The following is a 121946-nucleotide window of genomic DNA, read 5'->3' as shown; positions in this document are numbered from 1 at the left end:
TTGTTGCTTTAAGAATTTGTGTATCTTTAAGGAGGTGTTTTAATATGATTGCTGGTGTGGCCCTTTATAACACCGAGCACACAGCCCTGTAAGTACTTACTACAGAGCTTGACACTTACACCGTGGAAGCCAGCTCGGCGGAAGTCAATGGCAGCATTTACAGTTAAAGACGTCATGCTGGCTTTGCAGGGCTCAGCCACTTGGGTCACATCCAGACGTCAGGGAAGTTGATGGATGAACTCGCACCAGCTTCAGCAGACTTTAAACGAGGCCCTTGGTTTGTGACTGTAACTGGGTAAGGGCACAAATGTGCCTTTCTAATTCAGCCTGTGGAAAATTTGCTGTTGGCCCTACCTGGAGCGTGGTCCAGCTGGAGCTTTTCCAGCGTGAAGCTGACCAGGTGGGACCTGCAGAGATCACGGTCAGTGGGCCATTTTGGGTGCCTTTAGCAGATGAACGCACAGAGCTTGGGTCACCCTCGCAGTAGCAAGAGGTTATCTGATTTTTCAAGAGTCTTAACTGCACCCCACGGTTCCAGTGGGGTAAGAAACTCAAGCCCAATTCAAAGCCCTCAGAATTGCCAAGGTCTGTTGGAGGGACAGACAGTGTTTACAGCTCCATGGTCTCCTCTTTGCAGGTACAGAGAAGCTGTGGGAGATTGGCACCTTCCTCCTGAGCTGGGGGCCAGCACCAGTGGCTGTGTGGAGAAGGAGGATACCAAAGCGAAGCGGAAACCAAGCAGGTTATTTGCAGAGATGGGGTCAGAAGGGATGGCTCCCCTCAGGCTTGGGGTTTTGCTGCAGTGGCTTCTGCTGCCGTTAGCAAAGGGCCAGGCCTGTTGGTGTGTTACAGTGGTTCAGGATCTGTCCTCTCCAGCCTGGGTCGCTGTGTGACCCCCTCACCTCCTCCATTTCCCCTTCCAGGTCCATTCACTGTGCCAAACAACAGCATGCAATCATCTTGAGGGGGTTATTTCTGCCTAATGTACCCACCCAGTGGGATTTCAGTGAACATTAAAGCGGTAGATGGAGCCTTTAATGAAGTTAACCTGCTGAAACCAGGAGAGCGTTTGGTTGAAGTACACCTGAAAGCCCTGGATTACACAGCAGCTGCTTCAAAAGAAACCCATTGCCTCCTTTCATACCGCTGCCGTATTGAGAAATAATATAGCACCTTTATATTCAGCCTAATTTAGTCAGCCTGCTGAAGTCTGAAAGCTTTTTTTTATTAACTCTGAAGATGCAGGGGCTTTCCTCCCCCGAGCCGGCACAGCCGACCCCCCCCCACAGGCTGCTGCTCCGAGCAGGCCCCCAGCAGCACGCCTGCGCCTCTCCCGCCGCTGAGCACCTCCCAAGCCACGAGGAATCGCTCTCCCTCTCTCCGCTAATCCGATGATGGATTTTAACTCCATTAGTTTGCTTCCTCTGTTCTCTTCCCTGTTTTCTGCCATTTATTCATTTTCCCCCATCCCCTTGTTCCGTCTCTTTGTTTCTTTCGCCACCTCCCTTCTCTGCTCTTCTCTCCTTTTTCCTCTGGTTTTTTCCTCCCTTCTTTTCATTTCTCCTTTCCAGGCTGCCTCAGCACTCCCCTCGTTTCCCCTGCAGTGGTGTTGTTCCCTGGCTCTCCCTGCAGCCTTCTGCCAGCTCCTGGCACCTCGGCAGAGTGTACTGGCCCAGGGCCCACGGTGGCCGCCTGAGCTTCAGGCCATGCTGCAGCCGGGCAGCGTGAACGCTGGAGTAGGCTCTGCACACCAGCAACGCTCCTCCACGTACGAAATATCTGTGAGCGGGGGCGGGAGGGGAGAAAGCAGCTCCCTGCTGCCCTGCAGTCGGGCTGGCAGCTGGAAAAATGGTGGGGGGACGCATGTTAGGAGGAGGCGAGCAGTAACGGGGTGGGCAGGAGTGGGGTGGGTGGGCAGTAACAGGGTGGGTGAGCGCTGACCTGCCACAGCATCCGCAGAGCCGATGGGGCAGCCTCCAGGCTCACCCGGCAGCCGCCGTTTTCAACCACAGATTAGCAGCCATGGCACTCCCCATGAAAAATTAACTGGGCAGCTTGCTAATTAAGCCACCTCTACACTGGAAGTTTATGGACTTGAATGCAATGTGCCAAACTGCTTTTCCAAGTTGGGGTATTGGCCTGCTTTTTGAATATGGACGAATTCCCGAGCAAATAGTCTGGCTGAAGACTAAGGCTAATGGGATGCTAAGGTAATTATTGGCTATTTGTGGCTATAAAATGAGATCTCGTAATCAAGCACCTGATAGACTAATAAAAACATTTTATACGATGCACTTAGAGCTTTTTAGCTGAGGATCTCAAAGCACTGTCTGGAGGAGGAGAACTGCAGCAAGAAGTCTTCACTCCCACGAGGAGCTGGGAAGAGAAGCCATGCTGTCTGCCCCCCTGCCCCGTGCTCCTGCTCCTCGGGTATCCTGCCAAAAATGTTTGAGTCCCTGCTCTCCTGCTGACTGACAATACTTACGGTTTTATCTAGGCCGGGTATCATTTTTCCCCACTCTCATTCCTAACCCTGTTTCAGTCCTGCCGTGTTGTTTTCTCTGGAAGGCTGTCAAGTTCTGCATTGGAAATAGTGTGTTTTGACATAGAACTGGGGGAAAGACCCTGTTTGTCCAGCTACTCTGGAGCCCAGAAGAGGTTACAGGAATACAAGACGCCTTGGTTTTAATTTTATTTTCTTTTAAATCAGGATTGAGAAAGGCTCTAAGGAAAAGCTGGGGGGTTTCCTGCTTTACAGACACCTCCTGATGGTCAGTTCATGGGTGAGAAGGACTCATTTAGAAAGAGGAAGCTGTGATTGAAAATAAATGAGGCTGTATGGTCAATGTTGAAAAGGAGCTGCAATTAGAGAGAAGAGAAGAGCAGAGCTGAGGAGTGCCAGGGGAAACCCTAGGTACGCGGGCACTCGGGTCGGCAGCAGGGAACTAGGCAGTGTTTGAGGAGGCAAAGGCTTTCTGCTGGAGGGGAGGAGAAAGACGGGGGAAATTTCACTGCATCACAGCTCTGACTAATGCTTGGGCTGCAAAATTCCTTCAACCAAATTTAATGCAGATGGTACGTTAAATATTACAGTACCAATAAATTACATATTGTCTCATTTTCAGTGAGGTTTTGTGGATGTTTCTGACATACAGATATGGAAAAATGCTGCAGTTCCTGATGGGTTTGGCGAGTGCTTACTCGTGGGTTTTAAACACCCACGGGAGGATTGAACGGAGAGCAGAGCCCTGAGCCCTTTGGCAGAAGCGGGACTTCCCTAGCATGGAGAGCTGACGAGGGCCAGCCTTGCGTGGGGCAAGAAGCAACGTGCCCAGCAGCAGCAGCTGCCCCTGGAAACAGGCAGAGGTAAGTCCAAGGTGCATAGCTTCACCTTGTGCTCAGTTCCTTCAAACCTGAGAGAGGATCTGAGTCTTAAATGCTCCCAGAAGAAGTATTTTTGACTCTTGTACCTGAGCTGGCCTGGCAGGTATCACCAGCTTGGTTGTCATCCTGTCCTGAACGCATGCCGTGGTAGAAACTGCAGTAGCGCTGCCTGGTATTTTAGTTGTGCCTTCCCTTTCCTGACAGTGGCATGTTGTGGAGAGGAGACTTGAGATCTGACACTAAACACGGGGCTGGATTTGTGGAGCGCTATTGAAAAGCAGCTGAGATAAACCTCTGTGGAGCAGCAGGTAACTTAATTTCCCATCACCATTTTCTTTCCTAGGGTTATCTTCTCTTCACTCAGTAGCAGATCAGAGCTGATACCAGTTCAAGGTCGTGTTTTCGCTCTTCTATTGACCTTAACCAGGGGAAACTCTGACTGAATGTAATGGGAGGAAAATTGCCCCTGTGCTGTATGGTGTGTGAGATGGGACCGTCTCCGATTAGGGCTTGGTAACCTATTGCTTTTCTATGCACATCTCAAGAGAGGAATGATTCATGCTGTGGGTTTATATTGCGCTCCGATATCTGTGTTATGGTTTGCGAGGGCTGTTTATACACACAAAAAAATCACACTTTGCTAGCTTGATAGTAGGCTAACTATAAGCAAGTAGTAAATAATAGTTGCATAATTCCACATCAAAATACAATAAATAAGGCAATAGACTCAGTTGCCACTGGCTTTGCCTTGACTTCAACAGGTGTCGGAGCACATTTGAGCCACAGAAGATGCAAAATCAGGTATCAAAGCACACGGAAGGAAGAGGGATGCTACAGCTCTTAGGGTAATGGCTGAAATATCAGATCTATCTGTCAGGCCAAATCTGTTGCTGTCAATGAACTTCCACTGGCCTCGGAGGAACTCGGTGCGTTCGTGTGTGTGAATGTGCTCAAACAGGTTGGCATCGTGATTTCACTGACGTGAGCTGGTGATGCTACCCGTAACTGATAGACAGCAGAGTACAAAATAATTAGTCTCATCACCCTAAACGAATACCAGTGAAATGTTCGTACTTTCCCTCTCACCCACACAATGATGTATCTCACTTCTGCCACATGCCAGTATCTCTTCACTAATTACCAATTTAAAAAAACTGAGGTAATGTAGTTTTAATCTCTTTGTCTACTGTAAATTTGGAAGTTGGAATTTATAATCTAGGGACTGATCGACAACATAAAGAATTTGTTTTTAAGAAGCTTTTTGGTGCGGGGTTTTAGAGCTCATTTCGCTTGTGTGCTTTGAAATTTCACCTCTCAGACAGAATGGAGGGGTGAGTTAGCCCCAGTTTGCCAGGTACCAGCTTTCAAGCCTGCTGTGGTCTGTGAACCAGTAGTGAACCAGAAGTGGCCAGTAAAGGCACGGTCCCGGTGGTGCCAGCCCGGGCAGGGACTCCTATCCTTCCCAGGGGCAAAGGGGAACAAACTTCCGAGCCCTCTTAGGGTGACTATGTGAACGCTGCTCTCGGCTTGTGCTTTCAAAGAGCATCTTGGAGAAAACTGGCTGGCAGCGTGGAAGCCAGCCGCGGTGCAGTCCCGGAGAGGTTTTGCATTGGCCCCGTGCGGCCGCCTTTGCACCGCAGCGCGGGTGTCGGCAGCGAGGGAGCGTGTGCCGCCCCCCGCTCCCGCTTCCCGCCGTGGCACGGCGGCCCCGGCCGAGGCACGGCGCTCCTGGGTCTCGGCCGGCAGCGGCGGCAGCCCAGGAGCAGGGACAATCCTTGTCCTGATGCTCCCCCATCTGACAATTTCTGGGTGTCTCCCTTCGCGCAGCCCGCTCTTTCGCAGTTACTCCAGCCGGGTTCTGTGGTTCCTGCCTGCGCTGCGAGGCCGGCAGCGCTCGGGGAAGGGCCCGGGCGGCGGCACGGCCGCGGAGGGCCCCGGCCCCGCGCACCGCGGAGCCGCTCCGCGCCTCCCCCCCCCCCCCCCCCGGCCCCGGCGCGGCGGGAGCCTCCGCTCCTCCGCGCGGCCGCGGGCGGGGCGGGGCGGGGCGGGGCGGGGCGCGGCCCGGCGGGGCGGGGCGCGGGCGGGCGGGGGGCGCGGGGGGCGGCGCCGGCGCGGGGCGCTGACAGCCACATGCCGCCCTGCCTGAAAAGGCTGCGAGGCGCCGGCGGGGAGGGAGAGGAGGCGCAGACGGCGCCCCAGCCCGCACCGCAGCCGCCGCGCCCCGGGGGATGCCGAGGCGCCGGCCCCGCGGGTCGCCCTAGGGGAGAGGCGCTCCGCCGGCACCGCCCGCCCCGCGGCCCCGGCCCGGGGGAGGCCGCCGCCGCCCCCCGCTGAGCCCCGCCGGAGCCGCTCGCCACTGGGGCGCCCACGCGGGGCGCGGCGCGCCCGGGGCAGGAGGCGAAGCCCGGCCCCGCAGCCTCGGGTGTTGGTTTGTTCGGGGTTTTTTTTTTTGGTTTTTTTTTTTTTTTTCTAATTTCTTCCGAAGGATGGATACGTTTCTTCTCGCGTGGGGATTTCTAGGGCTGTGCTTGCCCGGCTCCGGAGGCACGGCGGAGACAGGTAAGGCGCCCCCCGGGCGGGGGCTGCCCCCGGCCGCGCGTGGGCGAGGGCGCCCTCCCCGCCCGCCCAACTTTCGGGTGCCCGGCCGCGGTCCCGGGCGCACGCAGGGAGGCTCTGCCCGGCCTCGGGCATCGCGCAGGGAATATACGAGGGATCGGCGGCGCCGCGCAGCTCTCGCGGTCCGGGTTTAGGGGGGGTTCGTTGGTGGCGGGGCGGGGATGGCGCAGCCCCCCCGGCGAGGCGCGCAGCGGGTGCAGCCGCGCAGCTCCCGCCGCCCGGCACGAAGGGACGGAGCCGCATTGGAAAGTTGCGTGCTGGTTTTGGGGGAGAGCCCGGGGAAGGGAAGGGAAGGGAAGCGATAGGGACCGGCCGCATCCCGGACACCCGCATCCGGGTGCCCGCGGCCCCGTGCCCGGTCGCAACCTGGGGAAACTTTAGGTGAGAAATCAAGATCACCTGGCAGGGAGCAGGCGGCCGGGAGCCGTGCAGGGCGGCGCGGGGAGCGGGCGAGGCTTCGCGGCGGTGGAGGCACCCTGCGGCCAGCCCCCGGGAAAGCCTGCCCGCCGTACGTGCGGGACCCGCGCTTACTTTGCAAACGCCGGGGTGTCCCGGGACCTGGCGGGTTCGTGGCAGGTTTTGGGGCGCGAGTGTGTTTTTTCTGGTCTTCGCTGAAGAGCTAGGCTGGGCTGTCAGGAGGCGCTGGGATGAAGCCCCGGTGCTTGCGTTGCTTTGGCTTGGGGACAGGAGAGGGGGCAAGGGCGGGCTGAGGCTGGGCCCTGTGCTCCCCGGCCATTGGCTTCGGGCCTGGCTAACGGGGGCAGCAGGGACCCCCCGGAGCAGTCCCTGGAGAAGGATATGCCTCACCCAGCCGCCCGCCGCTCTCTTGGGGCCCCTTCTGCGGTCAGCAGCCCAGGAACCGCCTGGCAGGACGGCGGTGCCAAGCCATCAGCTGCGGAGCTGTGGGTTTCCCTTCCCGTTAGCCGGGGCCCCGGGACGCGCCTCAGACAGCCCGGGGGGACGCGGGGTCCGGAGCCGCCGTCTGACCCGGGCAGCGTTAGGTGGCGAGGCGCCGTGTGCGTGCGTGGGTCCCTGCCTTCCCCGGCCCCGGGGCGGCATGGCCACCAGCTCCCTCTTGGAAAGGGAAGCGGCAGAGTCCCTGCTGCCTGAGAAAGTCCCTCTTCTGCAGCAGCGAAGCACAGACGTTCCCGGCAAACACGCTCCGTGTACATTCAGTTGCCGCTTGGCATCGCCTCCTTCCTTATGGTTATAAAGGAAAGAAAAAAAAAAAAAAACCCATCTTTTGTTCAAATGGGAAAAAAACGACTTGGTACTCGATGGGGTGAAGAGAAAGGGCGAAGTCCTGGGAGGCCCCTGCCGAGTGCAACAGTCTTTTCAGATGGTCCCCGTTGCATGGGCAGTGCCTGGTCTCCCGGAGCGGGAACTGTGCTGAGGCAGATCGGGCTGTAACCCGAGGCTGGCTCCCGCGGGTGCGCTGGCCAGCCTGGCTGCCATCCCTGCGGCTGCCGAGCCCCCGCGTGTGCCTGTGTCTGTGCGTGCACCTCCTTCTATCCTCGAGTGGGCTCCGCATCGGGTGTTCTAGCCGGGAAGGGTTTTATGAGCCAGCCGTGTCTCTGAGGCCATTCAGTCGCTGTAAGAAATGTTTATTTGAACGCGGGGTTTTCCCGGCTAAGCAGAGCATCACATGGTGTTGGAGCCAGCGAGGAAGTTGTCTCCCTGTGGCCGACACCGGCGGCTGTTTGCTGAGACGTTGTTGTGCTGCAAACCCAGCCAAATGACTTTATTGCTAGCCCAGTGAGCAAAGGTATGGGCTAACAGGACGCAAACCTCCATCAGGCTATGCTCAGCTCCAGTAAATTAGCCAGCCTAGTACGAAAAACATGCCAGAGGTAGATGGATTTATGTTTCAGTCTGGTGTATCTGAAAGCCTTCCCCCATTATGAAAGTCCCTCTTAAGGTTCCCTAAGGGAGGTTAGTAGAGAGGGGAGATGTTTTTAATAGACAATAATATGATAATCCACATGGAAAAAACCCTCATGCAATATTTCTACAGTAAGAGATAAACAGTGCAGCTGCCAATTTGTATGTAGCCAAGCAAACCCTGAGATAACCATGGAGGGGAGTGGGTGGGAGACCCTGGAAGATAAATCTGAAGGCTGGATGACTGTGTTTTTCATCTTCCTGTAAAAAACAATCAAGTAAGAAAGTAGCAGATTTGAGTGACCCAAGTACTGAGCTGTTCAGACGATGTTATGCAGCTCCAAGCAAAGCTCACTCTTGAAGCCTTCCAAATAGTTTGCTTAAAAGCTGGTATTTTTAGTAATGACTTAGGAGATGTAGCAAGGTGGGGAGGGGGACCAAAACAAATTGCTGCCAAGCAGGCACACGGCCGCACACATACAAACACGTGCACACACACACACACCCACGCAAGCGTTGAGTGAAATGCCTTTTGCCCGTTGTGCTGTTAACTTGGCTCTTACTGGGAACAAAAGCTTTTTTAGCCTAGGAATCAGACAGTTGTCAGGAGCATCACTGAAAACAACTGATACAAGCTCAGTGGGGGCTCTGACCCAGGTTAGGATGCTGCATTTTGTTTTCCTAACTTTCCTGCCACAGAAAAAGCATGGCGTGTGGTGTCCGGAGTGACAGGCAGGCGTACTGGTCCCGGGGGCTCTACGGAGGTGCTTAGCATCTCCCTGCCCTGCTCCTTCTACCCCCTAGCCCCCTTCCCAGTATTTACTCGGTGTTTGGTACCTTGTGCATGGCTTAGAAGGTTAAAATGAGAAAGCAACCTGCTTTGCTGGGCTGGAGAAGGCAGTGTTCCCCGTCCCAGCAGTGTGCCACTCCGGGCAGGCGGGTGGGTTCGTTTCCTAGCAGAAACCTCCAGTGCCACTGGGCTCCAGGACATGCTGGCCTTGTATCACAGATAGCCTGAGAGGAGAAAGCATCCTTCATGGGGTTTAGGAAGCTGTCAGGTTCAGATAAGGCTGGGATCCTATCCTGTGGGACCCCCAGTTGTATTAATAAGGAAAAATTAATTTTTAAGCACTAGGATTGCTGCCAAATTATATGACCTCTGACAGACCAGCTGTGCTAGGAAAATAAATCGTCTATACCTGAGACCTGTGATCCTATCTGAAATCGAAATAGAAAAAGTCGGCGTTTAGCCACGATGGTGGGGGCAGATTGCAGCAGCCTGAGAGCAAACTGGAAGCTGCTAAATTTGCTCTCCATTGCACGGTGAAGTCACCATCGCTGCGTCCCCATGGGGTCTTGGGAATACAGTTGTCTAATCCGGGAAGTGTGGAGAGCTGTTGTGCCTGCACACACCCAAGCCAGGGCTGACGGTGTCGGCACGGAGGTGGGGGCAGAAGCGGGTGTGAACGTTTCCAGCTCTACCGTCACTCTAACAGCCTTTTGACACATTTCTAATTATAATACACACACAGACAAAGAGGTAGCTGGGCTATTTTCGAAATCCCTGTCTACACCCTGGTGGAAACCGCAATACTAGCAACAACATAAATCAGGGCTGTTGCTAGCAGTGTTGCACACGGCTTAGCGCTACAGTAGCATGGTTTTAATCATACTCAGAATCAAAGGGTCAGCCTTTTCCCTGCCTGAGCCAAATCGCAATCTCAGAAGGCCGGATCCTGAGCCAGGCTTGATGCCTGTGCAGTGAAAAGACACAAGCGTAGACACGGAGGAGAGGTTTGTCAGCACGAGGTCGGCAGGCACAGGGCCAAACACTCGAAATCACAACTCGGATCTGTAACCCTTTCTATGTGCAAGTGGTGCCTGCGGATCGCATGGGGGAGGACAGCTAGGGTGATGCTGCAGGGCTTGGGCCCTGACCACAGACTTGGTGAGGCAGCCTCTTCCCAAACAGGTTGGGGAAAGGGGTACCAGCAGTGACTTGGCATGCAGAATAGCCCAAAGTATTACTTGCAGGGATGGATGGTTGCAGAGATTTTCTGTCTGAATGCTTCCTCCTCTGTCTTCATACTTGATGTGTCAAAGAAAATGGGCCCCAGAAATGAAGTACTGGGGTCTTTGAAACCTGCTCTGATTTCTCCCCGTGCATTTGAGACAAAGGGAAGATATCTGCCCTAGCTGTTCTGGTGGGTCACCCCTAGCTGTGAAGTGCTGTCTGTGTGGGGCTTGAATGCCTGTCTTTCTTCTGTGTGTCCCTCCTAGGAAGATGGTGAAGCCAAAAGGACACTGTCCTTTCACTCTGCTTACGTTTTGTTGAAAGGGTCCTTTGGACTCTGGTTTTTAGGGGATGCCTGTGGGGAGAGAAGGGAGGAAAACCCCAACCCCTTGTGTATGTAGACTCATATGCGCACACTTACTATCTCCCTGGTTCCTCCTCTCTCTTCACAAGCACACAAATCTACCTTTTTCTCTTAAACGCAGAGGCCCCTCCAGTCCCCCCCACCTCGCTGCCTGCCACGCACACACTGCTGCATCCTTCCCTTCCCTACGCTCTCCCTTGCGCACCCAGAGCCCTTCAGCAACTTTCTCCCTCATGCACACCCCCGGGCTTGCTCCTGCTTTCCTCTCTTTCTGTTTGACCACTGAATATGCGCTCAGCAGGAAACAATGTGTTTAAGACACTCGCCAGAATGTGTAATAACTTCGGCACTAGCAGTGAGGCTCAGCAGTAGCTGGATTTGAGCAAGCCGTAGTAAAGGCTGAAGCCGCTGCCGCTCGGCAGCGTGCGTGGAGGGAGCTGCAGCGGGGCCTCTCCCTGGGTGGCTCTGGAGGGGCTGTTTCCCCTCCCGTCCCATCCCATCCGTGGGGCTGCCCACTGCCAAGGCACTGGGTTTTGCTCTGTGGCTCCAACAGGGCCCTTGGGAGGGAGGGCTGAGCCAGGGGTGGTGTGGGATTCAGAGAGGCTCTGCCAGCCGCTTTGGGAAGAGGCAGGAATAAACTGCCATTGCCCAGTGGGGAAAGCCAGGATTCAGTTTTTGTGAAGAACGGACCCTGACAGATGGGCTCAAAAGGTGTGAGGGAGCTGGGAGGGCGCAGGGGGAGATGAGAGACGGGATAGGCTTTTTTTTCTTCTTGGAATTGTCGTAATAACAATACTAATTAGTATTTCAGAGGCATTGAACACCTTTCATCAAGCCTGAAGCTCTTTAGAGAGGAATCCTAGGTGAATCCATGGCTCTTTCTTTAATGTGTGGAATTAGAAATGTCTCTTGCTTTTCCTCCATGGCTCTCGAACCAGCCTGTTACTGGTAGCATTCACAGGGGTAGCTCAGCAAATTGTTTCATCCTCATATTATTTCCTAGCGTAGCCTATAGGTAGGGTGGCAGGCTGCCATGCGGGAAGCCTCTGCTTTATTTCTGCCTGTGCTGTGAGCCTTCAAGCTTCCCCGAGTCTCCGTTTCCCTGCCTGCAGTACTGGTGAGGTTTCCTCCAAAACTGCCCAGTCTGCAGCTTGAAGGTCTCCTGAAGCTGCCACCTGTCCCTGGGTGATGGCAGTGTGTTTCCACGAGACTTCAAACACTTGGGAGCCTAACAGAGAGGCAGGAGAAACAGGCATGATTCCTGCAAGTTCAATATGCAATTATCCCCCTCCCTTGCACATGCATGCACACACTCACAAGCTCTCTTAAATGATTACCGGAGTAGCCAGGAGTTGTAATTCCAGACCCACCGATTACATTGGCAGGCAAGTCAGGAGAATTGTGTGCACGCATATCTATATAAAGACTAACACTATTAAGCTGGTTGCCCTATTGGAATTGCATTTGCCTGTGATATAAGATGACAAATAACAAAGTTAGTGGAGGTGGCACCATGTAAAACCAGGATATAAAATCTCATCAAAGATACATGGGGGGGGGGGGGGGGGTGAGGTGGGAAACACCAAAACCCCAGAGTGGCAACATTTAAAGGTCAAGGTTGCCACTGACTCAAGTGGTACAAAGCAATGCCAGCCCCTGGAAAGCAGCTATCCAGAAACACAGGAGTGGAAATCAGCTGAACTCCAGTGATTTCAAAGCAAATTACCTGGATTTGCATGCAGGATTTGACCTCTCATTTTCCACAGTGAAGCCTGAAGTCTCTATTTCAGGTTTCTGCTTAATTCTTCTGTGGATTAACATGGCAAAGAAAGTGCAGGTATCGGAAATCTCCAAATCTCCTTTTCTCTCTTCCTCCCTCCAACACTCCCTTCTTATTTAAAAATAATTTTAAATGATCTCTTTTTACAAAGGCTCACAGCTAAAATGTTCCATTTGCTGAACTTTCCAGCGTTCCCCTCTCACTGCTGTCCAGCGCTATAAAGTGAATATATTGCATCCCTCCCCAGTTGCCTTAGGAAGTGGTCAAACGGCTGCATTCCTCAACTGATGGATTGGCGCGTTCCTTTCTTGCTTAAGCCCAGACAGTGTTTTTATGAGCCTGTCTCGTGACAGGCTTGAGATGCTTTGAATCAAACAAAATCCTAGTTCAGATCACAAAAGCAGTCTTTAAATTCTGCTTTGCTGTGCCCCTACTTTTAAGTAAAATTTCAGTTAAACTGATAAAGGCCCTCAATGAAATGTTCAGGGGACTTTCCCTGGTTGTGTGATATCTCGAGACATGGATGTGGGTACTGCTCTGGGATGAACGTGCGTGTAAGTGCTTTGTGTGGTTTGGGTGTGTTTGTCCATTAATTTGTTCAGGAAGCCTTTGAAGCTTTATCTCACAATCCAAAGCAAACACGCTTCTGCTAAAATGATCTATGCTACTGGGGATAAAATATCTAATCTTATTAGCTTCCTCTGCACTATGTCTCTCTCCTTGGCCAATGGCTAAGCTGTATCATTTAAATCTGAGAGTTCGCATTTGTGTTCCTGCGTGATGCGAAAGTTGTGCTGTATGGTTTGGGATGAGAGCCCCTGCCACGTTAGCTGTGGCCAGCCTCATTCTCAGGGCCAGAGCCTGGGGAATGAGGCAGGATGAACATTAATAGTAATGAATCCTTGGCAGAAGAGATCTGTTTCTCCCCTCCATGCCAGGGTCTGGCAAAGCACTTGGATGCATGTTGACATTGAAAAACTTTTCTTCTTGAAGAGCCATTTGGCTCTAGCAGGACTGAAACACGGGGTTTGCTGCACAAGGGCTCGTGCCAAGTTCAGCAACTCTGAGAGCCGTAGGTCGTGCATGCCAGGACCCATATCTTGCTGCACTGTCAGAGGGCTGGCAGGGCAAATCTCCTCTGCCTGGTGCTGAATCCCAGGACGCAGAAATCTGCGGTGTTGGGATGAGGATGCGGAGCTGGGCTGTGAGGGCCTGAGGTGAGGAAGAGAAATAAGCGATGAGGCCAGGCAGTGCGTCCCTCTGCCAGGGGACTCCCGGGATCTCTCTCCCTTGCTCCTTTGCTGCCCTTGGAGGCTCCTCTTTCCGAGCAGCACTGACATTGATGTGCTACTTGTCTCTGAGGCAACAAGAATGCCTTATATTTTGTGTGCAGCCCTGAATTACGTCCCCAAAGTAAACTGAACCCAGCAGATCAAAACATGTGATAGTTTTCTGCTGGATGCTACAGGCTCTGAGAGGCTGTAGTGTGTGTGTTTGTTGTGAAATGGGCCTCTCTGGTGATGATTATTTTTGTTACAGGCAGAGTTGGCTTTAATTTCTGTGTTGAAGGTCCAACAATAACAGTGAGCCCTGCTCTCCTGGGGTGAGGAAAATCCAGAGGGGTTTAATCGGCAGGAAATTCAAGTAGGAGAACGCTCTGCTCCCGGCCTAAGGCTTCAGCGTGTGCTGATGAGCTGCAGAGCTGAAAAACCCCAAGTGTGGGTGGAAGATGATGGGGCCTGGCTGTTATTTTTGGGTCCCCTGAGTGATGATTGCTCGTTGCAGCCCAGGGGAGGCAGGGGGAGACTTCATCAGCCTGGATGTCTCCAGCACATCAGCACAGGGAAAATGGGGTCTGCCCCTCACGAAGGGTGAGGAGCTCAGCTGCTGATATCCATCTCCATGGGAAACTTTGGAGTTGCCTGCCGTATGCTGCGGCATTTGCAGGAGTCTGCCCTCCTGAGCTTCTCCAGGTCTTCCTTTCCCATCCCTATGGCTTGGTGGTTGTCCTCTGGTGTAGTTCCCCTGTTGGGGTGGTCCTGCAAGGAGAAGGTTGCTGGGATAATATAAGTCATGTGGTGGGCCTTAACAAATGAGGCGGTCTGGGGATTTCCCATCCTGAACACAGCCTGCTCTGACACTGCTGGGGAGTGCCAATGTCTAGCCTCTGTTGGGGAGCCCGGCTGCTCTCCCGTGGCCTCACCATCGGCTCAGCGCTCCACTGGCTCCTCCACCATGCAGGCTGGCAGGGGCCCCAGCAGTTTGCTTTCAACGCCTGCATTTTGCTTACTGAGCAATGGGATGTCCCACGCACCTGGCAGACTTGGCTTATACTTCAAAATTTAATTTTAATTTTATTAAGTGAATTCAGGGCTGGCAAAAGCTGCCAGAGCCCATTAGCTGTGGAGCATGTCTTGCTTCCAAAGCATACAGCCTGGGCAGTAGCCATGCCACTCACATATTTTTTTTTTTTTTTTTATTTTTGTGTGGATTCAATCAGTTTGAAAGGACACATTTATGTAGAAGCTTGACCCTCTACTGTGTACAAAACAGACCTGATTTTATACAGAAAGCCAGTGGTTGGCATGTCTGCTGAGGCAAACCCTTTGCCCATCAGTGGGCACAGTGATAGATTTTTTTGTTGCTGCTGTTGCAGGTGTTTATCTGCTAGATACCAGTGAATCAAAACAGAAAAAGCCTGCCGGAACAATTACAAAGTTATTAAAGTCATTTTGCCTCTTCAGATAACTCTAAGAAGCCCCAGTTTCCCTGATACACTATTGCCCACCACACGGCCTGGTGCTGTGCGTGGACAAGGCAGCTGTGTACTGAAGTAGCCGCCTTCGTTTTGCTGGACCTTTTTGGGGAGGGATGAATGAGAGGACAAAAACCTCTTCGTCTGAGAGACACAGATAAGCTTTCCTGCAGGTGGAAGGCTTTTCCTGCTGCAGAAAGATGGTGAAATTTTCCTGGTGGTATCTGAACACCTGAGGGATGTGGCTGGTGCTCCTGTCTGTTCAGTGATTTCGCCTGCTTGTCCCGTTTTGCTGCAGAGACCACAGCTGCAGAGAGCTGGGCTCCAGCCCCTCTCACTCGCTGTCCTCACCAGCACCAGCAGTTTAACTTGGGCACCAAGCTGACCTGAAATCAGGATCAAGCCCATGGATTTCCTTGGCTCTGTCCCGCTGACCTGCGATGGCCTCGCAGGGCAAGGGAGAGGTTTTGAGATCAGGGTAAACCTGGGTTTCTGCTCTTGAGTTCATTTGTCAGGGAAGAGCCAGAGCAAGCTGGAGCCTGACACCCCTGTTCACATTGCAGTTCACCTCCAACTGGTTGAGTTGCAACGGCTCAGAGTATTCATAGTATCCGGCGCGAGTAGGGGGCTAGCAACTTCTGAGTGGTGGGTGATGTTGGTGGTATCAGCCTAGCGGGTAGCATGTGTGTGAAAGCTGGAGAGACGGGGAGGGGATGACGAGGTGTGGAAGGATTGACTGTATTTTCATTGCTTCGAGACTTTGCCCTTTCCAAGAAAAATAATCTGCAGCTTGAATATTTCTCTTTGCTGGAGGGGGTGGACATGTGTGCAAATGAGGTGTGAATTTTTATGAGAAGGTGTGAAAGTGTGTACATGAGTGAAGTGTGAATTACACGTCTATTTGTACATTGATGTCAACAAGTCCGTGAATTTCTTCCTTCCACGTGAATGTCTCTTTCTCTCTCTCTCCCCCCCGAACCCACATAGACACGTGCGTGGGCAAATATGCCTTGCTGAGAAAAGAGATTTGTGCAAGAACGTAGGTTTGTAAATGTTTGTGTGTTGAGCAAGCTCTCCCGTGGAACAAAACCAGATGTTTTTTGGTATTCTCAGCTCTTCCGTGGCGGTGTTGTGATTTTTCCCCTCGTATTTTTCAGGATAGCTACAGGATTATTTTAAGAAAAAAGGGAAGGCTGCAGAGATGCCTTTGGGTACATGAGAAGAAAGTTATTTTGAAGAATGAATGTGTTAGAGGGCATGAAAAATACGGGGGAAACTGAGATGGTGCTTTTTCATGGTGAAGGAAGCCTCACTCCCCCACAAAGGGCCCTCCTGTTGCCCTTGTTCCCGCACAGGGCACGTGCATTTTCTGCAGGCAGTGTGCAGACAGTGTGCAGGCAGCAGGTTGTTTATTCAAAGTGCTTTTTTCCAGGAAGCATTGCTGCCGAGGGGTCCTGCTGCTCGCCTTGGCTCCGGCAAGAGGACAGTTTGAGGGCGGGCTGAGATGTCCCCACCGAGAGCAGGCAGACTTGTGGCAGCCTGGCAGGGGACACCCTTGGGGCCTGGTGGACCCCATGGCAGAGGGACAGAGCCAGACCTGCGGTGTGGGCTTGAGCCCACACGAGTCTGCACTGCTTTGCTTTTCCCAGGCAGTCCCAGGGCTTTGCAGTGAGTGCCGCTGCAGGAGGGACAGGAACAGCCCTCGGGACCAGGGCGGTGAGGAGCACCGCGAAGACCCTCAGCCTGCAGAGCTGATGTGGTGTGGGACGTGTGGCTACTCTCCTGCACCACAGGGGATGCTCCTCCTGTGCCTCGGCTCCCTTGGGCGCATGTGATGCGCCTCAGGCTCCATCACAAGGTGTGCACATCTGGGCCCTGGGAAAGTCCACCTGCATCCTCCTGCAGGACCGGAGCCCTCCGAGACTGAGGGGAGGCTGTGGGGACAGCTCTGCAGTGGGGACAAACCACTAGTGTTTGTATCCCATGTTGTACCCCATTGCTTATCATCAAGGAGGCAAAGCCTTTCTGCAACACGGGACTGGGGTCACCCTGTATTCCTGCCAGCCTGCCCTGTGAAGGGGCTTAGGATTTTGCTGTGGGTTTTTTTTCCCCCATTTTGCTGTGGTGTTTTGTTTTTTTTTTTTTCCCCATTTTGTTGCGTGTGCAGAGGCAATGCTGTCTTCTGGGGGCAGCTGTGGCAGCCTGTGGGGCCGTGGTGCTGGAACGGGGTGGTGGCAGGGGAGGGGGGGAAGTAAGAAGCATGCAATAGGGGCCCTGTGGAGAAAGGGACTTTGCTGGGATTTGTAGTGCGTTATCAATGACCCTGTAATGCAGATTTTCCTCCAAGCAAGTAATGCAATAATAAATTTGATTTGCATCGTTCATGAGATTAAATGTTTTTTTGAAGATGAAATCACCCTCCAGGGCCTGTTCTAACCCAAAGCTCAGAGTGCTTCCTCCACTCACCATGCAGCCGCTGCCAGCCATTTGCGGGCTAGCCCCACAAAACCACCACTGCTGATTATCCACGTCTGCAATTCCAATGGCTGGGTTAGCTTGAAAGGTTTCAGGAGGCGGGAGCCCATCTGCTGAGATGGGGTGGTGGGGGCAGGCAGGGTTGGGGAGGGGAGAGAACAGCGAGCCGAGAAGGGCTGTCCTCAGCTCTGCCACCAGCCATGCGGGTGGGCCTGGGCTCGCCATCAGCCCTGCCGTGCCTCAGCTTCCTTCCTTGGGACCAGCAAAACTTTCTCCACTCCTGCACCTGTACCAAGGGTCATATGCGTCCAAATTTTGGTGTCTCTCAAGGCAGCTGTGGGAGACTGCCACAGAGCAGCTTGCAAAGGAGGCAAAAGAGGGATAAAATGAGGCGGCTCCAGATGATCGGATATCAATCTGTCTCTTACTTTATGGCTCTGTAATTGCCTCGGCAAGAGCATTTATTTCTCTTTTCTGGTCTGTGTGAAATGTGGTATGTAAGTGTGGCAGGAGGTAGAGGGGAAAAGGAGTAAGTTTCTTGTGTAGAATAATTGCTCTTGCCCAGAGATTAATGTGAAATATTAGAGTATCAAACGGATGTCAACGGCCTGGAGAATGGCCTTTATCAGACCACCCCTAGCAGTGGCCCGGAGGGACTGGCTGTGCGTGGCCGATGCCCAGAACCCATTTCAATGCCTTGTTCCCTTCTATGTCTCTGCAGCTCAGCCGTGTGGGGGCCGCCTGAACTCCAAGGATGCCGGGTACATCACCTCCCCGGGGTACCCCAATGACTACCCCTCCCACCAGAACTGCGAGTGGGTCATCTATGCCCCTGAATCCAACCAGAAGATAATCCTCAACTTCAACCCTCACTTTGAAATCGAAAAGCATGACTGCAAGTAAGAGTTTTCCTCTATAGTACATAGTCACCTCCTCTTCCCGTTTTGCCTAGCGGTATGGACCTTGTGCTTCCTTGTGCGTAAAACCAAGCATTGTCCTGAGCCCCCATAGCGCTGCGTCTCGTTGCCTTTCAGGGGCAAGTGTGCCTCTACCAACTGCGTGGTTATAAGATGCTGCTTTGGACACATAGGATGAGCCTACTCTGCATTGAACTTGTGGTTCTTAACTCAGCCTGGTATCACCTAAAAGCAAGAGCTAACTGACTTTCAACCTGAATTTGACTTTGGTTAAAAGGCAGCTTGTTTTTCTCGGTGTTGAAGTGGCCTCACTGTCCTTTTAAACCATGCTGGGAGAGCAGAGCAATTTCCTGGCATGTAACCAGGCAGAGGTACGGCATAGAGGTGTGGCTAGGGCTGGAGACCCAGGCTCGGGCCCTGTGAGGCTGGGGGCTTGGGGGTCCAAGCTATTTGGGCTGGGTCTGACTCTCTACAGTGCTTATTCTGCTGCATTTGGTAAACTGGGGGTTTGGGTTTGTTTGCTTTTTTTCCCTTTTCTTTTAAGAAGGGACTAGGAAACTAGATGTCCGGGAAAAACAATTAACAGCTAGTAAAGAATAATTAACGGCATCAAAGGGCACCATAAAAGGCTGAGTTAATAACATGGTCTCAGCAGACTTATAAATCTGTGTGTTTAATCTGGAATCCACAGCTAGCTGCAGGGATGCCTGAGCTGTGAAGGAGCTTGGGGTCTCCTAAAACGGGCCTGACACAGCAGTCTTGCCAGACACACTGGTCCTGTTGATTAAAAGGAGGTTATATACGGAGAGGGGAACTCTGTTTGCAAAAAGGACAGAGGGCCATGGAAAGCATTTATGGGGCTGTAGAATCAGTCCTGTGGAGAACAAAGAATTCAGCATGGGTTTGATGATGTACTGAAGGTTATGAAGCGTAGAGCTGGATCCTCAGCTACCATAAATCAGCGTAGCTCCTCTAACTCTAATGAAGGTGTGCTGATTGATGTCATTGGGGATCTCATCACCCCCTACAGATAAAGCCTAGGCTAATAAGGCTTTAAGCACCATGAACTCTCCCTGAAGTCACTGTGTGCAAGGCGGTTAGCACTTTGCAGGATCAGGCCTGTGTTTAGAGAGGGGAGAAGGTAAAGTCTGAATGTGGGCATAGATGAACACAACAAGGCTTTGGCAGCATGTGTGAGAATGATGGTTGCTATCAGATTTTATTATTGCTTGTACAGGCTGAACTGTATAGCCTTCCCATAGCTAATGCAGTTGCCCCAAATTCACAGTAAGAAAAGCTTTATAGGCCTATATTCAGAGTCCACAGACTACGTGATACGTACCGGGCAGGGCAATGTGTGCTGGGCAGGAGACTTCAGCTTCTGCCTTTCCAAGGTCTTGGGCAAGCAAAGCCAGGTTGGTCAGCGAGCCAGAAACCCCCACAGGCACCTGGCTTTTCCTCCATGTGTAGGAAGCTGTCAGTTGTAGCTCTGAGCACCTTGGACAACTTTTGCCATGTTTTGCTGCTTGTGAGAAAGCAGGGTCTGGTCCCAAGCTGCAGGTGGTGTGTGCTGGAGGGGCTGCCTGGATGCTGGAAATGTTCCTTTGCTGCTTTCTGCTTTACAGTGGCAGATCTTCCGAGTGGCTGCTATGTGGTCTCACCCTTTCCCTTTCTGTGTGTACGTGCATGAGGGAGCCTTTAGTTAAAGCAGAAAGGTTTGAGTTGGAGGGTTTTGGTCCCCCATGTGGGACACGAATGGTGGAGGGTTTGTCAGGGTCTCTGATTCAGTTCAGCTCCTGTGGCAACATTGCTCTCTAGAAACCAGGTATTAACATCAAGCCTTTCCTGAAAGTGAAGTTTTGCCTGCACCTCTATCCTCTCAGCTACCACCTGTGTGCAAGTGAAGCAGGGTTCATCCACAGTGCACTTGGGCTTCTGCTGGCCACAGGTATGAGCTGGGAGCCAAGCTGACTTTGGGTGCCTGCTCCCTAGAGCCAGCACTGCGAAGGAGTGGGTTTGAAAGAACTTTGTGGCCAGTACTTGATGGGAAGCATAACCAAACAAATGAAAACAGTGCATGATAAACACTGTCTGAAAGAAACTGATAGGAGGGAGACTTTTTAAAGTGACCTACCAGAAGGAGACAAGTATTAACACTGTAATGCTTGGGCATTAAGCAGTACTAATGGGTGACCATCTAGTAATAAATATCATCATCTAAGTATCAGAGGGTATTTTATGAAGAAGCAAAGCCCTCATTGCAGCTGCAGGTGGGAACCTTAACAGGAACAGGAGTTCAGCATCAAAGAAATATAGTCTCAGGGCAGAGCCCTTCTTTTGACATCTGATCATTAATATAGAGCACATTCACACTAAAGGTGACAGGCTGATGAACCCCATTGTGGCGCGCTGTCTCTGGGCAGACAAGGTTCCCTCTGCTCTGGTATTGCTACCTGGCAGCTATCGGAGTGGGAGCGGGGCTGGTCTGTGCTTCCAGCTGCCAGAGGTAAACGCCGTAACTCCTGCCTCTCTTGCTTCTTCCTTCGACATTTAGTTTTACCTTATTAGGCTAAAATTTCTCCCTCATAAAGCATAACATTTACATTCCTAAAACCCATTCTAAGGCCCACAAAAATATCTGCAAAAGTCTTTTTAGTTTTACTGTGTCCTTTCTGGCCTTCCTTGTATCTGCTTTAGATTTCCCCTTGGGACGGGAGGCGTTTCCTCCTGTGTTTTGTACGGTGCCTGGCACCCTGGGGACCTCTGTGGAAAGGTCAGTGATTTCCCCTCGGTGGCCAGCTGGCCGGAAAGGGCCTGCGTACCTGGTGCTGCCTGGACGCCGGAGCCAGAGCTGGCTGTGGAGAGCGGCTTCGGCAGCAGCCGGCCCTGCCTGTCTGGAGGTGGGAGCATCAGCCGGGGTTGGACGCCTGGAGGTGGCAGCCAGGGGCGGCTGCTCAGTGCTGATTGTTGCTATTGTTTTTCTGGAGCCACATCTGGGCTTTTATTTTTCAGCTGTATCCAGCTGCATTAAGAAGTAACTGCACTCCCACCCCCAATCATGAAAGGAGTAACTTAGTGTAATTGAAGCCCCGGAACATATTCCCCTCTCTCTCTTTCTCTCTGTGCTTCATCCATGCCCCAGGGAAGCACCTTACTTTGGGAAGGCACTTCAGGTTAAGAAAATTGGCCGCTTCCTGCTGTTGTGGCTTCTGTGCACCAGCACAGCAGGGATCCCTGTTGTGGGAGGGTGGGCATCCTGTGACAGGGACTATGGGACCTGGGCCATTGTTCATGCTGTCCTGCAGCCTTGGGGCTGCAGCAGTAATGGCAGAGCCAAAAGGGAAGTTTGATGCTCCAATAAAAGACCTGCCAAACTATTCGGAAATAATTGTAATAGCCTGTCTGCTCGCTGTTTCTTCCTCTCCATGCCCTGAGCACAGCTGTTGCTTGGGCACTACAGACCTGCACCATTGGTATCTGCTCTCTGAACAGGGACGTGGCATCCAGTGGAAAAGAGCACGCTGCTGCTGCTGTGGCAAAATGTTTCCACTCTCCACGTGGCATGGCGGTAGCTGGGCAGCCTTGTGCGTGACAGGGTTTATTTGTGATCCCAGGAACGACCTGAACCTTTTGCAGTAGGTGTACAATAGGGGTGGCTGTCCCCCGGCTCACATGGTCACGTAGCTGAGCTGCCCGCTCCTTCCTAATTGCCATTTCCCTGTTGTGTCTGCACTGCTTGCTTGGAAAATCCAAGTCATAAACCTCAGCTCTGTGTGAATCACTGCATTTGTAACCACCTTTTCCATTCGTGCCTCCCTCCCACTGCTGCACTTCTCTTTGGCCCATTAAAAGCTCCCTCCCAAGGCTGGCTACTGACTCTGCTGGAGGATTAGGCTGGGCAGAGCTGCCGTTGACTGCCGGGACGTTGCTGTACACACATGGCAGAGGCACGCTGCCTCCTGACTGCAGCGGATGGGCTCATGCTCCCTCTGCAAGCAGAAGACCTTTCAGCTGAGTCATAACATCTGTACCAGAGGAACGTTATTTTAAAAAAAAAAAAAAAAAAAAGCCCAACTGACAATCAGACCGTGCCAGCAGGTTTTTCTGTAGCCCTGGGTTGCGATCAGTGGGATCCTTGCCTGGGGAGGATTTGGGGGACCGCTGCCGTGGCTCGCAGCCCCCTCTGGTGGCACATGCCAAATGCTGGCGAAGGTCTCTGGAGAGAGGGGCCCGGGGCTACAAAAACAGGCAGGAGTTGGCAAATTGGAGACGGCCCAAAGCTGCACAGTCAGGCTCTTTCTCCTGACTTTGGTTCCCCATGTCAAGCCCTGGGGGTTTCCAGAAACAGGAACTGGGGCCACCGTAATGAGGAAATTTATGCAGTTGTCACTGTGACCTCATAAGTGCCACAGTGGTGCGAAGAGAGTTGAACCAAGTTCAGTATCCTGGTGTGTGCTGGATACTGGGCAGGCATGGCAGGAGATGCCCCTGCTCCCAGCCTGAAGGACAGAGGGGACCACAGTTTGGCAAGGGAAGACACTACGCTCCCAGCGCCCATCTCGCAGAGCGGTGCCTGCCAGGGGACACTGGTAGTAACACGCTGGTGTTCCTGGGCCACAGTATAAAGGGTGAGACACATGGGCTCGGCTAGCCGGTGAAGGCCTCTTATGGCAGCATGGCCATCTCCCGTGCTTCCAGGAAGCTGGGCACTGGAACAAAACAGCTCTGCACCCTTCCTAGAGAGCAGCAGAGACGCTGGCAGGGGGAGCTGCAGCCAGGCCCAGTGCCCACAGACAGGCAGGCAGCTGGTGGCTGCAGTATTCAGCCTGGCTCTCTTGACCATCTCCTTCAAACAAGAGCATAATATTGCAAGAAGCTGTCCTTCCATCAGTGAAGGTTAAGAGTAGACAAGGCAGCAATTATGGACAGCTAATTAGTAAATGCTTTGAAAAGTATGCATAATTAGCTTATTAGTAAACATTTTAGAAACAATGCGGTTCATCTTGAGATTGGGAAAGTGCTTAGAAAAGAGAAACACATTTGGAGCACTACAGAATGCCAGGGCTTGGGGGGGTTCTTCGCTGGGATGCAAGGGGAAGTGACTGCATCTCCTGCAACACTGGGGGAGTCAAGCTTTGACTTTGCAGAGAAAGGAAGTCAAAGATGAGATGTTAAGGAAGGCATTTGCTTGCTCATACATTTGTGGCATGGGTAGCCAGAAGCAACATTTCTAACGTACAGGAAATAATTCAGTCTGGGTAACGTGACACTGCAGCTCGACTTGTCTTCAAATGAGCTTCTACTGTTTTTTAACTCTGTCCAGCATCCGCTGTATGGTTCATAATTCCCGTCAAGCCCAGGTCATTTTCCAAAATGAAACATCAATGAATGCGTTAGCTGTGACAATGTTAGACCAGTACATGAGTTAACAGCTCAAGGTTGTTCATGCCTCTCTTTTCTGCTGCCCATCCGCAGAGCTGTGAGATCTTAGCTCACTCTGCGGCTGTGCTTCCCCATGCCCCAGGGCCTCTACCTGGGGGGACAGGCCAAGTCCAGGCTCTGCAGAAGGTGATGGCCCCAAAGGCCCTCTCCTGGGGTCTCCTGCGTCCCGCTAGCTCACCAACATCCGGTGCGTAGGAGTCAAATCTGGTTTTGCACCTTGTTTCCTGTTGGCATGATGACAAATTGAGGGCCAGCTGGTGACACTGGGAACAATAGCATTAGAGACAGAAACCTCTCCCCCTCCTTCCTGCTAGCGAGGAGGAGGAGGAGGTGGTGTACTCGCTTCTTACTCAGCCTATCTGGCTGGTGAGGGAGGGAGCGGGACCTGTGGGTCCCCTGCAGCATCTGGGGAAGAATGCCAGCACAGGGCTGGCTGTGGTGACTCCTCACTAACTGGGTTCAGGATCCAGCTAAAAGTGTCAGAAACCTGTGCATTCTGTGGGCGTGCAGTGCCAGCCACGCTCCAGCTCTAAGCCCCTTGCATCTTTGCTGACCTCGCTTAGCGCAGATGCCATAGGACAGTAGTAGAGCAATCCCATTGAAATGGCCTGATGATAACCACAGTGTTGAGATGCTCGTGCTTTCAGCAAAGAGGCCAAGGCCCTTGGCTGTCTTTGCAACAGTGCTCCAGCTCACTGGGTGACACAGTTCACAGAGAGGGGCTCATCCCAAACAGGTGGGCCTCAGGAGCCTAAGAGTCTGTGGGGATATAAGTCTCAGTCACTTTTTTTGCATCACACAGCGGGGTTAGCAGTGCTCTCCCATGTCATGGGTTTGCTGTCTGGATGGAGGAGTTCAAAGGTTTAGTGAATGTAAGGAGAATGCCAGAATGATACTAAAAAATATACCCTTTTTTTGTTAAGGATCAGATGCAAAGCCCAGTAAAGGCAGCGGGAGGTTTTACCTTGATTTCCATAGGAACTGGTTTAGCCTTTTAATGAGCAACTGTTTGCCTTAGCTACACGCAGCCTCTTTAATGGATATCATCCCTATTGTCAGGCTGTAACAGGGCAGTGGCAGACTCGCCAGCAGCATCAGGGCTGGGAGTTGTGAAATTTGGGTTCTTCTCCCTCCCTGCTATTGATTTACCGTTCCTGCTTTGGCAAATCGCTTCAAATTCCTGTCCCTATAGAGAAGAGAAGACCTGGGCATCTGCAGGCATAAAAGTCTAGATAGCAACAGTGCATTGCACACTCCTCTCAACAGGCTGCTGCATAGCAGCATCGCACAGGAGCAGGTCAGAGCGCTGCAGACGACGATTGGTTCGTTCCCAGCCTTTTCTGTCCGGGTGTGAATTCAGCAAGTAAATATGAATGCAAAATAAAAAGAACAGACTGCAAAGAGCAGACTGAAAACAGAAAAAATTTCTGGTTGCTTTTGGCCAGAGCTCAGCACAGAGCTTATTTGAAAGAATTGGGGGAGGTTAGTTTTCAGTCTGAGACTAGTTCTCCGTTGTCTTTAAATCAAGCAGCTTGCACACCACCGTTGAATGGCAATGTAATAATATGTTGCAAACCACAGTCTGGTGATCCTGGAATTCCTTATAAGTTAATAGCAGTCATGGTCCACTAATCACAGCTAGGATGTTTTAAGCAACTGTCTTTGATATATCAGTTCAAACACACCATAGAAACCCTTCCTTATGCTGGCTTAGCAAGTAGATCAGTAGATCATTAGAAAGAGTGAATAACCTGGGTTTTTTTGTTGGGGTTTCTTTCCCCCCTGAATCCGAAGGAATTCTTAGGATCTACGTACAGTGTTGCTGAGCAATCGCAGTCCAGTAGCATGGTGGTGGTTTTAAAGTAGCACTGGGTCAGACACGGAGCTATTAGTGTTTAATATATGGCTAGAAGCAGAGCCTGAAGCAGTGGGGTCTGACAGCAGAAATCCTATGCCAAAGACGTAGTCCTGTTACAAATGGCACAGAAACTGGCAGGGCGGCTGCTCTGTGTGTGTGCTGTGGCTGCCCCAAATGTCACTTCTTGCAGAGGTACAGAAGACGTTGTGGTCAGTGCAAGGAAGGGCGTGCCCCTGTTTTTTGAGGTGGGGTCTCCTTTTGCTGAGGCAGGCAGCACTCGCCCGCAGGCGGTGGGAGAGCCCCTGCGCTCAGCCCCGTGCCTGCCGAGGCTGTGCCGCGTGCAGGGTGTTTGCATGGGAAGTGCTCAACGTATCAGAAACCTCCAGGGAACCCTCGGAGCTGGGGTTGTTGACGGATGTCCAACAAGGAGTAGGACCCCCCCGCTGGCAGCACGAGAGTTTGAGGCATGTGCTCAGCTTCCTTCCTCTTTTGGGAGTGTTGGTGTGAGGTTTCATTTACATTGTTATTTTGCAGTGAAAAGGGAAGGTTAACGCCTGGCTCTCGCACGTTGGGCCTTTGGTAATGCTGGTGTTTGGCTGATAATCATGGGCAGGAACAAGGTCTGGGATCTTCATCAGCAGAGGGGGCTGACTCACCATTGACTGCATCTTGTTGAAGTTTTTTGACCCATTTGATTTCTTAGTTTTTCTTTTGTGAAAACCCTCTGATGTTTCTGCCATTCAGGAGCAAAACATCTCTCTGTGTCTTTAAATATGGCAGATGGGGATTTCTTCAGATGTCCAACAACTCAATTGAAGGAGACCTCAGGAGACCTCTCCCCTTCCCTGTCCCCCTTCTCAGCCTGTCTTTTCATCTGCAATCTGGAGATGTAAGGGCTATAGTAATAGAGTGTCAGAGGAAGTAATTGATTCATCACATGCCGAGAGAGGAGTCTGTTGCCTTCAGTGTCAATGGAGCTGAACCACAGCCTGGAAGGGTGAGGGAGGCTTGTAAACACTCCATGGCTGAGCTGGCAGGACAAAGCAGATGCACCGCCGTGGCTGAGCGAGAGGGTGACACAAAGGGTTGCTTCAAAGAAAATCTTCCTGAACAAAGCAGTGGCAGGGCCCTTGTTTGTGGGAGAAACAGGGACACTCCCATCCCCCTGTTCCCAGAGCACACTAAGGAGAAAACGTACCAACCAGCTTCATGCAGCAGCCCACTCCCTCGTCTCTGTCTCCCTCTCCCACCTCAGCGTGGCTGCCTCTCCGACCTGCTGTCCCAGGCAGGGCTGAGCTCACTTCAGGGGTACTGACCAGCCCCTGCAAGTGGCTAATTCCTCCCACACCCCCCCAGACAGATAGCGCTGCCTGCAGGACCCAGGCAGGAGGCCACCACTGCTGCGGACATGCAGCAAGGCATGATGTGTGCATGGCACAGCGCTTGCTCTTGTCTGGGCACTGAGTGTGCTCAGACCCTCAGCAAGGCTCAGTTCAGATGGCTGTTGAGCTGCAAGTACCCATATTTTGGGGGGAGAAGGGGGTAGGAGATGCTGCACTACCTACACAGCATGCAAGGAGCGATCAGGCAGGTTTGGTGTGCTGTTTGCCCCAGAAACCGCTCTTACTACAAGCTGGCACGGTCAGGTTTTTGTGGAAGTGCCCAAATAGTGGAGGCTGCAGGCCAGCCTTGGTGGCAGAGCTTTGCTTACTTGTGCATCGGCTAAGGCACGAGCTGGGCTGTGAAGAGACTGTGTCTGAGAAACTGTGGGGTCAGAAAGCCAGCCTGTGGTGGGCCAGTCCCGAGGTGACCGTCCGTCGTTAATGAGGGATGTAGGCAGCCAGGAGCACGAGGGTGGGCTGGTCAGGGCTCTGTTCTTGCAACCTCCTTTATACAATTGGTGCTTAATGAGTGTTTATTTCGGTTTTGTGCTGAAAAAAGCCAGTGCAAATGAGTGATATGTGGAAAGCCAAGCCGCAAAGCTCCCATCTGATCCCAGTTCTTACCAGCTCTTTCGTTCTTCATGGCATGTTACATCTAAGACCGTAACTGATGCCGTGCCAGCGATGCACGATGGGACATCCCTTGCTACAGCTCTGGGCAGGGTGTTCTCCTCTGGGAACAGGGCTGGCACAGCAGAGTATGTGAGCATCCCCTAATCCTCATCAGCACCTGCCAGACCTTCAGCCACCAGGGCCAGCCTGGCCCAAACTGGTCTCCATCTATTGCCTGGGCTGTCGGGCACTGAATCCCATCAGGAGATGGGAGCCTGTTCACCTGTTCCGCCCACTGCAAAGTGAGCATTTGCCCTGTCTTCTGCCTGCTCTGCTGCTTTTCGGCAGTAAATTTTCCTCTTGTGGTTGTTATCTTTTATTTTTTTTTTTCATTCTCTTAGTGATCAAGTGCTTGTGAGTGGTGACAGTAAAATGACATAGAAACCAAAGTCTAATTTTTTCCACAGATGGATTGTAGCAGAAGGAGGAAAGTGCAAATGCAGTTTCTCAAGTGTCCTGCATTTTGGGGTATGAAAAGGTTGTGAGTTGCTTCAGTTCCCTTAGAGCAGCAACAGAAGGCAGAATGCCACGGAAAGGGGGGCTATTCTTAACATGCTTTATATATTTTATTCCTGGTTTCACCGTGATTTTCCCCCCCCCAAAGAATACCAAAGACATCTTGCAACAAAAGACCCCTGCAGCTAAAGATAGAAGGGTGAGGAATTTATAGAGATGGTTTTGGAGACAGAAATAAAATTACACAGCCATGTGTAACTCCTGAACAACAGCCTGCAGAAAACCCCTAAAGTGCACATTAGCACATCTTGTTTTCTTATATAATGAACGGTTTTCCAGACATGCCCCAGATGAGAGCACTTCTCTACTCCAACGCGCCTCTCCGCAACGATCTGGCAACACAGCTTGAAGAAGGCAGCCCGAGGATGAATGGCAAAGCGCGGGGGAGCCTTTGCTCTCCTGTCTCAGGGGGGGCAACAGCATGCAGCATGCTAGGAGCTGAAATTCCCTTCTGAATCAGAACTTGCCACAGAGGCAGTTTGCAGCTATGTTTTATTCTTCCCTTTGCAAGATGTATTTTGGCTACCTTTTTTTTTTTTCCGCACAAGTTAACAGTAACTGCTGAAAGACTCTTCCCATCAGCGGTGCTTGTACGGGGGTGAAAACAACCCAAGGAGTATAAATAGAGGCTATTTGTAGTTTCCATTTTTTGTCTTCAAGGCATTTTTGAAGAAGTTTTCCAATCTGTTAGGGTTATGTTCTCTCTCTCTGTCTCTCTTTTTTCTTTTTTTTTTTTCTTTTTCTTTTTTTTGACTGGATGACTGGATTTTTCTTATTTCTCAGAAATTCTGGTCAGATTTTTGAGGAGATAAGAAAATAATCCAAAGCACAGTGGAATGATTACAAAACCCCACAATACTGTGATTACACAAGATGGAATTGGATGCAACAAATTCAAAACAAACTTCCGAGAAATCCTAAGCAATTTGCCCCCCCAGGCCTGGCTCTCCCCCTGCTGCCACCGGATTTTGGTTATTTTAGTCACTGAAACCCAGTGAAATCCCTGCGGATTCAGAGCAATGATAGCCTATTTCTCTCTGCTGTTGCGGGGGCATTTATTTTCATCAGGGCAAGACAAGGGCAAGCTCTGCCTGCTCTGTGTGCATCTTTTGCCTCAGCATGGGCACAAGCGGCCCCACAAGCTGCAGACTGAGACCAGGTTCCTCTCTCCTACGTTCAGCCACCTAAAGTCCAGGTCCAGTCAGCGAGAGTGATTTAAACTACCTCTGTCATCAGTGCAGAAGAACAATTAATCCCATCCCAAGCTGGGTGTGAGGAGTCTGCTTCCACTGAGAGCAGAAGAGGTTTAGTTGGCTAAAGCTAGATATGATAGAAGCTTTTTAGGTCTGTGCACAAATCTATATCAGGATCTGTGTCTATGAGGACCGATTCTCTTCTCACCCCAGGATAAATTAGGAGTGATTACCCTTAAAATGATGAGTTACACATGTGTAAAACCAGTTCAAGTCAAAGGAGACTCCAATTCATCTGCTGTATTTATAATTAATTACTCTGATTAAGGGCTGGCAGCTAAGATCAAACTTCATTGCTCTTGTTTCATCGGACAGCAGAGGTGCTTGACTTTGCTATCATGGCTATAAAAAAATACCATTTAAAAGTCCCCAGTAGTTTCTGCAGCAATTTAACCTTTGAAGGGTATGTCCTGCAGTTGCTCAAGATTGTATAAACATCACAGAAAAGTTTTCTTGTCTTTCACAATGTAACCACCCGTGAAATAAGGATTTGGTTTGAAGGTGGTGTATGAAAGAGCATGAAGATGGGTGGTGACACAGAAAAATCAACTAAGCCAGCTAGCGTGTAATGGACATTAATTCTAGCCGCCCCTTGATTGCAAAACAAGCACAGAGCTTCTGCTTCACCATTTCTTAACCATCTCTATACTGCAGTTGCTATTTCCTTTCTAAGAAACAGCCTTTTCTTAGAGGATGTTTAAAAACCCTTATGCTTTTTATAACAATTTCTGAGAAACAAACCCCCTGCCACCTTTTCAAAGGGAACAATTGCATTTACCAGCTGACATTATGGCTAAGCAGGTTCCCCACACCTTCCCCCAGCTACCTGCAGAGTATTAACGCCTGCTGAATTTCACTAGAATTGCCATTTCTCTTCCTATTTTCAGCAGATGCATTCGAGACACCGTGACATATGGTTCAACCAGACCAGAGGTCTCGAAGGCTCACGTCAACACTGGGCATTCCCAAATTTGGGGCTGTTGGCATGCAGTCAGTACCTATTTGTCTCTCTGTCTATCTAGGCCAGATTCCTCCAATATAATATAATCTGTCTAATCAAGGCTGGCTTCTATTCTTGGCTGTGTTGCAAACTTCCTGTGTGACCTTGGGCCAGCCACTGCTCCTCTCTGCCTTCCCACCTCTCAGGGTCTCATGAGCATCCCATCATTACTGTTTGCCAGGTGCAGTCATGAGCCCCATGGAAATGCCTATAAATAACAGTTCCAAATTAAACATTGGGGAAGTTCAGGTTAGAGCCTTGCAACTCTCTCTGGCCCTGGCAAGCACTGGAAACTGGGCTTAGCTGCGTACGAGCCCTCACCTACTCCAAATCATAGCTCTGGAAAGAGACTAAGAAAGCTGCCAGCTAGGTCAGAGCTTGGTCTGGGGAGCCAGCCCTCCTTGGGCTTTGAAGCAAGGCTTGCACAAGTTTATGTATCAGGAGAACTTACATTATGGCTGTGAACATATACATGATTTATTGTTCATGTTTCTCTTCATCCTAAGCTAATGTCCCTGTAATGTCCTTGAAGCGTGTTTCAGTGGGGAAGGACTCAGCATCTCTTAGGATTTGGGGCTGAGGGGCAATAGGTTTGCTGCTTATGCGTGGAGCACTTTGAGTCCCAAACCGGTGCTTTGTGCTGAGTTCTGTGCCTCAGGAGAGGAGCACCCAGAGGAATGGCGCAGGCTCTCCAGTGCTGCTCCCCAGGTGGGGTGGAGGGTTTCTGGAGCTCACCAGTGCCTGGGTGGGCACCTGGGAGGTCTCTGCTGGCCTCAGGGGGACAGTGGAGCACAGCTCAATGGCCAGGGAGCACATTAGCTGTTTCGCAACAGAAAAGGACTGAAAAGGTGGATGTCTTCTCATAATCACTGCAATTGGGGCTTGTTTGCCTTTATTGTGCCTCGCAGCCTTGTTTGGAGAGCCAGCAGCAGAGTGACTTAGGGAAAATAGAGAGAAAAGAAAGACTGGAAAGCAGAGAGGATTGACTGGAGGAAAAAGCAAGCAAGCAAGCAAGCATGAGTAATACAGGCATTAGAAGTGCTTTATAATTAGTTTATAAAAGCTCTCTTAACATCAGCAAAGCACTTTCTACTAAAAATCTTTAATAAAAATGCAGCAATATTTGTAAGCATTGTATGCTTTCCATTTAATTCTGTTAAACAGCTCCAAGAAGAGCGTCTAAGCAATGCCTTTCCTTCCTTTCTCAACCCCCCATTGTCTGGGCAGTTAAAAGCACTTCAGCTTTGCCTCTCTGCCTTAAAACTCCCTGGTGGAAACCTCTGTTTGAGGCAGTTTCAAACCAACTGGCTGGCCTTCCCACTCAAGCAACAAGAAGATACCTTGCCGCTGGAGGAGCAGCCAACTGCAGTCACCTTCCCTGCAAGAAGACTTGGTTAATCCATTGACTATACTTGTGGGTTATGGATGCGGCACCCTGCCCTCACGAATTTATGGTTGGCTCATTGGAGCAATGCCTAGATGGGGAGAAGTGGCCATGAAATGTGCTTGGAGATGGCGGCTTGCCCAGGGGAGGTAATGCCAGAGAGGTCAGCCCACAAGGATGTTGGTGCACATTGACTGAAACAATGGCTTTGGTTATATGAGTGAAATGCAAATTGCTGGACACTGGTCAAGACAGTTTGGATGCCGTCGCTGCATAAATATGTCCCACCCAGCTGTGCCCTAGTCTGTAATTATCTGGAAATGAAATGGCTAGAGTAGAAAGCATCCCCAGGGTTGGGTTTTCTTCCTTCCAATTTTTCTTCTTGTTTTTCACACGGGAAGAACAAAGACTGTAAACCATGCTTAAGCTTAACAGAAGCAAAGGTCTGGCAAAACTAGATTTTAACATGGCCAGTGACCCAACGTGAGGAGAATGGGGTGTATCAGCTTGTTTGATTGTGGGCCAAGGCATGGTCACGACTGAAGCGCATGATGCCAGAAGAGTCTGTGGTGGGGATTAGCCAGTGTTCTTGCTGAAGTTTGAAAGTTTCATGCTTTGGACCGGACATCTTTGGTGTTTCATTTTGAAAGCCTAAAGCTTAATTGCTGTGTTGGAGAGGCAGTAGGGGAGGAGCTCATCTGGGGAGGAGTTATTTCCTGAGTGTAATCCTCTCCCAATTCACGCTCTGTTTATATGACCTGAAGAAAGAGAGTTTTGCCTCATGAGGAGCAGAGGGCTTGGGCCAAGATTTTTTTAACTAGGGAAGAAAACTCTATGCATTTATATTCATTCTGCATTTGGCAAAAATTACTCCCTGACCTTCTCCTAGGGGCTTTTTTAGTTGTTTGTAACATTTGATTTATTAAGGATTAACTCCAGTAGGAGAAAGCTCGGTTAGATGCTTGGATGAAGCCAAACAGGGTTTAATTCAGAGAGGCAAATATTTCCTGATGATTTACTTACTAGATTCATTCTTTTAATTTTCCATTTGCAGATTGCCCATGAGCAGATTGCAATATTCCCAAATTGTATGTATTATTGGAAGTTATTCACCCATTCAATAAGCAAATATTTCTTGGTCCAGAATTTGCTTCTGAAATTGCCAGGGCTCCTACAGCACTGAGTGGTTTGAGGAGCCATGTGGACAGCACTAGGATGTTTGGTGTGTTGGCTACAGGAGAAGCTGTGATCATTACAGTCAAGTAGTTGAAGCCGTGTACTGTGTTGGCGAGTTACAACCCCACGAGGACACAAACAGATGTAATTCCCTGGGATGCAGCTAACCTCTGCCTGTGCCATGCAAATGGCAGCTTTTACAGTCCGCTCTGTTAACCGTGTTTTGCCAACATTCATGTTTTCGCCAAATTAATTTTTTGCCACATATTCACAATTTCACTAGTAGCCAGTAGTCCTGCGGCACAGATGTGTACTTCAGATGTGGAAGGGCTGCAAGCACACTGAAAGCAAGTAGTTATTTAGAGAACAAAATGTCCCCACTGTTTGCTCAGCGCTACTTTAAACAAATAGACAAACAAGGAGGAAAAGATTCTACTTAAAAGAAGCACTAACATTGCCCTCTATGTTCTTCCTCCCTGGGGAGATGGTGGGATCAAGCCACACATGATGGACATTAGTGGGGTCACGCAGGGTGCTGCTGGACGGTGTCAGGGTAATAAGGGGTCACGAGGTGATAGGGAGCCACACAGAGCTGAGGGGAGAGCAGAGGGAACAGATCTTCATTTACATCGCTGTGTGTCCACCCACCAGCTAAGCCAAATGCTCTTCCTCTGCGAGTGCCTCTTCTCAAGACCACTTGCATTTCACCTTGGCCAAGCCAATTGAGTCCGTAATGAAATTAAAGGCTGGGTGATTGCAGCTAGCTGAGTGCTTGGTCCAGCGTAGACAGGGTTTTATCTGCAGGCATTTTGCTTCTGGCTCTCAGCCTGATTTAGTCCCAGAAAGGAGTGAAACCGAAGCTGTCTGGGCCATCTTTCTTTGTGGAGGAGCACACTGAGTCCCTGTAAGTTTGTTTTGAGGTTGTTGCCTGCCGATGTGTGCTTTGCAGAACCGGAATGAGTCACATGAGGATCATTCTGTATCCAGCAAGCTACTTCTCCTTTCAACTCTCCATTCCTGAACAGGAGATCTTGTGACAAAGAAGAAAGGCAGATTTCTGGCAGCCTGGAAATGCTTTTTTCCTTGCCTGGCCCCATGAGAAGAGCTGTAGCATGTTGTTCAAACAGGTTGATACAAAGCGAATAAACAGTTGAAGAGAGATGGGCAGTTTCTGTAAATAGCAGCGTGCTGGCCAGAGAGGAGAAGAGACGCAGGAGAGCGCGGGTGTTAGAAGGCAGCTGAAGAACAAGATGTTCACGTAAAAGCTGTTTGTTTCTTCACAGCACACAGAGCCTGATAGTACCTTGCCATTAGTCATGGCCTAGAAAATATGAAGGAATCTGTGGGAGTTTCACCTTCCAGCCAGACTTTGCAACATGCTTTTGTCTCTGCACCAGGAGGCAATTCTTCCAAACCTACAGATTCCTCCCCCAGATGGTTCAGATGCCCAGGAGCAATGCCAGTGGGCAGGTGGGGCATCGCCAGGTGGGGTTTAGCAAAGGCAGGCTGCAGTTAAAGGGTGTACAAGTGTCAGGCAATAGTGAATGTGGTCACCCAGCTCTTAGGCAGCACTTCTCATCCACAGAAAGCTTTGATAGCACTTAACAGAAAAGGATCCGTATTACTGTCCACGTGCTAAGTAAGTGTACCAGCCACACTTGTTAAAGGACCGATGTGGTGTCAAACAGTGCACAAACTAGCTGGCTACTCACGTGGATTGAACATTGACTATTTGTTTAATGCTTGGTGCATGCTTGGCCAGATCCCACCTGGGTAGTGGAATAAACTGAGCTGTGCTAAGTATCATGATGGCACTTCAGGAGAGATGTAAGGGAAGGAGAGCAGCCCCAGGAGAGTTGTATCTGAGCTTCTCCCCATGCTGAAGGAGTCTTGTGGAAATGGAGGCAAATCGTGTCCTAAATTTTGCATATTGGCTCTGAAGTTGAAGTGGATGTGGCTGCAATAAATTAGTGATGTGAGGAGCAACGGGGGGAGGGACTTAAATGTAGCCAGACAAAAGGGAAAAAACGTATTGGAGGGTGTGTGGTGTGGTGTGAGTGACAGAGTCCCAGGTACCCGTCTGGAAGATCGTGAAGTTCTGTGAAACTTCTGATCTGGAAGTTCTGTGAAATATGCAGATATAGAGAAGTGTTTTGTGTTTGTTCCTGGCATCCTGAAGCATCTCCTTGACAGATGGCTTTACTGCAATTTCACCTGTCTCCACAGGTATGACTACATCGAGATCAGAGATGGGGACAGTGAAGCGGCAGACCTGCTGGGCAAGCACTGTGGGAACATAGCACCTCCTACCATCATCTCTTCTGGCCCCTCTCTCTATATCAAGTTCACCTCGGACTACGCACGGCAAGGTGCCGGCTTCTCCCTGCGCTATGAGATCTACAAGACAGGTGAGTGTCTGTCTCCCAGGCTGTTTGCCATGATGATTTTCACAATGAGATGTCTTTGGCCACCTTTTCAATGTGATTTTTAGTATGGTCTCCAGAAATAAGGATGCTTTTTTTTTTTTTTTTTAAATTCAAGCAACTCTGTTGCATCACATTTCCAAGAAGGTAAAGATGTTAGTAGCGCATGATAGTGCATTTTTGGATCACAGCGTGGCATCAAAAGCAAGGTTCCTCTTTAAATGCTCTCTTGTATTCAAGGACTAGAAACATACATCTTTTCTCCTTGGCACATGTGGAGCTTGTTAGGGCTAAGTGGGGATTGTCCCTCAGCTAGGAGTGCATGGAGCTCCCCCTCCTGTGGAGCTGCAATTCAGGGCTGATCAATGATGCTGTGTCTTCTCTCCCTGGAAGCGGCGTTTGTAACTGGGGAGCTCTGGTTTTCAAGGGACTGCTGTCAGCAGTGCTGTCAAGGGCTGAGACGGTGGCTTTCCAGGCAGATATAAGAGGAACTATTCATAATTCTGTTTAATGCCGAACTATTATTGAGGAAAGGAAGAGCTGCTCAAAGGCCTTTTAATAGTGTTTCTGTCTAAATATTTGCCAGAATTGTGTGTCTGGGAAGAAGGAGGCTTGAGAAAACAAAACCCGCTCTGTGTATGGTCTGTGTGTGCAGGTGAGAGAGGTGTGCCTGTGTGCCGAGGGAACAAGAGTGTGTTTTGCATGGGGATGCGGGCGCCCACCTTGTGCCCACATTCCTTTGGTGGTGCATTGGAAGAAACACACACACAGCTTTCTTCTCGTCACATCCAGCATGAAAAAATGCCCACGCCTGGTGAAGAACCAGAAAGGAGCATAACAGGGTCACTTACCTGCTTCTTCAAAGGGAAGGCATGGAGCACAGGCACCATGCTCATGGGCCCTGGCCCAGCTGCGTGGCAGGCAGAGGTGCGCAGGCAGCCCACAACCTGATCACAGGTAGATGTGAATGTGGAGACTCTGCTGCAAAAGGATGGCAATGGGACTCCCCAAATTCATTGTGAAATGGGGAGGACAGGTGGTGTCTGGAGGTTCAGGTGGATGAGGAAAGTGCTGTTGCTGATGGTTGCCTGAGCTGTATAACCAGCCATTGAGCTGTTGTGGTGCAGCCAGCTCGCCACTGTTGTTTGCTAATGATTAGGATGCAGATTAGTTCTGAAAGAGTTTAGTGGTTCACCTGGCTATTGGGGTTTGCTGAGGCCAGTTGCCAGCACGCAGAATGGCAAAGAATGCCGGTGTTCAGGTGGGAAGACTGCCGACCCACCTCATCCTCCCTTGCCTCTCCTTCCCTGTACACACTCCCCCTGATCCCAGCAGACTGCGCGGGGTTGTGCTTGTCCTCACATTGGGTCCATGCCCTGAGTCGGATGGGGCAATGTGGAGTGTGGAGTGGTCCAGCCAGCTGAAGTGGCCGGGCCAGGCTGAGCGTGGCTGGTGGGCAGGGACAGTAGGCAGGAACCCTGTCTGCCTGGCTGGGAGCCAGCAAGGGCCAAATTAATGGGAAAAGGAGATTTTGTTGCTGCTGGTAGGGAGGGAGAGGAAGCAAGGGCAGATGGGAGAGAGCAGATGTTGGATGGAGGCTGGAGACGAGTTTGTGTCCCTCTATGTATGTCCGTGCAGAGCTGCCCTCAGGTCTGAAGTGGTGGTTGGGCTCCTTCAGCACCCTCCCCCCACAGGCAGCCATCCTCTCCAGATACAGCCACGCTTTCTTCCAGACACAGCCCACGAAATCCAGCCCAGCAAGGCAGCTTTTGGCCCAGGAGCGGCGATGAGCCTGTGATCCGGGCGCGCCCCCAGCCCAGCCGCCTGCGGGGCTCCCGGGGGGGTGGGGGGGTGGGCAGCACCGGCTGCAGACCCACTGCCGTACAAGCAAACCCTGCCTTTTGTTTGCAGGCAGGCAGGCAGGCACGGACGAAGTTTCCTTCTGAGCTGTCAGCATAGCCAGCAAGAGTGTCACCAGCTTTAAAGGTCATCGGATTGTCATTGTCCGCATCACTAAAGGCAGTGCAGCTGCAGCTTCTTTCTTTCTTAAAGGTGACCTAAAAAACCAACTCTTTTCAACTGAGTATTTATTTCTACACCTTGTGCTAAATTTGCCTTATCACGGTGTGAGAGAGCAGCAATCTGCATACAAGCAACTGCATACTGGTCTTTGAATCCCCTGATGGGTATCAGTCAGCGGTCTGTGGGCTGACAAAAGAGCCGCCTGCCCGGGCTGGTCCAGCCTCCCTGCTGCTCACTTTGTGAGTCAGTTTGGCAGAGCTGGCCTGAGCTCTCCATCGTTGGGCATCAAAGTCTCCTCTCAGGCTGGTCCGTGCTGCTGAAGCCAGCATGACTCCCACTGATTATCTGCAGCTTCCTTATAAAAAAACCTGATCATTGTGTTTGCTGGTATCAGCCAAACTGTAGACAAAGATGCCAAATGCGATAAGAGCCCCACATGAGGAAATTGTTGCTGTCTAATGCAGTGACATAGTTATGTCTTCCTCCTGTCTCTAGAGGACAGTCCCGGACTCTGGGTTTAGTCTTTGGTTTTCTCCCTAGCTTGTATTATTTTCCCTATTTATCTATTTGTCTTTCAAGCTGTTTGGAACGAAGTACACCCTTATCCCTGTTTGCAGCGTTACGCTGTGATTTGTGTTTAGCCTTAGTTTTTGCCTCTGTATTTTACCCCACAAGTTCACACCAGAAAAGCTGGCTGCTTCATTAGGTAGTCAATTAAGAGCCTCTCCTGAGTAGCTCTCCAGCTAGGCACTGCATAATGCAGTGCTGGGATCCTGCTATTACGGCGGCGGGCTGCTGGCCTATCTCCTGTAGGTTAATGATGAATTGAATAACAAGTCTCCCATTAGTCCCAGGAAGGCTGGTGCTGCCTGGAAGAGCCGGAGCAGAAGGGTTTGTAGAGGAGAAGGAGGGTGTCCCAGTAAAACTAAAGCAGAAACCTTTGTGAATGCTAACGCCGGGTTGCAGCAGCGGCCAGCAGCCTTTCGCCTCTGATAGCTTCAGGCTGCAGATTTCTGTTGCCTATTGTCCTGTCTCCACAGCGCAGTGGTTTCAAAGTCACCGTGGTATGAATACGACACAAATTCCCCTTTCCCCGGCCACCCTGAGGCACCTTGGCTGTGTGAGAGGGGGCATGGAGCTGGCCAGCCTGCAGCCAAGGCCAGTGCTGAGGTCAGCAATAAATAAGAGGCAACATTGTCTGCCCTCCTCGCCACGCAAAGGTCTTCCTTAAGGATAGAAATAACTTGCATTTCTGGTGCGGACAGCTCAGTCTGTAAGAAAGAGGGCTCTGTTCCTCCTCTCAGCAGAGATGCCCCCATTACCCTCACTCTTGCCATGGCCGTGGAGCAGGACGTGTGCTGGAGCTGCCCCTCATCCTTTGCGTGGGACTCGGGTCTGCAGGCTAACCGCATGCTTCCCGAGGGTTTCCAGCTAACAGTGGAGACATTGGCACCCTCCCCCAGGCCTTTTCACTGTGTAAATATTTGTGCTTCCTGATTCTCTTCAGAGGAAACTGAGGCACACATGTCCGTGCTGGAGGGGGAGAGGTTGCAGGAGACCAGCCCCTGGGGACAGCTTTTTCCAAAGAGATGGCATTCCTGTTACTCCTCTCTGCCCCTTCCCAGGCAGCCCCCTCCCTGAACGGGGGCTCCTCCATCAGACCTGGAGCTGCTATGGCCCTTTGCCAGCGCGGCCGGCGGGTAGCATCCGCAGCAGTGAGGACCACGTACGACAGCCCCCTGCACACTGGCCAGCCCCTCTGGGGGCTTTGGAGTGGCAGACACAGGTCTCCTGGCAGGTCGGGGTTTGGAGAGCCCAGCAGAGAGTGGGTAGGGCTGGCAGGGGAAGCCCAGCCCAACTTGGCATGGCCTCCCTTCCCCACCAGGGCCACCACCACCAGCATGGGGGACACAGCAGGGTGCTGACCTGCCAAATCGCAGCCGTGGCTTTGGATGGGATCACTCTCCTAGTCCTGTTTTTGGAGTAATTGGCAGGGGGATCAGCAGTGGCATACGGGTTACATTTGCAGAGCTGTCTGAGGGATTTAGACACATGCTGTCCACTCCAGTGAATGCACGGACCTTGTCTCTCCACCTGTGGAAAGCTTTGAAAATCACCCTCTTGGTCCTCGCAGGAATTCACACAGCTCTTGGGTTACAGGGCATTTCCAGAAGTGAATATACAACCCCTCTAAGCTCAAAATGGGGTTTCCACAGTGTGTCAAGCTGTTGGCATTAAGCTGCATTGTTGCTAAGGCTGCGGGTTTTTTCCTGCCACTACAGGCTCTGAGGACTGCTCCAGAAACTTCACTGCCTCCAACGGCACTATCGAGTCTCCAGGTTTCCCTGACAAGTATCCACACAACCTGGACTGCGTCTTCACCATCATAGCCAAGCCAAAGACAGAAATCCTCCTCCACTTCTTGCTCTTCGACCTCGAGCACGACCCGCTGCAGGCAGGGGAAGGAGACTGCAAGTACGACTGGCTGGACATCTGGGACGGCATCCCTCAGGGTAAGCCATGGGGTGCTGCACTGCTATCCTCAGCCTCTCTTGGTGTCTCACAAAGCTCCAAAACTGTGCAGTCTGTGTCTGGACACCAAAGGTGCCTAACCTCAGACGTGGCTGCAGCATGCAGCCTGCCATCGGGGTGCTCCATGGCCAGCTGAGAGGACGGTGCACTTGCAGAAGGCTGCATGCATTAAACCCCAAACTACTGCTCTGTTGTAACCACTGATCTGAAAAGCCCCATGCGACAGTCCGAGATACCACCGGTCCTCCCTCAGGGAAGGGCAGTGCGTTCATGCAGTGCTGGGAGGACCTCCCTACTGTGTACCAACACTGAGAAACAGAGCAGATTGGAGCATTTCCCAGCAACTGCAGAGCAATGCCTGCTGCAGCGGATATTTCTGCATGGCACCGGGCCAGCAGATACAAAAAATAGCCCACCCCCAAAGCCTTTCTTTTATCCTGATCAGTTCCGCTAAGGCATCCCTGCTGAGTGATGCCAACCTGCTGGTGACCCAGGAGGCTGGTGGAAAAGCAGGCATTACTTTGCTGCTCTTTCTTTTGCAGTCGGCCCCTTGATAGGCAGGTACTGTGGCACTAAGATGCCATCAGACATCCGTTCAACCACCGGCGTCCTCTCACTCACCTTCCACACAGACCTGGCAGTGGCTAAAGATGGTTTCTCTGCTCAGTACTACTTGATCCAGCAGGAAGTCCCAGAAAGTAAGTTGGAAATGTGTGTGTATGGCTTTAGGCAGTCGTGTCACCTGTTTTCCCCAAGTCTTTCACTTGGCACATGCGAGAGTGAGGCAGGCAGGAGTGTGTCCAGGGGCTCGTCCCTCACTGGCAATGCAGACAGCAGTTACACTAGGTGTGTTCTTTGTTTTTCATAGAAGTGAGATTTCAGTAAGAATCACGCTTTGTGACCTTTCTTTGACTTTTCACTTGCTTGTGAACTTTCTCAATACCTTTTGGCATAGATTCCTTCATGTATGTGCTCAGCCCAAAGGATTTAGGGGAAGACTTCAGCCCAGCGGGTGCAGCAGATTCATTAAAGCATGGGGGGAAATACTCTCTCCCTTTCTCTGGTTTTCCAAAAATTCACAGCCCCGAACTACAAATTGGAATTTCTTGGCTGTCTAATTAAAAAACGCCTAAAGCTCTAAGAATTTCAAACAAAAATTTGTTTTAGATCCCTTATTAAGGGAGGCAAATTGATGTGGAGTGAGGAAGTTACGTTGTGTGTTTTGAGAATTAAGAGCATTTTGATTCTTTTTGATAATGCTTGCAGGCGAGAAAAGATTCAGTTTGTTTTCCCATGGTATTTTTACATCAGAGCTACAGTTCTTGACCTCTGTTAGCAGTGAACCTGTGATACAACAGAATAAGCCTTCAGGACACCCCTCAGTCCCAGAGAAAGAGAGGGGGTCCCTGACCTGACACTGAAAGCCCATGACGGAGAGCAGGGTAGAGTAGGAGTTGTGCAGCGCTAGGGCAGCTGGGTTACAGGCTCTTGCTCTGTGATTGAGTCAGGGATGTTCTGCTGAGACTGTGAGAGTTACAACAAGCATGAGCTCTTCACCATTACCTATAACCACACTCAGCTGATCTGTTCTTTAATCCCATTTCTATTTGGTTCTTTAAAAGGATTGGGAAATAAAATATTAATGACACAGAAAGCTTGAGACATCAAGCACAAGAGCTGTTAAAGGGCCAGGCCTGTTTTGATTTATGCTGGTGTAAAATTGAAACTTTAATGATACCACTGAGATCTTAACTTGGCCCATCATTTCCAGCCGGGGTTGACTTGGCCACATTAAAAACACAGGCAGTTTGGTGGAGCCCCATTGGTTTACAGCAGCGGCACGCTTGGGCCCATGTGGTATTTCTTATCAATGTTTTCTTTGCTGTTGTTTTTACAGGATAGCTGACATAAAATATATGAGATGTGCACTAAGATTGAGCTAATTGTGACTTCTAAAGCCTTAGAAGTGAGGAAACCCAAATGAAAGCATATGAGTCTTTCATATTCTTGGCTGGTTAATTCCTGTGGGCCTGATATCACATATAGCGCATGCACATATACACAGACACATACACACAGGCATCCGTACTCTCACATGCACACAAAACTTTTAGACTTTCCCATTCCAGGCCTTGATGTTCCTGCCAGCAGCACAGCAGTAAGCACCCTCCCATTGTGCCTGCCCATACTGCTTGCCTTGTCAGTGCTTAGATTTCACCTCCAGCCTTCAAGAAGACAGGGAACTTTGTGGCAAGGGGACTTGGGACATCTTGATGGAGATGGAGGGAGGGAAGGGGCAGAATTGTGTCAAAACTGCAAAGGTGAAGGAGATAGAGAAAGGGAGAAAGATCTGGACCATATTAGATTTCAGAGGGCCATAAAGCTGCCCCATCTTTAATTTTGCAGTGCCATCTGTGAGCACACACAACCTGCAAGATGGTGCAGATCTGTTCATCTTTCCAGGCAGGCAGCTTTGCTTGGGGTTAGCTGGGGAGGATAGTTCAGGGCTGCCTTCCACTTGGGAGTGAAGTACAGAGACTGTAAGCTGATCTCTGTGTGTGCGTGTGTGTGTCCGCTTCAGACTTCCAGTGCAATGTGCCGCTGGGGATGGAGTCTGGCAGGATCTCCAACATGCAGATCACTGCCTCCTCCACCTACTCAGATGGGCGATGGACCCCTCAACAGAGCCGGCTCAACAGTGATGACAACGGCTGGACCCCCAATGTAGACAGCAACAAAGAGTACCTCCAGGTACGCATGCCTTCCAGCCCCCTTGCCTCTTCCCCCACCAAAGGGAGTGTCATGCTGTTAAACTGACCCTTGACCATAAGGCTTGTTGAATTTTTTATTGCCTCTGTGGCTATGGAGAGTGAGCAGCAGGGGAGCTGGAGTGCCTCTGTGAAACGTGACAGGCTGGCTCTCCCATTAGCATGCCTGCACGAGGGCTGACTCGACCCGCTGTCCCTCTCCTACTCCCTCCTTCCTGCCCAAAACCTGGATGGACTTGCCAGCATACTGGCAGAGACTGAGGGACCTCTGCCACTTACAAGGGCCACTGACTCCACCACTGGCCTGAGGAACAAAGTCTCCAGGAGGCACGTGGAAAAACAACTAGAATAATATTTATCTCATCAGTGATGCAGGAAGCATGAGCAGGCTAACGTCAGGTAGGGGGCTGACAGAGCAAAGGCTTTCCCTGGGAGCTGGTTAGACCCACAGTCTCTGTCTGCACAGGGCTTCTGGCTTTGTCACATTGCCGTGAGACACTGCTTGCTAAAGGGCACTAGGAACGGGAGGTGGTGAATGTCATTGCCTCTAGCAGACGTCTCATTCTTCATTTGTGGCAGTGCTACCAAGCCAGCTCTGCTGACCTTTCTCAACCCACATTGTAAAAAAAATTTAAAAAAAGAGCAAGGGAAAACCAGGAACTGCAGCACTTGCTAATTGGACATCATGCTTTTATTTTACATGGAAAAAGTCAGCCTTTGTCCTGCTTTAATGGACATGAGCTTCAGTGCAGATCCCGTTGCTTGGTCTGAGGCAGGAAGAAGGCTTTGTGATGGTCGCATATGGACAGACATCAAGATCCTTAGTTACTCTTGTCCCATGGTCCTATCTGCAAGCATCCTGCTGAAGTCAGCCCGGGGGGATTGTGCCTGTTGAAATGTGCACCCACAGATGGCATGAGACAGACTGAATTCACACCTTTTCATGTTTCAAAGACAGAGCGAGGAACTAACTAGCCAACCTGGGCTCTCAGGTGGTCACCATTCTCTCTCTTGTCCCTTTCTCCCCTGGAAAGGTGGACCTCCACTTCCTTACTGTGCTCACAGCCATTGCCACACAGGGTGCCATCTCCAGAGAAACCCAGAATGGCTACTATGTCCGTACCTACAAGCTGGAGGTCAGCACCAATGGGGAGGACTGGATGATGTACCGACATGGGAAAAACCACAAGGTAAAGGCCTTTTTGTCTCTTTTGCATGCACCTTGGTGAGTCTTGCAGCTGATGGGAGGGAATAGAACAGAGAGACTTTACAGGCCTGGAGGGTTTAATCTGTGAGGGACCCTTTTTCTGATGAGGGCTAAAAGACTGATTATGCTCTGAGTCCTTTCTCCTCTGCACAGCAATGAGGAAACACTATTCCTTGGAAAACCTGGCCGCTGTTGCATCTTTCGTGGTGGGGAGAGTATGTTATTTGACTGCAAATGAAGGAGAAAATGCTTTCACAGTCTGTGTTTTGCCATACAAGATTCATTGAGCTTTTATGGCCATAGCCCCGTCTGCATGCTGGGTTAACAATCACAAAACCACATGAAACTGTAGTTCAGGAGTTATTGAGGCCTGGAAATGAAAGGGCACAAATCCTAAGAGGGGATCGCACCATCCCAGAGAACAAAATGAACAATAAATAATGAGGAGCAATTCAGGCTGCCGGAGCTGTGGGATCTGCGCTCGCAGATCAGCGCGGTCAGGAAGGATTCATTGAGCCCTGGGAGCTGCTGCATGCTCTCACCATGTTTCTGGGAGGCACACAGAGATGGAAGCGAGGGGGAGGGAGAGTAAATATGGGTGTTCAGCCCTTCCAAGCTTTGCGGGTGCTGCTGCGTGGCCAGGCGAGGCAAGCTTGAGGTGGTCCACACGGAAGCTTTGGTGTATGGGGAGGGGGTTTAAGGCAGCCATGGTGCCGGGCTGGTCCTGCTCTGTCACTTGCCTTGGTTCTGTGGTTGTCGCCTGGTTAAGGGCAACTCAGGAAAGCCCTTCTCTGCTCTTCTGTGGTGTCCACCAGCACTGCTGCCGTGGCTCAGGTCCTCCCCATTGATGTGCCATGATCTGTCTGCGTGAACTCAGTGGCTGGGGTCCCACACACCTCCCCCTGCGTGCATGTCCCAGCAATTTCTGCTTGCTCAGCGCTTCTGTTAAATTAGCTGTCCCCTCCCTTTGCTGGCACAGGCGCCGCTGGCATGAAATGCAGTAGCCTGCCTTGTCCAGGATTCATCCAGACATTTCCTTCCCTTCCAGGCCGTGTGATTTCCCCTTCCCCACAAGTGTGTCTCACAGTTCAAATTCACTCTGCTTCCCAGAATAAGTCCTCTCTGTGCAGAGGCCCCTAGCAGGGTCTCATACCTCCAATATTTGGTGTATTTAAGCTCCTCGCATGCCAGTGAGGTGGTGTTAGTCCTATTTTAGAGGTAGGGAAATGGAGGCAGAGAGCAGCCCAGCACCCCATAGGAGAGTCAGCAGCCGGGCTCCCCCAGACCTCAGGCAGGCTGGCTCCGGGGCCACAGCTAATGACAGAGGTCAGGTGTAACCCTAACACGGTGGCCGTGCACTGGTGCGGAGGCTCTGTGCTCTCTCAGGACCCACTGGCGGCAGCAGACCTTTCTGTGAACCAGGGCTGTCTCTCCTCACCCTGGGCACCCCGTGGAAACGGGTGAGTTTGAAGTCTCGCTGGTACCATTTCTGCAAGCCAAGGGAGATGGGAGATTGGCAACACGCCAGGCAGGAGTTGGACTAAATACACAGTTCAGTGTTTCAAATAACCACTGGCAATAAATTTATCTTTTGGAGTCTTAACTGGGGCAGGAATCTGGCCTGGAGGGTGGTTTTAGTCGCAGGGGAGAGTAGGTGTCCCATCCTTGCAGTCCTGGGCATTGGACACTGGATCCTCACCCAGGGTGGAGCAGGACAGCACGGCTGGTTTCAGTGCTGCTGGGCCAATTTACATCGCTCCAGCAAGACCCTAAAGCCTGGCTGGTGTCAACCCAAAGCAGTCCCATAGCCACATGAATTGCCACCATTTCAGGGTTTGGCCCTTGAGTCCTATCAGCTTTTTTCTGCTCTGTTTTTTCTCTTCATAAGAAAGAGGAAAAATCAAACCTCTCCTTTTTTACTCCTTTATTCCAGTCTCGCTTCGTTCCCATGTTCCAGCCTCAATTTTTCAGACACCTCCTGAGGCTGGAGGATAAGTAATTGCTCTTTGGTGGCTCATCTACCCCTAGCATCTGGGTGACTGCTTTCCCTCCCCACCGAATGACCAGCTGCCAAGCCACAGTGGGGCCAGGGCAAAGCCCCTCGCTCACAGGCCTGGTGCCGGGGGGCTCTGGCCCTGCATTCCCCACCCACGTGAATCCCTGCCGTTCCTGCGTTAGGCAAGGTCCCAGATGTCTGTATTCAAGGTGCAGATTCCTCCCTGCGTCAGTGCGGCGCTCCGCACGGTTCAGGCTGCAACGGTGGAGTGAACCATGCCAAATAGATTTGTCAAGTCTGCCGCAGCTTGATTTGGTGCCATGAGGAGCGGGGAGGGAAGGGAGGGGGTGGACAGACAGGGACTCTCTATTCCTCTATATACATGCAGATATATATGTATATATATATACACATATATATATACAGACATACATATATATATATGCACATGCACACATAGGCATATGGGGTGTATCAAACACTGCTCTGAATTTCTGCCAGCTGTGTGGGCCAAAAGCAAAGCTCTGCCATGTTATAGGCGGGTCAGCTAACATTTTACATCTTCATCAGGGAACTCAAGCAAGAGAAAACCAGTGAGTGCAGGAGGGGTGGAGAGAGGATGGCGCTCTCTGTGGAGGATGGGGAGCTCTGACCTCCTCTCTTTTGCCCCCCCGCTTCCCCTCCCTCGGGTGTTTTGGAGGAGAGTGGGGCCAGGGTGTTTCCCTGTGAAACGTGATGGCTCACCTTTGAGTCCCCAGCCGCTCGCACTCATGGCAAGGGAAACAGGAGAGGCTTTCCCCCTGCCTGGCAGCCCGCTCCCCCCAAAGCCCAGCCCAGCACACCCCGTGCATTCCCCTGTCCAGGGGGTGATGCTCTGTCCTTGCCTCGGGCATGAGACCGGGGGGAGAGGCTAACCCAGCAACCTGGCTGAAGGTGCAGAGCTGTCTTCTGTGTGTCCCCTGAAAGAGTAGACAGGGAGGAGAGTGGCCACCACCATGTGTTGCCCCACACTCGCCCCTCACTACCTACCAGTGCATTCCCATGGGACAGGGCCGAACACCCCTGCCCCAGAAAGGCTGCTCTGGCTCTTGCCCTCCCTGTTGCATCTCCCTCTGTGTCATCCGTGGTCAATGGCCCCAGAGGTTATCTTCCAGGCACTGACCCTGGTGTGTGCACCGAGATCTTATCTAGCAGTTTGCAAATGTCTTTAGAAAACAATAACTCATTCTTGAACCCAAGGAAGGAAAAGAGCACCTAGCAGGATTTGACCTTTTTTTTTGGCCATTTTCTTTGACGGATTCAACTATGAGGATTTTATTGGAAAACAAAGTGCTCATCCATTCCGATCCACTTCTTTCTTTATAGGGTCTTGGGTTCCAGCTCCTGTGTGGTCTCAGCCACTCCGTCTTAGTAACTGTGGAGATCAGCTCATGGGGATCATCTAGTGTGGTGAGGGACTGGGGGACAGGATAGGTTTCAGGATTCAGGGTGGGTTGGGAATGTGATGGGTGCTCTCACTGCCTCCATTGCTCTGTGTGTAAAATGGGAGGATGCAACTGAAACATTTGCTTTGAGAACCTCTAGAAGTCAATGGATGAGAAATGGCAGCAAGATCCAGCTGATGTGCATTTTCCATTTCCTATTCATTGTGACGGCTTTGTGCTTGTTATCAGCTAACCTTCCTGGGTGGTATTTCAGGTGGATGCAAGAAGGCAGGTTGAATTACTGCAGTGGATGCAAGAAGGCAGGTTGAATTACTGCAAAGAGCCAAATATCTCAGCTGTGCATAGAGCTGGGGATGTCAGTGGTGTTTGGTGCTGGCAGGGAATATTGAGGATGACTCTTTGGAGACCCTTGTGCCTTCCCTTAGGGCATTTCTCTGTCCTTTCAGTTCTTAATGAGGTCTCCTGTGTTCATTCACCTGGGGGGGGGAGAAAAAAAGCTTTCAGTCCTGTGGCTTCTTTATCTGGAAAACTCGGGAAAAGCTTGTGTAATCAGCCAGAAGGCCGCAAGCACTTCTGCACAGACACATCATGGTGCAGAGGGTTTGCCCAGAAGCATCCCCAGGTCCCAGCCTGCTTCTGCTGCTTTCACAGGCAGGACAAAGACGTCAGGCTTTGGGAAAGGCAGCCCTGTGCATTCACCCTTGGTGCAGTACCAGGGGAGAATTACAGCCCTGGCTTTCCTAGCAAGGCTGCAGCTTTGTACTTCTGGACCTGATATCTCCTTTGCAGGCTAACAGAGTGCCACTCCTTGTGTCCCTGGTGACTCCCAGATCTGAGTGGAGCCTCTCAAAGACACAGTGCTGGCAAGCCCAGCCCAGCATGCTGTGCCTTGCCCAGACGGCTGTGCTTTGTTGAGTGTTGCCAAGTATCATTTTTCTTTTACCTCCTTGTTCCTGGATTTAATAAATCCAGAACTATCCACCCTCCACTTGAGCCAGAATCCTCCCACCATCAAACATGCCCCATTTTATGCCTTCCCTATCTGACAAGGCAAATAATCTCCCCTACTTTTCTCCTTCATGCTTCTCTGTCTCAATCCTGAAGCCTTAATCCTGTTAGCATGCTCTGTTCCAGGGCTCTGTCTCCACAGGAGTAACATAATCCTGCAGTAAATCCAGTGGGTCCAGAGAGACACATACATACGGATGACGGCAGGGCTGCTGCCATCCTTGGCCTTCTCCTCTGCCTCCCCCAGCCACTTTCTTTAGCTCCCCAAGAAATTGCATAGTGGCCAAGCAGCACAATAAATAATGAGGGAGAGAGGTTACCTCCTGCCCCCTCCCTGACTCGCTGCCTCTTTGACTTCACGGCACTTTTTGTCTCCCTGTCCTTCACTCCCTTCACTCCAAACTCTGCCGTTGGCACAATTCCCATACCCACTGGAACTAATGCAGCTTCGGAAATCCCCCCATCACCCCCACAGCGGTTCCAATGTTTCAGAAATACAACTTGTAAGTGTTGGTGTGGAGCCTGCATGTGCGTGCACATGGAAAACTTGCCCAATCCTCCTGTAGCCTAGACATCATCTCCCACCACTTGCTTTCTGCAGCAAATTAATTAAGCAGGTCAGCTCTCATTGATTATCAATTTAATTTTACATGTAGACCTGCCGACTGGACTAAAACGGAAGTAAACATAAAGTATATGGGGAGGGGATGGGCAGCTTCTTGATGCAGCAGTGAAAATGAGTTCCCTTGACTGCTTCTTGGAAGGTGCTTTTAATTTGTTAATGGTTTTCCCATTCGTCTTCTGGCTCCGTCACCCTTCAGCGCGTGTGCGTGCGCATGCGCACGTGTGCTCTCTGCTGAGTGTGTATCTATCTATCTTCCTAGATCACAGCCAGAATTTTTTTTTCTGCTGGTGTAAATTACTGTGACTTCTTATACTTCGATGGTGATATGTTGATTTACACCATTTGAAGACTTGGCTCAAAATATGTGCTGAGTGGGATGAGAAGCAGATAGGATGGGAGGAATAGCAATGTTCTATTTTGGTAAGGGGGAAGAAATCTTTGCTTTCTTGGCGCTCCCAATTTCACACATTTTCCTGCTAGTTCTTCCCATGCCATGAGTGCTAATTTGAGGCAGGATGTAGAGCCTGTTCAAGTCAATGGGACCCTCTCCATGGTGCACTCGGGCTGTGGGGTCAGCATTTTCAGTGCAGAGAAACCATATGCTCAGGGTCAGACCCTGGTCAGCAGCGTCGGGACCTGTGGGCTCATGATGCATTTCCACTTGGGAAGGAGGCTGAAAGGCCAGGCACATGGGAGGACCCTGCTTCTCTAACGGCACTAAGCACCTGCCCTCTGAAGACAGCCCCTTTCTGTTATGCTGAACAGGGTGCGAAGCAACGACTTGCTAGTTGGGGGTTTTCAGAAACAAGGTTCACTGAGGCAGACCCTGCCAATGTGTCTGATACTAGAGCTGGAAGTCAGGTGCCGTTTCTGCCCTCGTAAACTGGCAGGCCGGGGTGTCAAGGCCCCGATTCAGAGTTACGTAGCTTGTTGAATGTGATCTAGTCTGAGGAAATCACTGGGCCCCAAATCTAAAGCAGAATTGAGGTTGCTATCGTTGGAAGCAGGTGGTTGGGACTAAGGTCATGTAAGAGACGCTTTCAGCAATGCATGTGGTAGTGATAAAGTTTTTGGGCTCAGTCCTGCTTCTGCTTTCTGACAAGCTTGACTTTGCAGAAGTCAGCAACAAATTACGCTGGTGTAAATTTGGATTCTGGCCCCTGATGCTCGTATGTGCGAAGTGAGCTAAAAAAGAACAAAACTGGAAATATGCTAAACCAAAAAGAGCAGCAAACCTCGTCAGTGACTGTTAAACATGCTGGTCCATATGCAACCTTTGGCTCATGGAGTCTTCAAACTGCTGATAGTGGGAAGCGAAGAGAGGTTGCCAGGAGAAGACTCCCCCGGACTTGCTGCCCCTGGGCATCTGCTGGGGCCACCATCAGGAGCCGCCCCTGGGACAGAGGGACCTTTGGGCTGACCTGACGTGCTGCTCCTCGTGCTAAAATAGTTGCACTGGCTCAGATAAACATTTCCTGTCCTCCGGTGTTAGGTTCAGAGGTAAGGTGTTGTGTGTCAGCTTCTGTGTTGACATAAAGCTGGAGGCTTTGCTGTGCTGTGGAAATGTATCCTTTCAGCCTGCGTGTGTGTGTTCCCTCAGGTTTACAAGACACACACACTCGCACGCCTGGAGAGTGTTTCACAGTAACCACTCTTCTTATAGCCCTCCTGCTGGAAAAAAGGGTATTTGGTGTCTGCTGAGCAAGGAAAAGGATGGGAAGTGGGGTCTGACAGGATAAAATAGGGTATTAAAAACACATAAACCATGCTGTGTTGCTAAACGATAGCAGCATGATATATATTTTCCAGATTAGCATTTCTGCTCAAGTTCACACCAACCCAAATCCCAATTACCAGCCAGATTTGCAACCAAGACCCTCTGTGGGGTGGCTGGTCTCTGCCCTGGCAGGAGTGCCGCCATCCCGGGCTGGACGGTGATGCGCAGGGGCAGCGCAGAGCTGGTTGTGGTGCTGCAAACACCCGCTGTCCCTCTCTGCAAACACCCTCCAGGCAACCTGGCGTGCTGGATCCTGGGAGAAGAGCAGTAACATATGCTGTCTGCAGACCTAGAGCGGTGGGAGGTTTACAAAATGCTGCTTAACCTCGCTATTCAAGGCAAGAGGCCAGGATACAGCCTCACCCCTTTTTTCTGTCCCAGATAACAGGGATCTGCAGTTGAATTGTTTGACTCTTGCCTCCGACAGAAGGAGATCGGTGCCAGAGATTACACTCTCCTGCTTCGCTCTGAGATAAACTTAGCGGGAGCTCCTGTGCTTAGCACGGCATATGCAGAGTAGGAGCCTGCAGAAGAGCCCAGCCAACATCTCAGTGTGGATGCGGCTCCTGGCTGAGGTCGGAGGATACTCTAGCCCTGTCCTGAGAGCCTGCATGTTTGGAGGGAAAGCGGACAATACCTGCAGCCTCAGTCTGTGACCTTTAGTGCTTTATGCCGGGGGCAAAGAAAGGGTTGAAAATTACCCTCAGGTTGGGTGTTTCCTCTTCCCCTCTCTTCTTCCCTGCTATGGCTTCGCAGCCTGAAACAGAAACACAAGTATCCAATCCTTGTCCGGCCTATTAAAATAATGGGCAGGAGGGGTGGATCTAACATCCATCTGGTAGTTATTGATTATGGCCATCTGGTGAGGCAGCAGGTTTTTTGTATCATGTCAGACCATAAACTCTCCCGAAAAGCTGTCTCTGGGTGGCGGGCTGCATGTGTGCTGGAGAGGCAGGGGTGAGGGGCTGGCTGGGACGGCGGCTTGTCACCCCAGGCAGAGGCAGCATCCTCCCTGCTCGTGTTGCTGCTTGCACACCGATGTTCCCCGGTGGAGCTCAGTGCGAGGATATGTCAGGATGTCAGCCCGTTTACCCGTTTAGATCCACCCGTTTACAGAGGGGAAGCAAGATCTCACACAGCATTCAGGGACATCTGGCTTTTTGCATTGGAGTGGCTCTGGGTTTGGGGGCGACCTCGAAGCAGCTGTGGCCTGATAGTCCAAGGTGCTTTGGGGTGCCGTGAGAGGCAGCGGGGCAGCAAGCTCCTGGGTCTCCTGCCTGATGGGTGAGTCCATCCACTGTGCTGTCCTGCCAGTGGCACAGCTCTCCCTGCCTGCCCCTGGGTGCTTGCCCTGGCTGGAGGCTGGCCCTGCCCAGAAAGCCTCTCCTCGGTTTTCCCTGCTGAGATTATTTCAACTGCTGGTCTGGTTATTTCTTTCTGCCTGGAGAGGACGTAACCATATTTGTGCCCCCTCTCCCTTGCAGACATTTCAGGCCAACGAGGATGCCACAGAGGTGGTTCTCAACAAGATCCACAGCCCAGTGCTCACACGCTTCGTGCGCATCCGTCCCCAGAGCTGGCACAACGGCATTGCCCTGAGGCTGGAGCTGTATGGCTGCCGCATCACCGGTGAGGGTTCCCTCCTCCCCTCGGCCTCAGCCCTCCTCTCTGTCCCTCTGACCACCTGTCCTGGGGTGCTGTGCCACTCAGCTGCTATGGCTGATTGGGGTGGGAACGGTGACACTGTGAGCAGCATGGAGGCACCCGTCCCAAGGGATGCGCTTGCAGGGACAAGCACCCAGGCCCCAGAGGCAAGGGGGAAGCGCCCAGTGCTGGTGCTGGTTTAGTGCCCAGAGCTTAAACCTGTGGGGAAAACCACAAATGCTCCCTTCAACAACCCCAGCTCTTCATGCCCTTTCCTTCCCTGCAGATTCGCCCTGCTCCAACTTGCTGGGAATGCTTTCCGGCCTCATCCCTGACTCACAGATCTCAGCCTCTTCCATCAGAGGCTACGACTGGTCTCCCAGCATGGCCCGCTTGGTGAGCAGCCGCTCAGGCTGGTTTCCCCGCGTCCCCCAAGCCCAGCCTGGGGAGGAGTGGCTGCAGGTGGACCTTGGTGTGCCAAAGAATATCAAAGGCGTCATTATCCAGGGGGCTCGCGGAGGGGACAGCGTGACCACCACTGAGTCCCGCTCCTTCGTGAAGAAGTTTAAGGTGTCCTACAGCATGAATGGAAAGGACTGGGACTTCATCCAGGACCCCAAAACAATGCAACCCAAGGTAGGCACGGCCTGGAGCAGCTGCAAAACAAGATATGTTTCTGGCTATCTTTAGTCTGCCTGATGGGTTCTTGGGAAATTAGCTGTCTCTCCCCACAGAGACCTTGGGAGTGTGTCCTCTGGTCCTGCTCCTAAGCTGTACTAGAGGCTGTAGGTTCCACCTTGCCCCAGGGATGGCAATTTCCCTTCATTTCTTATTGTGGACCAGGCCTGGGGATGTGGACATCACCTTCTGATCCTCTCAGCTCCTGCAGGTCAGAGCCCACAAGATGGTGTGTTCGATGATGTTTGACACAAACTGATTACGTATTTTAAGGGGAAAGATGTTGCTGTTGTGGCTTGCACCTCTGGAAGAGAAAGCTGAATCACAACTTCTCTTTGGGAAATTTGCTATATCTGAAGTCCCTTTTACCATACTGGCGTGACTCTGAAATTCCCCGTGTTTTTCCCATATTGTTGGGAGTTCCCCATCATCTTTGTGCTTAGCAGTATGGGAGTGGCAGGGGGCTTGAGAAATAAATGAATTCTCTGCTACTGCCTGTTCTGTTTTTATGCAAACTCATCTGCTTCTGAAAATTTGAGTAAGTTTTAATTTTTTCTGATCCTACAAATGAGCCTTAGAAGGCCTGATGCTATCTATAGCCCTCTGTTTATTCCCCACAGACTTGAGTTCGTGCACGTAAGATGAAAAGCAGCAGTACTTGGACTGTGAGGAAAACTGAGCGTTGACACTATCCGAGAACATGCAGTAGCTTCTTTATTTGCCAAAGGACAAATCTGATCTTATTTATATGTGAAGTTAGTGGATGTTCCCCAGGCTTCCCCTGCATGGCTTGGATCAGAATCTGACCCCTGGATATAAAGCAGAGACCAAGAGAGATTGTGCAAGTTTCTTAGAAACAGCCTGTCTGGTCCTCTTGAAACTGAGGAGGAACCACCCAGTTTCTGCTCAGCTGGACTCGATGGCCCAGAGTCGGACAGCTAAACTATTTCAAACTGTGGCTGCATCCTGCCAGACCCAAATTATCAAGTCTGGTGGAGAGCATGTGGGATGCACACATCACTTGCCTTTTTTTTCCATTGTCTCTCTCTCTCTGTAGCTTTTTGAAGGTAACATCCACTACGATATCCCTGAAGTCCGGAGGTTTGACCCTGTTCCTGCCCAGTATGTCCGAGTGCACCCAGAGAGGTGGTCCCCAGCAGGAATAGGAATGCGCCTGGAGGTGCTGGGCTGCAACTGGACAGGTAGGAGCCCCTGCATCTCTGTCCACTAGCTCCATCGGGGCCACGTTAGGCACTAAACTAGCCAGGTGCAAGTGTAAGGTTATTCCTCTCCCTGCTGTCCCACCTCAGGGCCATGCCATGGCAGGGAGACTGCAGCCATGAAGACAGGACCTGCAGTGTGGCCTGACCCCATCCTTTTGCTTCCACCTTAAAAAGAACTGGCCTTGATGCAGGATGTAGCAGCAATGTTTGGACCTTAATCCAAGCTTTCACACAGAGCCCCATGCGGGATTTGTCCCCAACTCCCTTCTCCCTCCTTTCAGATCTTTTATCTGGATGTTGTGCAGGCTTTCCCAGTCTCTGTGTTAGATAACATTTGGGCTTTTTAATCCAAATGGATAAGACAAAAAGTAGGAAGAGAAGCAGAGGTGCAGAAGAGGGGTGCAGTGACCAATACAGGTATCCCGAGCTGCCACCATAAGGTTTGCTGTGAAAACAACTGTCCCTCTCTCATCGAACCCCATGTGGAAATCCTTTTGCAGACAAGGTTGGCGATTTAACTCTACGACGTCTCTACAACATCCCTAAGACCATGGAAGTCTGTTCACTTTTGCCCACCTGTTTTTCACAAGTGGTATGCCTTGCAGCCACCATTGTTTTTAATACAGAGGTGAAAACTGTCTAAAACACTCACTGGGATCAGTAGAGATTGTGCTTCTGACCCTCTGAGGCTCAATGGTGATTGATTGCTCCATAGTTTCATCCCCAAAAACCAAAAATGCACCCAACAGCTCATTGGTTCTGAGGCTAGCTTTTCAGTGCCAAGGGCTAGTTGTCCCTTTTTTAATCTATTTTATTTTTTAATAATCTGCTTAAATCTGAATCTGGTGTCCAGATGTCAGTGATAAAGAGGTATGATTTCCATTTTATAAACACATCTGTAGAAGGCATTTTCTTGTAAGAATTCCCATTCTAGGAAGCTTAAAAGACACAGACTTTTTTCCACCCTTTTGTGGAGTCTTTACTACCCTTTCCTCTTGTGATGTGCTGTGAGATGCATTACAAACACTTAACAGCAAATCACACAACACACGTACACACAATTAATAATGATCATTTGTCACCTTTGAAGTCAATGGCAAGTCTCCCTCTGGACTGGGAATCTGTTGTAAATGATCTAAACTTTAAATCAAGATTAGATCTTAATTTAAATCTTACAACATCTTTGGGATGTTTTACGAAAAGCAGGCACCATGGCTTTCATGCAAGCAGCAGGAGCTGAGGCTCCATGCAGAAGTGATCAGGCAGCTCCCACATTGCTGCTTCCTGCAGCTCCAGGGAGTCTCCAGCTGCCAGGTCTCTGCAGACCATTGCTGGCCCGTGCATCACAGGACTGCATCACTGCTGCAAAGGGAGGCAGTCGCACAAGACCTCTGGCCATGTACATGTCAGTCCCTCCATTGCACTCCTCCAAATTAGAGAATAAGAGGGGTTTGGCATCCTCAACTTCTTGTGCTATTTTTGGTCCAAAGTTTCTTTTACAGCTGTGTCCGCACTCAGTTTCAATATCAGCAGCAACAGCCCATGTTTTTTCCAGGCAGGGTGCTTTATGGTCATTTCCCAGTGTGGCTGTCTAATCATTTGCACATTGTAATGTTTAAAACTCAACTGCCAAGTCATAAATATTTGTAGCTTTATTGATCTACAGGCATTCAGCTTTGTAATCAGAGCAGGGCTTGTAATCTTGTGGATTCACCATGTTATAAAAAGCATTTACATCCGTGGTGCAACCTGGGGAGCAGAGATAGCCCATGGCATTATCTGCATGCTAAATCCAGGCTGGCTACATGCAGCAGTCCTTGACAATGCCAAGATACACCCCTCCTTTGCTGGGGGGACCCAGGCACGTTACAGAACTGGCTGCAAAAACCCAGGCAATTGCACTTGCTTGGGAACAAGATTAAGAGATGGATTAAAACAAGCTGATTGAAAATATTTTCAAGTGAGGGCCTAAGCCCGTGTATACCCTGCCCAGCTGTTTCTATTTCTTATCAGCAATGAGCATCTTAATTACTCAGTCAAACAGGTAACTTAACAGCAACTGGGCTCACAAACTAGTTGGCTAGTAGCTCAAAAATTGGGAAGCGGGCAGTCAGCAATTGGCTTCTTTCAAAGACCTGCCAAAATTTTTCCTCTGAAGACTGGAGATTGATGAATGTTCATTTGCAGCTGGTTTTCTCTCCTTTGAAGTTCGAAACATCTGGTTTCAATTGCTCAGTGACTTTGCATTTTGATCAGCAGTTACCACCAGTTGCATAGACACTTGCTGGGCCAGGCAGAGAGAAAGCGAGCAAGCAAGACCTCTCTTTTTCACTTTCCATTTCACACATCACGTTGTCCTCCCTGCTATTTTCATTATCCCCTGTAACCATCGTGTTGCGGCTCTGCCATGGTAACTGATTTTTCAAGATATATTTCTGCGGCTTGTCCAGGGCAATGCAACACTCTTGATTTACATCCGCTCAGCATCTGTGTCCCGTATGGGACTTGCCTTTCAAGGTCCTTCCACATTGTCACATCTCAGCTATAAATCTCAATATACAAGAACAACAACCTAAAAAAAATGTACCAGCTCTAAATAACTTGCAGCTTTTGATATGTTGCCTTCACCTGCTGCTTTTTTTTTTCCCTTTTCTTTTTTATGACATTTTTCTGTGCCTGGCTGCTTGCAATTTGCTTCTTGGTTGCGTTTGGAGTTTTATGGGGTTGTAACAAATTTGAACTTACAAATTAAAAGACTTTGAGGTTATTTGGTATTTTATCCTGAACAAAAGACAGCCACTGGAAAAAAAAAGTAAAAAAACCCTGAGAGTTTATGTGCAACATGTTTAATAACAGGAAAATAAAAGGGCAGAAAGGAGCCTATGGAAAGTATTCAATGTATTTAGCCATTTCCTCCTGCTTCTGGCTTTATTAAATGATATCCTGAAGGGTGCCGACAAAGAAACACAATTACACATAAGTGAGCAAAGCAGCCTCTTTTTAAAAGTGGAAAGAATCAAGCCTGCTGTACTCCAGTTAATGCCCCCATAAAAGGAGAGACTGTTGGAACCTAATGTCGTTTACTGTTGATCCTAATATTTTTCCCTTTCTTGCTTAAATTTCCCCTGACACCTGCTTGAAGGTTGTTTCACATGGGCCATGTTGGAGAGAGGGAAATTGGACAGAGCCCCTTTGAAAGTGTAGTCAGGAGCCTGGAGTGCGAAACCAGATGCTTTCTGCCGCAAGCCAGAGCACACTAGGGGATCCGCTGGGTCCGTTTGCGGTTACGTCATTTGTGGGTTTGAGTGACTTGTTTTATAAATTGGCACAATTGGTGGGAATGTTGTGTGTGTTTTTTTAACGTGTCATATGCCTTTATGAAAGAAAAAGACATTCTGCCTGTGATCTTTCTTATCCAGTAATGACAGCTAAGCGGATTGCCAACACCAGTGTAGATTAAAAAAATAAGAGAAAAAGTAGCATGTATGTCTAGAGGAGAGCCTTGTCCAATGGGAACTCTAAATCAAAGGAACTCCCATATGGAAACAGCCAGTTCACTTGAAGTTCAAACGATGCTGACATTTGTAGCACGTGGAAATTTCATGGTATTCTTGTTCTGTCTCTTCCTGCCGTTATAAGAACATGAGAAAAAGATTTTTTGCCTTGTTTCCTCATACCTGGGCTTTTTGGACTGTCTGTTGCAAATAGCATCTCTGCTCCGTTTTTTCCAGATGTAAAGCCCACTGCAGAGACACTGGTGCCCACTTTGAAGAGTGAAGAGACCACCACCCCATACCCAACTGATGAAGAGGCAACCGAGTGTGGTGATAGCTGTGGAGAAGAGGAGGGTATGTATCAGAGCAGCACATCTTTATCTCAATAAATGATGGGTTAAGAGCTAAGCAAATACTCTTATCTTCCCATTAGCTCCTATACACGGGGCTGATTCCTGGAAAGCTTAGAGTAATATTGTTAGTGATAGGCCAAGATAAAAAAAAAGACAAACAAAACCTGCCAAAATCTGATCAGTTATATCAAGGAAGGATGCAAGAGCAAGAGATAGCAGCTAATTCAGTCCCTAGGGTATGAGACTTGAAGAGCGGTTCTCCCAGCTTCCTTATGTGACCTGAAGAAACTCACTTAGTGCCCTGTTTAGAGCCACCTCCGTTCCAGATCCCCTTGTTGGGGTGTCGTAAATTCAGAATGTGATTCAGGGGAGAGATTCAGACTGCCTGGTATGCAAGGCTCCTTTTGCAGAGGTCACAACTGTAGGAGTAAATCACAACATGTAGAGAAGGCTGATGTCTTGAACACCTATCTGTTAAGGATCATCTTCCCTAATATCAGCTGCTTAAAATTTAGCAGAACAGTCTGGGCTCCTTGTGCAGGCAGCAGAGAGAGGGAAACACTAACTCCAGGCAGAAGTTTGTCCCCCCAGTCTTAGATGGCTGTCAGATGTACAGGGAACGGTTTGGTATCTGTGGCGTTTGCCTGCCTCTTCTGACTATAGAAGAGGCTGAATGTTAGTTTAGACTACATGCTGTGCTTGTTAAGAGCCAATGCTGGAGGGGACTAATCTTCTCTGCCTCAGATCCCTAACCTGTAAAAGCAGATGTCATATTCTTCTGCTTCTTGCAAGGGGGATGTGTGCTCCTTGCAAGGGGGATGTGAGCATCTAAAGCTTGTGAAATGTCCACATCAAGGGGAGAGGGCATGGCAGAGCTGTGCAGGGTTAGCTGTACAGTGCAGTGTGCAGGAGGTGCACGCCCCTGGGCACGACAGCAGAGCCTGGGCCTCAGTACTGGGGCTGGGGCATTTACACGAGGACTTCAATGAGAAATCTCATGAGGAAAAGCTATCTTTTGAGATAGCTGCTAGGACTTCTGTCACTTCAGCTTCCAGTCCCAGAGAAAAAATTAATGGGTTTTAAAATAAATAAATTAAAAAAAGAACATTAATTGGTTTTTTCACACCTCCCTTTGGGATTCTGCTGTAGTTCAGTTCTGGAAATGCAAGTTGCAGAAGTAGCTCAGAGGGCCTGATTCTCATTGCTTTGCCTCAGTAATAAGCCTGTGCAACCCTGCTACCATTGAGGCACTTGGGAAGCTGCCGAGAGGAAATTTAGGCCAGTAATAGCCTCTGCAACAACATGATTCCTGGGTGCAGTCCAGGGCAAGAGAGCGAGCAGAGTATGCCGTGGAGCGTGGAACCAGCCTCCCCGTCAGCTTCTCTCAGATTTAGCAACAATTTTCATTCTCATACTCCATAAACAATGAGTGTGTTTCTCTGGACAATCAGATTTATGACAGCCAAACAGAAACAATGCTGCTCTCCAGGGTATGAGATTAGAGTGGAATAAAAGGATCCATGATCTGTATTGTTTTATTTCTAAGTGGGAGCATGTAAAGAAAGCCCTCTGCCCCTCGCAGCAAAGTTCCCCTGATGCCTATCGCTTGAGTCACTCACCTCCTTCTGGCTATCGCTCACTTTGTGAGCGCTGTGATTTAAAACTTCCTCTTTGCTCAGGAAAAACCCGGTCTATAATTGGGCTCTGATGTGCGTGTCCGCTGAGTGCTTGGGATGGTCTCAGACCATTTCTGCAGCCTCCATGCCTTATGGCTGCTTCCCTGACTGAAGGAGCCAGCAGCTGCCTCTCTGCTACATGCAGCCCCTGGCATGTGCCCTCCTGCCCACAGACCTGTCTCTGCAGGAAGGCTCTCCAGAGCTTTTAAAGCTGTTGACACAGGGGAATTAGCTCTGCTCTGGTTTCACAGATGAAAAGTTAAATGACTCGCCCAAAGACCATGTGGTGAGTCCATAGTGGAGCTAGAAATAGAGGCTGGCTCCTTTTAATCAGAATCCAAAAGCTTGAGCTCATGGTGGCCCCACATTTCCCCTGGTAGCATTTCCATGAGAAGGTAGGAAGCAGTGAGTGACAGCTCGCCACATTGACAGACAACTCCCGTCTGGTGCAAGTGGCTAGATCTGTCACTCAAGAGCTGGGTTTCTGGAGCACTTGAGATTCTCCTTTTGGAGCCAGAGCAGGAACTGATGAGCGCAGGGCACTCAGGAAGCGCTCTTCCCTGACATTTAAGAAGGCATTTAATATTTGACCGCTCTAGGGGATGAAGAGAAGGTGCTGATTAGAGTCTGGAAGCATTTGGTACTTGCTTTTATATTTGCTTAGTTTGGTGGATTAGCCGCAGGACGTGGTGTGAGCATTTTGATGATGCACAACTTAAGGCTGATCCCTGGAGCTGACGAAATGTGAGATAGGTTAAAAGCTTCAGTGTGAGTGAGATTTCATGCTTTCTTCAGTATTTATGGCTTGCCAGCTATTTTAGTTTTGGGTTGTTTTTCAATAGCAACCCTTCATGGGTAGGTCATTTTTTAATCCAACTTTATTTTGCTTCTATTTCTTTTTATAAGATTTCCACCTCCCTGCAAACTTCAACTGCAACTTTGATCTCCCTGAAGACCTCTGTGGTTGGTCACACGACTTGGCAACAGGTTATACGTGGTCTTTTCCACCTACAAGCACCTGGATTGGCAACTCTGAACCAAGCCCTGAGACCGTGCCTGGTAAGATGGTTAATACCATACCAAAGCAGGGAAAAGGGAGCTGATGGGGCTTTCTCCATGTGAACAGTATGACTGATTATTGCACAGCTATCAAGAGTTGTGAAGGCTGTGCAGAGATGGATGTTTTCTTTTGTGGAAGCTTTCAGATGCTTTGCTGTATGGTTCATGACTTATTTATAGGACTGTGACCGCTGGCACTGAATTATACTAACTATCCTCTTGAGATAGCCTTGAATCAGACACTGGGCTTTGAATCCCCTGTGACTGTGAAGGTTAGCCCAGGCTTTGTTTCACATCCTGATCCAAATGTCCTCTGTAGGACCCAATGCTTTTTCCCCAGAATGCATTTCCTCTTTTGTTAGAGATGCATTTCTTCCTCCCATATGTTGCTCAGATTGCCTATAGTCTTCAGCTATTCTGCACTCTGGGCTTGCATAGGCTGGATTTCAGCCTCCTCCAAGTGAAGGATGAGCTAAGCCCTAAGAATGTTGAAATATGCCAGCTTCTTGCTGTTTGACTTTTGCTCTTCTTCTCTTCTGTGCTTTGGAAGCAGAAGATTTGCATGAGCGTGGCAGAGCCTAATTTATGGAGGACCTCGCTGAGATATGCTGGCATGGGTTGGAAGGGAGCCTGCCTCTGGCAGTGTGGTTGATAGATCAAGTTCTTCAGCTTCACATCTTGGAACTCGCCCCGGGACTAGTGCCCTTTCCATACCCTCATTGACTTTGTGGCACGGGTGGCACGAAGAACATTTGCCAGTTTCCTTATAACAGTAGATTGCGTCACCATAGCATCACTTCTCTTCACTGTCAGTCATTGCTTATGAAACTCAAGGCTCCCCCAGGGAGAGCTGGCTGATCTTACTTGTCTTCAGCGCTGCCTTGATGCCCAGTGACTACAGTATCTGCATGCCATGCACCCAGGGAGCTGTGGATGCTGTGGGCTCCTCCCTGCCCTCCCCCCCGGTAAGGTTGAGTCTCGAGATGCAAACATTCAGGCGAACCTGTTAGCCACCTGGCAGAGGCACTGGCCAGATTGGCAGTGCCGCCAGCCAGTTGGAAAGCCGTGCAGCCAACACCTGGTAGGCAGTGCTAAAGAGGAAAATATGTATTCCAGAAACATATGGGAAGAGGAGAATCTGCTACATCTCCACACACAAATCACCCCCACACAAATGCACACATCATTTCTCTCTTCAGCTCCTGAGGTGCTCGGCATTTTTCTAAGAGACATGGTAATGCTGTAAGTGCAGCCTATATGGACATCTGACAAATTCTTTGGCGTGACATAGGGTCACAGTGTCTGCTATGGAGAAAAACATTTTCATATTTCAAGTGTTTATCTCTTCAGCATTTGAGTGCTTTAGAAGATTAATATCTGGAGCTCAGTGGAGCCTCAGGCAACAGGAGAGAACACTTACAGCCAGCCCCAGACTTAATAACCCTCCCCATCTCATTCACTGTAATAATGTTTAATTAATATAAGCCTCCTGCAAGTAGGATAAAAATTACTTATTTTTATAACTCAGACTCAATTTTTCATTTCATTTCCTCTCCCCCGAGTCTCCCTACAATTAGTTGGCCATAGTTTGTTAGAAGACTCTCTTGTATGTGCGCATGCGTGTGTGCGCGTGTGCACAGCCTGGGAGAGGCTGGTGCTGCCTCAGACAGCGCAGCGCGCGGTTCTGGTTTTTACCCTTCTTCTACCCTTTCTTCTCTTTCTTAGTTAGTTATGAACTGCAAAACCTCATCGCTGCGGCCAGGGGAATGTTTTCCTACTGAGTTCAGTGATCTGGTTTTGTGCCAGTGTGGAGAGCTCTCCCTTACAGTGCTGTGCTGAGCCAGGCACCCAAGCACCGACGAGGTGCAGGCAGGCACGCAGGCCCGGCCCGGCAAGTCATGGGCTGTACAGGCAGAGGAAGAGGAGGAGGCAGCAGTTCCAGGGGGCTGAAGTGACTTGCCCACAGCAGTGGAGGAAGTCAGCAGCAGACACCAGGCACAGGCTGAAGAACGGTTGTTGGTGCTGCCATGGGATCAGCCTCCTGGCTGGGTCCGGCAGGAATGCGTCCTCCCAGCAGCCATGCTGCTGCCTTGCCCACGCAGCCCAGGGCTGTGGAGGGGCTGGCATGCACAGGCATCGCTGCCGCAACTCGGTTTGATCCTGCTCTTAGAAATTAAGACGACATGACACAAAAGGAAACAACTATTTGCCTTTTTCCTCCCTGCACAGCTTTTAAAAGCAACTCAAGAAACATGAAAAAGAGGCAATGCCGGCCCCTCGGCGGGGACAGAATCGAAGCATTGTTTGGTTCACACTCCCCCGTTCTTCCCCTGCCTTTCCCTCATGCTCCCTCCAGCACTTTGTTTCTACTTAGAAAATTCATCCTCAGACTCCAGGGAGCAAGGAATGAAAAGCCCTTGTTCGGGGTGGTCTTTTCGTGTGAATTCCCCACCCTGGGGTGAGCAGTTGGGTGAAGGAGAGCAGCTGTGCTTGGTTTAGGGGCAGGGCAAAAGCTAACGGGAACTCAAAGCCGCTAGAGCCCAATTTACTCTGATTTAAAGGTGCTGGCCCTGGCTAGAGGCCGTGGCTGTTCCGCGGTAGCAAGGAAATGTGCTGTGCCTTTAAGGGCCATGTGGGATGTGTTTCTATTTCTTCTGAAAATGGAAAAACAAAAATTAAAACTAAAGGAGAAAAAAATAATAATGAAAGGAGGAGCCCTGGCTCAGTCTACATGAGAGAGAGGGGGAAGGAAATGACCATGGTGAAATGTCCTCTGTGAGGCACTTGATTAGAAGAGTCTGCTGAGAAACAGGCCTGAATTCCTCAGATATCTCCCAATTTCATTTTATGCGCTGCATGCAATTCTTCCTCATCTTTGGCGCAGAGAACTTCTCGAGACTGACAAGACACCCACTGCTCTCATTCCACTATTTTTATTTCCAAGATACTCTTTCAGGCAGCTCTGCATTTCTTTTTTTAGCCCTGTGTTCCTTGGGCTCTTCGCACCATGGATTAGCTCCACGTCCTCTCCTGCAGGCTCCCATTACACGTCTGGGGACCCCATTGGTGAAAGTGGACCCAAAGTGCCCAACTCAGCAGAAACCCAGCATGGTTCCAGCTGTTACCCTGCCCTTTGCAAGCCTAGAAAATACTGTTGCTCCCTTTTCCATGCCCTCACAAGAGATTGCCAGGATTTTTCCCTCTATGGATTTTCAGATGCTTCCTATCTGTAGAAAGATTCCCCTTAGCTGCACCTAGCAAGCTTCAAGTAGCAACAAGTTCAGGTTTCAATGAGGTTTCATCCCCCCTCCTGCTGCACGCAATGGCAATGTGTCATTGGTGTCAAGATAGAGGTCTTAAGACCTGAAAATAAATATGGGTTGGTAAGTTGGGCACCTCAACTCTTCACCATCTTTGAATTTCACTGGGGTCTTGATCCTAAAGGGTGTAAAGATCCTGGGTCGTATCCTTAGCTGGTCAGTGCAGTTGCGTTGCTCTCAGTGACGCTATGCTAATAAGCCAGCACTGAAAAGCTGGAATCGGTGTGTTTTGCCCATTTTTTTTCCCCTCCCCTTTTCTTGCAGTCATTAAGTAAATACCTTGTGGTCCTAGAAGATCACTGTGGGGTCTGCACCTCTACCACGTGCTGCTTCTCATTTGGGTGAGCACGGTGTCGGGGTCAGAGCCCTGGCAGCATTGTGAACCCCGTGTTGTTCAGATGTTGGCAGCTGTACATGCATGCAGAAAAGGAAGCGATTTTAACCTTGTAGTTCTCCTGACCACATAGCTCTTGGGCTGGGCTGCAAAAACCCACCAAGAGCTTCTGTTGTGGGCCATGGCCTCACTGGCTTTGAGGGTCAGGAATGCTGCTCATTTGGGTTGCAGGCGCTGCAGGGAAAGGTTTATTTGTTTCAAAGCGTTTCCAGCAGAGGAATGTTTGTAGTGCTCTGAAGTTTCCTAAGAGCTTATTTTTTAAGGAAAACAAACGTTGAGCTGTTTTTAAGCTGATGGTGACCCTTTACCATTCCTGTGTTTTTCCCATGGGATCTTTAAAGGGGAAAGTTTCATATTTTTCCTGCAATCCATGAGAACTTCTGCCTGAAGGGCTTGATCCTACTCTGTCCAAACCAGCAGAAAGGTTTTCATGGTGTTAATGGAGCAGGGCTGGTCTGCACTTACTCTCATGAGACTTACTCTCAGGGCTTGTGCCTTGGGGACACGTTTTGACCTCTAGGGTCAATCCTGTCCCCTTTGAAGTAGTAGGGAGTTTTGCATGTGGGGTGGTGTGAAAATCAAGCACTTCTGTGCAATGAGTGAGCAGCTGCACGCTGTGGGAAGGAGACCACATACCCAGCTCCATCTCTCCCCACTCCCCCCGGGTGTGGTGCAGATTGCCTCTCAGCAAAGCTGTATACGGTTCTCCTGGCCCTTGTTTGCACAGTGAGGACAGCAAACCCTAAAAAGTCATTTGTGCCTTGGCTGCCCGCAGCATGGTGGAGCTGGGACACCCCAGCACCCAGATCACGGGAGGTTTGCTGAGCATTGGCTGGGCTGCGTGAGTGCCCTGGCCGTGGGCTAGGGCCGCTGTGGCCAGGCCGTGGCCATCCTCCTGCTGTATTGTCTTTCATGAGAGAAGGGGCATGTCCATGGTCTGTCCCTGCACTGCCAGCAAAGCTCCTGCTCGCTTGGGCCGGGCTGGAGGCAGAGGAGAAGAAACCATTCCTCTGGGGCTCACCCATTTCTTCACTGCTTGCCTGTCTGTGTCCTTAGTCACTTTTTGGACCCAAACACCAGTGACACACACTGCCTATAAAACCGGGCTGGAACGCTCTCTGCAAAGCAAGACACCGTCTCTCAAATCTTAGCGCGTGCATCACTCCATCGCTTCGCAGCAGTGACTTAGCAGCCTGTGAGTCACAGAGCCCGATTCAGGAAAGCATGTGTGCGCGCAAGCAAGCCGCAATGTGCAGCCTGTGTGGTGGCAGCGCTGGCTCCGTTAATGCCTTTAATTGTGCATGCACAAATGCTGGGCACGCGTGGGTCTGCACACACTCTTTCATGTAGGGGCATGCAGGGTGCCTGCCAGGCTGGCGGTGGATACAGCGCGGTGGCAAGCAGCTCACTTAGCATAAATGTCAGGCTCTAATTGGCATTTGGTTTGTCAGGGACACTGTGCCCTCCCTGCGCTCCCAGGGGGGAGGCAGCAGGACTCACAATTGCGACGCGATGTTGAGGACGTGAGGCTTAATTAAGAGAGAGGATGTAATGGCCTGTCCATTAGAAAGGCTCCGGAGAGCAGGCGGAGGGCTTGGTTCTGGGCAGGTGTGGGGTTTTATGCCTTTTCACGGACTGATTTAGAGACTGAAATGGCAAGGACTTGGCAGGATAATTAACACATAATCAAAATTGAGGGGATTTTCCAGCAGACGCAGTGATCTAGTTAATATAAATATTAGTTTTACGGAGGATTGATTTCCCTTCGTAAATGAAAGTCTGTCATTGAGGAGAGGCCTGTCACTGAAATTACGGCGGCAGCCTTTTGAAGTGAATTTGCATGATTTGCCAAAAAAATTAAAAATATAATAACTATCCAATTTCAATCTGCATATTCATGCAGCTGCCATCCCCCTGCTACTAGAGCACCCTGCAGTCGTGAGGGGATCTGAGCTGATCCGCTCCCCGGGAAAGGCAAGGGCTGATGCAGCCTCCAGTTCACACGCCCCAGAAGGACGGCAGGATCTGGTCCCACCAGGACGTCTCCCCAGCCCCATCAGGGGTGGCATTTGGGGCTGTGCAGGCAGCAGGCAGGGCCCAGAGCAGAGATGTCACCTATGGGATTTGGCAGACAAGAGGTGGCTGCTGGTGAGCTGTGGTGCTGCCACTAAAACACACCATGAAACAAGCTCTGCAATGAAGAGTGCGGTGACCTTTGGAGGGACGTAAGTGAAGGCAGTTCAGCGTGGGTCCTCCATAGGAGCAGCAGCTGTAACTCAATGATATCCAATGAGAGGGAAATGCAGAGGGAATATGAAATCTCAGTAATTGCTTGTGTACATCCTGCCTGATATGTTTTGCTGGAAAAACTCCAGATATGCTGCTGAGACCTATGAGGGAAGGTGCTTTTCTTGGGAGAGGGGGTGAGATGTGCAGGACCCAAGCACAGGCAGGCTGACCTTGCAGAGGGGGCGACTGCCATGGCTCGTGCTTGCAGCCTGACCCGAACTGCGAGGTTTCATCCCCCGCTGCCCCTAATGTCCTCTCAGATGGCTTGCTAGCAGGAGGCGATGGGCATGCCAAGAGGAAACTGTGTTGGCCAGATGGTTTGTTTGCAGGGCCCGGCTGGTGATTTATCTGGGACTCACTGCCGTGCACATACAAGCGACTCTGCCATCATCTGGCTGGGGATGGTTGTGTGTTCACGCTCCTCTGGCTCCCCTACATCCAGATGATCCCATAAATCTTCCATGAGATTTATGCCATAGTATTGGTTGCAAAAACAGCGGTAGGTTAAAATGCCTGAGCAGATTTGTCCTGCCTTTTTTGAGCCAGAACTTTGAACTACCAGTGCCAGTTTGGTGGGGGATGTAGCTGCCGTGTTAGCTGGAATAGAGGCTGCAAAGCAAAGTTCTGGGGAAGAGATTAAAATGCATTTCTGATCCTGGAAGAGTTGATCAGCTCGTCATTGCAAGGCTCCCTTCGAGTGTTTTAGCAGGGGAAATCAGCCTTTCAGGTGCTTTCTGTGCCAAAGGCTTCCATTTACTGTATCAAACAGAGCAACTACTGGAACCACCAGGCTCCCATGTGCTGTTCCAACAATTAGCTCCACAGTGCCCTTGTTCAGTCAATCTCAGCACATTTGCAGGGCTGTTCAGAAGGTCCAACTAGCCATTAGAGTGATCCAGCCATTTCATCTTCAAATGACACAGAAAGTTGTGTCTGCTTGCGCTCCACTCTCCGTTCCAGAAGCTCCTGTTACCAGGAGCAGGAGCGCGTGGTACCCAAACCCACTGCCATTTGCAGGGGAGCAGCTGGGTTCATCACCCAAAGACTGAGCCTCCCCACAGCCCTTGGGATTGCCCCCAGACCCTGTGGGGAAGCAAGCGCTGGGCAGGGAGCACAGAAGATGCAGGGTTTGGGAGGGCTCCTGCAGATCTGAAAGAGCCTGTGTGGTTGGAGGGGCATTGGTTTTGGCTGCAGTTCAGGAGTTTCTTTGATTTCACAGCCTGATAGGAATTGGAACAAATCAGAGGTCGGTGTCATCCCTGGTGGGAGGGATGTGATTCAGAGGCACACAGGCTCTTTTGCTGAAGTGATGGAAGCAGCGAGGCTGGGTATCACCGGCTCCCAGTGAGGGGTGTGGATCGTGGTGGGTGTCCAGCTGCACAATTAACATCATCTCCTGCGGTCAGCTGTGGGCTTTGGGTGGATCCAAGAGAGGCTCGCATCCCTGCACTCAATCAGGCTGCCTAGATACTGGCACCAAAGTTTGGTCCTGAATTTTGAGGATCTGGATTTGATCCTTCTTGAGTCTGCCTGGTGCTTTTATTAAGGATTTGCGTGTGAGACCATTTCAGCTGTGAGATAATTGTATGATCGTAGTCTGATTTGCTCTTCCACCTTGTTTGTTGTTGCTGCTTTTTTCTTCTTATTGTTGCTTTTTTCTTTGAAGAGGCTTGTAGTGAATTACAAAAAGAGGATTTTAATTCAGGAGACCTTGATGACTTATTATGCCTTATTGCTCCTTAGACATGGAGTACAGCTTGTTCTTTTTTTCTTCTTCCGCTTGTTTATCTCCCACATCTCCTCCTCCACTACTACCACTCCAAGGTAAATCACAAGAACACTCCTCCATTAGAGAACGGCATGGTACTTTTTCAAGTGATTCACTCAAGCAGGAGTGGGCAAACATGCTTTCATCTTTTTTTCTGCTACTGTTTGTTGGCATAAAGGGCCAAGTGGCCCAAGTATATTTCATAGGTGCTAGAAAATATTGCTGGAAAATGTTGCTCTTTCTTTATGTGGCCGGTCAGGGACAGATTTGTCCTTCACGCAGCAAAATCAGTGAAAGTTCATATGGAGTGGATACGCTTTTGCAATATCTTGATCATACATCCCAGAAGTAGAGTGATGGCAAATCTTTCTGCTGTCTTGTCCTAAATTTATTTTAGAAAGCTGTGTAGCTCACGGTGGTTGGCTTCAGCCCAGCTCTCTGGCAGTGACAAACTTGCGGCAGGGCCAGTGGCTGTGCAACCACTGATGCATCTCCCTTGGGCTGGGATGTCACTAGATTGCTGAGTGGCAGTGAGGTCAGCTGCTGTTTTCTGTGTAGGACCTGTCTTTCTGTGCTCGGAAACTGGGCTCTAAGTTCAGGTCTCTCTGGTTTAAGTTTTGGAGATGTTTTGGGTGCACTTTGCAAACATTCTCAGTGCAGTCGCTGCTCTTCTGCCATTGCTGTGGGCACTGAAACCTTGGAGGGAGCAGGGCAAGCAGCATGCAGGCTGCTGCTCAGAGCTTTGTCCGTCAAGCACAGCGGGCTAAGACGTGGGGAAAGGAAGTGACAGACCCTTAGTTGTGGTCCTGGGGCAGAGGTGACCCCGCTGGGCTGCAGGAGGGCTCGCGCATGCTGGCGTGAAGCACCACTGACACTTGCCCACGGTGTAGCAAGAGCAAGCGTGTTCATCCCTCTGGCGAGTGAAACGCAAAATACAGTGATATCCGTCGTTGGCCTGTCTGTGTCACCTTGTACTGCAGGCACTGCAGTCGGGGGCAGGTAAGGATCAGATCAGCTACATGCTTGGCTTTCAGTCTGTGCTAAGGGACTTCAGGCATCCAAGCTGCAAATGGGGAACTCCTTGAGGAGGTTTCTCATCAGAGAGGACTGGAAACCACTGATTCCAGACCAAATCAGCCATGCCCAGGGATTTGTATCCATGGGCTTTTGCCGCTATTGGTATTCAGATCAAGTATCTCCAATTCCAGTCTCAGCCTTGAACTTCTCCTGGGATATCAAACGTACCAAATCTCCTCCCTGAGGACTGACAAAAAGCATGGCACAATTTAAAATGTAATATTAAAGCAAGTGAATCCCCTGCTGTATATATTTCAGCTGCCTTCAAGTTTGCAGCTACCCAGTTGTCACCTGTGCATACTTCACTCACTGGGATCACATCCTTCCTCTGTACTGTGCTTTAGGGGCTGTTTTGCTGCATTACAGAAAAACCGAGAGCCAGGCTTTCATTTTGTCATGCGTATCCTCGAAACAAAATTGTCAGCTAGACCCTGATTGTGGAGTATTTACCGCTGGGGATGAAAAGAGGCAGGATGAACACAGCTTGAGATCCCCATCCCAAGATGAGTTTTCAGCACCGGCGGTTAGAAAAACCTACCTCAGGCTTGTTCACTGAGCAAGCTCCCAGCAGAATAAGCACAACCCCCCCACAATGTCATTATCGTGGTGTCGCTTCTTCTGACAATAACTGCTCTTTAACTTCTCCTAATTATATCAATCTTCGGCTTACCGCTTTCTGGTTTTGCTGTCGGTCTCCTACCAGACGGTAGTGGCTGGTGAGGGAAGTGTGCTCCTCAATGGCTTGCCCAGGCTGCCCAGAGCGCAGCAGTGGCACGGCTTGCTGTGCACACCAAGGGTGCCGGTGTGAGACCCCACTCCTGCAGGCATGGGTGTGAGAGCCTGCCCAGCACTGCCAAGCCACCTGGCAGGAGGTGAGACACGTGTTGCAAATGGCCACAGAAAATAATATAGTGGTGTTTTCCTCTTTGAACAGACCGCAAGAATTACCTGCAGCTGCAGAGCAGCAGAAGGAGGGAAGGCCAGCGAGCCCGGCTCATCAGCCCCACCATCTATCTGCCCCGGAGCGCTGTCTGCATGGTCTTCCAGTACCAGGCGTGGGGCAGCAATGGGGTGATGCTGCGGGTCTGGCGGGAAGCCAGCCAGGAGCACAAGGCACTGTGGGTCATCACGGAGGACCAAGGGGAGGAGTGGAGGGAAGGACGCATCATCTTGCCAAGCTACGACACTGAGTATCGGGTAAGATGCTCAGGGAAGGTGTGCTGGGCCAGGCAGGCATCTCCAGCATCTTTATTTCAGTGTTTCAGAGCCAGGGCCTATTAATCATTAGGGAATGTGGCTGTTTTCATTGTGTTTCTGGAGTTACTATAGTAACTAAACGACACTGTTTGTTATTCAGAGAGTGCCTGTCTTCTGCACAGACTTAGGCCTTTGTTCAGCCTGTTGCCTTTTATATTCCTTAAATCTCCCACTTTGCAAATATTTTCCCTTCTTTTTTTTTTTCATTTTGTTTTGTGCATTTTCCCCCCCTCAGCTGAGGGTCATCAGATAGCTCAGGGTCATCATCATCTGACCAGAGGCAGGTGCGCAGCTCCAGGGAGCAAACCCAAACCCTGCAGCCAGGAGAAGTGGGAAGCTGGGAGGGGGCACGGCCAGCTCTTAAGGGTAGGCAACAAACAGCCCTTCTCCAGCCTCGGCTGCAAGTGCTGATGTGGGAGAAGGAAGAGAAAATGCAGGTTCGTTTGTGAATCAGCTTCTCAGATACTTTAGACCAGATCACAGGGCTGGGTGCAGTGCTGTGGGATCAAGGCCCAGTCCCACTGTCAAGAGATGAGTGGAAGAGGAGGGATGAGCTGGAGGGAGCGGAGCTGCTCACCACAGCTGCCTGAGCCCCTCTGGCATGCCATGCCAGCGCCCCGCGGAGAGGCTGCTGCTTCCAGGAGTGCCTTTGGCATGGTTAGCCCTTCCAAGCAGCACGTCCGAGCAGTGCGCCGTTTGCCAGGGAGCCAGGGCTGCTGTTGTCACTTGTTAACAAGCATCAGTGTGGCATCCAGCACCCTCCAAAGCAGAAGGAAACACTCACTTGCAGGCCTGAGGCAGTGCTTTGACGACCACCCCAGCAGGGAGCCTTGGTCTGGCTGGCTCCCAGCCCCGACCCTGACCCAGGGTGCTGCTGCTCTCAGGCCACTAACCCCTCCAAACTGCTGCCTCCTGCATGGGTTGATGGCTCACGCTTGGGACCAGCAGCTCTGACTCTCTGTCCTGTGCTCAGACAGACACCTGGCCCTTCAGGGAGGTCTCCTTGCAGGCAGGCATAGGATCAGGCTGCCCAGCCACCCCAGAGAAAGGGGGCATCTAAAATGGGGAGAGGATGTTTGTGAAATACGTAGCCCTAGGAAATTATTTGGACCCTCGAGAGCAGTCAGGGAGATAGAAAGCAAAAGCTTTGCACCAGAGCTGCATGACTAGTTTACTTGTGTGTGTTTGGCTTTTTAATAAAATACCAGTAAATGCAATATGCCTACAGATAAGAATAATAGGCGCTGGCTGACTACTTTGTGCATTAAATGTGAATATACTGGCATTAGCTAAATAACAGCGTCATTATGTAAATAATGCCAGTCTCTCCACTCAGCAGTTCTTAGAGTTAACGACTCTATTTATTTTTGTAAATATATTTTGCCTGTGATTAAGTAGGAATAAATTGACCCTTCTCCTCTAACATTTCAATACTTCTTATGTAATGTTGATGGGAACAGCACTTTACAGTTAATGTAGCTGTGCATTTTGTGTCCTTCCCTTCCTTTTTCTGATCATAGTCCAGTTAATACCACAGGCCAAATCTGCTGCTGCTGTAAGTCAGTGTTATGCCACTTGCATCATTTGTGCAAGGGCTGGAGGGTGGCCTGGGATGCTGAACATTGATTCACTGAGTCTTTATTCCATGAGAGAGACATTTGCAAGAACAAATTGCAAGCCAAGTGCTACCAGGCCAGGTAACAGTCCTTCTGCCAAACCCATCCCTGCAGAGCAGCTTTCCCTGGGGTAGGGGTGGCAGAGGCAGGGCAAGGAAGCAGGACTAGTCTCAGGTCATCCGCAGGTGTTCAGGGAATGCCAGGAGCAGATCTCCTGCCCTTTCCCTCTGGAGCAGCAGCTGGTTCCTGCCTCCCAGCTTAGCATTCACATTTCTGTCCCATTCTCTCACAGATTGTGTTTGAGGGATTTATACGCAACGGCCACTCAGGAGAGCTCGCCCTCGATGACATCCGGCTAGGCACCGACATCCCGCTGGAGAACTGCATGGGTACGTGCTGTTGTGTCCGGCCCCGGCGTTGGGACTTTCCTTGCCTGTGAAAGAAATGACGGGGTCTCAGTCTCTGAGGGACGGGGGCTCTGACCGTGTTGGGTGTGAAAGGCAGGAAGCACATGTCTCTGCTGCGCAAAGCTGAAAGAGCAGCTGAGGGTTACCGAGGAGTATTCTGTGCGATAAGGACATACACCAAATTTAAAAGGAAAGTGCTGGACAAAAGAAACCAGCTGTCAGTCAGTATTACACACATAGAGGGGCCAATGAGTTCAAAAGGAGTGTTCTCTAATAAGAAATAAAATAGCAGAGGGGTTTTACAGCAATGTTAACAGAATAACAAAAGAAATTTTTGTCCTAGAATTCACCATTCCCCAAACCAGGCCAAAAGCCAGGTGGATTCATTCAATGTGAAAGACAGAGAGGACTTAAAAAAAAGAGAGAGAAAAAAGTGTGTTTTAGCAATTTGCTGGTGGAACTATTGCCCTGCCTTGTTCCTCTAGCTGGCGCACCCATGCAGGCACTCTGATGGCTCTGGTCTCCATCTAGCTTGGATGTGGATTTAGAGCCATCCCAGTTGAGGATGGGACCAGCAGTATTCAATTAGTGGGATCTGTGCTGAGAGCTGCCCACAGTAGCTAGGCGCTGCTCTTCTGCGTGACCTGGGGAGGCATGTTTCACTGTTAAACACCCGCAAAGTGTCCGACCCATGCTGAAGTCAGTGGAAGAAGTCAGGTGAAACAGAGTCTCTCTTCCCTTTGGGCTCTGAAAGGCCCCGCACAGCGAAGCTGCTCTCCTCTCCCCCACCAAAGGAGGGGGAGGATCCCAGTGCCTCCTAACCCAAGCGGGACGGACGCTCTCTTCCGAGTGGTGTGTCTCAGGGGAGGAGGCATGGGACAAATTGTGCCTGGGAAGGGTTGGTCATGTCACTTGCCACCCTGTGCAGGCAAGCGATGGTGAAGATGGTGTAGGAACCAGCATTAATAATAGAACAGAGTACCGGGACTGCCCCAGAGATGCTCTTGAGCTCCGTCGGTCCCAGTTTCTTTGATGCTTTGAACTCTGCTGGTCTCCCATCTGCTAAAGAAGCTAATACTCCATATGTCAAATTCCCTGTATTTAAAGCTTGACAGTGGTGTTTTAATCCCTTGCCTTCTATGGCATTAAAGAGAAGCAAGACTGATGATTAACACTAATAGCATTTCCTATCTAACTTCTTTTGAGCTCAGCAATTCACCTAGCTCCAGTGTTACTGTATCTTGGGGCTCATGAACCTAAAGCTTAATATTTCAAAACAAAAGCATTAATAAATTATAAAGTTTCAAGCATTGCCAGCTCTAAAAATAACACCAAACTGCTACACAAAATTATTTGTCCCATTCTAGGAAGTTGAATGGGAATCTTAAAACTGATAAGGATAGTTTGTTTCAGATCATTTCGAACAAAGGGCTTCCACTGCAAACTTTAACATAACTCATGGGTCATTTCCGATGTCACCAAAATAATAATGAAATGGTAGAGATACAGTGCTGCTCTCTCTCTGTCAGGGCCATGAGAATAGCTGAATCCAGCACAGGCTACTGTTTTTTCAAATGTAATCCTGGGAAGTAATCTGGTTCCTTTTTAGTGTGAAAAAACGCTAATAAGTCACAACAATTTTTTCCTTTGACAGATGTGTAGTTCACATTCTGAACTTGAGTGATGATTTCATAGCCCTCAGTACAGCCAGAGTCTGCTTCTGTGACTCACAGGCATAATGCAGAAGTAATCTAAAAATAATCAGAAGTCTATTGCTTCTGTGAGAAAGTAATCGGTAATAAGTACTGATTATTGCTTTTCAGATCCAGTAATTTGTAATAGATTACTTCAAAGTATCTTGAAAGAAGAAAAATATCACTTGCTGTTGTTTCTTGGCACCGTGAGATGGAGAGGAGTATGGCATCGATGCCCAGAAGTAACACAGTTCCCATGTGAATAACAATGCCAGAGTTGAGCCAGAAACCAAACTGCTCTTGGAAATTTTAGGGGGTTTCAGGGTTTCATCACTGGGCCAGGTGGGGCTTTGTCTTTGGATGACTCAGGCCAGCCAGCTGAATCCAAATGACCCTCAACTTCAGACATATTTTTCTCTGAAGTCTGTGTCTGAGTTGAAGCTTATTGCATCTGGCTGCTCCTCCGTTGAGGCAGGGTTGCCCCCCATCCTGGTGAGGTTGGCTAGCAGCCCGCGCTGTTTCCAGCGAGTGGCTTCTGTGGGGCACAGCCACACGCCTGCTCTGCTTGGCCACTGCAAATCAACAAAAACATGAATTGTGGCCCTGTGTGTAATATTCCCCTCTCTAATACTAGGTTGTTTTTTTTTTTCCTTTGCAGAACCCATCACAGCTTTCCCAGGTGAGAACTACTTTCCAGGTAAAACTGCACTTCTCTTGGTGGTTTCTTTCTGCTGGCATGGGCTTTTACATTGAAGGAAAGCGATGTGCGTGCTTGTACGAACAGCAAATGTTCCGAGAAGTGAAATGGCAAGCGTGTGCTAAACCTCCCCCGAGGCAGCAGCAGGAGGTGGCACCCTCTGACTCCTGCTAGGTGACAGGGAGCAGGCAAACAGACAAGTCCCGCTGTCTTGGGGCTGAATAGCATTAGGAAACCTGCCATCACGAGGCACCGGGCCTCCTGAAGAGCAGCTGAGCCCAAAATGGGAAGGCTGAGGAGTAAAGGGTAGTTATCAACAAAAAAACAGTAGGCAATTAAAGGTGAAATGAGGTGGCAATGACTTACATTAGTGTGGGGGAAGGTTGTTCTCTAGCTTATAGATGCTCTGGCAGTGGTGGTGTTGAAGCTGCTGGCAAAGGAGGGTGGGGCCAGTCTGCTTGGAAGGGGAAGGGAGTTGGGAGGTAGAAGTGGGAGAGTAAACTGCCATGAGGAGCTCTGAAGGTGACAGTCAATAAAAGGAAAACAAGGTGAAATGGTGCATTTAATAGCTTAATACTAGCCTGAAGGATAGAAACTGGCATTTCTGTGATCAAACCTACAGAGTAAGACAAAAGGTGAGGAACTCAGAAAAACCGCCTCGCTCTTTGAGCAGTCAGTGGGGATGCTGTTTGTCTTGCTCTGGGGTGAGAAAAGCTATCTGCTTTTGCAGGGAAGATCAGATTAGTCTGTTTGAGAGTTTTTTTCCCCTGATTTGATTTTGGATTTTGTTTTCCTGCCTGCCTCTTCAGGAATGCATCTGGGGGTTTTGTTGTGATGAAGAGCAGACTTGGGGCTCCCCTTAACTTTGAAAGTTGTTTTACCAGTTCGGTCAATGCAGCCTTTGCTTTCACTTGGACATGATGTCTGTACTGTTCCCATCCCCTACTCTGCTCATGGGCTGTAAGATATGGCTGGGCTCTACCCTAGAAGCAGCTGCATTTCTGTGTGGGGCAAAACTGTCTCTGGCAGGTATGTGTGGTGGGAGCTGTGGCGGTAAAGGAAAAGTAGAGACCGAGACTGAAGTCATGTGCGCCACTCCGTCCCTGGGGTGTGAGGCAGGCTGTGGAGCATTACCAACGGGAGGGACATGCACAGGGCGTAACACTGTATTTTACAGTCATACCCATAGTGTAACAACTAGGAATTTGGGCTTGCTTGTTTGTAGGCTGCTTATTCATCTGTTTCTCAGGCTTGTGGTGTTATGGAAAAGCTGCTGCAATATTCTCAGCTGACAGTTAAAGCCTCATGACCCTTCCTCACTTACACCATCTCTCTATGTTCTCCTGGGCCTGGTCTGGTACCTATTTTGCAAACAGCATCCTTGTCTTTTGGGGCTTGTAACATGCATGTCATATTCAGTTTGAACCTCATTCTGGGTTCTCACATTGAGTCTATCCCAAAGTCATGTTGTTTCTTTTGCCCTTCATCCCATGCCCTGCTGCCTGTATGCCTCCATTTCCCTGTTGTATTCCCCAGGACACGCTGGCTGGGTAGCTGACAGTGTTTGCTGTGCCCAGCACAGTGAGGTCCTGAGCATCACAGGCAGATGCTGTTGCAGGCACACCAGCCCTTCACACGCGAGCTCGCCAGCTTGTGCCAGTGGGCTCCTGCCCATTGCTAGCTCCCTGGAGGACATCCTAGCACAAAAGGGTGCTCAAGAGGAAAGACTGTGCAGGAAGTATTGAGATGTTCTATGGCCCCCACTCCTGCAACTACATGATGAGCTGAAAAGTCAGATGCCATTAAATATAATAGCAAATCCTTCCTCTCCTGGCTTGGGAGCAAAGCTGAAAATATGCACCTTACTGGCTCCAGGATCACAAGGCAAATAATACAAATAGAGTTGTGTGGGTGGAATATCTTTCAGCTAGTGGGTCGGGATCTTACAAGACCAGTCAAGTGTGCTTAAACTGTGCTGCATTTGAGAGTTGATGCATCTCACCCATAACGAAAACGTATAACCAGTGGCTGGAAGCAAGGGGTTAGATAAATACCTGGCTAAAAATAAGAGACGTATTCCAAAGAGTGAGGAGACAAACCGTGGGGATAATTTTCCTTTGGGATTGGTGGATTCTCCCACACCGGGTATCCTGAAATCAAGACAGGGATATCTTCTTGGAGAAATGGCAGGTAGCAATTAAGGGGTTGAGGCTGACACTGGTTTTGTGGCATTCAGATTAAGTGAGTGTAATACTCGCTTTCATCTCTGCCATCTGTGAAAAGTCCAGCTGTGTTGCTTGTCCACAGCGGTTAATGTCAGTGATTTTGGAGATGAATATGAGCTGTGACACGGCAGTGGCAGAGCAAGGCAGGCAGCCCTCTAGGAGGCTCTCTGGAAAGGATTTTCTCCTTTTTTTTCCCCAGATGACTTTTACTCTTGCTTCTTTTAGGTTTTGATTTCTGCTACACAGCTCTAAAACTGGTCCTTGTAGAGTCTTCCCTGTTGGGAAGAGGAGGGGGCTATACCTGGCCAGGTTGGAGGTGTGAGTGCAGCAGCACACCCACATGAAATTATCCACTCTGTAGGGATTAAAACAGGTTTCCACTGACCGATGTCCCAAGCCGTGCATAAACACAGTACCCACAAATTCGACAGCAAGAGCAGGAGGCATTTCTTTATTAAGACGAGAGCCCTAGTGAATAAATGAGGAAGGGCAAGTGTGTGTGTGTGTGCACATGTGTGCGTGTGTGGTGGAAGGCAAAGGGGAGTGGAAAAATTATTAAGTTAAGAAGATGGATGTTTTTTTCCATCTCCCTGAGCAGAGAACTTTTCCACTGATATAAGAGAAAACTTCCAGAGAGCAGCAGAGCCAGTAAAAACAGAGCAGATAACATCAACGCTGTGTGCTGAGTGGATGGGCAGCTATATTTAGTGGCTGACAGTGTAAGAAAGAACAATCATTAATGTTGGGAATTGGCTTCGTTAGGGCTTAGAGACAACTGAGTGTGATTCCTTAATGACTTCTGTTGCTAAATGAACTCTCCAGACTTCTGCTGTCTCCTCAGCAGGGCTGCGAGGTGCGGAAACGGGGACCGAGGAGGGGCTCTGCACCACCCCTCACACTTGCAGCTCTGGCTGCTGCACAGGGACATCTGGAGTGGGTCAGAGCCAAGCAGAGGTTGTCCTGAACCCACAGCCACCTTGAGATCCCCGAGGGATCCTTCCCAGAAGTGGGATCATCTGGGGTGCATCACGCTGCCTCCCTCCATCCCCAGGCAGGCAGAGGGCAGAGGTGCACGGGGAAAGGGCAGGGGGTGCAGGCTGGGCACCATGGCACGTGCTCCTCTATGGCCAGACCCACCCTTTGTGCTCCCAGCCCTGCACCAGGCAATGTACAGCCATCAAGAGTCCATGGAAACCTTCCTCCCCTCTGTTTTTGAGAGGGGGGCACGGCTCCCCTGCAGGCTCAGGAGCCATCAGCATCCCTGACACCTGGCCCCTTCTCCCCACCGTGATTTCCACCAGTGGGGCCCAGTGCATATTGGTGGTGTGAGAGGCTGTTCGCCTGTAAATCTCTCGCTGGAGCAAGGCGCTATGTAAGCAGAGACTGCCACCGAGTGTAAACACAAGTGGCCTCTGCACAGTGAGCAGCGCCATGATCTTCCCGGGGGTCAGTCCCGCGCTCCGGTGCTGTCAGGCACAGGCGAGGTGTTGCTGATCCATTGGGGATGGCAGTGGGATGCATACAGGTCTGGGGCAGCTCGGCCAGCTGGCTCTGTGGTGGGAGACAGCAGCGGGTTATCAGTGAAGCTCAGGGCGGTATTGAACATGCTCACCCCGGTGGGGGGCTGGCAGCAGCCCCCATGGGGTGTCCCACACTGCCACCCCCCGTGCAGCCGGGTGGGGGGCAGCAGCTGCTCAGGGAGGCACAGGGATGTGCCACTTTCGTTCCCCCATGCCAGGGTGGCCAGGGAAGGTAGAGAAGAAGGTCGGAGAGCTGTCTGCTGCCTGCTCCCTGCCTTCACCACCCCCAACACACAGCCCAGCCTGCCCACACCCCCTTCCCCAGGTGCCATCGGGGGGCAGGGGGGACAGGGCCACCCCCATTCCTGGCAGTGAGGGGCAGCTGGGGTGAGACGGGGCGAGGGCGGCATATCTGGCAGGTAGGCTTCTCCCAAGACATCCGAATTTCTTGCCTACAATGACAAATATGTGGGTGGTTCCCAGCCTCCTGCTCTGTAAAAGCAGGATTTGTCTTGTCTGTGGGGGTTTTTTTTCTTGGTTTTGAGCGGGTTTTTTTGTTGTAGCTATGCATCTGGGTGCAGTATTCATTCTTATTTTTATTCCCTTCACCTGGGTTTTGGGGGATGGGAGGAAAGCCTTGTGACTGGCAGAGGAACCATCATTTTGCCACATCTCCTGTGCCACCAGCAGCAGATAAGCTGTTGCCATCCCAAATTTGCCAGCTGATGGCTCTGCTGGCAAGGCAGCATTTGGAGGGGAGGGCAGAGGCCGTGCTGCGAGATGCCCTTGCTGCTAGCAAAGCCCGGTGCATCCTGCACTGTTTTGGTTTTTCCCCTTGGCATCCTCCGAGCCTGCTCAGGAAACCAAGCTGGAGTTTGGTTAGCGCAGAGCTCAATGATATGCTGACACCAAACTGCAGGACACCCCAAATTTCTGTTTGCCGGCACCCAGCCGGGGGCTGCCCTCCGCCAGTGGGCCAGGGGCAAGAGGAGAGGACGAGCAGAGTGAGGGGGTCAGCGTGTCCAGTGGCAGAGCAAACCCTTTGGAGAGTTTTCCCAGGGACTTTGTCCCCCTTGAAGTAGCCAGTAAATAAATGTGGTGCAAAAGTGCATCTCTCCCGAGTTATTTACAGCTCGCCCCCACAAGCGGAGCTGGGGAGGTGGGAGCAGCGTGTGCAGGAGGAATAGCGCAGAGCTGCTCTCGGGCCGTGGGCTTGAGCGCAGGCACAGGCGCTCCTCGGTGCCTGCCGGAGGCGCGTGTGCGTGCATGCTTCTGCGGACTGTCAGTAAGGTCTTACGCATGTCTGATCACCAGATGTGCACCGAGCTGTCCTGGGATGACCTGGGAAGCAGGAGCAGCGCCTTGCAGCCGTGCCCTGCCTTCCAACACGCTGCAGCTGCAAGAGTAGGAAGGGTTAACCATCGCTGGGCTGAGCCTGGGTGCTGTTTGCCCTTGAATTCAAAGGAGGCAGGTGCTTCTTCATCCCTCCCTGGGTGTGTATGCTTTATTGGCATGAATTCATAGTCCTGGCTTGCTTAAGCTGCAGAGAGCATGAGTTTCTTATGTGAGCGTTGGGTTGAATTTTGCAGCGTGTGCCATGTAAATAATGGTAACCATCCTTTCTTGCTTTAAAAAATAATAAGGAAATCTGTAAGTCGTGAATGGGGCACCTAGTGAGACCAGATCTGTGTGCAGAGTACTTTCGGACAGAGTTCTTCTTCTCTGTCTTTTCCATAAGAACAACAAATGTTTCTCCCTGTAATTTCTTTCCCAGTCTTCTGCAGTAACTTCCTTGGCCATCTGAGATTACGCTCTTCCTCCAATTAGGAACGTGATGTGTTTTGTCACTGCTTCACAACATCTGCCATGTGGAGACAAAACCAGGCGGCTGATCTGGAGAAGGCCAAAAAAAAGAGGGGAAAAAAACATTTGTTGATGCCAGAAATAACAGTAATAATAGCGTGCATATGGAATTTGTGTTGCGATCCAGGCAGCCTGATTAATAAAAAGGGAAGAAAAAGGCGCTTGAATATGCGGGCTCAGCAAACCCCAGGCTGTGCTCCCCCCAGGAGCGCACCCCGCATCCGGAGGCGGCCCCGGGACCTCGTGTTACTCCGTGCTGTACTCTTGAAAGCATGTGTGTTTCTTTTTGTGCGTCTGCATGCCTCCCACCTAGCAACCCTGTTCTGTGTCTCCTCCCCAGGGGCAACCCTCCTGCCAGGGACCGAGCCCACAGTGGACACGGTGTCAGTGCAGCCCATCCCAGCCTACTGGTATTACGTTATTGCCGCCGGAGGTGCTGTTGTGGTGCTGGTCTCCGTCGCGCTGGCCCTTGTGCTCCACTACCACCGGTTCCGCTATGCGGCCAAGAAGAGCGATCACTCCATCACCTACAAAACCTCCCACTATGCCAACGGGGCCCCCGTGGCCGTGGAGCCCACCCTAACCATAAAACTAGAGCAAGACCCCAGCTCGCGCTGCTGAGAGCCGAACAGGAACAAGAGAGCAAACAAAACACAAAACAGACAGACAGACAGAAACTAAGACTTCAAATACGTTGCCTCAGTTTTGCACTTTTTTCCTTACCTAGCATACGTGTGAACTCTTAGACATCTCCGTCCCTTCTCCGTCCCCCCAGCCCTCCCCGAATCTTTTACAAACTCTAAACTAATGCTGCATCTTGGATCACCAGAAGAGACACACCGCCCCTTCACTTCAGAAGTGAACGCTCCCTTTCGATTACTTTTCGAGGACTCTTGGGGTGTCGGGTGTTGTTTTTTTTTTTTGTTTTGTTGTGTTTGTTTGTTTGTTTGGGGAGTATTTTTTTGTTGGTAGGCTTGTTTGGTTTGTTTTTTTCTCCTCCCAGTAGGCAACCTGCAAGGAAATTTGATGGCGAGCCTGGAAGCTTGTGTGTGCGGCTCATGCGCGTGTGTGCTAAATCTGTGTATGCGAGTGTGCATGGGAGTGCCTGCGTCTGACTGACTGAATGTATATTTAGGAACAGCCCCTTTTTAATTTGCTTGTTGTTGCTTCTACTTGCACAGGGAATGCTTTTTTTTTTTTTTTTTTTTAAATTTTCCCCCCTTCCCACCTCCCCTCTGGAAGGTCTGGGACACATTTATGGTAAATACCCTGATTTGTTTACTTGGGGAAGAGAGCAATGCTTTTTTGTTGCCTTATCTAGCTTTGGCTGGGTTTCTTGTTTGATAGCGTTAATGTCTCGGGTGCAAAATGAGAAGAAGAGGCCAGGCTGGACAGTAGGAATGTCCACCTCAGATGGCTAGAAGAATCCAGAGAGGTTCATAGACGTCCAAAAAGTAAGATCTCTCCATCTTATTCTTTCTGCAGCCAACATGATAACACAGCCATTGTTTGGAAGGGGAGGGGGGGACCCTCCTCTTCCCCCACCTGCAAGTGAATCTATTTAAAGTTGCCTTATATCAGAGAAGCTCATAATGAATGTTTTGTTTGTATCTGTCAAAGCCAGCCTTAGGGTAACACATAGACTTCGGCAGGTCTAAGGTGGATGCTAAAATACTGTAGTTTCTTGAGAACTGAAGGTGTATTTATTTTGTAAGTATCCTCACTCTGGGTGCTGATGGTTTTGCTTTTACACGGGGAAGGGGGAGAGGGCTCCTCCTTGTCTTTCTGCTAGAAATGTTCAAGAGACAAGTATAATTCCCCTTTCTGGGTTTTGGGTTTGGTTTTTTTCCTCTGCCCAATTCATAGCTGCTGAATCATAAAAATTGCCAGTTGACTTTCTAGAATGTCAATTAGTTTTGCATTTGCTAATGTTCTGCTTCTTAAAGCGTCAGTAACATCTAGCAAGCAAAGCCTAGCAGGCACGCCTGGGGGGCCTAGCTATTGCTGCTGCTTTAACCGGGGAGGCGAGATGGAGCCTCCAACATGCCTCCGACTGTTGAATGGCCCAGCGTATTGTAGTGGAAATGCCTTATATAAATTACTGAATGATGACATGCAAAAGTGGTTTGAATCGTTAACTCTAATCTGTTTGCAGGCAAAAAAAGTACCTCCAGTGAGCAAGGTTCCCCATCTTGTTTGTGTTCATTTGTGATGAGTGATCAGATCCCCTGCCCCCTCCTAAACTTGCTAGTGCTCCCCACCCCTCCTTTGCCCATGAATATTGCATAAAATGCATCGAGGCGAGCAGCTCTGTTAACTTCCCTGCAGTCTTAAGCTTCCTTTTGGTCTGGGGAAAAAATGGAAATGCAAACGGTGCTGTGCGTACGTGGTATCGGCCCCTATTGCAGCGGAACCCTCTCCCCAGGGGATCTCTGTCGATGGGGGTGTCACACTCCCCTCCCTCCCTGCATTTATTCATGCAGCCTGTTTCAGCCCTTCATGCCATTTATTCAGCAGATTTCAGCGGGACCCCCTCAGCTGCAGCAGCAAGCGTCTAAAACGTGCAGGGAGTGCAGAAAAACCCAGGGTGCTTTGGCATCGTGAGCATGTTAGGGGTGGTGGGTGCTCAGGGCAGTGTTCCCTCCGGGCCCTGACTCCCAGGAGCTTTGCAGCACCCCCCTGGGAGGGTGGCAAGGGCGTGCCTGTCCCAGCAGAGCCAGAAGGGACCCTGGGGAGCTCCTGTCACCTTGCAGGCGGTTCTGCCCAGAGGTCCCTGGAGAGGAGCTTCCAGGGCCGGGGTGCTTTCTCCGTGAGCCTCCTCGTTACGCAGCACTGGTGTTGCAGTGCGTATGGTTTGTGATGTGAAATCCCACCCCCCCCTCAGCTAGCTGCAAATTAAAACAGATATGAAATACCTGCATCCGCTTGCTGCATTTTCAGGTCAGCCCAAGCCATGTCAGCAGATGATACCGTCACGTTTCCAAAGTCAGTTCAATCTCCCTAGGTCAGATGATCCCCTCGCTTCGACCAGGTTCACCCCCATAGACTTTAGCAAGTGCGCATTGGTGTGTCAGAGAGGAGAATGTGGCACCCTGTCTTTCAAACCAAAATCACCAAAGACAAAACAGAAGGTCACTTCAAGGTTTTTATTCCCAGTTCTCCCCTGCTCCTCGAGCCCTGACATCCCCAGCATTGCCCAGTTGCCTGTGTGTGAAAAATATCTTGTGGAAATTTGAAACTCTTTGAAGATGTATTGTGTGGAATGTAATAAAATGATGATATTTTTATACAAATATCTGGGGTTTTTCTTCCTTCTTCTTTCTTTGCTAACAAGAATGCTGTCATTTGAGGCAAAGTGGTGTTTCAGAACTCCGTGTTTCCTTTCGGAGCATCAGGGCTATATCCTTTAGGAAAGTGAAGCTCCCGTTCCTGCTGCATGCAGACCTGCAGCTAACCCCCAGCTCTGGCAGCACAGCTGGTGTGCACACCCTGCCTCGCTGCACTCAGGATCGGGCCATTAATAGCAGCTTTTAGATCCATTACGTTTGTACCAGTCCTTAGTGGGAGTTTTGGGCTGCTGGACTGACACTTAGGATTGTTTGGGGATTTCGCGAACATTGCTTAAGTGCTAAATTGCTTAATGTGATTATGCAGAATTTCTCTGGCCCGGCCCGGGAGACAGGACATCTGACTTCCCAGGGCCCCAGGGGCTGGCTTGGCTGCCAGCTCAGCTGAGCCATGCGCTTCATCCCCAAGCCCAACGCAAACCGGGTAAGCCATTACCAAAATTAATAATGAAAATGGCAATGCGTTCCTCTTCTGTAAAATCCTTGCCAGGCCTCTGCATGTTAGACTACAGAGGAGAGCTGCGCCGGAGTGACCCGGGTGCTGCGGCACCGAGGGTTTGGAGAGGCGCGTGTCCCCTGCCTTCCTTCTACCCGAGTCCTCCCAGCTTGTTACAGGGACCTCTGCTGCAGCATTTGTCCTTCCCATCTTCTTCAGGTGCACCTTTTGCCCCTTTAGAGGAGTCAGCAGCATCGCATTTCATGTGAAATACATTTTGCTGCCAGTTTGAGAGGTTTTTCTTTCCCTCCTGCATTTATTTTCCTTCTATCATACTCTTCACCCTGGCATACAGCTCAGCTTTGCAATGAAACTTCCTGGCTTTACTAGGAATTCAGGCCATCAACAAAAAAAGAATTCAAATGTTATCCCTCGCTTCGGCTGTTCAAACACGAGCAAAGCTGAGGACCCATGCCGTTTTTTTTCTTTTTTGGCTTTTTTTTTTTTTCTCTAATTGTACAGCAAAGCCCATACACTTGTAATTTGCATTTTGTACACTTCAGTGACTGTCCAAGCAAAATTCAAAACAAATATGCACATGCAAAAAACAGGGAGGGAGAGACTGGCTGATGGCTTCCCAACGAGAAAGAAAAAAATTCTGTTAAGTAAACAGATGAAAAGGGAGGAATCGTTCAGGGTTTAATTATTCCGTATGTGCGCTGCAGCCAGATTGACCGGAGAGTTGTGTGCTGCTCGGGCTGCAGTGCATTGTAGGGAAGAAAGCAGCTAAAATTAGCATGCTTTGTTTAAGAAAATAAATACAACTTAGTGTGATTTTGATGCAACCTCCTCTGCAAGTAACTTCAGGCGTTTACAAGTCTACTTTAAAAAAAAAGGGGTAAACTTTTTTGGGGTAGCAGTATGGGCTCCATATTTCAGGGAGCGGCGTTAGGGGTAGAAGCCTGATGCTTCCTGCGTGCCACGGGGAGGGTCAGGGTGCGGCTCCCCCAGTTGTACGTGGGGTGATGGTGTCAGTCTTTTTATCTCTGCTCTTGCTGTTGTGTTGTAGGGAAAGCGACTCTGTGTGGCTGGCGGGAGGGGGCCCACGGGCACTCTCTGTAAGCAATGGGGCAAAGCCGGTGACAAACGGGGTTGTGAAAGAGGGAGCGATGGCCTGGCGAAGCAAAGGGTGCCATAGGAATGGCTGTGCTGTGCCTTGCCCAGGCAATGTCGGTGTGCCCGAGATGGATGATTGCTCGGGAGCAGGCTGCAAAGCGCAGTGCTCATTCACCCAGCCTGGAGACCAGACATGCAGCCAGGTTAGCCTCCTGCCAGGACAAGTGCCTGCAAGATGACACTTGGTGCAGGGAACCCAGGGCCGCTTTCCCCAGGCTGTAAGGGCGAGGTTGGCTTTTTCCTGGGCAGGGACAGGTTTCAATGCCTCTGCTGGGAATGCAAGAGAATGAGGTAGAAACCAGATCATGCATGGGGCTGTGTTGGGATTTTTGCCCCTCTAGAAACCCTGTGAAAACCTGCTGACTCTACTGGGGCCAGCCCCAGCTTACCCCGTGTCAGGGCAGCAGAGCTTGGCAGGCAGACACTAGGCAAGGGCCCCGAGGCGAGCTTGGACAGCCTCTTGGCTTCCCGCCACAGCTCCTCCATCAGTGGCTTTGGCGGCTCTTAGCAGCGATTGCAGGCGTGACTGCCAGTTTGAGGAATAGTGTCGTTAGCCATTGCCGCTGTAAAAACAAACAGCAACAACGGGGAGAGCGATAAACATATCAGGATGCCACAGAGCTGCCGGCTTCTCCCCCGGCTCCGAGCCCTTGCGCGGTGGCAGTGGGCTGGCAGCACTGCCCTCGCGCCGAGGAGCTGCTTGGTTTGGGACTGGTGAGCTCTGGCACAGAGCACCAAACCTGGACGGTGGCTCCTTAGGTGGGTAGTCCAATGCTAAGAGAGAGGGAGAGGAAAACCATGCTGTATAACGCCACTGTAACGCCGTACACATGCACGCCGCCGCCACTGTTTCCCTGGCCTTGTGCCGGTGCCAACAAGAGGTGCAAAAGCAGGACACGCCGGGGAGGTGCTGGGAAAAGGGTCGGGCTGCAACGGGGGATGTGGCTGCTGCGGGGAGGGTTTGGCAGAGTCCCTGATCTGGGCAGCCACCTTGGCCATCTGCCATGCATGCAGCGAGGGCAGGGTGCCACGCGTCGGAGGGCAGCGCCGGGGCTGGAAATAGCTGCCTGCTCGCATTCGCCTCCGCACCAAGCGCCCAGCCCAGCTTCACATCTCCGAGTGCGTTAGGTGGGGGTTTTCACCTGCCCAGCCGCGCTTCCCCATCCTCTCTGTGTACGGGAAGCCCAAGGAACCCAAGAGGCTCCTCGGTGCCACCCGATTTGAAGATGGTGCCACGGGGTGCACCGCTGCTGGGGCAGCCCCGAGGCAATCTAAGGATAAGGTCCCGGGGTTCCCGCGCTGCAGAGGGCCGCTGGGTCAGGGGAGAGGCTGCTTGTTTGCTTTCTTTAATGCTCAGCTGTAGCCAAAGCACTGTTTTAATTTGAAATTTGGAAGGGGTTTAGCCCTTTTGTAAACTAAAATAGTTCTTTGTTTCTGGAGGAGCGGGGAAGAGAGAAGTAAGGAGGATTTTCAGCTGGAAACAGAGCGATGGGGGATTCAGAGGGAGTGTTTCTGCCTGGTGCCTGTGCTGCTGCTTTGAGAAGCGCTTCCCCGTGCATCGAGGGTGGGACGTGTTGCCCCCCCCAGCCGCCGGGGCTCCCAGCCGGAGGAACAGCGCTGCGCCGCCACCGCCGCCAAACGGAGCAGTGTCAAGGCGAGGCCACAGCGGCTGCTCTGCTATGTCAAAACAAAATGATGTGTGTTGGAGTCACGCTATTGCTGCAGAGAGAAAAGGGCTGGGAATGAGCAAAGGGAGAAAAGCGAGGAGCAGAGCAGAGCTGGAGCTCTGCCTCTCTCTGCCAAGGCTGGGGAGCGGTAATTTCTGACCCCGTTTTCCTGGGCTTAGCTGGATTTAATGTTTCAGGCCCTCATGGGTGCTGTTTGGCAGCAGAGCAGCTGTGCACCTCCGACACTCCCCTTGCTGAGCAGGGTAGCACCAGCCGAGATGGCTGTTGTGGCAGCAGGAGAGAGGGGTGAGCACGTAGGAAGGCACCTGCTGTTTGCAGGGAAGTGAGCAGCACATGGTTGTTTCCCCACTGTGGAAAGGACCAGAGGGCAGTTGGCTACCCCTCTTTTGTACCAGCAGGCACAGCCACAGATGTTACTGGGGAGTGAAAGATGGTAGGTGGCAGAGCCCACAAGCCACCGTCACCTGGTGCATCCCCTTCGGCCCCAGATCCCGCAGACCCCTGCGGGAAGTGGGGAGCAGGAGCACAGGGATGGCAGGAGTGCATCCTGGGCACTCTCCAAGCCAGGCTCCCCTGCGCCAGAGAGGCTGTGGGCAAGCAACAAAAAGGGCTGGAAATTGCTGCAAGTTTGGTATATCGTTTGGGAAAGGCACCTCCTGCTGAGAGGCTCATTTTGTTCACCTAGAAAGAACCCAAGAGGTGCCGCAGCCACCATCTGCAAATGCCTGTGTGTAGAGAGATGCATGGTGATAAAGCTCCACCCTGGGATGGAGGGACCTGGCAGGAGGCAGCGCTCGGTGCCCGGACTTAAACCAGACAAAGTCAGTCTAGAAAGAAACAGCAATTTTTTTCTCGATGGTGGTCATTTGCCTTGGAGGAATGTGTCTACGCTCCAGCAATTGGAACTGGGTGTCCTCTCCAAAGCAATAGCTCTTGGCTTGGTGCAAAGTTCTCTGCCTAAGGCGGTGGGCACTGCTGGTAAGCCTGTGCAGGCAGGCTGGCATTGAGCATGTGGGGTGGCGGGAAGTACATGCCAGTCCATATGATGCACTGACCTCAGCTTTGCAGAGGTGAGCTGCCTTGGGCAAGATTGGAGAGCTTTCCTGCAAGAGGCACATGTATGTCTGTGGTGGGACGCCGGAGAACCTCGTGTGCTCTTGTGCCTCCCCTGTCTGCCCTGGCAAGGCGTATCGACCACACATCCCCCCCCCCCTTCCAGTAACCCACTCCCTGTCCCAATCCCTCCTGCCCTTGCTATTTTAAAACAGATGTACATTAAAGCTCCTTAATCTCTGCAAATACTAATTCTCTCCTGCTCTCCCTCTATGTGAGTTCATACGAACATGGTACTTAAGTTGCTCCTTGTCTTTGATTAGAATCTCATCTTTCTTTTTTCAGGTCCCATAAATTAGCCTTTTAGCTGGCAGTGCTCTCAGATCCAACAGATAACAGCCTTTTCTCAGCATCTGGCCGTTTCCAACAGCATCGCTAACATCATCTTTTGGGCGTGACCGGCTAGGTGCTCACAGCTGTCATTCAGCACACACGCTTTAAAAAGGGCCTTTCACTCCGGAGAAAGCTCTCCTCCTGTTCAAATACAGTTGCCCCTAACTTTCTTGTCTACCCTTCTCCAGTATATTTTTTGTCCTTTTAAAATGCAAAGGAAATTGCTCCTGAAAGCTGCCCTTTAAGGAAGCAGCTCTCCACAGCACAGGGCTGTTTCTCCCATTCTGCCCAGCAGCTTGCAGGGCTTTTCTGGGCACTGCTTTCCCAGGGGGTCACTTTCCAAAGCCTGCTCCACTTGTGACAATATTGCTCAGATTTGTCACAAAGGAGCCTAATTGATGACAAATAGCAGGCTAGTTTCAGTGACGGGAAATCATCTCCACTAGGAACTGAACTGAGACCACCAGCTTCAATTCCCACAGACAGCCACACAGCCAGAGCTGATTTTGTTAATGACTCGAGAAACCCCAGTATGGAAAAAGAAACGTCGAGTTGTATTTTTCCAAAGCCAGCATAGAGCTCTGCGTGACAACATACAATCTGATAGCAATGAAATGGCGTGCGGGGAACAGAAGAATAAGGGCCTGCCACAGGCCTGAGGAGGAAGGACAATGGGCAAGGAGGAAGATATCATTTAAGCAGGACTTGGAGTCATATTAGCGTGGGGAACTGAGAAAATTGCTAGAAGAGTATATAGATTTTGGGCTGGGCTTTTTGTTCAAATGTTCTCTCTTTTCAAGTTTTCCCAGCGCTCCTTCCTTTCAGGCTGGAAGAACTGGTGTTCTTTTGAAAGTGTTGATTAACCGATACTTTGTTTTTTCTGGCTTTTTCCTCAAGGCTACCCTGGGAAATGAAAAAGCACCAATTTGCTGGCTTGTTCTCACACAAAATTTAGAGGAGCTACAATATGGAAAGGCAAAAGATTTCCAACAGCCTTTGCCCACACATGGGCTCCTTGAGCAGACTGTGGTCCAATTTCCACCTTTGCTCGTGTTCGAGCAACCTACAGTTTCCGTAGGGTTGTGTGGGTGACATGGATGGCAAATTTCACTGCTTGTCTTCTGACGGAGGACTAGCAAAGCAGACATCTCCGTGTGTGAACTGCTTTGCAAGTTATTTTTCCACATGTTCGGCTCTAAATGTTTGCAAGAGGCCCTCAGGCAGTTCTCCCAGCCCTAAGATGTTGCCATCTGGGCCTGTCAGTTCTGGAAGTGTTGAGAAATCATGTGAACTTGCTGCTAAAGTGAGGATTTACAGAAGATGGTGTGCACCTATGTTTCTTCAACAAGCTACCAGCATCCTTGAGCCAGCTTAATTACCTGGCTCACTAGCTGCAGAGCTCATCGTTAGGAGGGGCAAGTGTTGGGTTTTGTGTGTTCCTGTTGCCAGGTTCGCTTGAAAATTCAAAGAAATCCCTTAATCCTTTGAGTGCGGAGGGCAAAAGACAATTCTGCCCAAAGAATGGGTAGTTGGGAAAGTATCATCAGTACCAGCACGGAGAATCACTGCAGTCAGGTGTGAGGTGGTATTGAGGTGGCATGGCATTCAGCAGAGCCCCCTGCTCTGGAAGTGAACCTTGAAATGTCGCTGGCAGGAATTGCCTGATACCATTGCCTGGGATAGCAAAAAAATAGACTTGACGATTCAGGAGGCCTTTTGCAGCCCTATATCTCTGTGCAAATATGCACAAATATTCTTTTATAAGGTTTTGAATCATTTCTTTGCATGTGGCTTTTTAGGCACAAGTTACATTCTTTGGTTTTGGTTGGTTTTATGTGATCTCTTAAAAGTCTTCTTGCGGGTTTTTGCACAAGATGTTTTCAACCACAACTATTTCAAAGGTGTGACTTCTACTGCTTTCTAGTAGTCCCTGATTTTCTGCATTCCTGATCATTTTGAGGTGCCTTCTCAGTTGAGCACCCCAAGTTACAGTCAGCTTTGAAAAATCTAAGCAGATCAAAATGAAAGGGCATTTTCTTTTGGAAAAAACTGAAAACATTGTAAGTAGAGATAATGCTAGGAAGACTGCACAGGAAAATAACTTTCTTCTGCTCAGATTACAGCATGTGCATTTGGTTACTAGTGCTTGATCTGTGCTGAACAATAAAAAGAAATGTCACCACTAAAAGGAATTTGGATCAGAGAAATGTTAACATAAATGCCTAGATATGGACACCCATTTGCCGCTCTCCCCATTTCAACCAGCTTTTACATTAAAACATACAATGATGATACATGACTTCTTCCCTCAAATTACTATGAATTTATCTGAAACCCAAAGAGAAACTGGGTCATTGAAGCTCTGTGTCCAGTAAGATGTATGGGAAAAGATGAAAAGTAGAGTGTGCTAAATGGATCTCGCATTAGTGGCAAGTAATGATAGGCACTAAGATCCTATTCAAAGTTGTAAGGATAATACCCATGAGCATGTTAATAGTGAATTATGGCCATTATGCAGGCACCAATGACAATATTTTAGTGCTGTTCAAGTTACCAGTTTCTTTGCTTTTCTCTCACTCTCTTTTCTTCTTAAAAGCTGGTCATTCGGTGGTCGTGAAATGTGATATAGTAGGCAGATCCTGTTCTCTCAAGTGTGCAAGAGTCTTCATTGATTTTGGCCAAAGGAAGAGTTCTTCCTCCTTCCATGAGGAAGAGCCTTGCAGTAGTTCAACTGTTGCTTTCTTCTGGCCAGTCTCACAATCCAGTGACCAGTGGCAATAATGCCCCCGAAAGGCCTCTTTAAACAAACAGTGCTTCCCATTTTGTTGTTCTAGTGAACTTCCCAAGAATGGAGGATGACTTTCCAATCTCTGAGCAAGACTTTGAAGACAACGATGATCCAGGTTGGTACCCAAATGCCACATGGGCAATTTATCTGGGGGGGGCCTGTTTCAGTATCAGACGCTACAATTACTCACAAACCTCAGCTTTAATGGGGGTTAGCAGCTAGGAACACTCTTGAGAACGTACACTCAAGTGGTGGCTCAGTGCCTGGACAAAGACTTTAGTTTTCTTTTCTTGTTTTGCTTTTTCAACAGCAAGCAACCTTGCAAAGTCAATATATTGTATTTGTGTTAGGACAAGTGGAACTGATCTTTCAAGCATTAATTGCTGCTTGCATGGCATTTTGACTTGTAAATGGAGAAAATTAAGTCTGGGAGCTGTGACAGATTGTTTCCATAGTTTTGAACTCAATGGCACTTGAAGGGCCAGAGTTTCAGTGGGTGTAAAATGCTAGCATGCTATTTACATAGCCCAAGATGTAAAACTTGGGCACATAACTTGCACATAACTTTCTTGGTAGTTTGGTGCTTCTAGACCTGGGTTAGAGAATATAGCTGAGATATACCTGTGGGGGAGCTTATACTCTTGTAAGGCCATCACAGCTCCAAGTAAGAAATGAATAAAGGTGGGGGGAAAAAAGTGATCCCTGGATAATAAGTGCCCATTCCACTGCAGATTACTTTGGATCGGATAGGAACGACACACTGTTCTCTACTAACTCTCCAGGAACCCCAAAGCTGGACAAAGAAAAAAGCTGGCTCTACACCCTGGATCCCATCCTGGTGACCATCATAGCGATGAGCTCCCTCGGCGTCCTCCTCGGGGCCATCTGTGCTGGTCTGCTCCTCTACTGCACGTGCTCATACGCGGGGCTGTCCTCACGGAGCTCCACCACGCTGGAGAACTACAACTTTGAGCTGTACGACGGCATCAAGCACAAGGTCAAGATGAACCACCAGAAGTGCTGCTCAGAGGCCTGATGGGTGCCCTGGGGATCACCCTTGGTGTTGCGCCCGGTGAGGTGGGCTGGCGGGGTGTTACTTTTTTTGCTGTTTTCTATGGGAACTGAGTGCCATAATGGGGAACGAGGGGCGTGGGAGGAGCGAGGGGAGGCGCTGCTCCTGCCGCCAGGTCCCGCCAGCGAGTCGCGCTCCACCAGGACCGAGCGGGCGTTCCCGCAAACCGGACTGTGCTGAGCGAGGGGGAACCGAGACCCTTGTTTGTTGGTTCATCTTCATTTTCTGCTGATGTGAGTGGCTGGGACGTGGTGAGGGAGACTGGTTTACCTTTTGGATGTGAGAAACTAAATGTTGATCGTTATTTCCCACCTCCTTTCCCTGGTGAGTTGCTGAGAAGGCTGAGGGATTTCTTCAGCCACCCTGTCTTTAGAAATAACACACACACACACGGAGACCCTGTCCATTTTAGACCCCCATCCAGATACCTTTTTGGCTGTAGGGATTTGTGCACTTCACACGAAGTCCAGGAAGCTGCAGTTCCCAGTCCTTAAAATGGAAGCATGTTGTTACCTTCAACTTTCCTTCTCCTAGTAGGGAAGAAAGGTGGGATACAGGCTTCAGTGTTGATGGTAACAACAGTGCTTTCTGAAGTCATTACGAAATAAACTAGAAAGGAAACCCTATGTGTAGAAGCACCTCTTTGAGAGAAGCTGAAGAGCCTTAAAGTGATTTGTGAATAAGAGCCATTTATTAAATCCAGATCTTGGATTGCAACAGCTGAGGCCTTCATCAGGAAGGCCTTTCTTTGAATCTCCCACCTCTCTTGATCCTGCCCTTTTTCTTTTTTTACTTTTTTTTTGCTATAATGAGAAAATTGCAGCAAACAAAAGATAGAGCCTGTCAGGCTCCCGGCCTCAGGTGAAGGCTTTGGGAAGGGGGCTTCACTCGGGATTTGACTTGAGGCACAACACCGAGGCCTCTCCGAAGTGCCAGGGAGGGAAAATGAGCAGGGAAGGAGGCTGGAGCCGTGCCCACAGCCACGGGAGCCCAGCCCGTGGCCCACTGGCCCCCCTCGCCTTCACGGTGCTCCCCTTCTCCCTGGAGCTGGGGGGCGCAAACTGGCGCTGTCGGCACCAATGGACCAAACGGCTGCCGTCCTGTCCCCTTCGGAGCAAAGCTGCGCTGCTCCTGACCAGCAGCAAAAACCCGAAGTTTTCTTTATGAGCTGTGTTTTGTTTTACTTTGAACAAGTGCCTTAGAAGAAGTATTTTTCCTCCATCTGATGATCAGTGCTGTATCAAACAAGAAGTGAGGCCTTCATCCTTCCCCGGCAAAATGCTCTTCTTCACTGCTCTCTACGGGGTAGAGCCTGGCTGAAGAATTCTGGTCCTTCTACTTTCAAGTGGTCTGGCTACATTGTCTGGCAGCTGATACCTCTCCACTTACCACTGTGCCGTGGGAGAGGAGTGTTATGAAAACAATTTAATGGAGAAAAAGAGTTCAAATGCTGGGACCCAAACCAATGCCTTCATTTCCAATTTAGTACAGACAGATCGCCCCTACCAGCTTGCACATGTATAAGGGAGAAACCTTTCCAGCATGTTGGGTTTGCTTTTCCAGGGGCTCTTTGGAAATACCTGACATGTCCTGATTTTACATTTCGCCTAGCAAATAGTTTGGGTTGGGGATGGATTTTTTTTCCTCACTAACCACAGAGCACCAAAGGTGTGATGTGCTGTGAAGCTCAGTTTGCACAGCCCCTGCAAACACATCCTGGAGGAGGCCAGGTGTTCGGGGAGACGAGCAACATCTGGAGAGGAGATGAGCACGGACAGTGCCACAGCTGCTCCTCGGTGCAGTGGGAATAGGAACATTTCTCTAGTGTTTCATGAAAAGCTCCATCAGACAGTAAGTTTTTAGGAAAACAAAAAGACTTCTCCACTGTAAGAAAGACGCATGTGCTACCGGGGAAGCAGATGCCAGCAGCTGTGTCATCAAAACATCCAGGGTTCATACACGCACACACAGAGATGCGCACACACAAAGGCCTTCATTTTTTTAATTCACACTGTGCGCCCAACAGAAACGGCAGTAAATGTATCTCAGATTCTCCTTTCGAATCACCTTATTTCTCTTGGCATTCTTCATGGACAAATACCCCGGGGTGTTATTTTACTTTACAAAAGAAACAGATGCAGTAAGAGGAAATGTACCAGACCATTTCAAAGCTGCGTTGCTGCTGCTCGATGATTTTATCCCCTTCAAATCACCGGTGAGGGGAAGGATGAATGGAAAAGGACCATACAGTAGAAAAGTCGACTTAGGCAAACAATAGGTGAAAATATATAATTAAAAAGGTGGCGTTATGGTGTCTAGTAGGCGTACAGAGAGAAGAGTTCGTATATACATATATTCAGAAATAGTGTGTTTGCACACGCACGTGAATTCTCTGTATGTATCGTGTATGTGACTTATTCCGTGGGACTGACTTGTGTTAATATATCTCTTGATCTGAGGCAGGAGAGTACTGCTGATCTTGGCACTAACTTGGCATGGGCCCAGCAAAGCATCCGCCCTGCGTGTCCTGCTTGCCCCTTCCAGACGGGGCAGGGCCCATGCACGTGCGCTTGCCAGGCAGGAGCAGGCCAAAAATGCTGCAAAGCCGATACCTCACTTACCTCTGCCGGGTGCTTTACTGTTCTACAGAAAACTGAGTTTGATTGTAACTTCAACAGGGAAAAAAAAAAAAGTCGTCTGTGCATTCAATTCATTGCATCCTCCTCTGCAAATAGATTAGGTTTGCCAATCGCAATTCCCTCTGTGAAATTCAGAAAAGAAAAAAAAAAGGAAAAGAAATTGATGTTAATGCCATTGCTGAAATGGGCTGTTGCCTCCACACCCTTCCCATGGCGAGGACATGTTGCTACCGGGCAGGCTGTAGTGCTGGGTGATTTAATTTTGTGGGAAGGTGCCGGGGGTGAGCATGGGAATTAAACCATTAAGAAATTATATGCAGAAATGGAACTTCTCCAGGGTTTGCAGTTCAAGGTATTTGACCGTTCACTGGCTGAGCCAGGACTTATGGACTTAAAGAGCTTTTACTGTGATTCTTCGGTGTAAAAAAAAAAACAAAACAAACAAACAAAAAAACCAACAAAAAAAATCAAACTGTGTTTATATGATTTGTATAAAAACCTTTTAAAATTACTATTTAATAAACATTATGGTAGAGATTATGTTTCAGTGGCTTTTTTTATTTATTAGGGAGCAACAACAATACAACCGAACTGAGAGGGCTGTGGGCAGCCAGACACCCCCAGGGAAACCGAGGCATGGCTGGAGTCGCATGGGGCCGTGCCCACCGCCCTTCTTTGCTGCGCGCTGCCCGTCCTCCTGGGGAGGTCAGCCCGGGCTGCCTGTCACCCCGAGGTGATGCAGGGCTGTAACAGACCCTGCGCACACGCATGTCCTCCCGCTCAGACACGGCCTCTCCTCCCGGAGCCAGGGATGGCTGGAAGCTGCTCTGGCCCAGGAGCAGCACCTGAGCACAAAGCCAAAAGCGGACACAGATCCCTTCCTGCCACTCTGCGCCGCTCGCTGCGCAGTGCTGCCAGTGATCCCAGAAAGGAGTGCAGTTTTGGGCTAAGAAAAACATCATTTAGGATTAAGACAGCTCGGTGCTGAGCAGAAAGGTGCAGTCAAGGCTTTGCAGTGCAACCACATAGCACAGTAATGGCCAGCCAGGGGGATGAGGGTTGAGGGGGGACACTGTGGGGACACCCTGGCTGCTCACAGGGCTGGGGGTGACTCAGAGCGTGGCGGCACAGGCACCACGCAGGGAGCAACCTGCACCCTCTCTGCCTCCTTCCAGCCAGCCTCGGAGGTGTGCAGGGGGCCAGACCGTCCCAGCACAGGCACCTTGCCAGGATGCAGGTGCTGGGTGCCAGCATGCCCCTGCCCTGGTCCCATGGCCCTGAAATGGCGAGCAGTGACCAAACCAGGAAAGTCCTCTCTGGTTTGGCTTCAGCCACATCCGTGGGTGTCACAAGAGGCATCTGGCAGTGGGGACTCGTGGCAAACCCCAAAGCCAAGCCTACCCCCCACATGCTTGTCTTCTCCACCCTCTCTCCACCTTGTCCCGCCACCCTGATGGTGGCCCCGGCGCAGGGTGAGCCTCGCATCTTGCAGGGGTTCCAGCACCCTGCCGCTCTCCCTGCACCAGCTGGCCAGGAGCCAGTGCAGGGCTGCAGGGAGCCGACTGGAGAAGCAGTGGGGCTGAACCTACAGCATGGAAACTCTTGTTTATTTACAGGCACCCTGACAAACAAGAGCCAATCCATCAAGCCCTGGGCACTGCCAGAGCAAATGAAATTTTGCTGCCGTCTCCTTACCTCCAACGCGGTGGCCACCTCCCAAAGCGTGTGTATGTGTTAAAGAGGGTCTTTAAGCGATGAAGAGCAGCTAGCAGCTTAGATGAAGATGACAGTGTAGCTGCAACCTTGACAGCTCCTGCCTCACCCAAGAATAAAGAACTGATGTGCAGATTGATACCTGGGGGAGAGGCTGTCAGCGAGCAGGACAGAGACGGCAGATAAGCAACTCAATCAGTGTCAGACCTGTCCTGCCATAACACTGCCTGTAAATCACTGCGGTTAAAGAGGTGTCTCCGCTAAAGCGAGGAGCAGAAAGCAGGTAATAGGAAAACGGGCAGCGAAGATGTGTGCACCGGCTGGGTTAAAAGCCTGATAGCTGGGCTGCAGCTGCCGCCTGGGCACAAAGGGGAGGCAGGCACCCACTTCAGGAAATTGAAATCTTTAGGCATTTTTAGCACGAGCTGGGATTGCATTTGGGTGGGCTGCTCTGCGGCCAGCAGGGTGGGGTGGGACCCAGGGGGTGCCCGTTGTGCATTTGCCATGCACACGCAGGTACCTGCCACCAGCAGAGGCTGGAGAGTGGGGGGCTGTGGGAGCGATTCATGTGGCACAAGAGTAATCAGCAGCTGAGCGAGCTAATGAAATCGATTTCTTCATCCTCAGCTTGCTCCAAGATGGGGATCCAGCCGCTCCAGCATGTCCTCGAGAGCTGATTGCAATCGTGCACGCACCCTCACTGTCTCTCTCACTCCTTCTTTGAAATATTCCTTTGCTTTCGGGTTTAATGGGAAATCTTTTCAAATAATGACTTGCTCTCTGGACAGCTGGGGGCTTGGCAGTGAGGGGGAGCCATGGGGCTGAGCTAATGAGTGGATTTGTAATTAATTAATTGCAGGCAGGTGCAAGTGGAGCCTCCCGTCGCCTCTCTCTCCTCTGTCTCTCTCTGAAGAGCTCCTCTGTCTCCTGGACCCTGGCGCTATCACCAACTGTCCAAGGGACTGAGTGAAACCTGGTGCTGGCTTTGCCGTGGACAGTGACTTTGGCAGGCAAGTGACTTTGGCAGGCAGGACGGAGGCTGGTGCTCCCATCCTCCCCCCGCGGGGACCACAGGGAGCCTGCCCATTGCAGCACACTGCCTTTACATCTCCGTATCTGCCAGGCTCCCCTGTGCCCAGACCATGACAACTGGCACCCATAAAGGCACCTTCTCTCCACTGGGCAGCTCCCCGCTGCCCCTCCCTGGGGAAGATGGATTGCGCTCTTTACTGTAGCTGCACTGACAAGAGTTCACACCTCCCAACTTCACACCCCAGATGGGCCAAACCCGCCCGAATGTGAGAGGTGATGGTGAACCCCCAAGCCCTGACTCCTGGTGAGCTGAGCGCCAGGGACCCCACTGCAGCTGGTGCCACCGCTGTTGTGCCCACACCGCGTCCTCTCAGCCTTACTTTGGCTGCTCTGGTGGGTGCTCAGCAGAGCCCTGTGGCTGTAAATACGGAGAGGACCCCGAGTTTTGGTCCGTACACATTCATAGCAAAATTTGCATTGAATTCAGTAGGTCCGTATTGTCACTTGCACTGATCAGGTAGGATTAGGCTTTCCCATCAATGCCTGTTACACACAGCAACCCATTTAAGGCAGCAAACTCACCATGACTAAAGCAGTTTAATAGGAAAATAACTAATCCTTAATGTGTTGAGAGGGAATGACTCCTCTTTAGGCTCCTGTATCATAACTCAGTTGCACCACTAATATCCGAAATGGAAAGCACTGAATTAAACACTCAGCAGCTCTACCCCCGCCTTGGCCTGGGTGCCAAAAATCAAGGGAAGAAATATAGCCCTGCTTCCTAGTCCTGCTGCGGTGGGTGGAGGGCTGCGGGATGAGCCAGCGTGGGCTGGCGGCTCAGGTCTGTTTGCTGCAAAAGACTTTGCTAACATTTCCTCGGTTAAATGTTTACAAACCCAGAGGAAATATCTGTCCCAGATGTTGCTGATAATTTCCTATCAGGTCCCTCGTGGGATGGTGCAGGGCTGCTTTGTCACCCTTCAGATCAGCTGCCAATTTCATGCTTAATAATGGAGTTGACTGACTTCTATACAAATGCCATCAAAATTTCTAGCACTATTTTTGCCCTCCTGGTCTCTTGGGTTTATAGAGAGTAACTCTGCCCTGGCCTCAAGCCCAGCCTGCTTCCCAGCCCTTGAGGCACACTCCCAAGCAGCGTGGCCTTCAGCAAAGGCATGGGGCAGCTCTTCCCTCACCCCACCACCTCGCGATGGGCTGTGTGGGACAACGCAGGGGCAGCCCTGGGCCGTGCTGCCCCTTGGGAAGCACTTCCCAGAGGTGTGCTGCTCTGTCGCACCGGCAAAGGCTGGGAGCTCTTTCAGCAGCCTTCAGGGACGGCCGTTGCCAAATGAATGTCAACCTCATATTTTAAGAAGACATTCAATGTGCTTACCAGAGCTGGGGAGCCCTTTACACCGCAGCAATAATCCAGAGCTCGGCCATGAAATCTTCAGCACGGTGTCACATCCATCCCTTTCAACAGAGAAGTTTTATTAACTTAGGGTGTGAAAACTTTCGGAGTGCAAAAAGTCTCTCTCCCTCTGAGAGAAATAAGGATGATTTAAGCAGTCTGGGTGCATTTGAGATGGAGAGCGAGTCCCCCAGCTGACACATCAGAGGGAAAAACTGTAAGCCGAGGCTGCATTTATTAAAGAAGGAAGCTGGGGCTCCGTAAAGCCAACCTTTTTAAGCACTCCACCAGAGCATTTTAATAAAAAGCACAACAAGCCCACAACAAATCATGGCTTGGAAGCAAAAAAAATGTCAATTCCTGTCAAGTTTTGAAGAATCGTCTGAGCTTAAGGAAAAGTGAATTCCTGCTAAGCTCCCCTCCCCTGCCCTCCGCTCCCATGCACGGAGCAAAGCCACCCCAAGTGCCGCCTGCGACACGCTGCAAATCACGCTGGGCAGCGGGGGGGGGCAGCCGCCAACCCAGCCGCAGGAAGGCCCGCAGAAGGATTGAAGCTTAAAGAAAATGAAATTTATAGTTGGAGCATTAAAATATTAAAGGGCCTTAAAGAACAGCCATGAATCTGATTTGGGGGGGGGGGGGGGGAAGGTGAGTCTGTCATCAGGCAGAGACAAACGGCTGCTGGACTTGACAACTCACATAAATCTGGCAGAGGAGAAGAAATAAAGGCCAATCAGACCCAAAAAGAAAAAAAAAAGAGCGATGAAAAGATTTTAGGGCATAAAGAGTGAAAAGGAGAGGGAAAGCTAAAGAAGATAAGGAGTTGAAAGCAGAGAACTGATCATAAAAATAGCAGCAGAAGTACAGATTGACGTAGAGGAGAGAAATTATTAAAAATGGCCAGAAGTTCCCCGGTGGCACAGGTATTTTTGACACTCTTGCCCGAGACTGCTTGTTTTTCTTGCGTAGCAAGAATTCATTGGGTTGGCTTTAACAACTTATACCCTGCATGGACATAAGGAGGAGCAGCCCCTACCACGCAGAGCACCAGCTTTAAACCGCCCGGCATGGAGGGTGGGCACAGGGAGCCCCAGCATCCTCAGGCTTCCCAGCATGAAACCCCTCCATTTCCAGAGCCAGACCAGCACCTGCCAGGCAAATCCACACATGCTGATCCACATGAGCAGCACAACCCACTCCTGAACTGGGCATCGGCTCCCCTGAGATGTGGCTCTGGGCTGACCCCAGAGCTTTCCCCGAGAGCTGTGGCCGGTTGCACAACATGGCCAGACTGCAGATGGTCTGTGGTGCAAGAAGTCAGCGGGATGGACCTGCCCAGCCCCACGCATTTCGCCCCGCATCACCGAGGACCCTTGCCGTGGGGTCTCCCCCGGTGGCAGCCGTGCCCCACTGAGACTGGGACAGCTGGGGATCAGCCCTGCAGCACCTCGGGGGCTGCTGCCACGCTGTGCTGAGGAGAGACTGCAAATCCAGCCGGGAGCCACAGCCAGGACCCACCGTAAGTTGGGAAACAGGGTGCAGCAAGGGCTGGATTTACGAAATGCTGTCTGTAAGCCAGCCCTCCCTCCAAAACACTAAACAAAAAACAACATTCAGATACATTTCGGAGGAAAACACGAAGCATCTGGTTTCCTTCGCTGGTGTACATAGCAAGAGAAAAGTTGGCAGTACATTTGATTACCATAAAAGAGAGAGCTATGCAGAAAAAAGCCACATTAGAGTAACATTGCCCAAAACGAAGTTAAATGTCTGCCTTGTTTTGAACATGCTCGTGGTGGAAATGTGAGCAAAGGTCAGCCCAAATTAATGAGAACTGCAAATGAATTGGCTGGGCTGGGACTGGCACCCTGCCACCACGTCTCGCCCGGCAATTCTTATTTATCGATTTATTTATTTTGCTGAATGAGGACACATCCTGCAAACACACAGAAAACCAGGCCTGGCGCTTCCCATGGGTGACGTGCGCCATTTCAGCCAGGGTGACCGGGAGCCGCGGGCTTGTACACACCCGTCCCCCAGACCCACACGGGGCGGGTAATGGGAGCCCAGCCCTCTGCCGGGGGGGCTTCCCCAGGTACTGGGGGCCCTGCCCAAACACCTCCTGTCCTCTGCCGAGGCCGAGCCAAGCACCACGCTGGGACCACCCATCCCTCACAGCCTGGACAGGGATGAGGATGGGGACAGGCAGGGGAGCCATGCCGCCTCCTATCGCAGGCTGCGCCATCACCGCTGCCTGTTGCTGTCACTGCAAGAAAATCCCAGTGCCTGGAAGGTGCCGCTTCCCTGCCAACACGCGGCAGGACAGCTGTGTCGAGGAGGGTGACGGATGTGTCTGCTCGGTTTTATGGAGCAAAGGGGGTTTTCCATGGCTCTTTCTGACACACAGGCTGTGATTAACTGCTGAAGCAGCTAAAAACTTGGTTTTGTTTTGGTTTAGGGGGAAGGAGGAGGAAGAAAAGCCCAGCCCCAGCTCTGGCTTTCCTCCTAGATCGGCAACTCTCGCTTTTCTGAACTTCAAATATACAAACACCTCGGTGCCATCCAAGCAGATCCTTCCAGCTTCAGCAGCAACACCCACCAAAGGGCTGGAGGAAACAGAGGAAACATGCTGAAGCGGCCAAAGGCAAAGGCAGCAGCGCTGTTAACCCTTCCTGCAGGCACCCCCGTGGGGCTGTGTGCCTCGGGGGTTCAGGGACAGAGGGAGATGCAAAACACATTAGCCTATCTCCCTGGAACTCTCCAGCTCTGCGAGGGCCAGATGCAGACACAGGTACCAGCAAGGAGCATCCTCACCTGGGCCTGGTGGCATTACAGAGCAAGTCACAGAGTCCTGCTTAGACGCTGTTTCAAAAATAGTTTGGTTTTTTTTTTTCCAAAGGAAGAAGTTAGACTTTGAAATTAGAAACAGTGTTAGCCTCAATTTAAGGGGGGGGGAGCTGAGTAAGAACAGGCCCCTTTAAGCACACTTTCTAAGGCAGCTTCATGTCTCAACCGCAGCCCAGCTGCGCTATCGGCGTTGCCCCAGCCGGGGCCGCAGGCAGGCGCAGGGCTCTGGGCGCACACCAGATTAATTAGCCCCGCTGATCGCCGTCAAACAGCCGGGCCTGCACTGCCGATGCAATCTCCAAAGCTCATTAAAACAGAGCAGTGCCACACTTGGGAAAGAGCCGGCGTAATGCTTTGGGTGTCATGATAAAACCATTAAAATAGTGATCTGCAGGCTCTGCCGTGCAGCGATGCCAGACCACAGCACATGAGGAGGGGGCTGTAACGTGACCTGCAGCCAGGCTGCTCTAAACCGGGATCTATTTCAAGAGCTAAGCAGGACGGTGAGGCTGGGCCGAACGGTGGAGGGTTCGGCAGGTGATTTGGGAGGATGGAAAGGGCTGCCGTATCTTGTATTTCTGGATATCCATGTTGTCACAAACAGGACATTGCTCAATGACTTAAAAAATGAACACCGCTGCCTGAGGTTATCAGCCTCAGGATAATGACAAGGTTGTGAAGCATTGATGTTGCTGGAATTGAAGAGATTCAGCATCCTGACTCGGGAATAAGTGATGATGATTCCCCCAGATACTGGCGATGAAGGGGAGATAATGCTGATGAAGTGCAGGGACGGAGTGACAGTGCAGCCACAGTGACTCATCGCAGCTGCCCAGGTGACTTGGCAGGCTAGGAAAATATTTGCACAAGTTTTAACAAGCCCCGTCTGCGCACCTCCTGATGCCCGAGGGATGCCCTGACAAATTTGGATGGCAGTGGCAGGGTGCCAGGCTCCTCTGACTGGGCGAGCTGGGCATATGGGGCTTTTCACATCCTAAAAACCTCTGGTCAGGCAACCCAAGCCGCACTATAACGCTGTCCCTTACAAAAACAAACACTTCTTTTTCAAATGAGGAGGCTAATTATAACACACCATCTCTTGATGCCCCCATCTAGCCTAAGCAGGATAGACTTTGGCTCGGTCTGCAAACACACACCGTGCTGCCAGCCCTGTGCCCACACCAGGCTCAGCATCCTGCACCTCCTCCCTGAGCACAAGTAACTACAGGATTTGATCCACTGCAGGACAAGAGCTGGGAGACCTGGCTACTCCTAGCTGCCCCCCTGCCCCGCAGTCCCCATGTGGAGGGGGCCCTACACGCGTGCAGGGGCTTCGGAGGCGCAGCCCTGGACACCCACCTGCATCCATGTGAGGAAGTTGCAACCTGCTCGTGAGCATTCTCACACGGAGAAGGAGGCTCCCAGCACTCGGTGCATCATTTGCTGTGAACCCATGGTGGGGCTGGAGCTGATGTCTGCTGGAGCCGCTGCCTCATGTGGGTCAGAAATATTAGCCAGGGTTTTAAAAGTAAGCTTTTGTTTGCACTTCCAGAGAAAAAGAGTATACCCAGAAAACATATCTTTAAAAACAAGAAGGCAAGCATAGAGATAAATACAATTCATTAACTAAATAAATAAAATCAAGGCTGGAATTATTTCGGTGGCACTGAGCAGCAAAGCCTTTGCCGGGGATGTGCTGCAAGGGCCGGACCCCTGCAGGGGCTCTCCCTCCACAGCTGGCAGGGGTGGGTGTGATTAGCTGTGGCAGCGCCAGCTGTGGGCTGAACGAAAGATACCCATGCAAGAAAAGGGAAGGGAATAGCCGGAGACCTGGCCCCTTCTCAGGTGCCCTATGTTAAATGGCTACAGACAGCCTGCAGCACTATAAAAGCCCAGGCGCTGCCAGGTGCCATTGCTGCGAGGCACCAGCGAGTTCTGCAGGCACCCCGCACATGTGGCAAATGGGTCAGACAGGTGCCCCCGGCCAGCTCCGTGCCCCAAGGGGACACGTGGCAACAGCAGGAACACCATGGTCCCCCTGTGCGGGTTGTTGACATGCTGCTGGCACTCCTGCACACCAGGCTCAATGCAGGGTGGACTCATTGGGACGCAGACGTGGGGTGTGGGAGCAGAGCAGAGCAAGCTGCCTGCTCAGAGGCATCCCGCGTGCTGTGCCGTGCCATGCTGTGCCGCGGCTGCCACGCAGAGCAAGTGTGACAAATTGCCATGCAGGTGCATGGGCTGCTGTTAGCTGTGCCAGATTCGCACATGCGTGTCTAACCCACAGCCTGGCAGCCCTAACTTTAACTCACATTCACAGCAGCGGATCCCTGTGCCGGGAGTAATCCCATGTAACCTTGCTCTGCAGAGGGCCCTCAGCCCCGCTGCGGCAGGCTGGAGCTCTGCTCGCCATGAGGCCATCCCCTTCCCCTACCAGTCCATGCCCGGTTTTCCTGACTGGTTCTAAAGATCCCCATGCTCCAGCCTCGGAGGGCACTGGCGAGGCAGGATGCCGTCTTTATACTGCTCCTTTGTTGCTCTGCTTTACAGTGGAGATTAAATTAGAAGAAAAAAAGCATTATTTAAAAAAAACTCTCACCTCTCTCTCTCTCTCCTCCGCCCTCCCCAAGCAGTGATGGGGGATAATGAACTGCTGGGACTGTCATCCAAAGAGCACTTAATGACAGTATTCGCTCTGTGTGTGTGTGTAGCATTGGCTGTTCTCAGAGCTCTCATTATGAATAGTTTTCAAGCTGTTTTGACTATTATCTGTTACAAAGAGGAACTCACTGTTAGCTGCCTATTTCCATTGCTGAAGCTGGCCAACATAATCCACACGGAGCTGTGACACCACGGCCAATGGTTAATGTTCCCGCTCTCTCGCCTCCACCTTTACGGCAGTGGAGAAAGGCCAGGCTCTCCTTCCCTATCCCTTGCCTCCTTCTCACTGCCAGGCTCCTTTTTTGGGCTCATGGTCCGGTTTTGCAGGTGATGCTTCTCCAAACTGGCCAGCTGCAGTGTCCCGAGTCACATCCCCCCACGGCGCTGGACCCACAGGTGCTTATGGCACGGCCGAGCCTGCGCCTCCGACCTTCCACTTTTGGGGGCTGGGACTCCCCACTGCAGGCTTGGCAAGGGGAAGGGGGCCCAGCCTGAGCTTCATCTGTGCCACAGAGACACCGCAAAGATGCGCTAAAACAATCTGTTCTCCCATCTTTTCCCAGACCCTTTGCCGTGAGACAATATTTTGGAGGGGCAGCTGAAATCTTGCTGGTGTTAATTTAGTTTCGGTCTGCTTGCTGTTAACTTTGGGTTTGCTGTGCTTTTTGTGGCTCCTTTTCCTTAAAGAAAGCTTATTTTCTCCTAAAACAGGGTGAGAAGCAGCTTGGCACCACAGACACTTTAAAGATGTTTGAACATTTGCAAGAGGAAGCAAACACATTTTTTTAAATATTATGAAAAGCACCTTGAACAACAACTTCTCAGCAAGAGCCCTCCTTTGCTGAAGGAGCCCGTCGCTCAGCCCGGGGGCGTCTGAGGCTCAGCGCGTCCCTCCACGCTTTTGTGCTGCATCTGGAAATCCCGCTCCCGGCGCACCATCCCACAGGGCCGGGGCAGTGACTCTGGGCACCGAGTGGGAGATGAGCTCTACTGAATCACAGCATTAGTAAAAACTACAAGGGGCAATCCAAGGCAGCTCCTCTCTGCATCCATACTCTCCTGCCAGCCCTCAGGAGTGGCTCATAAAAATAAAGAGGAAAATAAGTTCACAACGTACTTCAGCATTGTCAAGCGAGCAGTGGTTCCAGAGCTGCTCCTAGGTCTCACTGAGGTTTTCAGGTATCGTTTCACCATACCCTTCTTAGATGAAACTGGGATATGGTTTATCTTTTTCTTTCCCCAAATGAGGTTTTCCTATTAAAACTTAGATTTTTCTGGTCACTATAAAACTTGAGAGGTGGTTTTATTTTTAAGGAATTGTGAGAAAAATTAGGGGTGGCTATGCACAAAAAATTTACATGTCTGCTAATATCCACAGAGTTCAGCTGTTTTTTTTATAAAAAGCCATTTTCTGGCTAAAAGCCTTTCCTTTCTAATATTTTGACTCTCCCCACAAGTCTGTCAGTCTTCGCCTGTCTTCTTCTTGTCCCTGCTGCCACATTCCTTGCATTTTCCCACCGATTTTTCTTGGTAGAGCTGTGTCCCTGTCAGCTGGCGGGCCGCAGGCACACAAATCACAGCCACCGGGCGCGGGAGGACTGATGGCCAGCAGAGACCATTAGATCATCTTGCCTGACCTCTCCCTGATGCAGGGCCAAGTCTGGCATCCAATTACTCCTGTGCCGAGCCCGATAGCTCCTGCTTGGCTAAAGTGTATGGTGCAGAAATGCATCCTGTCTGGGTCTAAATATATCAAAGGCAAGGGAATGTGCCGCTCTCCTGGGTAGTTTAATCTTTATTAACACTCACTTTCTAAAAGGTCTGTTTGATTCCCAATTTGAATTTGTCTGGCTTCGGCTTCCCGGCGTGGGCTCGTGCGATGCCTTTCTCCTCCAGATTAAACAGCCCTTTAATATCTGCCTTTCTCTCCCCGTGAAGGTACTTCACACAGCACAATTAAGTCACCTCTTGATCTTCTTTTTAATAAGCTAAACAGGCTGAGCTCCTCTGGTTTTGCACCGTAAGACATTTCCCCCAGCACCTCCCAAGGATCAAGTCTCTAATACCTCCTGATCCTATGCGGGGGGACACGTGGCGAAGCAGCCCTACGCAGCCGATGAAATTAAACAGCTCGTTGAGAGACAGCAGCCTTTCCCTGGCTCCCCCAGCCAGCCCGTATTTTCAGGGAGGCAGAGGGGGGGTAAGGACACAGGGGTCCCAGGTGGCAGTGCCTCCCACCCAGGGCACCCACTGCATTTACCAACCAGACCAAGAAACTGGACAAGGCCTTTCCTCATTCAACATTTACCTGGAGGAACAACAAATCTCAGCATTGGCCAAAAAATGGAAGTCAATGCACATGTGATGCTGCGCACACATTATTGGCAAGAGTCATCACTTTTGATCTGGTTTCTAATGTGTTTCCTTCTGAACCGGAGCCCGGGTGCCTCAGCTAACGCATGCAGGGACAGGCATATTTTGGGCGATGCGGTTTTACAGCCAGCCAGCCCACAAGCTGGATTTTAGCCACGGGCTTCAGCAATACCATTTCACACACCATTATATTGGTTTAGCCGGGAGAGTACGCAGAGCCCGTTGCACTCTCCACCGGGTATTTGTCCTGCCTGCGAATCAATTACAGCAGAGACACTGCGTGCATTAGGATTGCTGCTTGGCACGTATTTCAGCCGTGATATATGTTGCTCTGCTCCGCAGCAAACGACTCAGATAAACCTCCAGGAGGTCGTGTCTGTCAGCGAGGTTTTTATTAGGTGAGCCGTGCCCATGCTCACAACAGTAAGGGCTACCTGGCAGAAAATTGTAAGCCGTTTCCCTCAGAGGGTGCAAGCCCTAAATGAGTTTCCCGATCTCACTTTGGGAACGCACTCGGATATTAAAGGGACCAGAGAGTATCATTACTGCCAGGTGATAAAAACAACCACTATTTGGGAAGACTGATGGCCTTTGTAAAAGCTCCCAACAGAAGCTTCATTCTGCACAGCAGATAATAACAGCCGTCTTGGGCTGAAATCCCAAAGCAGCTGCATTTTCCAAGGCTACAAAAGTGACTTCAGGATTCCTGGCGCCACATTGCTCAAGCATCATTTTTTGGCAGTCAAAGCCCGAGATCGGTTAATATTCTTCAATAATCACAGCTTAAAGATGTCGTCTGCTCTCTCCCCGCTTGCAGCTCTGCTTTCTGGATTGCCTCTCTGGTTCAGCAAGAGTGAGGTGTCAGCAAGAGCAGAGGCTACTTTGGGCAGAAAAGCCAGCAAGCAAAGCTTCTCCTTTTATTTTCCCTCTTGTGACAGGGAGAGGAAGGCTTAAGCCTCACTCTCTGCCACTAAAATAACTGCCAGCTTGCATTATGACATCATGAAGACATCATTGCATCACCTTGCACGACAGCTCATTGTGCTCTGGGAGCAGGGTGCGCTTTCCAGCACCATCTCCAGCCCATTTTCACCACGTCTGGCAACCGCAGTCCCCTGTCTAGCAACTGCAGCCCCCTGATGGCACTGGGACTGGCCCTGGGCCAAGGCATGGGCTGGGTCATCCTCACTTACCTGTGGTTTTTTCGCCACAGCTGCATCGAGCAGATACCTGTCCCAGCTGAGAAATGGTCACTCTGCTCAGGAGTCACTGGGATGTTTCCAGGGTTTTGCCAGTCCCTGGGCCAGGGCTCCACACCAAGCACAGAGCTGCCACCAGCTCACCTGGGAGTGAGTCAGATTCCCATTCATCTACTGAGCAGCTTAAAAAATAGTTATTTTCTGTGCCCATTTCATGCAGCCCTCCCCATTCCCATGTCACGCACCCACTGGTGACCTCATGAGAGCCCTGAGGGAAGGTGGGGCAGCATGGGGATGTGGTGAGGCCGTGATGTGCCATCATCCCACCCATGGGGTTGTCCACTGAGGCGGACCCAGCAGCCTGGAGCAGGGTCTGAGCCCCGGGGCTGCCTCTCACCAGTCTCCCTGCCCTGGGGCAAAGGCTGAAATGGTGGCACATTCACCAGAGAGCAAATAAAAAAGCAACAGTGCATTTGAGCTCTGCTTTTTGCTTTAACACTGCCTCTGTTTGAGCCCCCCCCTCGCCAGTGCAGGGGCTTTGGGTGTGTGAGGGCAGGGGTGCCAGCCAGCCCCTTGCACACCCGGTGCTGGGGGTGAGGGCTGTGCACAGCAGCCACAGGCTGGCTCCTGCACCAGAGGTACCCACACAGGGGACTGGCTTCGGCTCGCTTTCACGGCAAGGTGCCCTGCTGCCAGTGTCGCTCGCATTCAGCCCTGACACCTATTCATCCAGCTCAAGTGCCTTTTTCTACGCGGGTTTTCTTGGCTGTTTTCTCTAGATGAAGATTTTCTGAAGACCGCTGGTTCCCTTTGTAACCTTTCAAGAGTCCTCTCTGTATGAAGTTCTCTTCACATCATCTCCAACAGATGCAGGTAATAAAGTCACAGCAGATTTATGACTTTGAGAATCTCATTATATCTATCTATCCATCAGGAAAAAGAGCTATTTTTAAAAGAGGCAGGAGATGGATTTTACCGTTATTTATTGTTTAAAAAGGGGAAGAAAAAGAAAACCTCTTCAATCCTTCCCAGCCCCAAATGTGTAAAAACATCCTCTGAACTCACCAAGCACAGTGCCGGCTTATGCCAACGTCAGGACATGGTGCCATCGCTCTTTGGAGAGGCAAGAGCACCCAGCTCCACGTCTGTGCACCGCAGCCGAAGCGCCTCAACCAGCACCAACTTCAGGCCCAGCCATGGTGCTGCTGTGGATGACAATCAGTCCAGGGGGGCTGTGCTGTTAGAGACCTGTTAGAGACGAGTTAGGATGCCTCAGCTCACTGCTGCTGCCTGCCTGTGAAGGTGAACATCCTCAGCAAGCAGCAGGGTGGGACAGGGAGCTCCCCATGTGGTGCCCATGCCCTTGAGGATCCCCAAAGCCATGCTTCCATGCCCAGAAAGCATAGGTTTTGGCTATGGAGCCCAGGCATGACCTCCATCCTACCTCCATCCATCCCAGCATAGACCCCACACCACAGCCCACCCACCCTGGCAGTGGTTTGCCACGAAGGACAAAGGCTGCAAGCAAAGGATTAGGCAGCAGAAAAAGAGCCAGGGGGCCTGACAGCCTTCAGAAGCAGTCATGTGTCAGGAAAGAGGTGACAATCCCCTGCCCCATCCCAAGGAGCCGCGGTGCCACCGCCCTGGTGAGCCTTCGCGACGAGCAGTCGCTCTCGGGCTCTCCGTGGGAGCAGCACAGCCAGCTCCTCGTCCGTTCCCATGCTCTTCACTGCTGCTTTCCCAGCAGTTGAGCCAGCTCTCCTCCGGGGAGCTCCCATCTGCCTGTGCCTGTGGGGATGGGGGTTTTGCACCAGGAAGGGCTGACGCTGGTGGCACTCAGAGGCAGAAGCTTCTGGGTGGTGTCAGAGAGGGTTAAACAAGCACATTAGCAGGATCCAGCCTGGCAGATCATGGTAATGGGTCATGTGTTTGCCATGTCCTTCAACCACATCAGACAGGGATTTGTAACTGCTGAAGTCCCCACTTGGGAAATACATTTTCCAGGCGTGGTTCCAGCCAAAAGGCGGCTTTGCAGGCCTATTGTCAGCATGATTTTGCAGCTGGTTTGCAAATGGTTGGAGACCCATCTAGCATCTCTCCCAGCATAGCTCATTCCCAAACCGCCCAGCAGCCCAGCCTTGAAGCAGGAGAAGCCCTTGGGCTCGTCCTGCAGGAGAAGGGCCCAGAGCTGTGCTGAGTTGCATTGTCCGGGGCAGGTCAGAGAGTGGGACTGGGAAGCGGGACCAGGATGTGATACACACCTGGCATGAAATCACGGCTTCTGCAAGCTCAACAGGACTTTGGTCACCAGCTCACAGCCACAATTTCAGCTCCAAAATGCTGGTGTCTGGAGCCTTCAGTCACTCTCAGCTCTGTTTTGCGGATATGGAGCCTCCTTCTCTGCAAATGTAACAAATCAGTTTTGATCTTTCCCGTCAGCCTCTTTTGCAAACACACATCCCGCGTGACATCTCTGCTCATACATCAAAACACTTGGCAAAACAAAGCAGAAACCTGTGCTCCCTGTCAACTAAAAAATTAATTAGGAAAGAACCCTGATTCTGAACAAATAAACAAACCCCCACCTCCCTCCAGCTCTTTAAGCAAAAATCTCCATGCAAGGATTAACCACCGGTGAGCAGTCACAGCCATTTCCTTTGAAAGGTGACTGGTCTGTAGCTGAAAAGCCAGAGTTTACTTTGCAAACGCTATCTGTTTTTTACAAAAGAATAGGGAAAAAACCCACCCTCAGCCATGGCTGTTACAAATCATCATTGTTGTATGAAGCAAAACACCGCAGCCCATCTGAAAATGCTTGTTCGTGATGGTCAGTATTCTGTCTCATGCAGATCTAGTTTGTGAGCCGTGGTGAGGCATGGCCTGTGTTCGAAGAGTTTAATAAGTCGGTGTAGTGTAGCATAAATTAAGGCCTTGATCAGGTGGGAGCCTCCCTGCCCCCAGCGTCCCTGCCTCAGTTTGCTGGACCCTGCGCTGGGCTGGGGGTTCAGCCCTGCTTTTGCACCACCCTGCAGCCCAGTGCACCTGCCTGGCATTCGGGCTATGTGCGTGTACAGCAGCTGAGGGGCTGGCCCTTCACAGGGGCTTTTACCCCTGCAAACCTCTGGTTAACAGCAGTGGCTCGGGGAAGCGGCACTTCCATGGGCTGTGCTGGAGGAGGAGGGATGGGCTTTGGAGGGGAGTAGGTGGCAGGCACCCAGCTAAATGGCAGCTGAACAGCAGAGGTGGTGGTGCATTGCAAGAGCGAGTGGTTTGTCCAAACCCAAGTGCATCGCAGCCCAGGTGCTCCCATGCCACCATGCCAGCAAAGGGCCCGATGCCAGGGTGTGGGGCTCCACAATGTCCCCTTGGTCTCAGTGGGATGGGGCAGCAGTGACTTTGATGGAGCATCTCACTAGCTCCAAGCTGGAAGAAGACAGGGAGCTCTGGCTCCACTGCAGGCTGGCACTGACCATCACCAGCACACAAGCTCCTGCCTCCTCCCATAGCACAGCATAAAATACAGCTGATGGAGGAGTTTTGGTGCAATCTACAGTCAGATTTTAGTGCAAGAGTCAGCAAAAATCTCTTCTGCATCAAAAAAAAAAGTCAGGAGCAGAAACAAAGTCTGATTTAGAAGTGGGGGGGAACCAATCCACAGAAAAAAGAGACAACAGTTTTGGCCAACACACCATGGTCTCCATTAAATAAAACAACCTGTCATTTGCATTCACTTGGCAAGTGACTAGACCTGAACTTGGCTGCACACTTGATGATCCACCACTACTTTCCAGGGAGGAGGTTGAAATATTTTTATTCCTATTCATTAGGCCAAAGTAATTCTCTTAATGCCACTGAACCAGCCATGGACAAGATCCTGCACATAATGTCATTGGCAGTGTTGCTAAATGAAATCCCTCTGCAAGCAGCGGGGGAATCAATACTCGCGGTAATTTGTCCTTCCAAGTTTTCCTCCCACGCCACCTTATTTGTGGCGCCAGTCTGCACCAGCTCCATCTACCTTAGCCATGTGCAGGGCCAGGAGGGTCCTGGGGCCTGGTACGTGCCCCAGTGCGGCGCTCTACCTCTGCTACCCTCCTCCATTTGGGAGCCAGCTCCCAGCCCTGTGCCTGCGTACAGCCCCAGCACATCACTGCAGGGTGGACAGGCTTTGCTGCAGGACCGATTTAGGAGCTCAAAGAGAGGGATGAGGTGCTCTCCCCTGGCTCCATGGAGTATGAAGGGCTGATTTTATAACACGTAGCAAAAAAGAATCATGGCTTTTTCCAGTAATTGGAAATACAGCGAAGCCTTCATTAAATTATTAGCCAGAAATTCAGCTTCCGTTAGGCGAGGCTGCCACTCCACGGCAAACACGTTAGGCCGTCGGCTAGCATGGGGCCCAGGGACAGCCCAGCCCTCGCACATTAGCTGGAGTAAATCTTTATTGCTTCCTGAGCCCTTGCTTTGGACCACATTGAACATCAATATCGAAGCACTCAACGTTGCCTAATATTATATCAAATCATTAGCGGAGGGTTAATCATTACAAAAAGAGAAGGTCTCAGCTGACAATTCACTCATTTCCTACGTGAAAGCACTATTATTACCACAGCAGCAAAAGATTCGGGCTCGGCTGCAGCGTTCGCTACCCGAATGCGTCACCGTGACCAGCAGGTTTGTTACAGCTGTGGGGTGGAGGGAGAAGGTGACCCCGTCTGTTTGCAGCCAGAAGAAGGGACATGCCCAGAGGCTGGGCCAGCTCCGTCCAAATCTCCATCCCTCCCAGCCAGTGTGGGAGCCAGCTCGGTGGTGGGACCAAGCCAACGAAACCAAGAGCCACACTTACCACCTCCCTCCGGGATTAGACCCAAAACAGGGTCCTGGTCACAGCTGCTGCCACCCCACGGTGCAGCGAGCCAGGCACCCTGCAGACCCGGGAAGGTCTGCGTGGCGGGGCAGGGGGGTGGTCGCTTTAGTGTTCTGGCCTGCCATAAAAAAAAATATATATTAGCAAGTTCAAATCCTTGTGTTTCTTTTCTGCTGGCATAATAACTTTGAAATGTATTATTGCTGAGAGACTCGCCTCTCTCTGCCAACAACTCCCTGGAGAGAAGCGCTAGCAGAAGAAAAGAACTTTTTACAGCTTCTTCATAAAAGAAGTCAGCAATCCACTGGACCTAATCAACTTTTCCTAGAGATGACGGGGACAGACCCTCAGCTGCAGTGAACCGGTGTAACCTCATTGGTATGCCATTGAGGTGGTTTTTTTACACCAGCAGACAATTTGGCCCACTAATTCAGGAGCAATGCACAGGAGACGGCTCCAGATGTGCTCTGTACCTTTGCTGTTCTCTTCCACTGAGGCAAAAATTTGTGTTGCTTCCTCCTCTGTCAGCTGTGCTAGGAAAGGGTGGAGGACCGATATTGCAGCCTGGGAAGAACTAACAGAAAAAGAGAAGCATTTAAGTAAAACCACTCACTAACACTATAGATCTCCTTACCAAGTCGGCCTGCCAATGTATCAGCACAGCTGGATGGTGTGCATAAAGAGAACCCACAGCTGATTTAGGATAACAGCCTAAATCAGGTGGCTTTTAGGCTGCTCTTTTCACTCAGCTGCAGAACACCAGTGCCAGAAATTTCAGCGAGAGCCACATTAGTGGCTGGTCTTTCCACCGCCAGGAGCTGTGCCATCTGCAGGAGAAGACTTCCATTTCAGAAAGCACCTCACAGCCTCGGAGCTAATTTTCCCTGCTCCCAGAGATAAGGCAGCCACAGATGTGGTTACAACTTTGATTATTTTTTTTAAATCATTTGAGAAAGCATCTTGCCAGAGAACAGTTGGAAATGATAGTCCTAAGCAGAGGCAGCTCAGCTGGCAGTCTTCAAAATAAGGCCATTGTATTAAGCGTTTAAACTGGAAAAGTTAATGGTTTGGCAACGAGGCAGTAGATCAAAAACTGATGCTGTCCTGGGGTTTTGCAAGTAGGCAAGGATCAAGGGCATGAGGTGGGGCTGAGCTGGCCCAGCATGCTGCTCCGCTCTGCAGGACAAGGACTGACCCGGGCAGAGTGCCCCCACATCACTTTGCCTTGCTGCACCCCGGTTCCCTTCACCCATAACCAGGGACACCAGCATCTCTTTCACCCAGCAGTATGTTCAGATGCGGAGTGGGAGAGTGTCCTGGTCGGTGGGTCAGGGATCTATAACCACACTGAAAAAACTGGATCCTGATGCCGTTGTTTCTGGGGTGTGTGCTGGCTGCAGCAGGGGCAGGCGGCTGCAGGCACCCAAGGAACCAAGTGGTTTGGGGCAGTGGTTTGGGGCAGACCACAGGGGACTACTTCTTCTCTTCCTTCAATTCCTAGTGGAGAAATAGAAAGGCAAGTGCAATCAATTTGGCATGTATCTATTTACTATGAGCACATACAGAAGACTCACAACATATCTCCTCCCCCACCTTTGGCAGCCAGCCTACATGTTGGCAAGCAAAAGATGTTATCTTAAGGATACACTGCAATACCCTGAGTCATGCTGGAAGTCTGAATCCACCAGGAAGCCTGCTGAAGTCAAGGACCTCGCGCAGGGACGCTGCCTTCGTACGTATTGCTTGTGGCCACGTTCACCAGGGCGAATCCTCCACACCGCCAGCACTGAGGCGGCTGACAGACAGCAACACTTTACCTGCCTGTTCCAAAGGGTGGGAGATACGAGAGCCCCGTGCTGGCCCCAGGACTGAGATGACAAGAGCACTGCTCCACTGAAGCTCTGCCCCAGCCGACTGGGCTTTAATTGGCATCTCCAGCTAAACCTCACCTTCCTATGCAGGGCCCATGGGGGCAAGTGAGGTTGCTGTGGTGGCTGCCTCAGGGCGCCGGGCTGCGGGGAGACGGCAGGTGACAGAGGAGCAAAGGCAGCGGAGCTAAACTGATTTACATTAGCTGAGGAACTACCGCATGGTTGGGCAACAGAGCATAGCAATTCAAGGGAGGAATAGCAAATTCAAAGCCCAGCATTAACACAACGCTCAGCTGAGCAGCTCAAGGACTCCGAGGAGAAGAAATTCAAACCGAGCAGCAGCCTTAAATCAGGAGGATTTGGCAGCTGAGGGCTTTAGGTTCGTGCCCCCATCAGGCAAATTTGGACTTGGCCAACAGAAACCTGAATATTTCTTGAGGGCAAGAGAGGACTCCTTCTCCCAAACTGTAAAGTTTTCTGTAAAAGCAGGTATTGGTTCACACCATTTCAGTGACGGTCACTTTTCAGAGTAGCCAGAGCTCAGCAGAAATAAAGCCATACGGCCTCTGCAGATGATGCCGTATACCTCAGCAGTCCTTGGCAAACAGTAGAGCCTAGACCACAAAACATGCTTTCATCAAATTGTGCAGCAGCAAGTCTTCAGCCATCCCAGGACAGAAAACTAGCGTGGCGAAAATGCTGCACCACTGAAATCTGTTTGAGAGAAAAGGGGGGCTCAAGGGGTGCCCCGCTGTCTGCAATGGCACAGCGGTCCTGGCTGGATCATATCAGGACCATAATTTGGGGTGAGGTGGACACAAAGTGTATCACATCATGGTCATCTACAAACTACCAGATGGATTTAGCAGGTTTGCGGCAGCTGTTAGCTATTGCAAGATGTATAGATCTTAAGGCCAAAGGATCAGATAAAATCATTGAACATGAAGTCCTGCAAGACACAGGCCACAGAATCACAACTCCATAATTTCTGTCTGACCCCAGGCATGTCTTTTAGAAAGACTTTCAAGCTGGATTTAAAGATACTGAAGCTTGGAAACTCTACCATCCCCGAGTACATTAGTAGATAACCTTAAGCGTTAACAGGGGAGACGCCCCTTTTTTTGCCTGTCTTCATCTTTCAGGCATTGTATGTTGTTATGCCTTTGTCCTCCAAATTAAACAGCCCTCTGCTCCCAGAAGTCTCATTCCTAAATAAGTACTTAGAGATGATGATCCAGTCACCTCTTAACCTTTCCTTTGTTATACTAAATTAGTTTAAACTTCCTTCATGGCTCCCTCCAGGGAAAGTTTTCCAGCCTCTGAACCTTCATCTTCCCCCGGCAGCCCCTGGCAGCCCCTCCGGCGGCGCTGCCCCGCCAGGGGAGCGGGCTGATGGAGCAGGAAATCAAGGCTGATTAAGCAAATCACTCTGGTAGGTACGGAAACACGCTCCTGGTCACACCACTGCTGTCCAGAGGCCTCCACAAAACCTCCTCGTCTCAGCCTGGACACAGTGACACCCAACCACCCATCCCTCCACGAGTGTCCTGCCGATGGCGGGGCTTCCCTGCCCTCTGCCCCTGCCATTCCCCCAGCCCCATCGCCCCGGCTTCCCAAGCACCGACGGCACCAGGCGGTGCTGTGCGCGACCCAGTCTGCAAAGCAACTAATTAACAGTGATAATTAACCTCTTCGATTACTTTTATGTGGCCCCATCAAAACTCCGGGGTGCTTTTGTTTACTTGCTGTGTGACAACTGCTTGATGGATTTATATGAAGTAAATTAATAATAGGCAGTACCCCATGGCACGAGATAATTGGGAGGATTTAATGTCACCAATTAAATTATCCATTTGAAAAACAAGAGCTCTAGCAAAGCTTTTCTCTCTTCTCCGACATCCACGCACCAGGAGCTGGAGGCCGGCAGGCCACCCCTCTGCGCACCTTCCCATCTCTCCCTAAAGCTCCTCTCTGCCACAGCCCTCAAAGACACGCGGCAGCGGCGGACAGCGAGGGTGACGTTTTTCACGCTAACCCTTTTTCACGCCAACCTTCGCCACCGCGTCGCCGTCCCTCTGCTGTCCCGACACCCGTTTTCTGCCCGCTCCCCGGTGGCTGCCACACAAACCCCGCGCTGCCGCTTTCAGCCCCCCCAGCGCAGGGGCAGCGCCCACGCCGGCTCCCCCCGCCCGCCCAGGGCCGCACGCCGGGCGAGGGGCAGGCGTGGCCCGCAGCCCCCTCTCCCCCCACGGCTCGGCTCGGCTCGGCTCGGCTCCGCTCTGGGGGCCGCAGCCCCGCCGCGCCGGCGGGGCGGGGCGGGGCGAGGCGCGGAGGGCAAGGCCGCGCCGGGGGAGCCCCGCCGGCGGCGGGCGGAGCGCGGAGGCCGCGGGCCGGTGCGTGAGCCCCGAGCTCCACCTAGCGGGGCCGGGCCGGGCCCTGCGCCCAGCCGAGCCCGCGGAGGGGCGGGCGGCGGCCCACGCCCCCTCGCAAAGTCCCCCGCTGGCAAGGGGCCACTGCTGCTGCCAGGATCTGCCGGCCCTCGCCCAGATCTCCCCGGCAGCGCCGTAAATCCGGAGCCACCGCTCGGCTGCCCACAGGGCCCCTACCTGTGAAGATGGGACCCGAACCAGGCAGCGAGTTCGGGGGTTTAGTCTATAAGATGATCCCCTACGTCTAGGCATGAGAGCCCACGCTGCAAAAGGGAAGGTGCGGGGAACTCCGTCAGGGAGATGTGTTTGAGCCGCCAAGGGGCTGTCCCCGCACGCCCGGCCAGAGGAGGAACAGCCTCTAAAAGACCATCCGCAAAGGTCGCGCTGCCCGCTGGGCACGCACGCGGGATGCGCAACGCGCCCCACGGGGCCTCGCGGGGCAGAGCTGACATCAGGGCTGGTGCGACAAGGTACGAGGAGACCAACCCGGGTGGCTCCTGTGCCTTGGGCAGAGCAGGCAAATCCCAGGGTCAGAGTTTGGCCAAGGACTCCAGCGGGGTGAGGAATGCGTCCATCCTAAACCCCGGTGCTTTAGTGACATAAAGCCAGCATTGATGCCAGCTGCAGCCTTTGTAAATCACTCTCTGCCTCTCTTCTCCCCGGCTCCTCTCTTTCTTTCAAAGATTCCTCACTAAAACACAGATGGAAATGTTCACAGGTTGCTTTCCTGAGCTCATAGGCTACTTATCTGCTGGCTGTGCAAGTATAGTTCCCTAAACTTCTTTAGATTTTATTTTCCCTGTAAACATGGAGAAGGGACACAGATTCAAAGCCCAGGTGACATTTTCAGACACTGTTCTGCTCTGGAAATTGCAAGGTTTGAGCTATGCACCCCATTCCCCATGGAGAATTAACGTGTCCCTCCCTCCAGAGAGGGAACATTAGATAGTTACTTCTGGCATTACTCCTTGCCCAAGGGCCACAGTATCTGGTGTTCCTATGGGGTCCTGAGTGCACACTTTGCCTTTACCCCAAAGGGGCGAGAGGAGCTGCTGCTCAAACCTGGTGCCCAGGTGGTGCTCCAAGCCCACCGTCCAGGTGGCCAATGAGGGAGGTAGGCTGGCTCTCCTTTTGGTTGGATCTCCTTCCCCCACCATCTACCAGGGCTTCAAGAAAACAAGGTTCTAACGCAGAACATCACAAGATTTGCCTTAAAAAGCTAAAGAAAGCAACAAACGTTGGGTTTGCTTACCCTCTTTGTTTGAGTCTAAGGGGCAAGAGCTTTGGTTTTTCTCTGCAGCCATGAGATCAGCCACTTTTCTCCTTTCTAAGAGAGAGCAGAGTTTCTTGCTGAGACTTGAGGGAAAGTCTAGCTGCTGGAAGGGCTGGCAGCAGAAGGGCCCCGCTTCCTGCAGGATGCAGAAGAGATGCAACCAGCCTCTGTATTTCTCTAGTTTTGTGTTGACATTTTTATTCTGCGTTGCTCCTTATCAGCTCAGGGCCAGCCTGGCCCACAGGCAGCTGATGACATTTCCAGTCATCAGCATTTTTCCAGTTGAGCTGAGATTAAGCCAGAGTCTTCTCATAAAGACTTGTACATTAAGACAACCGAAAGAGTGCTAACAGCCTCATCAGCAACTCAGACTTTCCTGCGGTCTAGCAGCGCTCCTGCCGCTGTGTGTGGTGCATTTCAGAGCCGGTACCGCATGCCATGCCTGCACCTTGAAAGGGCCCAAGGAGGGCTGATGGCTGAGCTAGCATGTGCTGCACCGGCAGGAGTCCCGTGCAGAGGATGCCAAATGGTCTTAGTCAGTTTTTCTGCACCTGAAAACACCCCGACTTTAAAGTCTTTTATCTCTGACTTTCCACAGATGTATCAGGAGCTTGACACAAACACATCCAGCCCACAGCCTTGTGAGACCCCAAGGCCTGGGCATCCAAAAGGGTATGGAGAAGCGTATTTCTCCATGTACCGGAACTGAATTTTGCCTGGTCTGAGCATGGCAGTGTGGAGGAAAGAGCAAGAAGGTTAAGAAATGACAGTCTGTCTTATGGATGCACACACACCCCCCTACACGCCTGGCCCAGTTCACGCTGAGGAGCCCCCTGTGAGCACCCCCACATCAGCACACAGGCAGGGTAGGCTGTGGCTTGCCCAGATACCTGCCAAAGATTCACTGCTAACAAAATAACTGCCGACATTTAGGAAGGCAGAAAAAATGGCCTGTGTGTCTTGGCAGGTGTCCATAATAACAAATAATAGTAATAATAATAATAACAACAATTACAATAATAATAAGAAACTGTAATAAAGGACCTTGCATGCTGCTGGCTGGACTGAAGTGCCCATGCAGAGCAGCCCATCAGCTCTCCCTGCTCCGACAGCAGAGTGCTGCAACATCAAACGGTTCCTTATCTGGAGAGAGCCGACGAGCGTGGGCTGCTCCCCCTGGTCTCCTCACCCCCAACAAAATCTTCTGCCAGCAGCGAACAAATCACTCACGTCGTAGGCATTCACCAGAAATCAAAGCCCCGGCAAGTTATTATTGCCCTGACACTCTTCCCAAGAGGAGGCTAATGCTGAGCTCTTTATCCCTTCTGTGTTTCTGCTTTCCCCGACACGCTTTGATTTTTTGCATTTGCAGGTAATTCTGCTTTGTTTGATCATGGCTCGCTCGCCTGTCTAATGATTTCACATCGTCCATCTGTCCTGCAGGGCAGCCGCCTCCACAGCAGCTCGCTCTCGCCTATCCCACCTGCGTGCTCAGCCCAGTGTTTTCTCAGCAATGGGAAACATGTTTCCCTCTTACCCAGCGCAAGGGCCGTGCCGTGAGGCTGTGAACACCAGCCTTGCACGGTGCTGCCCACGGCCGGACCACAGAGGAGACGGCAGCCTCAGCCCTTTCTGAGCTGTGAGGAAGCAGGGGCAAGAGAAGGAGGGCAGCTGCCATCTCCCAGCCAAGCACAGGGCTGCTCTGCTCGCCACCGGGGATCAAAGCTGCCCCACAGGGACCAGGAAACACCGCCAGCCTCAGCTGCAGGAGGATGTGCAGGCAGCCCTTCAGCCTTACCCCTATGGGATGGAGGGCAAGGGGGCTCAGGGACTGAGCAGCTGCTCTAGCAAACAAATGTTATAATTAAAATCAGGATTTGCCATGCGTTATGTTCCACGTGTTCGTAACGCTGAAGAGGCAAGGTCAGTCCCATACCCTGCTGGCCCCTGCACTGAGACTTGGGCACAGCCGTGTCCCTGGGGCTTCCAGCTCCCAGCGGGGCAGCAGAGAGCCCAGGGGACAGAACGGTGCTGTGAGCCTTTGACTTTCCAGCCACCTGCAAAGCAACCTGGCACAGGAGGTGCCTAAAACCTCATTTTGGATTCAAACAACAGTGTTTCCCTTTCTCCAGGAAATCCCTGTGGGCCCTTGCCCCAGCAGCCCCACAGGTGAGTGCTCGGGGCTGCCATGAGCATGGCTGCACCAAGTTACTGCCTCAGCCAGCGATGTGACCCTCCATCCCCGTCCCACTGCCGAAGCTCCCCTCTTTCCACTCCTCAAGGAAGCAACTGTTGTCGCTACCCATCTCTGAAGGGTGCATGGGGCCAGGGAGCAACCTCCACCTGAATTCCCTGATTCCTGGATGGGCTGTGAGGGCACTGGAGCTGTCTGAGCCCTGCGCCAGCTTGGGAACACCAGGAGACAGTTCTGTCCACTGCCCCAAGCCCCAGGGCTTGGCAGAAAGCCGTGCATGCTGATAGCAAGCGCAGCAATGGCGTTACCACGTGCTGCCAGGATGAGGGTGTGGAGATGTTGTGTTTGCTGTATACAGCACGATCAAAATACGAGCTTTCAAAATGACTTGAGATTAGCCAGGGGAAAACAACAGAGAGGAAGAGCAACGCATCCCTGCTCAATTTAACTGCTTGCACACCACGCACACGCTGCCCTTCTGCAGAGCCAAGGCAATCTAGAGGGCCTGATGGGCTCCAGAAAACTGCACCCCTGGCTGAGGGCATGTGGGTCCTCTAC

General features: G+C 50.9%; 1 protein-coding gene across 4 annotated transcripts; it reads left to right on the top strand.

The window, feature by feature from the left end:
- The first annotated feature begins 5797 nt into the window (after nucleotides 1-5797).
- NRP2 (neuropilin 2) lies at nucleotides 5798-96058 on the top strand. 4 transcript variants are annotated; one of them, XM_087732207.1, is made up of 17 exons: nucleotides 5798-5943; nucleotides 17991-18168; nucleotides 35096-35277; nucleotides 39597-39827; nucleotides 40389-40544; nucleotides 42428-42597; nucleotides 43649-43804; nucleotides 52157-52301; nucleotides 52603-52952; nucleotides 54052-54196; nucleotides 57949-58065; nucleotides 60647-60799; nucleotides 70582-70844; nucleotides 72813-72909; nucleotides 75280-75300; nucleotides 91854-91922; nucleotides 92590-96058. In XM_087732207.1, exons 1-17 carry the CDS (start codon nucleotides 5871-5873, stop codon nucleotides 92841-92843), a joined length of 2760 nt encoding a protein of 919 aa, XP_087588333.1. In that variant the 5' UTR covers nucleotides 5798-5870; the 3' UTR covers nucleotides 92844-96058. The 4 variants fall into 4 exon arrangements, with proteins under 4 accessions (XP_087588333.1, XP_009460644.2, XP_087588335.1 ...); XM_009462369.2 differs by having other exon boundaries at nucleotides 92539-96058; XM_087732209.1 differs by lacking the exons at nucleotides 91854-91922; nucleotides 92590-96058 and adding an exon at nucleotides 81267-84715.
- Nucleotides 96059-121946: the final 25888 nt, after the last annotated feature.

The sequence above is a fragment of the Nipponia nippon genome, unplaced genomic scaffold (genome assembly GCF_047370975.1).
Source record: "Nipponia nippon isolate SJK-2023a ecotype South Korea unplaced genomic scaffold, ASM4737097v1 scaffold_5, whole genome shotgun sequence".
Lineage (NCBI taxonomy): Eukaryota > Metazoa > Chordata > Aves > Pelecaniformes > Threskiornithidae > Nipponia > Nipponia nippon.
The sequence above is the reverse complement of the archived record's forward strand: the minus strand, read 5'-3'. Positions and strand labels throughout refer to the sequence as shown.

Coding starts and splice junctions, on each gene's coding strand:
- NRP2 (XM_009462369.2), top strand. CDS start 5,871: ATGGATACGTTTCTTCTCGCGTGGGGATTTCTAGGGCTGTGCTTGCCC. Junction 60,800..70,581: donor AAGCCCTGAGACCGTGCCTG/GTAAGATGGTTA, acceptor CTCTTTGAACAG/ACCGCAAGAATTACCTGCAG. Junction 91,923..92,538: donor TGAAGACAACGATGATCCAG/GTTGGTACCCAA, acceptor ATTCCACTGCAG/ATTACTTTGGATCGGATAGG.